This window comes from Nuphar pumila, chromosome 6, assembly GCF_984573655.1.
Source record: "Nuphar pumila chromosome 6, dmNupPumi1.hap1.1, whole genome shotgun sequence".
Taxonomy (NCBI): domain Eukaryota; kingdom Viridiplantae; phylum Streptophyta; class Magnoliopsida; order Nymphaeales; family Nymphaeaceae; genus Nuphar; species Nuphar pumila.
The window spans coordinates 92,651,754-92,779,879 of NC_143254.1; the positions used below are offsets into that span (position 1 = coordinate 92,651,754).

At 38.3% G+C, this 128,126-nt stretch overlaps 2 protein-coding genes, 1 long non-coding RNA gene and 1 pseudogene across 5 annotated transcripts; 2 read left to right on the plus strand and 2 right to left on the minus strand.

The window, feature by feature from the left end:
• Nucleotides 1-3,581: 3,581 nt before the first annotated feature.
• On the minus strand, nucleotides 3,582-39,101 carry LOC149835168 (uncharacterized). 3 transcript variants are annotated; one of them, XM_090010435.1, is made up of 4 exons: nucleotides 38,938-39,101; nucleotides 38,491-38,814; nucleotides 36,291-36,378; nucleotides 3,582-3,727 (listed from the first exon to the last, which is right to left on the minus strand). In XM_090010435.1, exons 1-3 carry the CDS (start codon nucleotides 39,035-39,037, stop codon nucleotides 36,305-36,307), a joined length of 498 nt encoding a protein of 165 aa, XP_089866561.1. In that variant the 5' UTR covers nucleotides 39,038-39,101; the 3' UTR covers nucleotides 3,582-3,727; nucleotides 36,291-36,304. The 3 variants fall into 3 exon arrangements, with proteins under 3 accessions (XP_089866561.1, XP_089866560.1, XP_089866559.1); XM_090010434.1 differs by lacking the exon at nucleotides 3,582-3,727 and adding an exon at nucleotides 23,343-23,539; XM_090010433.1 differs by lacking the exon at nucleotides 3,582-3,727 and having other exon boundaries at nucleotides 36,047-36,378.
• Nucleotides 39,102-72,626: 33,525 nt separating this feature from the next.
• LOC149835169 (BTB/POZ domain-containing protein At3g50780 pseudogene) lies at nucleotides 72,627-79,796 on the plus strand (annotated as a pseudogene).
• A 6,593-nt stretch (nucleotides 79,797-86,389) lies between these two features.
• LOC149835170 (uncharacterized) lies at nucleotides 86,390-93,134 on the minus strand. Its single transcript, XM_090011742.1, has 5 exons — nucleotides 92,820-93,134; nucleotides 91,225-92,672; nucleotides 89,907-90,292; nucleotides 89,281-89,341; nucleotides 86,390-87,194 (listed from the first exon to the last, which is right to left on the minus strand). Exons 2-5 carry the CDS (start codon nucleotides 92,500-92,502, stop codon nucleotides 86,661-86,663), a joined length of 2,259 nt encoding a protein of 752 aa, XP_089867868.1. The 5' UTR covers nucleotides 92,503-92,672; nucleotides 92,820-93,134; the 3' UTR covers nucleotides 86,390-86,660.
• Nucleotides 93,135-118,239: 25,105 nt separating this feature from the next.
• Nucleotides 118,240-126,091, plus strand: LOC149835171 (uncharacterized). Its single transcript, XR_016432603.1, has 2 exons — nucleotides 118,240-118,279; nucleotides 125,857-126,091. It is a non-coding gene; the product is annotated as an uncharacterized LOC149835171 (long non-coding RNA).
• Nucleotides 126,092-128,126: the final 2,035 nt, after the last annotated feature.

Genomic DNA, 128,126 nt, shown 5'->3' on the forward strand with positions numbered 1-128,126 from the left:
AAAAAATGAGCATTGAGACAAAAATTATCATGGCTAACGCTCGTTTGATCATTAGTAGCGACAATTTTGTCACGCTAATGCTAGGGGTGGCAATCGGGTCGGGTTGGCGTGTCAGCATACCTCAACCCGAACCCGACCCGTTTATTAAACGGGTCGGCTGTGGCAAACACGAACCCGACCCGTTTAATAAACGGGTAACCCGACACCACCCGCCAACCCATTTAATAAATGGGTTGGGTCGGGTAAACGGGTTTTCAGGTTGGGGGGTCGGGTTGGCAGGTTGACGGATCGAGTTGGCAGGTCGGGTTGACGGGTTGACCCACCCGCCTAACCCGTTTATTAAACGGGTCAGCCGGGTTGGCGGGTTGGCATACCCCCAACCCGAACCCGACCTGTTTAATAAATGGGTTACGCGAGTCGACCCGTTTATTAAACGGGTTGGCTTAAGCACAACCCGAACCCGCCTAAGAGGCGGGTCGTGTCAGAAATTGCCACCCCTAGCTAATGCCCCTTTGAAGAAAAAACTCATCATTTTGACATTTTTTTTTTGCCTGTGATGGATGGCCAGCGTGATTGACCAGTGATTTAGTACCCAAGCATTCCACACCTACCAATGTACCTATATATACTCTCCATTACGAAAATATGCATCAGATCTGGCTTTGAATATAACTTTTTTGGTTCTTATTTTATATCTTAATTAATCCAACTCAAAAATCATAATAGATATTTAATTTCAAGTGAAATGAGTTTTTCTAGACCTAATTTTGATACCAACTTTAATATTTATTTGATTCTAACGCAGATCAATATAGATCCAGATTAGCGCAAATATATTGGATAACTATCTAACCTACATAAGGTAGATCCAGTTGTGGGTTTAGTTTTTATATATTGGCTCAAGTTTAGGCTTATGTCCTACTCAAGTCTCAAAATGAAGTTTTTAATTTTGTTAGAAAATCAGACCCTATAATATGGGATTCACTAAGAAAAAATTATACATATTGATTTTCATGTGAAAAATTGGTCATGTTACCATACATATAAATATAGTGATACTGAATCTAACCCACATTTGACCAATTTTTATGCAAAATTGAAATATGGGTAAAAACCCATTTTGAATCTAGGTCTGATATGTTTCAATCACTAGTAAGTGCATAAAATGCAAGGGTACGTAGAGGTAAGTTTAGAACATTTAAGAAGGTTGATATACTGTCTTTTAATAAGGGTAATCACATCTTTTCAATAAATAAGGGTAAAATAAGAATTTAAAAATGGTGTAAAGTGTTTCTAAATGTTGTGTGCTTCAGAGATTAACCAAAGTCTTAGTTTGTGTCAGAAAAAGGTAGGTCCATGTCAAGAATTTTAAAAAAATGGAGGTACCTAACATGAAATTTCAAACAAAACATAAAACATGTCAAGAAATAATCCGTTTAAAGGCAAGTGTGATCAACAAAAGCACTCAGCCTTGGGGCTAGGGGTGTCAACCGATCGGGTTTGGTTCTGACCCAAGTGGAACCAGACTTGGATCAGATTTTATGGTATGGTATCAGAAGCTGGGTCTAATCAGGTCCATTATAAGAAAAACCATACCTGAATTCTATAAGAACTACATGAACCAAACCTGGACCATACCCAATAAAACCATATTTTTTTACCATTTTTACGTAAACAAAACTCATGTCGGATCCCGGTCTGGTATAAATTTTCACAAACTATACCCGGGTCTATGTATTAATCGAACCTTCGGGTCCAAACCCAGGTCTTCATATGTTTCACATCCCATAATTTTAATGGTATGATATCAGGTCCAGACCGGGGTTTAATTGAGTCCACTATAAGAAAAACCATACTCGGATTCAATAAGAATTACATGAACAAAATTGGACCATACCCGATAAAATCATATTTTTATATCATTTTTACATTAAAAATTTGTGAGTCTTAATAGAAACTCGGGTCGGGTTTAGGTTTGGTATAAAATTTTACAAATTATACCCGGTTTCATGTATTAATCAGACCTTCTAGTGCAGACTTAGGTCTTAATCAAGTCTTCTTATTTATCACCATACCCAGACCTTATAGGCCCTTACTCGAGGGGCACATAAGGCTGGGTAGTTGTACTGATAGTTTTGGAGGCAGGTCAATAAATGACCCGGTTTTCGGGGAAAGTTATTTTATTATAAAAGAAATTAAAAAAAAATAAAACAAAAGCACCGTACAAATTTTATTTAAATAAGGTTAAATGTAAGAAAAACCTCATTCCTTCTCTTCCTCTTAGCATATTGTTTACCACACTCTCTCATTTCCTTCTCTCGTTAGCAACCGACCCACCTTCAACTTCTTGTTTAGCTCTTGTGTATTGTAGAAAATCTTGCTGAAAAGAAGAAGAATTTGGGCCTGAAGAATGAGTATCCGTTCGCATTGAAACGTCTCTGTATGAACTTCTTAATGATCTTGGGGTGAGATGTTTTGAGTATATGCGGTGAGGGCTTCCCAAGGCAGAAAGGGAGAAGACGGAGTCAGAGAGGAGAGGAGGCGAGCAGAGGTAGTCAGGGGCATACCTGGTTCGGCAGAGCGGTTCGGTTTGAGGAGGAGACGAAAGGAGGATTAGGCCAAAAAAAAATTGCCCTAATCCTCCTCTTCACAACCCTTTTCATCAAGAATTTTTTTTAGTTTAAAAACTAAACGAAAATGACCCGCAATGCATTGACCGCACTCAAGATTGGGTTGACCACACCAGGTGCCACACTCACACACACACCCGACACCTGGTTGGCCGAATCCCTGTAACATAGGTCCCTATTTTCGAGAACTCGTCCCTTCCCAAATCCACCGAGTACAGTTTCCCCAACAAAGCCTTATAAAATTGACTGATGAAGGAAAGATCTGTAGCGCCCTTTTAAGCGGTGTCTGGGTGCACCCACTTACACATAAACGGGACAAGCTGAGAAATCACATTGTTATCTATAATAGAAGACCCTACCTTTTTTCAGTTCATTTGAACAAGTGGTTGCAACCAAAGACAACTCCGCTTGTTTGCTATGAACTGCTAGTGCACGTCACCATGTGTTGGGATATGGGACGTTGCAAGTTCAAAACCCAAATGGTATGTCGTGTAACTGGTGGGGTCTGCCTAACCTTCCTTTTCAAAAAAAAAAAAAAAGACAACTGTAGTATTGCTATATATATATATATATATATATATATATATATATATATATATATATATATATATATATATATATATATATATATAATCTCGAACAGACCTGGCTGTGTTGGGTTTACTTTGGGTGAAAAAGTTAAGTTACAACAACCATCATGTCATACCAATCTACCAGGAAATTTGGATAAAGAAAGTAATTTGGTTTGGGGCTGTGAGGAGATTTCAGAAAAAATATATGAGATGGTTAATTCACTAGAAGCCTTGATGTGCCAAAATGGGTGCAAACACATCATAGAAGTATATGAAAAAACCATTTAAAAATTAACCATTTCTTCCTCAAGTTTAAGAAAAAATTTTATGGAAAAGAAAATGGGCATATGTTATACATGTCACTATCACAATGAATGAATCATATACCTCCATATCCCTTTTCCTTCAAACCGCTGCCGCATCTTTTCCAGTCACAGCAGAGAGATCTATACAAGTAATGTTTGTGACCCCATCCCTGTACAAATATTCACATAATTGAGAACTTCCAGAACCTAACTCCAACACCTGCAGTTTCATTGTTCAAGACAGCTTACAGGTCAGCATTATGATTAAATACATAGGAATCAGAAGAAAATTAAATGATTTTAAGCAACATGAATTATTCATATTCACGATATAATATATTAATATCATTCACACAAACTCATGCCAGAAATTTAAAGCACCAGTACATGTTACTGTTATCTAACTTGTAAAAGCCCAGGCCAAGAAAACAGAAATAACCCAGCACATATTTTTAATAGATATGGTTTGGAGGTAAAATGAAATATCTGTCTCAAACTCTTCAGCTACAAATCACACCGGAACCTCAATTGGCTTCTTTGTGCACCCGTGGATGTGTATGCATATGAGAAGGTTAATTCACTAAAAGCCTTAATGTGCCAAAATGGGTGCAAACACATCATAGAAGTGTGTTGGCACATATTTGATGAGAAGCAGATTGTGGAAATTGCGGTTTTTACCGAGTTCTACTTCAACAGGGACACTAGTAGTTGAGAGGGTGCAGGGAGTAGAGTCCCTACGGTTTGGTACAGGAGAGTTTTATTTTTTTGCTCTTGTTTCATAAAACTCAGTATTCATATGGTTAGTATATATATATATATGTTGTAACCTGAAATCAGAGGATAGTTGAAATACAGCCGCTCGTTCTTGTGGACATAGGTACATCGAACCACGTAAAATCCCTGTGATATTTTTTTGTTGATTATTTTTCACAGATTCATCACAATAGCTGCACTCTTGTTCAACAACTGGCATCAGAGCTCAGATAACGATCTCTAAGGTTTTATCTGCGAGATTCGATCTGGATAAGTTTGATGAAACTGGTAACTTCGGATTATAACAGAGAAGAGTTAAGGATTAATTGCTGCAGCAGGGCATGGTGAAAGCGTTATGCGAAAAGAAACCAGAATGCATGGAGAAGTCAGATTGGAAGGATCTGAAAGCGAAGGCTGTGGCGACTATCAGGCTTTGTGATGCAGAGCATCCTGAAGATTCGAGCTTTGAAGACGAATTGAATCAAAATTTAATTCCCAAGATTCAATCCAGGACCGATCCAATCGTGCAGGACTATCAGGGTCCAATTGGATCTTTACCAACCCAGACCCATTTTGATTATTGTGCTACAATATCTGAGATATTTTGCATTTTTCTCAGAGATTGTATTTTTATTATTCGATTTCATTTTGGCATATGAGGAATCACGTTAAATATGTTTTTATTTGTAATCTTTTTTTGTTTTTTTAGGAGCCGCATTCTACGAATCTGGATAGTTCTGGTGCCATGTAGGATCCTTTTGTGGCACTAGAGGGTGTATGGGAAACGCGAGTAGTTTTTATTTTTTTGCATTTGCATTTTTCTAATGTGTTTTGTGCAGGATCCAATTCACTCCCTATTTTGGATCTAGATCAAGATCTGTTTCCAAAGAGGGTCTTAGTTGATGTCATTTTGGAGTAGACCATCTTGGACCTCATTCAAATCTCAGTCTTGACTATTTCAAGTACAAAATAGTTGTTGGACCTTTTGATGCTCATGACCAAAATTAGCATAAGTCAAACTCGATTTTGGAGCATGGCTTGGGAAGACCATTGCATTTTAATGTGTGGAGGTCGACCAAGGGAGGGGGCTTTTTTATTTTTGAAAATTTTAAAAAAAATTTCTTGGTGGAGAAAAAGTGTTTTGAAGGGTGAATGCAATCTTAGTATTTTGATCATATCTCCCTAGATACCAGTTTAAATTGCAAGATCTTTAGCTTGTTGGAAAGATAAGATCATGTCCTACAAGTTTGCTGCTTATCATTTTGTGTGATTTGACTTGGTTAAGCCTCTAAAATCCCTAGCAAGTTTCCTGCTGACGGCATCAAGCCCTTTGGTTGGTGGAAAAGCTCGAGTTTATGATCTTTGAGAAGATCGACCTTGACGTGGCTGTGTAAGCATTCTTGGTTCATGTTGGCTGCTGATTCGAGTTGCGGCTTAAGAGACTTCTTCCCAATATCGGCTGCTTCCCAACGACATCCATTGGCATCTTCATCCGGATATTATTCACTGGTTCATGTATTTTATTTGTGCTATTTTATCTTTTGTGTTTCATCTCCTTCGTTGAAAATTGCTTGAAAGTTGTAAGTAAACCATTTGTTGTTTGATTGGAATGAATGTTTGAAGTATTTCATTAAGAAGTGATTCTATTATTCATAAAATATCCAATTTTATTGGTTATTATATAACTCAAATTTTCTGTCAAAACTTGGATTCTTGAATCCCGGGTTGTCTGGAAAGACTCTGGAAAATTGCCTATATCAGCCTAGATACTAGTCGGATTCTTGCATTCTTTAACTTTACGAAAAGCTAAAACATTTTCCTACAACTTTGTAGTTGAGGCCATTTCGTGAATCAGTCGTTTGAATCCCTGAAAAGTGTTGTCAAAGTCTTGGACTGACAGGACTCCACTGTCACCAGTTTGGTTCAGAACACTCCTAGTGGTGTTTGGTATTTAATCGTTATCTGAAGATTCCCCGCATGAAAATTTGTTTTATTTGATTTTGTTGAAAGATAGAACCTAGATCTACAATTTTCATGTTTTGAGTTTTAATTGAATCTTCGATTAAATAGCTCAAAAATATCAATCTTTGCTATTGTCGAATAATGGAAAATTTAGTTATTTTATCAACAACTCATACCATTTTCCAGAATTCAAAAATCATAAAGCATTGAAAAAAACTCAAAAAAATCCAAATTTTAGTTCGTTGGAAAGGTCTGAATCCGACCTTTGATTTATCAGTTGGAAGCTTTTGCAAACTCTACTGTTTGCAGGGTCGAAAACCTTGTCAAAAAGGATGTTCACAAAATCCAAAAGTCTGTCATAACCTTGTTTGTCAGTCCCAATTTCGGGTCCGTAGAACGGACACCATTTTTCTGAATCCAGTGATTTTGGATTCGTTGGAAATCTGTGTGAGTCGCGCACAACTGTTTTTTGGGCTGCATCTGTTGAAGCAAAGTGCACGGGTCCCAAAATTCTATTTTTCCAAAGTTCCATTCAAACTCATTGTCGTATAAGCTTCTACGCGTGTCAAGATCTATTTGGATCTTGGATCAGTGCGTATCGAGTAAACGTCGTGTTATTGCATCATTTTGGTATCACAGCGAGAATTTTTAGATTTTTCAATCCGACATGATTTCCGGTGTTGTGGGGAGTCCAATTTTTTTTTTAGGATCTATGCGCCATGTCTGAGCAAACATGCTATAGGAGTCATACCGAGTTTAACACTGAAAATGAAATATGTGACCTTAAGTATGGAACTCAAACTCTGTGGCATAAAATCAAATATCTAAGTCGTAAGATGGAAGATTTTACCAAGGAGCAGGAGAGAGCATCCGAGCGAAGTCAGCATAGTTCTCGAGGAACGCATAAGATATATTATTATAACTCTGATGAAGAATTTGAGTTAGAACGGGATAAGAAGGCTCAAAATTTGCAAAGTCAACTTCGTGCTGAGCAAATGCAAATTGCAGGGATAAAATCAAAGCTTTGTGAACTAGAATTAGAGGAAGAGCTTCGTCACAGATCAGATCTACTTCGATCCTTGAGGGTGTATGGGTGGTCAAACTTCGTTCGTGGGTCTGACCCACATCAGTACCCGTATGCGGGTAGAAAGATAGATCCGCCTAGAAGATCCAGTCGGAAGTCAGGTGCTTCAAATTTAAAGGTCCATTATGTAATTTTTTTACAAAGAGAATTGAGGCAGAGTCCTCATTCGCTCGTCTTATCCTTTAGGCCCCGACCCAACCCCACCTTATTTAAATCTGATAATTTTAGGGTTAGGTTTGAGAAAATCTCACGTGTAAGTTACGAGAATGAATAAAGTTCTGATTCTTCTGACTTAGAATCTCAATAATTCAAAGAAGTCATAATAGAAAATGAGGATTGGGATAGCAAAGAAGAGTCTCGGTGCAAAGAAATTAATCACACTCTTATTATTTTCACACAGGATCCTCTCGAGGAGCCTTTTCATGAAATGGTTGGTGGATCGATATTAGATGAGGAAATCGAGAAGGAAACCTCACATGAACTTGAGGATGTTCCTATGAGTGTGTTCATTTCTGATCCAGTCTTTGAAGAGATGAATGCCAAACCCACCCTTGTTAGAGAGACCGATGAGTTGTCTGATCTTTCTTCACTTTCTGACATAGAAGATCGTGAAGAACGATCTCACGTCATTTTGGCAACCCTTTATTCATGGAGAACCCCAAAGGTTGTCTAAGCTTGGTCGAGGACAACTTTATCTTTGAAAATCTGCTCTTTAGAGAAGTTGGTGAAAGCATCAAAGATGAAGAGACACTTGCATGTGAAAATGTTATTGATGACTTCACGCATGTCAATTATACCCCAATTTTTGAGGTTGATATCGAAATTGAAAAAAGCTCAATCCAAGACTTAGTGAGTCTGTGGACATCCTTGTCAATGAACCCAACAATTTTAAAAACTCTCGTAGTGAACCCATGGATGTTACGGTTTACCCCCGCGTTGCGTCTGACATGATTGTCGCCATTATTCTGACAAGTCTCATTAGTATATCCATTGTTGAGTCAACTGTCAAAAAAGTTAATTTTATTAATGAGAATCAACAAGGCATGTGTGTCAATAAGCGTTTAGATATTGAAACTCCTTCTACGGAGTTGAACTTAGAGTCTCATTTTAGTCGTGACACAATAGGTCTAGTTGGCATTAAAGCCCCAAATCGTGTTTATGACCATCAGGGTTTAGTATATAATGTTGATTTTGTCTCTTTGACAAATCCCGATAGTAAATTTGGTCTATTGTTACATTGTACTGCTTGTGACTTATCTTGTGATTATCAAAATCTTAGTGCAAAATTTGATATTTTGAATTGCATGATAAATAGTCAATTGTTATCCATTGTTGACCAAAATTTTGTTATTATCTGTAGCGTGTTGATGCAAGGTATGATTATTAAATATAATGTCTTAGATGCTTTTGAGATTCAATTTCATTGTTGTGCTTTGAATTTATCTGAATTGCATTTTATAAAGCATATTGCATTATATTGCATCAAATATTCTTGTCATTCTTATATAGAATTTCATGCCTTGTTTAGTTCTCTTTTATTTGCCTTGAATAGATTCTGCGTTGATTACATTTTGAATGCGTGTAGGGATTATGGAGTGGCATTGGAGCAGAAACAGGCTTCGAGGACGAAGCCTTTCGACCTAGGAGGGAATGATGCAGAGCATCCTGAAGATCCGAGCTTTGAAGATGATTTGAATCCAAATCCAATTTCCAAGATCCAATCCAAGATGTAATCTAGGGTAGATCCAATCGTGCAGGACTATCAGGGTCCAATTGGATCTTTGCTAACCCAGACCCATTTTGATTATCGTACTACAATATCTGAGATATTTTGCATCTTTCTTAGAGATTGTATTTTTATTATTTGATTCCATTTTGGCATGTGAGGAATCGCGTTAAATATGTTTTTATTTGTAATATTTTTTTATTTTTTTTAGGAGCCAGATTCTACGGATCCAGATAGTTTTGGTGCCCTGTAGGATCCTTTTGTAACACTAGAGGGTGTATGGGGAATGCGGGTAGTTTTTATTTTTTTGCATTTGCATTTTTCTAATGCGTTTTGTGCAAGATCTAGTTCACTGCCTGTTTTGGATCTGGATCAAGATCTGTTTCTAAAGGTGGTCCTAGTTGGCGCCATTTTGGAGTAGACCATCTTGGACCTCATTCAAATCTCAGTCTTGACTGTTCCAAGTACAAAATAGTTGTTGGACCTTTTAATGCTCATGACCAAAATTAGCACAAGTCAAACTCGATTTTGGAGCATGGCTTGGGAAGGCCATTTGGCTCTTTAATGTGGCCCTTTTTCAAGCCCCAAGCCTTTTAATGTGTGGAGGTCGACCAAAGGGAGGGGGCCATTTTTATTTTTGGAAATTTTAAAAAAAAATTCTTGGTGGAGAACAAGTGTTTTGAAGGGTGAATGCAATCTCAGTATTTTGATCGTATCTCCCTAGATACCAGTCTAAATTGCATGATTTTTAGCTTGTTGAAAAGATAAGATCATGTCCTACAAGTTTGTTGTTTATCATTTTGTGTGATTTGGCTTGGTTAAGCCTCTAAAATCCCTAGCAAGTTTCATGTTGATGGCATCAAGCCCTTTGGTTGGTGGAAAAGCTCGAGTTTATGATCTTTGAGAAGATCGACCTTGACGTGGTTGTGTAAGCATTCTTGGTTCGTGTTGGCTGCTGATTCAAGCTGCGGTTTGAGAGACTTCTTTCCAATATCGGCTGCTTTCCAGCAACATCCATTGGCATCTTCATCCGAATATTATTCACCGGTTTATGTGTTTCATTTGTGTTATTTTATCTTATGTGTTTCATCTCCTTCGTTGCAAATTACTTGAAAGTTTTAAGTAAACCATTTGTTGTTTGATTGAAATGAATGTTTGAAGTATTTTGATTAAGAAGTGATTCTATTATTCATAAAATATCCAGTTTTATTGGTTATTATATAACTCAAATTTTCTGTTAAAACTCAGATTCTTGAATCTCGGGTTGTCTGGAAAGACTCTGAAAAATCACCTATATCAGCCTTGATACTAGTCGGATTCTTGCATTTTTTAGCTTTACGGAAAGCTAAAACATTTTTCTACAACTTTGTAGTTGAAACCGTTTTGTGAATCAGCCGTTTGAGTCCCTGAAAAGTGTTGTCAAAGTCTTACACTGACAGAACTCCACTGTCACCAGTTTGGTTCAGAACACTCCTAGTGGTGTTCGGTATTTATTCGTTATCTGGAGATTCCCTGCTTGAAAATTCATTTTGTTTGATTCTGTGGAAAGATAGAACCAGTTTCGGGTCCGTAGAACGAACACCGCTGATCTGAATCCAGTGATTTCTGATTCTATGGAATGTTGTGCAAGTCACACACAACTTTTATTTGGGCAGCATCAATCGAAGCAGAGTGCACGAGTCCATAAATTCTGTTTACCCAGAGTCCTGTTCGGATTCATTATTGTATAAGCTTCACGTGTGTCAAGATCCGTTTGGAACTTGGATCGTGGATCGGTGCGTACCGAGTCTACATCGTGTTATTGCATCATTTTGTCTAGAAGATGATGTGATGTATCACGTCATGGATGAAGAATCACTGATGGCAGTTTGGTTAAGATTGGAAAGTTGGTATATGTCTAAGTTATTGACGAACAAACTCTATCTTAAATAGAAGTTGTTTGGTCTTAAGATGTCAGAGGGCTCGGATCTGAGCCAACACATCAATGTGTTCAATCAGATCATCAACGATCTTAAATGAGTTGATGTGAAGTTCAAAAATGACGACAAGGCGTTGATGTTGCTGAATTATCTACCGACGTCTCTCGCATATGAGAATCTGGTTACGACCCCAATGTGGGGAAAAGAAAGTCTCGAGCTGAAAGATGTCACAAGTGCTCTATTAGGCTTTCATCAATGGAAGAAAGCCAGTGATGAGACATCACAAGGTGAAGGACTTATGGTGAGGGGTAACCAGGAACGCGGAAGGAGCAAGTCTCGTAATGATTTGGGTAACAATAAATCCTGGCCCAAATCAAAGAAAAAAAGGATTTCACATGTTACAAGTGCGAAAAAAGGGGTACATTAAACGAGACTGTCCAAAAAAAAGAAAGGCAATGCAGAGAACAACGAGAGTCCATCAAAGTTGACAAACGTAGTGGAAGAAGAAGACTTAGAGAGTGGTGATAGTGATATGCTTTCTGTTTCATCCGTTTCAGAACATCTGACAGATTTGTGCATCATGGATTCAACATGCTCCTACCACATGACTCTAAATAAAGATTAGTTTGACACCTATAGGTTAATCAATTCTGGTTCTATTCTGATGTGCAACAATGCATCCTGCAAAGTGGCTGGAATAGAAAATATCAGAATTAAAATGTTTGATGGTGTGGTTAGAACGTTGTGTGATATTAGACATATACCAGATTTAAGGAAGAATCTGATTTTATTGGGCACTTTAGATTATAACATTTGTAGTTACAAATCTGAAAGTAGAGTAATGAAAGTAAGTAAAAGTGTGTCAACAGTAATGAAGGGACAGAAACTAGCAAAAAATATCTATAGGCTGCTAGGTACTATTGTTGTAGGTAGAGTTGTTGTTGTAGAGTCCGAGTCAGACAATATTGTCCTGTGGCACATGCGGCTAGGACATATGGGTGAGTGTGGGATGATGGAACTTCATAAAAAAAATCTTTTGAAGGGTGTCAAGACATGCAAGCTCGATTTATGTAAGTATTGTGTTCTTGGAAAACAGAACAGGGTAAAGTTTAGGATAGCCACATACAAGACTAAGGGGATTCTTGATTATGTTCATACAAATCTTTGGGGACCGGTCAACGTAGCATCACAAGGAGGACATATGTATTTCATGAGTTTCATTGATGATTATTCGTGAAAAGTTTGGGTGCACTTCATGCAACACAAATCAGAAACATTTACCAAGTTTTGTTACGACAATGAAGTCGTACATGATACTTCAAGTACAAGGTTTTGATGATGAACAAGTAAAGTCAACTGCATTTCAGCTAAGGCAATGAAGAAAGATGACAAGCATTGAAGAATTCGATGAAAATCTTTGAAGACTTGTGTGTAAATATAAAATTTATTTAAAAGTCTTAGATTCTTGTAAGAGCCTTAGAGTGTATATTTCGGTTGCATTTCACCTAAAAAGTCTTTAGAAAAACTTTTCTAAAAGAACCTGTCATGAAAATCTTTTTAGAAAACTCTTTATTTAATTTTTTGTGTTTATTAGTCGACCAATAGACTCACCAGTCGACTAATCCTTTCGCGCTAAATTTTCTAAACAAAATGTCATTTTTATCAAATTAGTCGACCGGAGGTTTTATCAGTCGACTAGAAAGAATGTCTATTTTCTGGAAATTTAGCAGCAGTCGACTAATGATTTTATTAGTCGACCGGACAGAACATGTATTTTTAGAAAAATTTAGCAGCAGTCAACTGAAAGGTTTTTCAGTCTACTGATGATATTATCAGTCGACTAACTTTTTTTCTACTCGACTAAGTTTCAAATCTTCAGATTTTCAAATGGCTTGATAAACAGATTAGTCGACCGACGATAACTGTCAGTCTACTAATAGCTAACTATCAGTTAACTAACTATTGTTCCAGTCGACTAATTTTGTCATTTTTTCTTAAACTTTTAAAAGGCATGTCTTTGCATTTTTCAAGCGTTTTGATCGTTCAAAATGGACTGTTTTGACACCCTTTCATACCCTCAACATATGGAATCTTTCAACTATAAATATGAGTGCATTTTACACTCAAAAGCACTGCAATTCAATCAATTTGAATCAATTACCATTTGTTTTTTACTCATATTCATTTTCTCACTCACGCGATATTTTTCACTTCAGTTTTTTACTCAAATTCCTTTGAGAGACAGTGAATTCGTGAGTAGAGTATTTCAACAATCTCAAAAGCCAATTGCATCTCATTTTCATTCATTAGAAGGGCTCATAGGTTGTTTTGTAAGTTGTTACTTATTTCAATTTTCTGTAAAAAGAAGGACTCCTTGGTTTAAAGGAGTTGTTTGCTTTCAGTAGGTGTGTTACTGAAAGTGGGACCGGATTTGGTCTGTATGATCTTGTAGTTACACAAGGTTGATAGTGGAAATCTCAAGCGGGTTTTGCTTGGGGACTGGATGTAGGTCGGGAAAGACCGAATCAGGATAAATTATTGTGTTCTTTGTGTGTTTGCTTTGCAAATTGCAAAATCCATCAAAATTCCGCAGATGATATTTAAAAGCATTATTCACCCCCCTCTAGTGCTCGTTGCCTCGATCCTACTGCACTTTCATTTGGTATCAGAACATGTTTGCTATTATTTTGATTTGACCATCATCTAGCATGACAACAACATTATCTCAGCACAAAGAAGGATGCTCCTCTGTTCGTCCTCCTCTCTTTGACAGAACAAACTATGGATACTGTAAAGTGAGAATGACAATATTCTTACAATCCATGGATCTCGAAATTTGAAGAGTTGTTTCAGAAAAGTACCAAATGTCATCAACTGATTTTAGTCGATGGACCGATGAAGAAAAGAAGACTGCTTCACTTAATGCCAAGGCTATGAATGCATTGTATTATGTCGTTGACAAGGTAGAGTTCAATCGCATCTCTCAATGCTCTACAGCAAATGAAATCTGGCATACTCATCTCGTGACTCACGAAGGTACGTCAAAGGTAAAGGAATCTAAAATCTCTTCTTTAGTTCATAAATTTGAATTGTTTAAAATGAAGCAAAATGAATCTATATCGAACATGATAATAAGAATGACCAATATCACTAACACTCTGAAATTCCTTGGAAAAGAATATTCACAAGTGAATTTAGTCAGAAAAATTCTAAGGTGTTTAACTCTTGAATGGGAGAGAAAAACCACAGCTGTTGAAGAAGCAAATGATTTAAACACTCTCACTCTTGAAGATTTGGTTGGTAACTTAATGGCATATGAAGTCCAACTTCAAGACAGACAAGAAGAAGAACCCAAGAAGAAATCTCTTGCTTTTAAGGCTACTTCTGACTCTGAAAATTTAGAAGAATATGAAGATGAAGATATTGCCCTTATTACTAGGCAATTCAGAAGATTCATCAAAAAGGGAAGATTTCAAAGAAAGGTAAAGAAAGCGGATTCTTCCAATCCAAATGAAGTCAAGTGCTTTAATTGCAAAAAGGCAGGACATATCAAGAAAGATTGTCCTCTTCTCAAAATCAAGCCCAAGGACCAATTCAAGAAGAAAAAGGCATTTCAAGCATGTTGGGATGATAGTGACTCCTCTTTCGATGAAGAATCAAATGAAGAAGTCGCCAACATGTGTTTTGTAGCACAAGAAGACTCGGTAAGTCAATTTGAGTATGATGATTTATTAGAGGCATTTAATGATTTATATGCTAAATTTAAAAGTTTAAGTTCTAAAAACAAAGAGTTAAAATCTGAAAATGCAACTCTTGACTCTCAAAACAAAGTGTTACTTCAAGAGACAGAAGATCTCAAGAAAGAATACTCTCATCAAGCATTTGAGATAAAAGAAATTGGAATTAGAACCAATCTCTTACAAGAAGAAATAACTAGTCTAAAAGAATAATCAAATGATCTTCTTTCTATAGTGACCAAATTCATAAATGGTCAAGAGAATCTAGAAAGACTTCTTGGTTCTCAAAGATGCTCGGTTAATAAAACTGGATTGGGATATAGTTTCTTTGATACTCAAAATAGACCAAACTATGTGGTAAAAAATCAAAGACAGTATTCTCAACCATTTGTTCAAAGAACTAAATTTTCTAGTTATAATAGAAATGCATCTAATCATGGAACTTATAATGCTTCTAAGCCTAGACATGATTACTCTAGAAATAATAAATCTTTTTATAGAAAGAATATTTATTATCAAAGGAAACCAAAATCCAAATGGATATGGGTTTCTAAGACTAACTCTCATGGACCCAAAAATAGAAAGGGGTCAAATGCTTTGTCTTCTAATTTTGTTGTAGGTACACAAAATAAAGAGCAAATGGATATTGGACAGCGGTTGTTCCAAATATAAGACTGGAAGGCCGGAGTTATTTTCCACCCTCCAAAGTAAGGATGGAGGTACCGTCACCTTTGGTGACAATAACAAGGTAAAAGTAATCAGTATCGGTAATATTGGTAATCCAAAATTTTCCTTGATAGAAAATGTTCTTTTAGTAGATGGTTTAATGCATAATTTATTATCTATTAGTCAATTATGTGATAAAGGTTGTCTTGTTTCTTTTGAACATGATTTATGCTTAATTTCTGATTTTCAATCTAAAAAGATCATTTTTAAAGGTAAAAGAAGGAACAATGTGTATGAACTTTATCTAGATGAGTTACCCACTTTTAATGAAAAATGTCTTATTGTTTCAAATGAAATTCAATGGTTATGGCACAATAGACTTGGACATGTTAACTTTAAAATTATTTCCAAGTTATCCAAGAATGATCTTGTTAGAGGCCTACCTAGAATACCATATAAAAAGGATCACTTATGTGATGCTTGCCAAATGGGTAAACAAATCAAGAGTTCTTTTAAGGCAAAAGATATAGTTTCAATAAAACGTCCTCTTGAACTTTTACATTTAGATCTATTTGGACTATCTAGAATTCAAAGTTTGAATGGTAGCAAGTATGCTTTTGTTATAGTAGATGACTATTCTCGATTTACATGGGTGATTTTTTCTAAAAAGCAAAAATGATGCTTTTTCTGAATTTTCCAAACTTTGTAGAAGAATTACAAATGAAAAATCTACATCTATTATTAAAATCCGTAGTGATCATGATGGTGAATTTGAAAATGAATCTTTTCTAAAGTTTTGTGATCTACATGGTATATCTCACAACTTTGCTTTTCCTAGAGCGGCTCCACAAAATGGAGTTGTTGAAAGAAAGAATAGAACTTTGCAAGAATGTGCTAGAACCATGCTTCAAGATAAAAAATTACCAAAATACTTTTGGGCTGAAGCAATAAATACAACATGTTATGTTTTAAACCGTGTTTTTATTCGACCAATTTTACATAAAACATGTTTTGAATTGTATTATGATCGTATACTAAAGATCTCATATTTCAAAATTTTTGGTAGTAAATGCTTCTTGTTAAATACCAAAGAAAATCTTGATAAGTTTGATTCAAAATCAGATGAATCAATATTTCTTGGATATTCTTCTAGAAGTAAAGCTTATCGTGTTTTTAATAAAAGAACATCTTGCATTGAAGAATCTTTACATGTTGCATTTGATGAGAATTGTGAGCAGGTTATACCTCTAAGCGAAGGAGAAGAAGTAATACTTCAAGAAGAACCTTTTATAGAGAGTACTTCTCAAGAAAATGTTTCTCTTCAACTGGTTTGGAAAGAAGTTCTCATTCATCCACATGAACAAGTTATTGGAGAAATAAAGAGTGGTGTCCAAACTAGAAGGCAATTGCAACATATTGCAAATATTGCTTTCATATCTAAAATAGAACCAAAGAATATCAATGAGGCTTGTGATGATGAATTTTGGCTTTTGGCCATGTCTGAAGAACTTAACCAATTTACTAGGAATGATGTATGGGATCTAGTTGATAGACCAAATGATCATCCAGTAATTGGAACAAGATGGGTCTTCCGAAATAAGCTGAACGAAAATGGCGAAGTCATTCGAAACAAAGCAAGGCTAGTAGCACAAGGCTATAATCAAGAAGAAGGCATAGATTTTGATTAAACCTATGCACCAGTGAATCGATTGGAGTCAATTCGAATGATGTTTGCTTTTGCTAGTTACATGAATTTTAAGTTATATCAAATTGATGTTAAGCGTGCATTCTTAAATGAACACATCAATGAAGAAGTTTATGTAGAGCAACCTCCAGGCTTTGAAAATGAGAAATATCCAGAAAAAGTCTACAAATTAAAAGAGCTTTGTACGGACTTAAACAAGCACCAAGAGCATGGTATGAAAGACTACGAAATTTCCTAGAACAATCTGGTTTTTCCATTAGTCAGGTAGACTCCACTTTATTTATTAAAAATCTTAATTCAGATATTCTTATTGTGCAAATTTATATTGATGACATAATATTTTGTTCTACTAATGATTCTCTTTGTAAAGAATTTGCTAAAGCTATGCAGGAAGAGTTTGAAATGAGCTTGATGGGCAAATTAAACTACTTCCTTGGACTTCAAATAAAGCAAACTGAAGAAGGAATCTTCATCAACCAGGCTAAGTATACAAAAGAACTTCTCAAAAGATTTGAGATGAACTCATCGAAATCAAGAAGAAATCCTATGAGCACAACTACTTCTCTTGATAAAGATGAAAATGGTAAAAATGTATATACTAAGCTCTACAGAGCTATGATCGAATCTCTGTTATACTTAACTGCTAGTCGACCTGATATTATGTTTAGTGTTTGTATGTGTGCTAGATTTCAAGTTAATCCAAAAGAATCTCATTTAACTATAGTAAAACAAATTCTTCGTTACTTGAAAGATACTTCAGATTTTGGTTTGTTTTACCCAAAATCATCTTCCTTTGATTTAGTTTCATATAGTGATGCAGATTTTGCAAGAAGTAAATCTGATCGCAAGAGTACTAGCGGAACTTGTCATTTCTTAGGAAATTCCTTAGTCTCTTGGTTTAGTAAAAAGCAAAATTCAATGTCACTCTCAACAACTAAAGCAGAATATATAGCGGCTAGTTTAGCGTGTTCACAAGTACTATGGATGAAACAGACCTTAAAAGATTTTGGTTTGAATTACTCCACAACAACTATTTATTGTGATAACACTAGTGCTATAAATCTTTCAAAAAATCCTGTTTAGCACTAAAAACTAAGCATATTGAAGTTAGACATCATTTCATAAGAGATCATGTGTTAAAAGGAGATATTTTGTTAAATTTTATTTCCACTAATGAACAACATGCCGATATCTTCACTAAACCACTTAAAAATGAATATTTTATGAGAATTAGGAAAGAACTAAGCATTTGCTCTTTTTTGGATTTATAAAATGCTGATTTTTGAATAAAATCTCAAAATCGCACCATATTAGTCGACCGATAAATTTCTAGTTGACTGATGCTTTAAAAATTTTACAGAAGGAATCACACCTTATTAGTCGACCAATAAAAATCTAGTCGACTGATATTTTTAAATTTTTTTTAAAAAAGACCTGATACCCCTTGGTTTTTAATGCATCGTTTCATTTTTATGCACCTTTTCATTTTTCTTAAATGAAACCTTTGAAAAATGAAACCCTCTCTCTCTCTCCTCTCTCTTCTGAAAAACCCTCGGAGTGTCGTTCGAACCTCTCCTTGCCGGAATCTTCTAGCCGTGACAGGGAGTCTCTTGACTTTTCGCCGGAATCCTCTTGCCGTGACCGGTGCCTCTTCAGTCCTCGCCGGAATCCCTTTGTGGCAGCCTCCTCTCACCTGCCGTCATCCACCACGAACTCATCCTCGTCTCTTCCCTCTTGCCTAAAATCTGTGGAGAATCGACATCCCTTTTCAGTGGGTTGTTACTTTTGATTATTTTGGCCACTACCAACGATCTTGATCGTAGAAGGCACCTCTTTTTCGCTTTGCACAAAGTTGCGTTAGTTCTCCGCCACAACGCCGGACAACATCTTCCTTCTGCCGGACATCATTTTTAAAGCATTTGGAAGCTGACATCAACACCATCTTCAATTATTCTTCTCAACGACTGTGTTAATCAATCATTCTCTGCAACTGCAATTTTTTTTAGGTGAATCTGTTTCAACCATGCCTCGTCAGAAGACTGCATCCGCAAAAGGTTCTCCTCCGCCTACACCTCCAGCAAGACATGGATTTTCTCTCAGATTACTCCGAAATTCTCTTTTATATGATACTTTTGGATCAATTTCTGCACTTCCTATTTTACCAGGCCGAAATATCTTCTTTCACCTGTTTTCTCGTTACAAAATCAGAGAATTATTTCCAGGTATTTCACATCTTTTTGATGCCTGTGCAGACCCCCTTTATTATCATTTTCTGATCCACTTGTTTTACACAAATTTACAAATTGATCATGAAACTGGAATCCTTTCCTCTCTTGTTTGCGATGTTGAAATTGAGTTTGATTCTAAAATGCTTGGACAAATCCTAGAAATTTCACCTTCAGACACTCTTTTCAATACTATTGAACTTAATGATGAAAGAATTTTTGAACAAATTCTTCTTCTTGGTGCACCTCATTGTCCTCCTTTCAAAAATATCAATCTTCAAACTCACGCACGCATTGCTGGACCAATTCTTGCTCATAATGTTCTACCTAAAACTGGATCTTTTGATTACTATTCCACAGATTTATCTACGGCTCTTTATGTCTTATTTAGAAATATTTCTGTAAATTGGGCCAATGTGTATTTTACTAATTTGTGGAAACAAAAACCTTTTCTTCCGTATGTATGTCTTCTTACTCATATTTTCAGATATTTCAAAGTGCCCTTAACCAATGAAAAATACATTAAACAAAAGGAGTTCTTTGATTAAACTATTTTTAAACGTATGAAAATCAAATATCTGCCTCCTTTAAACTTTGATCAAACTGAACCATCTGAACCATCACCCTCTGAACCCTCACCATCTTCTGTGACACCTTTATCTCAAGCAAAATGAAAGAAATTTTCTACTAGTCAAGACAATGATGAAGTTTTGCAGCGACTGGAAGCTTTGGAGCTGCATCAACACACTTTTCGTGAAGATGTGACTCAACAACTTTCTTCGATTCAGAAAGATATTACTGCAATCAAGGAGTTGCTCAACTCACTTTTCTGATCTTTGTTTTTTGTCCTTACTGAACTTTGATACTTTATGGGTTGTAATATTTTGAACTTGAATTTACATTTTGCTTATGTTATTTCTACCTTTACTCTTTTTTATTATGACAAAGGGGGAGAAAAAGATAGAACTTGCATTAGATCTTGTATGAGTAATTCAGAGAAAAAGATAGAACTTGCATGAGAAATTAAGAGAAAAAGATAGAAATTGCATAAATGCAATTTTCAATGCTTTTATGAAAAAGTTTTAGAAATGCATGAAGTGATGGAAATGCAAAACAATCAATATGTAATATATGTGCTTTGAATGTACTAACTTCTAATGTTTTGCAGCATATTGATAGGGGGAGTAAAATCTCCATCTATGCATCTAAATGCTCCATCTTTGATTAGTTTGTCATCATAAAAAAGGGAGAGATTGTTACGACAATGAAGCCGTACATGAAACTTCAAGTACAAGGTTTTAATGATGAACAAGTAAAGTCAACTGCATTTCAGCTAAGGCAATGAAGAAAGATGACAAGCATTGAAGAATTCGATGAAGAATCTTTGAAGACTTGTGTGCAAATATAAAATTTATTTAAAAGTCTTAGATTCTTATAAGAGCCTTACTTAGAGTGCATATTTCAGTTGCATTTCACCTAAAAAGTCTTTAAAAAACTTTTCTAAAAGAACCCTTCATGAAAATCTTTTTAGAAAACTCTTTATTTGATTTTTTGTGTTTATTAGTCGACCAATAGACTCACCAGTCGACTAATCCTTTCGCATCAAATTTTCTAAACAAAATGTCATTTTTGTCAAATTAGTCGACCGAAGGTTTTATCAGTTGACTGGACAGAATGTCTGTTTTCTGGAAATTTAGCAGCAGTCGACTAATGATTTTATCAGTCGACCGGACAGAACATGTATTTTCAGAAAAATTTAGCAGCAGTCGACTGAAAGGTTTTTCAGTCTACTGATGATATTATCAGTCGACTAACTTTTTCTCTAGTGGACTAAGTTTCAAATCTTCAGATTTTCAAATGGCTTGATAAACAGATTAGTCGACCGATGATAACTGTCAGTCTACTAATAACTAACTATCAGTTAACTAACTACTGTTCCAGTCGACTAATTTTGTCATTTTTTCTGAAACTTTTAAAAGGTGTGTCTTTGCATTTTCAAGCATTTTGATCATTCAAAATAGACTGTTTTGACACCCTTTTATACCCTCAACGTATGGAATCTTTCAACTATAAATATTAGTGCATTTTACACTCAAAAGCACTGCAATTCAATCAATTTGAATCAATTACTCTTTGCTTTTCACTCATATTCATTTTCTCACTCACGCGATATTTTTCACTTCAATTTTTCACTCAAATTCCTTTGAGAGACAGTGAATTCGTGAGTAGAGTATTTCAACAACCTCAAAAGCCAATTGCATCTCATTTGCATTCATAAGAAGGGCTCATAGGTTGTTTTGTAAGTTGTTACTTATTTCAATTTTCTGTAAAAGGAAGGACTCCTTGGTTTAAAGGAGTTTTTTGCTTTCAGTAGGTGTGTTACTGAAAGTGGGACCGGATTTGGTCTGTATGATCTTGTAGTTACACAAGGTTGATAGTGGAAATCTCAAGCGGGTTTTGCTTGGGGACTGGATGTAGGTCGGGAAAGACCGAACCAGGATAAATTATTGTGTTCTTTGTGTGTTTGTTTTGCAAATTGCAAAATCCATCAAAATTCCGCAGACGATATTTAAAAGCACTATTCACCCCCCTCTAGTGCTCGTTGCCTCGATCCTACTACACTTTCAAGTTCAAGTTGTGAAAAGCTGAAATAGAGACTCAAACAGGAAGGAATATTAAATGCCTTAGGTCAGACAATGGTACTGAGTACACAGACTCGAAGTTCCAAGAGTTGTGTGAGCAGCATGGGATTAAGAGACACTTCTCAGTTCACAAGACACCACAACAAAATGGTGTAGTGGAAAGGATGTACAAATCGATAGCTGAGAGAGCTCGGTGCCTCAGGTTGAATACAGAGCTTGCAAAAAGTTTCTGAGTAGAGGCTGTGAATATGGTGTGTTTCTTGATTAATAGGTCACCGAGGGCAGTACTAGATGGAAAAGTAGCAGAGGAGGTATGGATGGGCAGTGCGGTAGACTACTCCGAGTTGAGAGTATTCATATGTTCAGCCTACATGCATGTTTCTAGTAAGGACAGATCGAAGCTTGATGCAAAGTCTATACAATGTATTTTTTGAGTTATCATAAATGAGTGAAAGGCTTCAAGCTATAGGATTTGAAGGCAAACAAGGTGGTGATCAGTAGAGATGTGGTTTTTGATAAAAAAAATCATGTTACAACGTACTTAGGAGAAAGAGAAACAGATGCCAGAAAATGACGGTAGCAATGAAGATGGGGTGCAGGTGGAGTTAGAAACACGTGATTCAGAAGGCTTTAGTTTAGAGAGTCAGGAGCATCACACTACAGCCACAGACAGGCCTAGACACACCATCAGGCCTTCCACCAGGTATGGTTTTGAGGATTTGGTTTTTTATGGACTTATTACTAGTAGTGAAGATCCTACTACCTTTCAAAAGGAAATACTTAGCCAAGATAAAGGTAGATGGATGGGTGCTATGGTGAAAGAGATGGAGTCTCTATATAAGAACCAGACATGGGACTCATTACAAGAAATATGCGTATTAGCGACGAACGCTATCCGTCGCTACGCCATTGCTAATCCATCACTAAATATGTTAGCGGCGGCCTTTGCGATGGATTAGCATCTGTCGCATAACCCTAGTCGCAAAACTGCGACAGAATTTATCTGTCGCCAATCCATCGCTAGGTAGCGTAAGATTGGTGGCGGATCATGCCCATCGTTAATCCATCGCTAAATAAAGACTGAATTTGGTTATGCGATGAAATTTAATCCGTCGCTAATCAGTCGCTACTATTTAACGAGAGATACGTATCCGTCGCTAATGGCCGTCGCCAAATTGATGACAGCCATTAGCGACGACTTAAATTCCATCGCAAACCGACGACTGCCTCAAATTGGTGATAGAGTAGCGATGGATAATATCCATGGCCAATCTGTCGCTAATTTTTAAAAAATTATATTTTTTTTAAAATTTTTCTGAAACTCGAGAAATTTTTTTCGTTATACAATTCATATAACCTGCTTATAAAAAAGAAAACACACATAAAAAATACATATACAGGTGGAACAAATTTAACACAAGTTCTAAATTAGGCAAACTTTAACAATCAAATACAATCCTTGCCAAATTATACTTAGTTATAAGTATGTCAAAGAAATTAAACAAATGAATCTAATCCTCGTCAAGATTCTGGGCATAATTCTTTTCATTTTGTCGATCTACGCCTCCCTCCATGCCTCCATCAGTTCCACTACGTTGATCATCTCCAGCATCCTACAAGAGAAAAAAAATGTTAGTATTTATAAAGAAAATTTAATGAAATAAATTATATATAATGCACATAATCTAATGCAACAAAGTAAATGGCTGAATGACACAAAGAATAACAATAAACTGAAGGACATTAACAGAATTCAAATATGTGTTCTAAGACTGATAAAAAAATATATAGTGACTCAATCATGCAGATATGTGTTTTAAGTTTGTCAAAGAATTTCACAGTGATTCACGCATGCATATATAGTATATAAGGCTGTCAAATAAATGTGTTATATATCACAATCATGCATATATGTGTTGCAAGACAGTAAAAAAACTTCCATAGTGATGAAATCATGCTTATATGTGTTCTAAGGTAGTAAAAAAACTTTATATGTGATTCAATCATGCCTATCATGTTCTAAAGCAGTCAAATTTTTTTATAGTTATTCAATCATGCATATATGTGTTACAAGGCATTAAAAAACTTTCATATATGCTAATATCAAGCTCATATGTGTTATAAGGCATTAAAAAACTTTCATATATGCTAATATCAGGCTCATATGTGTTATAAGGCATTAAAAAACTTTCATATATGCTAATATCAGGCTCATATGTGTTCTAAGGTTGTCATAGTGATGAAAGCATGCTTGTATGCGTTCTAAGGTTTTTAAAAAACTTTTATAGTGATCAAATCATGCATATATGTGTTATAAGGTTGTAAAAAAACTTTCATAGTGATTCAATCATGTGTATATGTGTTATAAGGGTGTCAAAAAAATTTTATAGTGAATCAATCATGCATATATGTGTTATAAGATGTCAAAAAAATTCATAGTGAGGCAATCATGCATATATGTATTCAATCATGCATTATACTAGCTTGAAATCTAACGACATGAAACAAATGACATGAATCTTTATACCTGACGGGCACCGAAGCTCATGTTAAATGCAGACGAAGTTCTCCTATCCTTAAAAAAGTTGCACAACTCATTACGGACAATGTTGGGAATGGTTTCATTTAAAAAGTTCTGTATCTTTTTCTCAAGACGCTGACACACACCATCCCAAGACATAGCAGGGTCATTCGGACGTTGGGAGTTGATGCTGGCGGGAGAACTCTGAGAGTCGTGGCTGCAGGAGGCAACGACTAGTGTGGTGTTCATGTTACTCCCAAACCCAAACACACGACCCTTTTTGGGTTCAACAGTTGCAGTCACCCATGCTGCAGGATCAAAAAGCGGATGCTGAGTGGAGTTATCGCCATATCATTGTACTATTTGCTGCTCGTATGACTCCTACAAAGTAATGAATAATTTAGAATTACAATGTTTATGATAACGTAATTCAAAGTAACTTATATATTATAATGTTTATTAATACAATAAATACATACCGATATCGCTCTCGCCTTCCCTGATACAAAATCTTTCGTGCTTTTACGTTTATGTGTTTCAACAAACACATCCCTGTAAAGCACAATGTCTCTTTTTTCTGCTTCCTGCAATGTTAAATGATAAAAAAAATCGATTAATAAGTATGCTGAAATATTTACAAACTTGACAATATATATATTCATGAGTTATCATTCTCTTGTGGTGGCTCCCAAAAGTCCTAGATCCACCTGTGTGTAGATGGGCATCGGGCATCTTCACTCGATTTTGTGCAACCTTTATTGAGCGGTTTTAAAATTTATTGCTCGCCCACTTGTCGCACATGCCCTCCCAATAATCTCTCCTGATAGTAGAAGACCCATGGCTCTTCCACTGCAGTGGATCATCTATCCCACCAATTGCTTTTTTTGCTGCAGTCTTCATATTGTGCAGCATGTCGGCAAATCGATTGACAGCCACCTTCTGCCATACTACCCTCGCATCTTTCTCCTCGTTTACAGTCGCAAAACGATGGGAAGCCTACAAATACTTTCAGAAAGTTAGCACACATAAATATAAAACACTTCTTGTCATGATAAACTATTGCATACCACGAATAAGGATATTAAACTGTCTAACACCTCTCTCGGGTACTCTTTTCATTGCGCTACCGGTCTTGAAAGATGATGCAGTAATGACTTCATAATTTTTCATATTACTTCATGCTGCTCAAACCTCGCACTGAACATGAATTGATACACATTAACAATCGACTGTCGATATACACTTTTTATAAGTTAAGTATTGGATAAGTGACAATGAAATACTTATGGTCGATTATCGATATACACTATTTGAATTACTCATCGTGGGTCACACTGAGAAGACCCTGCATCCGGCGTAGGTGGGTCATGTGTAGGCGAAACAACACCTACAAAATAATGAGTTAGAAATCCACACAATGCACATTTAAACTAATCAAGTATATAATTATTTAAATGATATACCTGTCAAAGCAACTCGTGAAGATAAAGGCTCAGACTGGCTACCACTTGGTGCTCGACGACTGTGACTTCCATGAACCATATTCTAACAAATAAAAAATGTCATGCAATACATTCAAACATTGCAATATATTTTGATATATTGGATCAGTTACACAACTTTATATCTTCATGAATACATAATCAAATAAAAAAAAAACTTCATGTAAGACATTCAAATATTTGCTATTTCATTTAAATCATTCTAACACGTTACAATACATTCAATTCATAACTCTATACCTATTGAAGTGTTATAATACATTCAAAACATTGCAATACCTTCAAAATATTCAAATCATTATAATACATTCAAATCAATCTAATCATTAAGATCAAATACAAGTATGTATTACAAGATGTATTTCACTAGCTCGAGAATGATTCCTTATCACTTGTTCGACTTTCATACTCTTCTTCTTTCACCTCCCTGTCTTCGTCATCATCTTCTTTTTCTTCATTTAGCGCTCATCCACTTGGTATATCATTTGGATCACATTCTTCCATGTATGTGCCATCGGACAATGGTGATATGGCATGCATACGATATGCGACATCGTGACCATAAGAGAAATCATACATATCATCTGATTGATAGTAATCACTCTCTTCAGCAATCTTGTCTTCCTGTAACTGATCATACTCGGGGTATAACTTAGACTTCACCTTACAAACTGTCCACCATTCATTTTTATCTGACTTCCTTGTAGTCGGATATGAAGTATAGTAAACTTGTTGAGCTTGTGAGGCTAATATGAAAGGTTCATATGTTCCAAACTATGATTTATGATTCACCTCCACAATACCTGAGGCTTTGTCGACTCTTGTTGTTGTGGGATTAAACCAATGACACTTGAATAAAGTTAAGCTATTATTTGTGTCTAAGTAAGTCAACTTCATTATTTCTTTTATAATACCGTAGTAGTCATGTTCATTTTCACTGTAACTGCTACCCTTGACGCACACACCACTATTCATCGTTGACTTATTGACACCGTAGTCTTTTGTATAGAATCGATAACCATTTACGATATACCTGTTGTAATATTATATAACTTTGGACAAACCATTTTGTAAATCACATATTTCTTGATCTTTAACATCACCATGGCAGACCTATAAGCATAAACAATAACTGTGATCACGACCAATTAAATATCTTATTATTGTTTACAGGGAAAGAATGCATACAATCATCCTTTCCAACTCTTTCAACCATGTCATAAACTTATTTTCATGTTCTTTCTGTACTTCTGCATCAGTGAGATGTGAAACTTTTCTTCGCAACTCCAGATCAAATCATGTGTACTTAACAAAAACTTATTTTACTTAACCATGTACGCACATATAGAACTTAGTGTTACATACTAAGTATACTTACTCGGTGTATGGGTTGATTGCTTAGCAATTAAAAAGGATATAGATTTGTGTTGCATTTTGCTCTCGATCTTCAAGAGTCTTGACCGGCAACTGCCAAATGCATGCTCAAATGTTTGAAATATAGACAATTTGTCCGTTACAGTTAATTGTTCTCCATCATCATTACAAGGTGGGCATGTGTAGCATGTTGTAATGTGAGCTTTAAAGTACATATATGAGAAATTTGAAATATCTTCTAAAGTGTACGCTTTACAAATAGAGCCCTCTACTCTTGCATTATTCTGAACCCTTTTTTTGATGTCAAACATGCAGGTGTCAACAATATACATCTTGGATTACAATAAATTTCTCAATAGCATTGAAAATAATTTTTTTTAAAAATATAAACATTTCAAATGGGTACATCCACCGATATTGTATAGGTCCACCAACTCTAAGTTCATATGGCAAATGTATGATCACATGTTCTATAACATCAAAAAATGCTGGTGGAAAAATCTTCTCTAGCTGACAAATAGTAGTTACGACAGATTCTTCAAGATTCTTTACCTCAGATACTACAACTTCTGATGCGCATAATATTCTAAAAAATCTACTCAACTCTGATAATACCCCCCATATAGGTTTGTCTAACATATCATAGAATGCTAGGGGTATCAACCATTGCATAATGACATGACAATCATGACTCTTCAACCCATATAATAGTCCCTCGTCTATCTTCATAGCCTGAGCAATGTTAGAGACATATCCATTTGAAAATCCCAATTGTCTCAACCATTGACATACCTGTTTTACTTGATCTGGCCCAAGCACGTACCTTGCCTTTGGTTTCAGTACTTTGCCATTATACTCTTTCAGTTCTAATTTTGCTCTTATACATATTACTTTTAAATCCATATGAGCCTTTAGATTATCCTTCATTTCTCCTTTCACATTCATTACCGTATTGAACATAATATCAAAGACATTTTTCTCCACATGCATGACATCCAAATTATGTCGTATCAATAAGGTCGGCCAATATGGTAGTTCCCAAAATATAGATTTCTTTGTCCAATTGTGATCCTTTCCAAATCCAATAAAAGGCCTCGCATTACGGGCATCTATCAGTCCACATGGAAAGTATCGCAATCTTCTTAAAATCTCTATGCCAGACAACCTTGTGGGTGGACCTTCCATTTCAGTTGTGCCTGCTCAAAACATGTTCTTTTATCGTCAGAATGAATGATCGCTGGGTAGAATTCGACAGTGATAATCAAACCAGAACAACTTTCTTCCATGCATGAATCTAATTTTGTATCCTCCATGCAGTACGGACATGCCAACCTCCCATGTGTGCTCCAACCAGATAACAGATCATATGCAGGGAAGTCACTGATTGTCCATAGAACAACAACCTTCATATTGAAGTTTTATTTTTTTTGGGCATCGCACGTGAGAACACCGTCATCCCACAGTATTTTCAGTTCATCAATCAATGGACTTAAATATACATCAAGATTTTGGCCCAGACACTTTGGACTAGGGATCAATAGAGACAAGAAAAGATTTTGACGCTTCATACATAAGCTTGGAGGAAGGTTGTATGGGGTGACAAATACCGGCCAACAAAAGTATGTGGTTGATCTACCCCCAAATGGATTAAATCCATCTGTACATAAACCTAGCCTAACATTTCTCACTTTCAAAGCGAAGTTCTGATGAGTACGGTCAAAGTGCCTCCAAGCTTCTGCGTTTACAGGATGTGTGATCTTGTCGTTATCATGTCAAACTTTATTTGCATGCCATATCATTTGTTTAGCTGTCCTCGAAGACATATAAAGTCGTTGTAATCTAGGGGTGAGAGGACAGTAACAGAGTGACTTATATGACACTTCTTTTGACCTTGTACTATCATTTTCCTTTGTCTTTGGCTTGAACCGAGGATGTCCACATGATGAACATGATATGCTATTTTCTTGATCTTTGAAATACAACATGCAATGATTGAGACAAGCATCTATCTTTTGATACCCCATACCTAGAGCATTGACCATAACCTTCGCACGGTAAAGATTTTGTGATAATTTCTCATCTTTAGGCAACATACTCTTCATAATAGAACACAAACGATCAAAACATGATTGACTCAAATTATACTATGACTTTAAATTCATTAGTTGAATAACTGCAGATAAGATAGTGTGACTCTCGCAACCATTCCACAGTGGCTCATCAGCATCTCTAAGTAAGTCATAAAATCTATTAGCTGCATTATTTGTTGCTTCTTCCTCTACCCCAGTTGGTGCATCACTATGTCCCATAGCAGAACCCATTTTTGGTCCTGCGGTATCAAATATCAAATCCACATATGGATTATCGTGCACCACATCCACCCGTGCATCAAAATTATTCCAAAATTCTTCCCCATAAAGCATCCAATTCTGATAACTACTAACAAAACCCTTCCTGTATAGGTGATGTCTAGCGTCATAAGGTTCTACAAATCGATTGTTCTTACATATCATGCAGGGGCATCTGATCCTATCGGTGGGATCCACTGTACTGATATTTGCCGCTGCGAATTCAATAAAACTGTCAACACCATCCATATATTCATGTGATACCTCATTATCAACTATCATACGGTACATTCATTCACGGTTCACAGCCATTTTGTCTTATAATGTTAGGGATATTATCATCACTAGTTAAAAGAGAATCATAATAATGCTATGATGAAACAAATATCTAATTTATCTATTAATTCTTTGTGAGCAATTTTTTGCTTAAAGTAATACATATATTTTTGTGTGTAACACCATCACATCATATTTATACACATCACGAGGATATTTAGAAATTTGAAATCACATTACATAAAATGATACATTCATTTGAACAAATATCTAATTTATCTATTAATTCTTTGTGAGCAATTTTTTGTTTAAAGTAATACATATATTTTTGTGTGTAACACCATCACATCATATTTATACACATCACGAGGATATTTAGAAATTTGAAATCACATTACATAAAATGATACATTCATTTGAACAAAAAATTCATGATACAATTTCACATGAAATGCATAATCAAATAGAAAATAAGTTCATGCAAGCATGAATACAGACACATCAAACATTGTAATACATTCATATTAAAACAATATCAAACATGTACCTGCAGCAAACACACTCCAATATCCTGCTAGCTACTACCATGCCTAGCATGAAATCCATACTCCAAAAATAAGAACACTTCTATTCTCATACATTAAAATCATGCTCAGCATGATCTCCAAACTGCATCAAAGTATTCTTAAATATTCACAACTAAGTGAGTGTGTGAACAGAAAAGTGTTGCATCTAATAAATTAAATAACATATGATGCGCTTGCATCACTTACTCACCACGGGTATTTACCCGATTTGAATTGCTTTTGCCTTTGCATTTTTTTCTTATTTCTTTTTGCATTGCATTTTTAGTCACATGCGATGCTTAGCACTAAGCATCGCCCAATTAGCTCAGCAACATACCTGCAAAACATATATATACAAAACAAAACAAAACAGGGAGGGGGCTCGACCCCTCCCTGGCAAAAAAAAAGGGAGGGGGCTCGGCCCCTCCCTGGAGAAAAAAAAAGGCAAAAAAAAAGGGGGGAGGTGGCCGAGCCCCTCCCAGGCATCCCGTAAGACAGGGAGAGGGCTCGGTCCCTCCCTGACGGGAAAAAAAAGGGGGAGGGGGCCGAGCCCCTCTCAGGCATCCTGTAAGACAGAGAGGGGGTTCGGCCCCTCCTGGCAAAAAAAGGCAAAAAAACTGGATGGGCCGAGCCCCTCCCACGACTCCCGTAAGACAGGGAGGGGGGCTCGGCCCCTCCTTGACAAAAAAAATGGGAGGGGGCTCGGCCCCTCCCTGACAAAAAAAAATAGGAGGGGGGCGAGCCCCTCCCGCGACTCTCGTAACACAGGGAGGGGGCTCAACCCCTCCCTGACGAAAAAAACATAGGGAGGGGGTTGAGCCCCTCCCGCGACTCCCGTAACACAGGGAGGGGGCTCGGCCCCTCCCCGACAAAAAATGTAATGGCCGGCCTGAGCATCAGGCGTCGGCGAAGGGGGAGGTCGGTGAAAAGTGACAGGGGAGTTGGGGGTTACCTGAGCGTCAGGAGTTAGCGAAGGGGGAGGTCAGCATTAAGCGGGGGGGGAGGTCAGCGAAGGGGGAGCATCGGGCGACGACCGAGGGGCGGTGGACCAGGGGGCCACAGGAGACAGACCGGGGGGTGACGAGAGGCGAGCCGAGGGTAGACGGGAGGTAGGTCGGGGAAACACGGTGGAGATGAAACAAAAAAGAGAAAGAAAGGGGAAAAAATTAGGGATTTATGAAAAAATTAGCGACGGATTCACGACGGCCAAATTCTGTCGCTAAGTCGTCGCTATTTGGTAACGACTAAGCGATGCAATAGTTCTGTCGCTGATCCATCGCTAAGTTACAACATATATGGCGACAAAATAAAATCCATCGCTAATCTATCACAACGTAGCGACGGATTATCGATAAAATATTTTTTGTCGTTAAAATCGTAAATAAATGATATTTTAACGACGAATATCTTTCTCTCGCTACTCCTTCGCCAATTTATGATGGATTTTGTTTGTCACAAATTAGTATTTTTCTTGTAGTGACTTGGTGGAGCTTCCAAAAGGGAAGAGAGTGATATGATGCAAACAGGTGTGTAAGAAGAAAGATGCAGTATGAGAAAAAGTGGGAGAAAAGTTCAAGGCTCGCCTAGTAGCAAAAGGTTACTCACAGAAGGAAAGAGTTGACTATGATGAGATTTTTTCTCGTGTGGTCATACACACTTCCATCAGGGCAGTGTTGGTTTTGGTAGCACATTCAGTCATGAAGTTGGAGCCGATGGATATAAAGACAACTTTTCTTCATGGTGATTTAAAGGAGCAAATTTGCATGGTACAGCCAGAGGGATTCAACCATCCTAAGCAGGAGCACTTAGTTTATAAATTAAAGAAGTCATTTTATAGACTGAAGCAGTCTCCAAGACAGTGGTACAAACGATTTGACTCCTACATGATCTGGATTGGCTACAAGCGTATTAGTATGATTGTTGCATTTACGTGAAAAACCTTGATGATGGTTCTTTTGTTTTTCTGTTACTCTATGTGGATGATATGTTGATTGTTGTGAAGAGTATTTGCGAGGTCAACAAGTTAAAGACCTTGTTGAGTAGAGAGTTTGAAATGAATGACTTGGGTGTGGTAAAAAAGATTCTTGAGATGGAGATTCGCAGAGACAGAGCTTTCAGAAGACTATGGTTATCTCAGTGTTGTTATATTGAGAAGGTGTTTGACAAGTTTAGCATGGGCAATGGAAAACCTGTGAGTACACCATTTGTGCATCATTTTAGACTGTCTACCGCACAATACCCATAGTTAGATGATGAGGTTCAAGACATGTCAAAGGTTTCATATGCAAGCACAGTGGGATGTTTAATGTGTGCCATGGTTTATATAATACCAGATTTGAGACACGTTGTTAGTGTGGTGAGCAAGTTTCTATCAAATCCGTGTCGACAACATTGGGATGCAATCAAGTGGATTTTCAAATACTTAAAGGGTACCGCAGACTATGGCATCATGTTCAGGAGTCAACAGAATGAACTTTCAGTCGTGGTATATGTGGATGCAGACTATGCAAGTGACTTGGATGACACGAGGTCTACAACGGGATATGTATTCACGCTTGTGGGAGGGCCTATTTCTTGGAGATCCTTGGTGCAGCCTCCAGTTGCACTATCCACTACTGAGTCAGAGTACATGACAATTGCCGAGGCTGCCAAAGAAGCTCTATGGCTTACAGGGTTGGTCAAAGAGTTGGGTGTTCAGCAAGGTGGAGTTTAACTACACTGTGATAGTCAAAGCGCCATCTACTTGGCAAAGAACCAGGTGTATCATGCGAGGATCAAGCACATAGATGTGAGGTTTCACAAGATCAGAGAGTTGGTTTTTTCTGGTGAAGTACTGCTTAAGAAAGTCCACACTTCTAATAACACAGTAGACATGTTGACAAAGCTTGTTACTAAAGATAAGTTCAAGCTCTCCTTGAACTTGATTAATGTCTCCCATTGCTAGATGAGAGATGCCTCAACTTTGTGTCCCAAGTGGAGTTTTTTTTTTGTTATGTTTTCATGTCTCCTAAGGGGTGGATATTCGCCAAGGTGGAGATTATTGGAGTATCGGGCTCATATTTGATGAGAGGTAGATGGTGGAAAGAGCGATAACTTCTACCGAGTTCTACTTCAGCAAGGACACTAGTAGTTGAGGGGGTGCAGGGGAGTAGTGTCCCCACGGTTTGGTAAAGGAGAGCTTTATTTTTTGGTTTTGTTTCGTAAAACTTGGTATATATATATATATATATATATATATATATATATATATATATATATATATATATATATATATATATATATATGCTGTAACCTAAAATCAAAAGATAGTTGAAATACAGTCGTTGGTTTTCGTGGACGTAGGCATATTGCTAGGCACATTGCTGAACCACGTAAAATTCTTGTGTTATGTTCTTGTTGATTATTTTTCGCAGATTCATCGCAATAGCTGCACTCTTGTTCAACAAAGTGTATGAAAAAACATTTAAAAATTAACCATTTCTTCCTCAGGTTTAATAAAAAATTCATGGAAAAGAAAATGGGCATCCGATACATGTCACTGTCAGAATGAATGAATCATATACCTCCATATACCTTTTCCTTCAACCGCTGCTACATATTTTCCACAGCCACAGCAGAGAGATATATACAAGTAACGTTTGTGACCCCATCCCTGTACAGATATTCACATAATTGACAACTTCCATAACCTAACTCCAACACCTACAGTTTCGTTGTTCAAGACTAGGAATCAGCAGGAAATCTAAATGATTGTAAGCAACATAAATTATTCATATTCACAATATAATATTTTAATATCATTCACACAAACTCATGCCAGAAATTCAAAGTCTCCTGAGTTTGGCAAAAACGAACCCGTTTTAATAAACGGGTTGACCCACCTAACCTGTTTATTAAACAGGTCGGGTTCCTGTTAGGGGTATGCCAACCCGCCAACCCGGCTGACCCGTTTAATAAACGGGTTAGGCAGGCGGGTCAACCCGTCAACCCGACCCGCCAACCTGACCCACTAACCTGCCAACCCGTTTACCCGACCCAACCAGTTTATTAAGCGGGTTGGTGGTCGTGTCGGGTTACCCATTTAATAAACGGGTCGGGTTCGTGTTTGCCACAGCCGACCCGTTTAATAAACGGGTCAGGTTCGGGTTGAGGTATGCTGACCCACCAACCCGATTGCCACCCCTACTCTTGCCTAATGAACACCCATTGCACCGATGTTCTCGTCCTATGTTTTTTTTTTAATTTATACTCTGAATAAACCACACCCCGCACAAAAACCGGGTCCAGCTGGCTCAGCCTGCCACACTTACGGTGGTCGTACCAGCAGCATAAAACTCCAGAGCTAGAACCCGTGCCCTCAGGGCCTATGCAACGAATTGGCTTGCACAGAGGGGCGATGCCCATGAGAATCGAACCATGACTGCCCTTATAGCAGCCAAGGCCCCACCCCACTAAGCCACCCCCCCTTGTGGCTTTCTCGTCCTATGGTTGAAGAAAGCTTCTTTGAAGTTGCATCTTTAAAATCGTTATCTTTGATGGAAGCAGGATCAGGACAATCAGTAACAAAATTGAATTTCTTGCAATTTCGTTTTGAGAAATATGGTATGTAAGATTCTTGTCAAATTGTGAAACACACCATTTGAACATGATTTTTGTTATTTATGTACTAATTTTTGCTATATGTTCTGTTTTTTTATTTTCAGCAATCCTTGTTCCTTTTAACGTGCAAAAATTACCAAAATAATATCGATCGTTTTCCCCTGAAAGACCTTTTCTAATAGACTCCATGAGTTTTTCGGGAGAATAATAGATTTCATGAGTTGTTTAACTCACCAAGAAAATTCAAAGAACGAAGACTTGCTATAACGTATGAAATCAAGATCCTTGGACTCCATGTACAACGTACCATGTATATGTACATGGAAATGATAGATGATCTCATGGATTAAAAAAAATTGCATTTTGGCATGCAGGTATACATTCGGACACACACACACACACACACACACACACACATATATATATATATATATATATATATATATATATATATATATATATATATATATATAGAGAGAGAGAGAGAGAGAGAGAGAGAGAGAGAGCATTTTTCAGCCAATACTCGAGGGGACACAAAGAACAGAGCCAACAAATTAAGCAACCATAAAAAATATAGAGTACATAACCAAAGAATGCACATTGTCCCATATTATCTCTCCTAGCTTCTCTAGCCAGCAAGTCACTAAGATGCTTTTTGATGAACGTGTGATATGAAAACTGCAGAAACTGAGAGATGTAAACGCATACTTGCACTACATTGTGACGCTTTCGGAGAATTGGTTATTTTCCCCATGTTGATCACAATGAGAAGCAAATCGCATTCAGGCTATTTTGACACACATTAAAAGTAGTAACGAATTTATCACGAAACATATGAATAGAGAATTGGAATGACATTGATATTTATAACTGATATTTTATTTTATTTATTTATTTGAGGAATGGAATATTAGTTAATATGCTGAAATCGTTCTACATAATGTTAGTACATTAGTCAGAGAATTTTATAAAAAACATATGCTTCAATTTAAAAAGAGATGAAACTCCAGCAAAGCTTAAACACTATATATTCCAACTCCATCATCATATCTACACACTTTTGTTTTTTCAACAACCAATCACAACACATACTGCATGTAAAAAAAATTTGTGGCACAATTTCTGTATGCAACCTCACTACCAAGTGCAAATTTTCTTTTCAAGCTTTCTGTACAGACCTTTCCTCCTTGAATTATTTTTTAATTTCTTTAACCAACACAAAGGTCACCACAAGCCCAAAGCTCATAGCCACCAGCATCACCATTCCTAAAACAAATTCACAAACACAACAAAGAAAGCAATAGTCAAAATTTATGAACGCCAAACCTTGCAAATAAGAATGACACCAGAAAGTGCAATGACATCTCTAGTTACTAGAATGTTTCCAGAAACATGTAACACACACACACACACACACACACACACACAAAAGCATGCAGGCAATATATGTCATACGCAGTTTGATTACCACCCAGTAGCAGATTGACGACAAAAATGTAGGGTGCCACCATCTGATACTAGATTTGATGCACCATCGCATCAGTTTAGATCTAATAGAGTTACTGGGCTCGCATCAGTCAACAGAAGGTTATTGTTTGCTCAGAGTCTAAAATCCATCCAGCCATTGATGCCAAGAATATTCATGTTTATAGATATGCCCGCCAGTTTTGGTTTACAGGATATTTTTAGAGAATGCGCTACCTGTAAAGGTAATGCCAATCCCACTTGGTTCTAGCATTACTGTGGCCAGAAACAGTTAGACTGCAATTTCAGTTTAGAAGATTTGTATCAATGATTTTGCAGCCAGATGTTTTATTGAACCACTAAGGTATCCAATTTGGCTTAAAAGGGTCCAATTATTGGGTTAACCAAATTCGAATAATGAAATACATGAGAAATGACTAATGTCATGACCAGTTTATTGTTTTTGATCCATATCAAAGGCAAAAACCATCTGTTTCATAGTTGAACCCAATTCACAAATGAACTGCAGTAAGGTCAGTCAGACCTCTCTCTCTCTCTCTCTCTCTCTCTCTCTCTCTCTCTCTCTCTCTCTCTCTCTCTCTCTCTCTCTCTCAGTAATGTTAGGTGCTCTTGGTGCACCTAGATCCTTATCATAGCCATTGCGCCATTGAACCTGTTTGCACCTAATGCATGTTGAGGAGAAAGGTTTCAATAATCTTGTCAAACAGTGTCAGTATAGGAACTGGCATAGAACATGAGACATTTTAGAATCAACCTAAGGTTTAAGCAATCTTAAAAGTTCTTTTTTTCTTTTAGCTAGCAGAGAATTCAGGGAAGCTGTAGATACATAATAAAACTAGGTTAGATCAAGGTTTGACCAGTGTATTTAAGACAAGTTCGGTTAGAGTTCATATTGGCCTCATCAGCTGATCCATCTCTCTGTCTATATTGGATAAATGTGGGTATAGGTCATCTCAAAATGGGTTAAGTTGGGTCCAATTAAAACTCCACATGAGTTGATCTAGCATGAAACAGGTCACTTACACATCCCTTGTGATTTTTCTTTTAATGACATTTGTAGTTAAATAAGGAGTAGGTGAACCGCCCCACACTTCATGCAGAAAGCCCAATATAATTGAACATTATCTTAGTTGTTTGTCTTGCATACCAAACTCCATGTCTATGGCCCAGTACTATTAAACAAGCTTTTGATGCTGTAACTTGAACATATTACAGTTTTTCTGACAAGTTGGCAACAACTGGTGGACCAAATTGCACCACCATGTCATAGTTAAAAACTTAAAAGTACAGATCTTCAATCAATACAAAGTAATTTCAACTACAAAATCAACCATGCCAATTCTAACTACATGGTATGCTTTGTTTAATGATAAATAGACCTATGGCTTTTTATCATAGTTGACACTAAATTGGTCAATGGGAGCATATGCGCTGCTATGCAATGCAATAGAAGGTAATGATAATACCTAATAAATCTTTTCTAAACATATAGATGTGGAAGCGTGGCGACTCCCTGGGGTCAAGGAGTAAGCAGGCAAAGCCAGCGGCTAGGCCGTCAGCAAAATATGTTTCATGCATACACAGATATAAACAGGTTGGGCTTAAACTATTTTGTTTGGATATGGGTGCAGTGCATCCACAACCAGGTCCATATCCATCTCAATTTTCTGTCCTAGCCCTAGAAATATCTGGTGCTGATGAGGAAAAAAACATCCAAATCACCCTCATCATCACCAAAATCTCAAAGGGGGAAAATGGGGCAAATTTCGACAGCAGTTTTGTGCTCTCTGTTCAAGCAAAAATCCATCTCTCCTGACGTTTTGAATTCTACCAAATGAAGAAAAAACTCAACAGAGCAACAAAGAAGAGGTGAAAGTGGGATGTAATGCTCACCGTACTCAATAGTCCTCCAGATTTTCTCTCTCCTCACCCTAACAGGATTCTCTGCAACATCTGCTGCCTTGTACTGGAAGAACATGGAGATCACCACCAACCCACTTCCTAGTTTCTCCCTCACCAGCTTCTTCTTCATGTCTAGAGACCATATCTCCTCAAACCCACCATGCCCATATGCCTCATAGACCACCTTAAGGAACAACAGGATGGCGCCAAAGGAGGTGAACCCAGCAACCCATTTATTCCTTCCGAAGATTCTAATACTCTGGTGGAGGTTCACGGCACAGGCAAGGGCATAGATAGGGATCCACAGATACCAATCTGAATCCAATAAACAATAAAGATGAGTTAGGTGTTCTAAGACCTTGAAGAACAAACAGGAGGGAACACCCATGTTTCCTTTTCCTATAGAATGACAAAGGGTATGTTGTTGCAGTGCTATACCTGGATCATCCAACTGCACAGAGGCAGAGTATGCGAAGAGGGCAGCCATCAGGAGGCTGGAAGAACAGAAGAGGAGGGATGGTCTGTGAGAGATGGACATCTTCCTGTGAGAGGTAACTAGTCTCAGTGATGGTGCCCGCGGATAAAAGTGGGGAGGGACTCCTTTTTCCTTGACAACCAAGTAATCGTGGTTTTTATTTTGGGGAATTTAGAGGCCGAACTTTTGCCTATAATTCCAAAAACTGACCTCATTTATTTAAATTTTCGGCATAAGCCGCAGGTTTTTCCAAACACCGAATAAACATCCCAATCGTCTTGAGTGACAAACATTTTTTTCTATATTATTCTTTTTGGAATTTTTTTAAATACCCTCAAACTTTCCGTTTAATTCATTGTCACACCAAACATTTTGAGAGTTTGCAAATGCCCAATTTTATTAAAATGACTATGCGCCGCACGTGCCTTCTCGTACAATGGGAGTTAGGGATGGCAGTGGGGGCGGGACGGGGGACAAGGTCTCCACCCCCTCACAGCCTCAAGATTTTATCCTCCACCCCCGCCTTCATCCCCGTTTCATGACCTCCATCCCTGGTTCAAACGGGGATGGGGCGGGGTGGGGATATTGCCGGGAAAAGTGGTTGGGGGTGGGGTTGGGGTGGGGTTGGGGCGGGGCAGGAAAAGTGCACGTCCATCCCCGCCTCCATCCCCGGACGGAGATGGATTTTAACCTTCGTCTCCGCCTCCATCCCCGTTTCATACCCTTCATCCCCGGTCCAAACGGGGAGAGGCGGGGCGGGGACCCGCTTTCCCCGGTCCACTGCCATCCTTAATGGGAGTCGTGCCTTCTCTACATATATACTAAATATTCTCAAATAATGAAGGTACTAAACTAGTGAGTAGAAATCATTTTTTTCGATGTGATCTAGGCACAACAAATGCTTCGGACAAGCAACTACAAATTCGCAGCCAAACAAATGTGAATCTCACTGCCAACCGTAGGCCTCCCCTCTCTCTCTCCAAAACACAATGTATCCACATCTAACCCCCCTATGTAATTCACCAATAAAACTTACATTTTTCCTTATGTTTTCATTTTTTTTAACTATCATAACTGCACACGTGTTAGCTTCTGTAAACCCCACATCCCAATTCCTATTTTTCCTCTCCCCTCAACAAACGGCTTTGTAACTTCCTCTCCACTCTTCCCTTCTTCCTCTCCTGGATTTTCTCCCATGGATATCTGAAATCCGTAACTATTGAATAGGTTATAGTGTGTTACTGTAACGCCGCCGCCCTCCTAGTACGGTTACGGGAAGAGAGGGAACCGTCGTCCCCTCCATCTCCCACATAAATGGAAAGTGGGAGAGGGAGAGGGGAGAAACGGCCCCCATTAAGGATGGCCGGGGTGAGGGGGGTAAGTGACGTCCCCACCCATGGCTATAAAAGCTGTGGGGGGCTCCTTCCTTCCCCATTCGATCAACCAAAGAAAGAAAGAGAAATAGAAACAGAAAGAACGAGAGAAGGAGAAAAGAAAGTGTTGCAATCGTCGACCACCACGTAAGTTCCTCTCTCACACATTTTTTGTTCAGAGCAGAGGTTGTCGGCAACCTCTCGATTGCCGGCAACCTCTCGATTGCCGACGAGTTGTAGAGATGTGGGGACAAGAAGAACCATGTCCATGTCTGACTCAATAAGAGGGGGGTAACAGAACGTTTTTTCCTCTTTTATTGCCACCGACCTTTGATGGAAAACGAGGAGGGACGGACCACCTGCTGCGAGGAGGCAGGAGGTTCGGCCATTTCCCTCACCATTGGCTGACATCGATTGAAAAAAAAAATAATAGAAGAAAGAAGAAAAAAAGATGGGGGTCAGCAGTCGCCGACGACCGAAAGTCGCCAGCGGCACTGCTCAATCTGCAGAAACTGCAACAGTTCAACAATAATGGTGTTGCTGAAACTGTTGTAGAAATGGTACAAGGCAGACTCGGTCTGCATTTTCTGCAGACGGAGTCGGCCACGCTGCTCGATTTGGGCATGGCCAGACCATGCCAGGTTTAGATAATCGAGCCAGGCCTGTGCATTTTGGATAGAGTGACTCGGTCTGGTTAGACCGAGTTAGGTCATAGTTCGGACAGACCAGTTAGGACGATCGAGCCAGGTCTATGTTGTGTGGACAAACTAGTTCGGTCTAGACAGATCAAGTCGGGTCTATGCGGTTTGATAGAATCGAGTTGGGATCTAGCGGACAGATTGAGTTAATCTTACCAGATCGAGTCGAGTCAAGTTTTGTTAAGGATGAATCAGTTGGAGTACAATAAGTCGGATCCCTTCTTATGAATGAGCTCGATCAAACCAACTCGATCAGGATTGAAACAAACTATTGCGAGCGGGTTTGCATCTGAAATACCGTATCCAAGATCCAAATCAAAATTTAGTTACAAACCTAAATGATTCATTTTGAAATCAGTGTGGATTTGGATCTAGAATTTAATATGAAGTTAAAGAGGCGGTGTAGAGGTGACATAAAGATCACTATGAAAGGTCGAAAGAGCAAAAAGATTATTTTGCCCTTGGTGTGCTTACATAGTAAACAATGCATAACTTGGTTCCTCGAAGTCAAATTTATGTGATTCTTGAATCCTTGAATTTTACTACTTGAGTAGAATCTATTAGTAAAGGATGTGAGGATAAACTCTGAAAGAATAAAGTCAGAGTTTGACATTTATGTTCAAGGGTATTTTGATAATTTTGATGATGATATGAGGTATTTATTGATTTCAGATCAAAGATTGCGTGAGACTAAGAATTAGAATTTAAGTGTTCCAAGTAAGCATACATTTGCAAATTCCTCCTTAGTTGATTAAAATACATGCTAGCTAGTTTAGACATCTTTCTATGTGATTCCAAGTGCTTTAAGTATGCTAGTCTTATTTATTGTGAATAGACACTCTTTTGCATGCTTCGGAATGTATAAAGTTAAGTGTGATGCTTAAACCTGATCATGCATATTTCTTGATTTAATATATAAATGTTGCATGACATGATTGCATGTAAGAGATTGACGTGTTATGTGAGAATTGATGGTAGAGTTCTAAAGTCTCAGTGTATGTATTACCCTAAGAAATGTCAGGCTTATGCCTTGGGAGGGGCGTTGTAAGTGTCGTGAATTAATTTGTGGTGAATTGACATTCTTAACAGTTCAAATACGTGAACATGTGTTAAAAAGTAGTTAGTGGATATACATTGATGATTGTATAACGCACTAACTTCAAGATGTAAATATTGAGAGAAAGTTGGGTATAGGATGACCACAGAGAATATGATAGAGAACTCTACTAAGAGGCATGGTCTGGGGTAATGTTGAGGTGTGTACCTCTTGAGTAACTTGAAAATATCTCAGATATTCCTAAGTGACCCTTAGGGGTTAAAATGTTGCCCACTAGATACATGTAGGATGTAGCATAAACCACAAAACCTTTGGGGTAGGTATAGCGCCTTGAGACACCTTGGGGGCAGGTATAGCCACCCTGACTCATCAGCTAGCTACTGATTGAGCTCTTGAGCTCCCAACTTGCAACCGGTGAGCAGCTGCAACACATGTGTCCATAGTCTGGGCCGGTTTGGACTACGTTATTGTGAGTGATTCATATGTCTGGCCAACATCATAGACTCTGAGTTGTCTACATGAGTTGTTACGCTCGAAGAGTCTATGTCCAGAATAATCGATTAGAGTAAAAGATGTGTTTAAGAATAATAATAGAGATACAATGAAAAAGATGTAAAACTCATAAATAACATGGGTGCATAAGTAGCAAACTAAAACAAGACTAGGAGCTTAGAGCTCACTACAGTTGTAACAGTCATGTCTATTTGTAAATGAAATCTTATTGGGTTGTAGACTCACCCTCTCTTTTAGTTGCAACTGTAGATTCAAGAACTACTGTCACTCACATGACTTAGTATCGGACTGCAACTTTGCCATATCAGAAGTATGGTTCACCTTTACTTTTTATTTTGCTTCTTTATTTGGATGGTTATGATATTGTAAATGGATGTATGAACCTTCAATTATTAAATGAAAAAAAGTGTATATTTTTGAGTTGTTTTTAAGATTATTGAGTAATTTTTCTTTAAAAACTAACGTCCACGAACCTGAGCTCAAGAGACCCCGGATCGGGTCGTTACAATTACCTTGTTGTAAAAACTAGGGCTCAACATGAAATCAGCCCAAATGATTTGGCTGATTTGTTGGACATCGTGAGAATGGCTTGTTGGATTCCATCATGTTGTGCCACAATCTTTGGCTTAGGAAACAGAGTGATCATAGTTTTGAGTGTGGAATGTACAAAAAATAATTTCCCTTCTATCTACTGTTTTTTTTTTTCATCATGGAATGTTAAAGTTTTCCCCTCCTACAAGCAATCTGTTTGAAGTTAATTTTCATCATCCTAGGGACTCGGTTCTATTTGATAGTGTCCTTATGTATAATGTTTGGTGATTGTGACAGGCTACCACAGCCGACAGAGTAACCAATCTTTTCTTTCTTATCTTCTTTGCAATCTTGTATTAATGGGTTATCATTTAACTGAACAAATCTTTTTTTCTTTGCAGTGCCCCAAAGAAGAAATCAATGGAAAAACTTTCAGATGATAGATTTTGAACCTCACCATTTGAAATCTAGAAATTTTCTGCTGCATAACCTTGAACACTTTGAAGAGGTGTATTTCATTTTGTTATTAGTTGTTGAATGACCATTTTTATGGTTTGAATGAGCAATGCTTTTCATTCTTTTTAAGCTTTTAATTACCCTTTGCTATCGATCCTGGTTTGGCTTTGGAGTGACTCACCAGCACTCTGATGATAGGTTCTACTGTTATAGAAGGGAAGAAGCCATTTAAAAGTCTTGTGCTGTTGTCACAAGCGGTGAGATTTTATTCTCCCATCCTTTTTCTTTTTTTCTCTTTCATGAAGAATGTCTGCGCGAGTCTCTATAACTTCACCTGTCATGAGAGATTATGACATCTACAGTCCACATGAAAGATGAATCAAGAGGGCGACCAAGCTAAAAGGCCAAGGTATGCAACATGATTCCTTATGTAATAATAATAAAAAAAAAATATGTTTGGATCCGGGCCGGACCCGGATCCGACCCGGGTAAACAAGTCGGCTGCGTGCTTTTAAAAGCACGCAGCGACGAAGGGGGGGAGGTTCTGGAAACCTCCTTCCCCCTCTTGTCTCTCGGTCTCTCTCGTCTCCTTCCTCTGCGTTGCCAACCCGCCGCCACCTGCGACCTCCCTCCGACGCCGACGATGCCGCCGCCGGTGACCACCAGGTACGCACCTCCCCCTCTTTCGTTCGCCACTCTCTCTCTCCTCTCCCGTCTCTATGCTCCCTCTGTCACGGCAGGGGAGGGGCCGAGCCCCTCCTCCCTGCCTCCTGTTACGGTAGAGGAGGGGCTCGCCCCCTCCTCTCTGTTCCTTTTGATCGGCAGGGAGGGGCTGAGCCCCCTCCTTGCCCTTTTGATCGGTAGAGGAGGGGCTCACCCCCTCCTCTCTGTCCCTTTTGATCGGCAGGGAGGGGCTGAGCCCCCTCCTTGCCCTTTTGATCGGCAGGGGAGGGGCTGAGCCCCCTCCCTGCCCTTTTGATCGGCAGGGGAGGGGCCGAGCCCCCTCCCTGCTTCGTGTTACTTTAGGGGAGGGGCTGAGCCCCCTCCCTGCTCTTTGTGTTGACAAGGGAGGGGGTCGAGCCCCTCCTCCCTGTGTCTCCTTTTGACAGCAGGGGAGGGTCGACCCCTCCCTGCTCCCTTTGACAGCAGGGGAGGGTCGAACCCTCCCTGCTTCCTCTTTTGGTCAGGGGAGGGGTCAATCCCCCTCCCTGTGCCCTCGTCGTTCAGGGGAGGGGTCAAGCCCCCTCCCTGTGCCTTTTCTCTCTTTAGGCAGGGGCATCACCCCTGCCTCTGTTGTTCTTCGGCAGGCAGGGGCAAGGCCCCCTGCCTCCCTCTTTGTATGTCGTCTGGCAGGTGCGAAGCCCCCTACCTCCCCTTCGTTGCTGACAGGCAGGGACTCTGCCCTTGCCTCTCTTCTACTTTGTCAGGCAGGGGCGCAACCCTGTTTGCCCTCGCTTTATGAGGGTAGGGGTGCAACCCCCTGCCTCCTCGGAGTCCGCTGACAGCAAGTCAGCAGGGGCTCGCGGCCCCTGCTTCTGCTTCTTGCGCTTATAGCAGGTGTGCATGATGCCCCTGCCTCTGTTTCCCTTACGTCAGGGCGGCGATAGTGCCTCTGACTTTCTATTTTGGTATTAGCTTGCTAAGATCGTTACTTTTGCAGCTCGTACGACGGATCCCGCTCGCGCTCTGCGATCCAAGCCCCCAATCGCATACATCCGCGGACGACAGCAAGCTTGCAATTCTCAAAGGTAGGGGAAGATTGCACAGAAGACTTGGACAATTGAATTGAGTTCAATTAACTAAAAAGGATAATTAAATAAATATATATGCATATATATATATCATATATATTTATACGAGTACACATTTAATTCAAGGACGCAATTTCGCGATCCTTGTCCTTTACTTTGCCGTTGCGCATCGTGCAAAGGTTCTGCGTTGCACTCCTGCTTACAGTCTTTACTTGCCATCGCGCGTTGTGCGAGGGTTTGCGTTGTACTTCTGCTTACCGCCTTTACTTTGCCGTTGCGCATCGTGCAAAGGTTCTGCATTGCACTCCTGCTTACAGTCTTTACTTGCCATCGCGCGTTGTGCGAGGGTTTGCGTTGCACTTCTGCTTACCGCCTTTACTTTGTCGTTGCGCCTAGGCTCTTGCTTTTGCATATGTGTTGGTATTGCCATGCTTTTGCAGATGACGTGCAGGTTCGTGCTCTTTGCGTATGCCTTAAAGGCATCCTCGTGGAGGATGCAAGAGACATCTATCACTCACTCTTGCGACAAGAGTTCAGTTGGGAGCTGGCGATACATCCTCGTCTAAGGAGAGGGGTACCTCGCAAGGATCCTGGCTCTTCGTGCGTGCAGTACTGCAAAGTCGACTTGAGGTTTCAGGGAGCTGCGCAAAAGCATCAAAGACTGCTCCAAATCGAAGCATTTGGAAGGATGTGACTGGCTGGTTTTGCTTGCCTTTTTGGCATATCTCAGGTGATCCTGAATTGGAGGTTCAAGGGAACTTCTTAGCGGGTGTTCTGTTGAGAGACCCATATCTCGTCTATCGAGGCCGGTATCGAGTCATGCGAAACATGTAGATACCTCGATAGCAGATGTGATTCGAGATAATCACATGCATCATGTTGGCACAAGGTACTGCTGTTTCAAAAGATAGAGTAAAGTTGATAAACTTTACATCTTTGTGAAACACTCCTGTTGAGGCTTCTATTGAGGAGCTATACTCCCTTCATCCTAGAGTACTTGTAGTCGTGCACGACACGTCTTGTACTGCGATGATCGGATGAGACGGTCGTGCGACCTCGAACAACGCTAAATGCAAAATGCTGTAATCACATAAATGGCCTCACATTCGCCTTCACAGGCAAGATGCTCGAGTGGTTTAAAGACCACAGCATAGAATGGGTCGTTAGTTAACCAACCCCTAACGCACCCGTTCGCTTCTGGTTGTCTGTCAAGGGAGAGGACAGATCGGTACAAAAACTCCAATGGACAGGTTGTTAACAACCACCCCACGGGCAAAGATCCGGCCTCCCCAGTCATTGGAGTTAGAGGATAAGGGTTACACAAGTTAGCTCAACACTTCTGCAGAAGTTGGATGCATCCGTGACACTGCTTTTCAGCCTCTGGGGAATCCTCTCTCGGCTAATGCCGTCCCCTTTGGAGCGGACTCAACTAGCTATTCGGGTTATCAAAAATACATAGAATAACAGACGCCCGAACTAGTCTCAGTTGTTTCTATGTTTTGCCTGCGCATACCCGCAGGCCAGTAATTATCAAAACATAAGGTTTGTTCACATTGGTCACGGGTCGTGAGTTTCACTTGCACTACTGATTCACTTGCACTACTGATTCACTTGCACTACTGCTTCGCTTGCACTACTGCTTCGCCTGCACTACTAATTTGTTTGCTTGCTCGATAGTTCAGTTTGCTACTCGTTGAACTGTGCACGCCTGTCAAGGCGTTACTCTAGTTGGTTAAACTGCTTACGCAGTTCTTTGCGGAGTAATAAGGAGTTTCTCATACTAGTTAAATGCTTATAATAGTAGCATTATGTCAGTTGCTACATATTAGCATGTGACTTGCTTTATTCTTTGGTCGAACTGTTTGGTGCTTATTGTAGCGTAGCACTTGTTGGCTTGCATCTCTTATGATTGATGTGATTGCATACAGCTCATAATCTACGAACTGGTGGCAACTAGGATTGATGTGGCCGCTTGTCTTATAAGCTGCTTACATATTGTGATATAAATGTTGCCGTATGATTGCTTATGAATGGTTTGTGATGTAACGGTTTATGCCTTACGATTAATTTAATTACTTGTTGATGGACTGAGCCATTCTATGGTAATTATATGTTTTACGAGCATTGTCATGAGTGCTTGTCTTATTCAGTTGTTTTGTTTGGCTGACGGGTAGAGTTAGTTACCCTTCGCCCATAGAATCAACTGAATTGCCATATCTGCGCGTTCTCATGTGTCGTTTACACATGCTTTGAGGGCCTATTTGAGGATTGTAATATTCCTCGTGGCAATCATACGATGCGTAGGATTATATGCTTCTGCGCGGAGTGATACAATGCATATTGCTGATATACATGCTTGTGCCCATATTGTGGCTACTGACCTCGAGAGCAGTCAACTGTTCGGAGCAGTCGATTGTATAGATGCGTGTATCACCGAGTAGGGTGTCTGACGAGCACCTGATCTCCAAAGGATTATCTGCGAGGGCGTGTATGATCAAGACCAGGTACTCGGCTAGAGTGGTAGATTCTTTGTGAGGATGTACACTGTCCACGAATGGGTAGCCGCAAGGACGGTGAACTCCTGTGAGGAAGTGTATGGTCCAAGATCAGGTATACCATCTAGAGCGGAATTCCTTGTGAGGTTATACATTTCCCAGACCAGGTGATCCGGCGTTGATCTTGTTGTTGGTATTAGTAGCTATCGACCCCAAGAGCGGTCTTTTGTGTTGATGTGTGTATCGCAATGATTTTCATTGGATATGGCATATGTTGGGGATCGTTTTCCCAAAGGTTTCGCTGTGAGGTTATACATTTCCCAGATCGGGTGACCCGGCTAGAGTGGGAGATTTCTGTGAGAATGTACACTGTCCACGAATGGGTAGCTGCAAAGACGGTGAACTCCTGTGAGGAAGTGTAGGGTCCAAGATCAGGTATACCCTCTAGGGAGGTAATTCCTTGTTCGGTCGTATAACTCCCGGACCGAACGATCCGACGTGGATCTTGTGTTTTCGCTTACCATAAAAAGTTATGGTGAGCTGTGACGATCTTCTGAGATTGTTTGTGATAGCCAACTATGAATTCATAGTTTCAGCTTTCTGTTTTATCATGATTACATGCATGACTCCGATGTGAGAATCAGATCGTTAGTGATTTGAGTTAGTGATCATGTTTTGGACCTTCTACGGAAGGGTGAGCTTCTCTGAGAAGGTATGACGCCTTAGTGCGTCATAACCGGTAACAGTTAGCCGCGTAAGACTTTGAGAGATGAGAATAGATTAAGGTTGTTCAGGACAAAGCGTTTGTTAGAAGTAGTGAGCGACAAACGATGTCCTGATGGTGATTAGATGCAGAGACCTCGTTCTAGGAACGAGGACAAGCTTGTTGCGTAGTAGTTCACAGCTTACGATCAAATTGATCGTATGCTGTGTTGGTCAGTTGCACTGCTTACTTGCTTTGAACTGCTTACTTGCTTTGAACTGCTTACTTGCGTTGAAGTGCTTACTGTTTGCACTACTTACGCATTTGCACTGCTTACTCGCTTGCACTACTTACTCGCTCGCACGCCTTATTCGCTTGTACTGCTTACGTGTTTGCACTATTCACCTACTTGCATTGCTTACCTGTTTAACTGCATATCTGCTTTAAACTGCGTAGCCTACTGAATTAAATGTACTTAATTCAGTTCCTTGTAGTCTTTCTTGTGCACCTACTAGTTTTTCGCGAAACTAACTCATTCTATGGGTACAGGTGATGATTAGGTACACTACGGGCGATGGCGCGATTGCAAGATGGCTTCAAGACTTCTTCTTCCTGCTCTTAGCTCGCGTCCTGGACGCTTGGGTTTGTATCGGATTTCCCTTAGGATATCCGAATCTTGTGAGTTTTGGTTCTTTTAGCTAACGTGCCCAAAGTTGTCAGCTTGCCTTATGATTTACCAAAGAAAAGTCTTTCGCTGATTACATAAACAAACTCTGAAGGAAAGAGATATTTCTAGTCTCTTGCCTGTTTTTCTGAAAAGGGTTCGCAAGTTTGAAATTTAGGGTGTTACACCTTAGTTTTACTTGCCGAACAAGGTTTTGAGTCAGAAAAGATTCCATCCTGGTTTTGCCTACATGAACTGGCTGATCTCGAACTCTAGAGAGTAGTGTGGATGCTCTATGGGAGCTGCTTTATCGAGTTGCCCACATAAGAAGGAATTCAAGCATGACCAAGTAAAAAAGTTCTAATAGTTACTAAACAAATAAGAACAGTGATAAGGTGTCCAAGAAAGAACCAAAAACTCGAACTATGTTTAGGACAGTGTTACTGCATGTGTCTGAGCCAGAAGGCTCAAGTCTCCATTATGTCATGCTGAAACTTTGTATTTAATTCGGGGTGTAAACTACCCTGTATGCTTTCTTTTTCTTTTCACTTATTTTTTAAAAATGCTTGCCAAAATCTCTCTCTCTCTCTCTCTCTCTCTCTCTCTCTCAATCCAATATTCTTTCATTACATTTAAGACCAGTGTTGAAGAGATTTTCAGGGAGTTTGAAGAAATACAAAAACTGAACTTCAAAGAAAATGAATTTTAAAGGAGTTGTGTATTCCGTCGATTGTTTGGAAGCATAAGAAACCTTTTCAAGAATTGAGACTTTCAAGTCTTGATTCCTCACCATGTGTAGTTGTAAGTAAAGGTGGACAATGAGTCAGACAGCCTGGTCCAGACCGTCATAGGCCGAGCTTAGGCCTATAAATTAGGTCCAAGTTTGACCTGAACCAAGCTGAAATGGATTGGGCCTCAGCCTGACTTGACTCGTATATATATAACATAATATATAATATAATAAGCCCTGCTTGATCCAATTAGGCCCATCGGCATAATGGGCAGGCTGTGAGAGGTTTTCTCGACTGGTCGGTCCGAACCGGCTTGTTGGCTTAACTTATTAATTTATGAGCCGGGCTTTGATAGGGCCGGTTGGGTCAATGGACTGGGCTTTGATTGAGTCGGTTGACCCGGTCTATTAGCAGGTCGACCTGGCTCATTGCTCATCACTAGTTGTTAGCCTCTTAACTACGCCATTATTAAAGTTAATAATGAAGTAAAATGGGTGAATATAGGATTTACTGAGGTAAATAGGGTAAAAAATTTGCACCATCATAAATTTAAGAACCTACCAAAATCCTTATGATCTAAGAAGTTGTAAATACCTCATCTTTACCAGAGGAGCTGAAATTTGAAATTTTTGGTATTTGAAGTTGGCTGACTCCCAATTAACAGTTACGCTTCCCTTCATTTCCCTCTCCCAAACACACTCCAAATCCGTTTAGACCCTGTCACATCATGTAACCATCTCCAACACCCTCTTAACTCCTCAGAGATCCAAAAGCATGTTGGTGTTAAGTGACTTTTGGAAAGTGATTTGATTACATCCTTAATCCCCATATATCTCTGATCACAACTTGAAAAGAAATTATCCAAGCTATTATTTGCAAATTTGACCTGCCCCCATGATCGAAGAGTACGATTGATTACCCCTGAAACCAGGTGATTCATATATGAAAAAGAAGGCATACTTGTTCCCAATTCATTGAAGGCAATCTGCATAAAATAAAGAGGTGGTTGTCTGTCTCTTGCTTCCAATTACATAAGATACAACGGTTTGCAAGAGAATAGCCAAGTCGTTGTGATCTATGTTGAGTACTCAGTTTAACAGAAATGGCCAGCCTTAGGGCCTGTTTGGAATCTGTAGCTGTGATGGGCGTTTATGCATTTGAAGAAGTGGCAGCTGTCAAATACATGATTTTAGTGTAAATACAAAGAAGAAAGAGCCTCACTTTCCATCCCAAATGCATTAAACGCCAATCCCAGCGCCGAGATTCCAAACATGACCATTTGGTAGTTTGCCCAAGATTTTTACCTCGGGACCACCAAATGCATAAACGCCCATCTCACCGCCAAGATTCCAAACAGGCCCTTAAGGTAATTTCATAATCTGTCACAAGCATTAGCCAGTCTCAAGATGAAATGAACCAACCATGTAGAAAAACTTGCATGTATTTCATAATCTCACTATCTAAAAACTCATGTTGGAACAAATCATATAAAACCACATTCAAAATGTTAGACCCACAAAAATATCATGGAAATATGAGAAAAAAAATGGTGTTTACGACCAGATAGAATGTACAATCGATTGCAGTCATTATACAAAATATTTACCCACAAAACAGAATCACACCCATGATCAGGCCGTCCAAACTCATGCAGCAAACCAAGTTGAACAGTTATTTTTCAAGCTAATGTCACATTGTTTTTGGAAAAATCTCGATTAGAAAAGTCTCCCGATGAAGTAAAACCTTTTGTTTTCCACAACACAAAAATATATTACTTATGAACTATATAAAGTAAAACTTAAAATATAATCACTAAACAAAATACAAAATTTTAAAGAATAATATCAGCCTTTTTTCCCAGTCCAAACCGATTATCTCAAGACTTAGGCTCTGTTTGGAAACTAGCAGTCGGAAGTAGCTGGAGAAGGGACTATGAAATCCACAAGATTTGTAGATTTCTTTTTATATTTATACGAAGAAACTGCCCCCAGGATCAGAGATCTAGTCACACTGGTTTTGCATGCCTTACTTGTGGTCACTGTCCTGGCAGTGTAAAACTCCGTGGGCTTAACCCTTGCCCCCCACAAATTTGGTGGATTTAGTATTTACCACCTGCTTGTTTGGAAGCACCATCAAAATTCTTGCTTGCCATTTTCAAGCTGTTTGGGATAAATGCGGATTTCATAGTAGACTTTCCAGCTACCTGTTTCCAAATAGATATAGAAATGTTGTAAATGTGGTATTTTTATTAATTTGCCATGTGAGAGGTCAGTACCAATGAAGTAGGATAATGTATCTTTGTAATTTTACGACACTTTTTCATAAATTGAAATCATATATTCCTGTCAATATGTGCAGTTAAGATATCATTTTCAAGAATGAAAGTCGAATGTTTGGTGTATTAACATTTTTGGAAAATAGTAATCAACAAGAAAGCAAGAACACAAATTGTTGAACCTGGTTTACATTTTACAGGCATTTCTTCAAACACTTGGAAAGCAAATATGATGATAAAGCAGCCATATGTGAGTTGAATTCAGTTTTCATTAGTAGGCATTTCTTGAAACATTTGTTGGACATTTCGGATTGGGTCCAACCATGAGTGACCTGGTTTGACACAAGACACTCTTAATGAAGGCATTAGTGGGGAGGGGGTTACGTGAACGTAAAAGGTTCACATATATGAATGACATGCATGTAACCCCCCACTCTCCTCTCACAATAAATTGTGGCATGCTTGCTTGATGAGTGCAACCAAAGTATTCTCGTTCTCTCAATTGGGTTTAGGGTTTTGTTCATCATCGACTTGATGGTCTTAGCTCATCGTGGGCATAGATAGGCTGAGGAGAATGCCAAGCACCCCCGCCAATGCTCCTTTTATTCATTACCACTATGGCAGCTACCGATATGTGTTTTTGTTTTTAATATTTATTAAAATTAGTTGTATACGAATACCATGTCAATTGTCAAGGGTATTTTGTCAAGGTTTTTTTTAGTCTTTTTATAAACTTGTACTTAGCACAGTCCATTGGAGACTGAAATGTATTTTTATTTTTTTACTTTTTGACTTTTTAGTTTTGTCATATTATGACTATTGGGAAACACAATCCAACTAGTCGTTGGACTGCCTCCCAATCCTCAAGTGAGGCTCTATAAATAGAGCCTCACTCTTCTCTTGTATGTCAATGCTCTTAGTAGCATTTGTGTGGAATATATAAAGATCACTTTATTTTTATAGGTTTTTGTGTTTTTTTGTTATTTTTATAGTCATTTTGCTTATCTCCTTTGTGAGATTATATTCGGTCTATTAAAGACATTGTCCTTGTGATTGTATAAGCTTCTTATTGGCACTATATTTGTGCATTTTTGGTTTATTTTATGGTATCAGAGCTCGGATCTTGAAGAAGGTGAATCACATGACTATTCTACATTAACGAGTGTTCTTCAATCATTGGTCCTCTTCTAACTCTTATACTAAAAAATCCTTGTAATTATTATTTGAGAAAGAGAATATGTCATCATCATTGCCTACAAGCTCAATGAAAATAATTACTTGATGTGGGCGACGACAATGAAGAATCACATCAAGGGTAAGAAATTGTGGGGCTTTGTTAGTGGTTCCACTAATGAACTACAACTCAAATTAACTAGAAGAGAAGGAGATCAAGTCAAGGCCTTGTCTGAAGAGGAAAAGGAAAAAGCTTTGCAATATTACAAAAACAAGATGGAAGATTGAAGCAATGCACAAATACTCTCATGATTTATGAATACTATAGAGTTTAAAATCACCATCAACATCATCAAGTTCAAGAAGGCATGTGATGCATGGAGCTTTCTAAAGAGTACATTTATTCAAAAAGACATGGCTAGACTATATTATCTTCAAGATAAGGCATGTAATTTAAAACAAGATAAAAGTATAAGAGACTTTTATGATATTTTATCTGTTATTTGAGATGAATTAGTCATGTTAAAACCAAAATAAGAAGCACTACAAGAAAAATGCGTATTAGTGACGGATGCTATCTGTCGCTACGCCATTGCTAATCTATTGCTACATATGTTAGCGACGACTTTTGCGATGGATTAGTGACGGATAGTGTCTGTCGCATAACCCTAGTCGCTACACTGCGACAGAATTTATCTGTCGCCAATCTGTCGCTACTTAGCGACGGATTAGCGATGGATTATGTCTGTTGTTAATCTGCCGCTAATTAAATAGAGACTGATTTGGTTATGCGGTGGAATTTAATCTGTCACTACTATTTAGCGAGAGATACGCATCTGTCGCTAATGTCCATCGCTAATTTGGCGACGGACATTAGTGACAGATTTAATTTTGTCTCAAACTGACGACTGCTTTAAATTGGAGACGGAGTAGCGACAGATATTATCTGTCGCTAAGTTTTTAAAATATATATATATATATATATTTTAATTTTTTGAAACTCGATAAAAAGATTTCGTTATACAATCATATAACCTGCTTATAAAAAACAAAATACACATAAAAAATACATATGCAGGTAGAACAAATGTAACACAAGTTCTAAGTTAGGCAAACTTTAACAACCAAATATAGTCATTGCCAAGTTATAATTAGTTACAAGTATGTCAAAGAAATTAAACAAATGAATCTAATTCTTGTTAAGATTTTGGGCATCATCCTCTTCATTTTGTCGATCTGTGCCACCCTCCATGCCTACATCAGCTCCTCTACGCTGATCATCTCCAGCATCCTACAAGAGAAAAAAAATGTTAGTATTTATAAACAAAATATAATAAAATAAATTATATGCAATGCACCTAATCTAATGCAACAAAGTAAATTGTTGAATGACACAGAGAATAACAATAAACTGAAGGACATTAACAAAATTCAAATATGTGTTATAAGACTGAAAAAAAATATACAGTGACTCAATCATGCAGATATGTGTTTTAAGTTTGTCAAAAAATTTCACAGTGATTCACGCATGCATATATAGTTTATAAGGTTGTCAAATAAATGTGTTATGTATCACAATCATGCATATATGTGTTACAAGACAGTAAAAAAACTTCCATAGTAATGAAATCATGCTTATATGTGTTCTAAGGCAGTCAAAAAACTTTATATGTGATTCAATTATGCCTATCATGTTCTAAAGCAGTCAAAAAATTTTATAGTTATTCAATCATGCATATATGTATTATAAGGCATTAAAAAACTTTCATATATGCTAATATCAAACTCATATGTGTTATAAGGCATTAAAAAACTTTCATATATGCTAATATCAGGCTCATATGTGTTATAAGGCATTAAAAAACTTTCATATATGATAATATCAGGCTCATATGTGTTCTAAGGTTATCATAATGATGAAAGTATGTCTGTATGTGTTCTAAGGTTGTCAAAAAACTTTTATAGTGATTAAATCATGCAAATATGTGTTATAAGGCACTAAAAAATTTTTATAGTGATGAATTCATGCATATATCTGTTGTAAGGTTGTAAAAAAACTTTCATAGTGATTCAATCATGCGTATATGTGTTATAAGGGTGTCAAAAAAATTATATAGTGAATCAATCATGCATATATGTGTTATAAGATGTCAAAAAAATTTATAGTGAGGCAATCATGCATATATGTATTCAATCATGCATATACTAGCTTGAAATCTAACGACATGAAACAAATGACATGAATTTTTATACCTGACGAGCATCAGAGCTCATGTTGAATGCAGACGAATTTCCCCTGTCCTGAAAAAAGTTGTATAACTCATTACAGACAATGTTGGGAATGAATTCATTTAAAAAGTATTGCATTTTGTTCTTAAGACGCTGACAGACATCATTCCAAGACATAGCAGGGTAAATCGGACGTTGGGAGTTGATGCTGGCGGGAGAACTCTGAGAGTCGTGGTTGCAAGAGGCAACGACTGGTGTGGTGTTTATGTTACTTCCAAACCCGAACACACGACCCTTTTGGGGTTCACCAGTTACAGTCACCCATACTGCTGGATCAAAAGGCGGATGCTGAGTGGAGTCATCGTCATATCGTTGTACCATTTGTTTCTCATATGACTCTTACAAAGTAATGATTAAAATATGAATTAATAATTTAGAATTATAATGTTTATGATAACGTAATTCAAAGTAACTTGTATATTACAATGTTTATTAATACAATAAATACATACCGTTGTCACTCTCGCCTTCTCTGATACAAAATATTCCGTGCTCTTACGTTTATGTGTTTCAACAAACACATTCTTGTAAATGAGCATCAGACATGTTAAATGATAAAAAAACTATTAATAAGTATGCTGGAATACTTACAAATTTGACTATATATATATATTGATGAGTTACCATTCTCTTCTGATGGCTCTCAAAAGTCCTAGATCCACCTGTGTGTAGATGAGCATCGGATATCTTCGCTCGATTTTGTGCAGCCATTACTGAGCGGTTTCGAAATTCATTGCTCGCTTATTTATCGCACATGCCCTCCTAATAATCTCTCATGATAGTAGAAGGCCCATGGCCCTTCCACTGCAGTAGATCATCTATCTCACCAGCTACTTTTTTTGTTGCAGTCTTCATATTATGCAGCATGTCGAAAAATCGATTGGCAGCCACCTTCTGCCACACTACCCTCACATTTTTCTCTTTGTTTGTAGTCGCGAAGCGATGAGAAGTCTACAAATACTTTCAAAAAGTTAGCACACATAAATATGAAATACTTCTTGTTATGATAAACGATTGCATACCATGAATGAGGATATTAATCTGTCCAACACCTCTCTCGGGTACTCTTTCCATTGCACTACCGGTCCTGAAAGATGATGCAATAATGACTTTGTAATTTCTCGTATTGCTTCTTGCTGCTCAAACCTCGCACTGCACATGAATTGATATACATTAACAATCGACTGTCGATATACACTTTTTATAAGTTAAGTATTAGACAAGTGACAATGAAATACTTACGATCGACTATCGATATATATTATTTGAATTACTCATCGTGTGTCACACTGAAAAGACCCTACATCCGACGTAGGTAGGTCATGTATAGGCGAAACAACATCTACAAGACAATGAGTTAAAAATTTACACAATGCACATTTAAACTAATCAAGTATACAAATATTTAAATGATATACCTATCAAAGCAACCTGTGAAGATGAAGGCTGAGACTGACTACCACTGAGTGCTCGACGACTGTGACCTCCACGAACCATATTCTAACAAATAAAAAACATCATGCAATACATTCAAACATTGCAATACATTTCAATACATTCAAATCATTCACATCAAATATTGCAATACATTAAAACATAAGATATCTTTATGAACCTACATTAAAACATAAGGTATCAAATATTGCAATACTTATCCTTAACTTGCAATACAATTGAATCAGTTACACAACTTTATATCTTCATGGATACATAATCAAATAAAAAAAAACTTCATGCAAGATATTCAAATATTGCAATACATTCAAATAATTCTAACATGTTATAATACCATCAATTCAGTAGTTAAAACCTATCGAAGATACATAATCAAATAAAAAATAACTTCATGCAATATATTCAAACATTGCAATATATTTTAATACATTCAAATCATTCTAGTCATTCAGATCAAATACAAATATGTATTATAAGATGTATTTTACTAGCTCGAGAATGATTCATCATCACTTGTTTAACTTTCATACTCTTCTTCTTCCTCCTCCTTCTCTTCATCATCATCTTCCTCATTTAGCACCCATCCACTTGGTATATCATTTGGATCACATTCTTCCATGCATGTGCCATCGGACAATGGAGATATGACATGCATACCGTGTGCGACATCATGACCATAAGAGAAGTCATACATATCATCTGATTGATAGTAATCACCCTCTTTAGCAATCTTGTCTTCCTGTAACTGATCATACTCGGGGTATGGTTTAGACTTCACCTTACAAACTTCCCACCATTTATTTTTATCTGACTTCCTTGTACTCGGATATGAAGTATAGTAAACTTATTGAGCTTGCGAGGCGAATATGAATGGTTCATATGTTTCAAATGAGTTTGCGAGGCTAATATGAATGGTTCATATGTTCTAAACCTTTATTTATCATTCATCTCCATAATGCCTGAGGCTTTGTTGACTCTTGTTGTTGTGGGATCAAACCAATGACACTTGAATAAAGTTAAACTATTATTTGTGCCTAAGTAAGTCAACTTTATTATTTCTTCTATAACACCGTAGTAGTCATGTTCATTTTTACTGTAGCTGCTACCCTTGACGCACACGTCACTATTCATCGTTGACTTGATGACACCGTAGTCTTTTGTATGAAATCGATAACCATTTACGATGTACTCGTTGTAACATTGCACAACTTTGGACGGACTATTTTGTAAATCACATATTCCTTGATCTTTAACATCACCATGGCGGACCTAAAAGCATAAACAATGACTGTGATCACGACCAATTAAGTATTTTATTGTTGTTTACAGGGAAAGAATGTATACAATCGTCCTTTCCAACTCTTTCAACCATGTCACAAATTTATTTTCACGTTCTTTTTGTACTTCTGCATCAGTGAGATGTGAAAGTTTTCTTTACAACTCCAGATCAAATCGTCTGCACTTAACAAAAACTTATTTTACCGAATCATGTACGCATGTATAGAACTTAGTGTTACATATTAAGTATACTTACTCGATGTATGGGTCGATTGTTGAGCAATTAAAAAGGATATAGATTTGTGTTGTGTCTTGCTCTCGATCTTCCAAGAGTCTTGATCGGCAACTGCCAAATGCATGCCAAAGTGGTTGAAATATAGACAATTTGTCAGTTACAGTTAATTGTCCTCCATCATCATTACGAGGTGGGCATGTGTAACGTGTTGAAATGTGAGGTTCAAAGTACATAGATGAGAAATTGGAAATCTCTTCTAAAGTGTACGCCTAACAAATAGAGCCATCTACTCTTGCTTTATTCCAAACCTTTTTTTTGAGGTCAAACATACATCTGTCAACAGTATACATCTTGGATTACGATAAATTTCTCAATAGCATTGAAAAGAAAATTTTAAAAAAACATATACCTTTTAAATGGGTACATCCACCGATATTGCACAGGTCCATCAACCCTAAGTTCATATGACAAATGTATGATCACATGTTTCATAACATCAAAAAATGCTAGTGAAAAAATCTTCTCTAGCTTACAAATAGTAGTTACAATAGATTCTTCGAGATTCTTTACCTTAGATACTACAACTTTTGATGTGCATAATGTTCTAAAAAATTTACTCAACTCTGACAATACCCCCCATATAGGTTTGTCTAACATATCATGGATTGCTAGGAGTATCAATCGTTTCATAATGACATGATAATCATGGCTCTTCAACCCATATAATTGTCTCTTGTCTATCTTCACAGCCCGAGCAATGTTAGAAATGTATCTATCTGAAATCTCAACTGTCTCAACCATTGACATACCAACTTTACTTGATCTGGTTCAAGCACGTACCTTGCCTTTGGTTTCAATACTTTGCCATTATACTCTTTGAGTTCCAATTCTGGTCTTTTATATATTACTTTTAAATCCATGTGGGCCTTCGGATTATCCTTCATTTTTCCTTTCACATTCATTACCATATTAAACATATTATCAAACACATTTTTCTCTACATGCATGACATCCAAATTATGTCTTATCAATAAGGTCAACCAATATAGTAGTTCCCTAAATATAGATTTTTTTATCTAATTGTGATCCTTCCCAAATTCAATAAAGGGCGTTGGCCTACGGGCATCTGTCAGTCCACATGGAAAGTATCTCAATCTTCTTAAAATCTCTATGCCAGACAACCATGTGGGTAGATTTTCTGTTTCAGTTGTGCTTGCTCGAAACAGTCTTTTGTCGTCGAAACGGATGATCACTATGTAGAAATCGACGGTGACAATCAAACCAGCACGACTTTCTTTCATGCGTCAATCTAAATGATTTTGTATCCTCCATGCAGTACGTACATGCCAACCTCCCATGTATGCTCCAACCAGATAACATCCCATATGAAGGAAAGTCACTGATTGTCCATAAAACAACAACTTTCATATTGAAGTTTTATTTTTTGTGGGCATCGTACGTGAAAACATCGTTATCCCATAGTATTTTCAATTCATCAATCAATGACCTTAAATATACATCAACATTTTGGCCCGGAGACGTTGGACCAGGAATCAATAGAGACAAGAAAAGATTTTGACGCTTCATACACAAGCTTGGAGGAAGGTTGTATAGAGTGACAAATACCGACCAATACATTTGTACATAAACCTAACCTAACATTTCTCACTTCCAAAGCGAAGTTCTGATGCGTACGATCAAAGTGCCTCCAAGCTTCTGCGTCAACAGGATGTGTGATCTTGTCTTCATCATGTCGAAATTTATTTGCATGTCATATCATTTGTTTAGTTGTTCTCGAAGACATATAAAGTCGTTGCAATCTAGGGGTGAGAGGGAAGTAGCAGAGTGACTTATATGACACATCTTTTGACCTTGTGCTACCATTTTTCTTTGTCTTTGGCTTGAACCGAGGATGTCTATATGATGGACATGATCTGCTATTTTCTTTATCTTTGAAATACAACATGCAGTGATTGGGACAATCATCTATCTTTTGATACCCCATACCTAGAGCATTGACCATAACCTTCGCACGATAGAGATTTTGTGGCAATTTTTCATCTTTGAGCAACATACTCTTCACAATAGAGCACAGACGGTCAAAACATGATTGACTCAAATTATACTCTGACTTCAAATTCAGTAGCTAAAGAACTGTAGACAAGATATTGTGACTCTCGCAACCATTCCACAGTGGCTTATCAGCATCTCTAAGTAAGTCATAAAATGTACTAGCTACATCGTTTGTTGCTTCTTCCTCTACTCCAGTTGGTGCATCACTATGTCCCATAGTAGAACCCATTTTTGGTCCTACGGCATCAAATATCAAATCCACATATGGATTATTGTGCACCACATTTACCCGTGTGTCAAAATTATTCCAAAATTCTTCACCATGAAGTATCCAATTCTGATAAAACTGTCAATATCATACATATATTCATGCGACACCTCATTATCAATTATCCTACGGTACATCCATTCATGGTTTGCAGCCATTTTGTCCTATAATATTATAGATATTATCATCACCGGTTAAAAGAGAATCTTAATAATCCTATGATGAAAAAAATATCTAATTTATCTATTAATTCTTGTTTTGTGATTTTTGTGAGCAATTTTTTGAATGCATAAATTTTCGTGTGTAACACCATCACATCATATTTATACACATCACGAGGATATTTAGAAATATGAAATCACATTTCATAAAATGATACATTTATTTGAAGCATATTTCTTGGATACAATTTTACATGGAAGGTATAATCAAATGGAAAATAACTTCGTGCAAGCATAGATACAGACACATCAAACATTGCAATACATTCAAATCATTTATATCAAAACATATATCAAACATGTACCTATAGCAAACACACTCCAATATCCCGCTAACTACTACCATGCTGAGCATGAAATCCGTACTCCTTCAAAGTGGTCCTAGATATCCATAACTAAGTGAGTGTGTGAACAGAAAAGTGTTGCATCCAATAATTTAAATAACATGTGATGCGCTTGCATCACTTACTCACCACAGATATTTATCCAATTTAAATTGCTTATGCCTTTGTATTTCTGCTTGCATTGCATTTTTAGCCACATGTGATGCTTAGATGCTTAGCACTAAGCATCGTGCAATTAGCTCAGCAACGTACCTATGAAGCACAAATATACAGTACAATACACGGAGGTGGGCTGAAGGATTACCTGTGAGGTCGTCGGAGATGGGGGTAAGGCATCGGGAATGTCTGAAACATGAGCGGAAAAGAGGGGGAAAGGGGATGTCCGGACGGGGGTGTCAGCCTAGGTCGGGTGCGCGGCGGAAGGGGGTTGGCAAGGCTGCCGGAGAGGGAGGGGTCGGGGTAACAGTGAGTTAGGTAGGAGGGTCGGCGGTGATGTTGCCGGGCCGGGGGGGGACAGGAGGTGGGCTGAGGGGCGACAGGAGGCGGGTCAGGGCACAATGGGAGGCGGGACGTGGGGCGATGGGAGGCGGGCTGTGGGACGACGGGCAGCGGACCAGGGGGCAACGAGAGACGGGTCGTGGGCCGACAGGAGGCGGGCCGGGGGGCGACAGGAAGCGGGCTGGGGGGCGACAGGAGGCGGGCCATGGGGCGATGGGAGGCGGGCTCGGGGGCGACGGGAGGCGGGCCGGGGGGCGATGGGAGGTAGGCTGGGGGGCGATAGGAGCCAGGCTGGGGGTTGGCAGGAGGCAGGCCGGGGGTCGACGGGAGGTGGGCCAGGGGGCAATAGGAGGCAGGTCAGGGGGTGATGGGAGGCGGGCCGAGGAAACGCGGCAGAGACGAAACAGAAAAGAGAAAGAAAGGGGGAAAATTAGGGATTTATAGGAAAATTAGTGACGGATTCGTGACGGCCAAATTTTGTCGCTAAGTCATTGCTATTTGGCGATGAATTAGTGACGGATTAGTTTTGCCGTTGATCCATCGCTAAGTTATGATGGATATGGAGATAGAATAAAATCCATCGTTAATCCATCGCAAAGTAGTAACAGATTAATGATAGAATATTTTCTGTCACTAAAATCGTAAATAAATGATATTTTAGCGACGAATATCTTTCTCTCGCTAATCCATCATAAATTTGTGATGAATTTTGTCCACTGCAAATGTCTGTCACTAATTAGTGTTTTTCTTGTAGTGAAGGTTCAGCCATTGAAATGAGAATATCTCAAATTGAAAGAAAAAGTCTTTTATCTTTTCTCTATGGCCTCCGGCCAAAATTTGAGCAGGTTAGGTCTTCCTTACTTCATAGGATCATAACTCCCTCTATAAGTAAGACCCTTGCTCAAATTTGTCAAGAAAACAAGACTTAGAATGCACAAGTCTAATGATGAGGTTCTTGCTATGGCAAGACCCAAAATTTTTGTAAAAACATATAAACCACTTCACTTTGAGAAAAAATTCAATGAAGAAAGACATAATGGAGGAGGTTATAAAGCTAAACTTATTTGTCATCATTGTAAGGAACCGGTGCATATAAGACCAGAATGTACTAAATTTTAAAAAGTGATCGCTTTAAGTGAAGAACCTCAAGAATCAAGAAAATGGAGAAACTTCAATGAATTGAACATTGCCCAAATAGCAGAGGTCGTCTCACAGATTTTTAAAGTCACTCCTTCTATATCCGACGCTGCCATCTCCTCTTCTTCTCTTCTAAGTAAATCTTTTTTAATTTTAGATTTGGGTGCCTCTTTTCACATGACTTATAACGAGTCTCTCTTGTCTGATTGCACTAAATCATATTTTTCATATATGTCAATTGTCGATGGTACCTCTTTAAAAGTCAAAAGCATAGAAAATCTCGACAATAGCTCAAATAAATTTTTTGTTCCAAAAGTGAGAGTTATTCTCAAATTAGATTTGAACCCTTTTTCAGTTTCTCAAATTTTTGACTATGGATGTAAAGTATTCTTCTCATCTAAGGCTTGTTGGGTGCAAGATCTTCAGTTAGGGAAGCTGATTGGGTAAGGCCATAAAAGATGCGACCTTTACTACATGGATTTCTTATGTTTACAAAATAACTCATTTTGTAATCATGTCAAAGACATTAACTTAGATCTTTGGCATAAAAGATACAGACACCCTAGTATATCCAAATTATCTCATTTTTCAATTTTATAAAGATAAACATTTTGTATGTGAAGATTGTATACTTGAAAAAATACAAATGACACCTTTTGGATCTTGAACCTGTGTCACATGAACATTTTAAATTAATGTATTCGTATGTATGAGGTTATGCTCCCGTTATGTGAAAAGGTGGTTATTCGTACTATGTTACATTTATAGATGATTTTAGTAGATATACTTGGATTTACTTTTTAAAACTCAAATCCGAAGTTTTTACATGTTTTAAAATTTTCCACAATCTTGTTAAAAATCAATTTAAAAAAATATTAAAGTCTTTCACTCTGACTCTGGGGGAGAGTTTCTTTCAAATGAATATTAATTATATCTAAAAAATTATAGAATTATTCATAAAAAATTGTGTTCTAGGACTCCTCAACAAAATAGCATTTCTGAGAGAAAATATCGTCATATTATTTGAGACTACTAGAACTTTACTTATTTCAAAAGAAATTCTAAAACAATTTTGAGCCAAAGCCACTCTAACTGCAGTATATCTAATAAATAGAATATCTTCTCAAATATTAAAAAATAAATCTCCTATTGAAAAACTCTTTAAAATTTCTCTTGATTTAAAAAGGCTAAGGGTATTTGGTTGTTAATGCATTGTGCTTCTTGAAAAATATAACAAACTCTCTCCTAAAGCTATAAAATGTGTCTTTCTTGGATATGCCAAAAATAAAAAAGGTTATAGATGTTATGATCAAACAAATGATAAGCTTTATGTTGCTAGAAATGTTATCTTTTTGGAAAATGATAATGGATTTGATTTTAAAAAACCTAATGAAGAATTCAAGTATGACTTCTTATTTGATTTACTACCCAAATTAAATAATGAAATTGTTGGTGTTGATGTTAAAAAATTTGAAACTACTAATGATTCAAGTGAAGAAGGAGAACCATCTCATAATCTATTTCAATACTCTAGACGAAATAATGGGGAGCATCCATGTGCTCTTGAAATATATAATCAACTAATAAATGTTGAAGAAACTAGTGTTAGAAGATCGAAACAAATATATAGGCCTCCGAATAGGTTTGTTTCATACGAATCATTTTCTCCAAACTATAGGGCTTGTCTTCTAGCCATTCGTTCATATTATGAACCATCTAACTACAACAAAACTAAAAACATAAAAGAATGGGTTGAAGCCATGAAAATAGAATTAGATGTGTTACACAAGGCTCATACTTGGACAATTCAACCCATTCCCATAGAAAAGAAGACAATAGGGCATAGATGGGTTTTTAAAGTCAAAACAAAAGGTGATGGGTCCCTGAAACGATATAAAGTAAGGCTAGTTGCAAAAGAATATTCTCATAAATATAAAGTAGATTACAAGAAAACCTTTACCCCAGTAGCTCATATGACTATAATTAGGACTCTAGTTGTAGTAGCATCTATTAGAAAATGGCCTATATATCAGTTAGATGTTAAGAATGCATTCTAAAATAGAAACTTAAATGAAGAAGTATACATGGATCCTTCTTCGGGGTTGACCATTGAAAATTACATGGTTCCCCATCTTCAAAAGACATTATATGGGCTTAAACATGCTCCTAAAGCATGATATGACAGATTTAGTAGAACTGTGTTAAAACTTAAATTTAAATCTTGTTACACTAATACTGCTCTTTTTGTTAGATCTACAAGTACCTCATTTATTATTCTCTTTTTATACATTAATGATATATTCATCACTGAGAATTATCAAAAGGAAATTGAAGATATTAAAATTTCGCTTAAAAATTCTTTTGATATGACTGACCTTGGTTTTTTGAGATATTTTTTAGGAATTGAAGTAGCTTATTTGCCAAGAGGGTGCATATTATCTCAAATCAAGTTTGCAGCTGATATTGTTGAACATTCAACATTCACTGACACAAAATATGCTGATACTCCTGAAATAATAAATGCAAAAATGAGAGTTGAAGACGAAGTGTTATTAGATGATAGAACTCCTTAAAGACAAATTATTGGATCATTGATGTACTTATCCATTATAAGGTCAGATATTGCTTATGTCGTACACACCGCAAGTCAATTTCAATACATGCCCACGATGGTTCACATGAGTTTAATATTAAAAATAATTTGATACATCAAGAAAACCATATCTAAAGGGTTATTCTTATCTTTTTCATCATCTTTAAATCTTATTGCTTATACTGATTCTGACTGAGAAGGAGATCCCAATAATTGTCACTCAACTACAAGCTTTTGTATGTTTTTAGGTGATTCCCTCATTTCTTGGCAATGCAAAAAATAACAGAAAGTGTCTTTATCTTCTATAGAAATTGAGTATAGGGCTATGTCTACAACAACTACCGAGGTTATGTGGATGAGAGTGTTGCTTTTCGATATGGGTGTTAATGTCTCTGAACCTTCAAAACTGTGTTGTGATAACAAAAATGTCATATATATAGTCAGCAATCATACATTCCATGAGCGAACAAAACATATTGAGATAGATTGTTACTATGTTCGCAAAGAATATTTGAAGGAAACTATTACTTTGTCATATGTTCAATCCGAGTTTGAACTTGCGGACTTCTTCACTAAAGCTCTTCCCCTACCCAAATTTTTGTATCTTCTTAGCAAACTTTCAGTGATTTTAACACAAGTTTGAGAGGGAATATTAAAATTAGTTGTATACAAATACCCTGTCAAGGGTATTCTATCAAAGGTTTTTTTAGTGTTTTTGTAAACTTGTAATTAGCACCGTTCACTAGGGTTTGAAATGTATTTTTAGATTTTTACTTTTTGACTTTTTTGTTTTGTCATATTATGACTGTTGGGAGATAGTCCAACTAGTTGTTGGAGTACCTCCCAATTGTCATAAATATGACCATTGGAAGGCAGTCCAACGGTTGTTGGACTGCCTCCCAATCCTCAAGTGAGGCTATATAAATAGAGCCTCACTCATCCCTTGTATGTCAATGCTCTTAGTAGCATTTGTGTGGAATATATAAAGATTCCTTTATTCTTATAGGCTTTTGTGCCTTTTTGTTTTTTTTATAGTCATTTTGCTTATCTCTTTTGTGAGATTGTATTCAGTCCATTAGAGACCATTGTTCTTGTGATTGTATAAGCTTCTTATTGGCACTATATTTGTGCATTTTTTGTTCATTTCAACATTCCGGTTCACGAGAACAACATTTAACACAACACAAGGGTATACAAAAAAAAAAACCTTTATTTCTTCGGTGCTTTCTTATTTTCGTTTGTTAAGCTAGCTTGGGAATAAGGTATGTTCAAATCTGAATGAAGATTCGTAGCATGACTCTAATAATCTGAAAATAAAAGAAGGTAAAGAAGAAGAAACATGATATGCGTGGTTCGGTGTTTATGAACACCTACATCCACGGTGCAACGACTCTACTCAACGTGATGGTTGAGCAGAGTCTATTTTTCATATATTAACATGAACCTTATCACTTTTCATTAAGTTCTGATTATCTGGATTATTCGGACTCTTCATAGAGCTCAAACTCATTTGACGTGGGTGATTCTCCATTAAGTTCAAACTCTTCATGTCAACCAAACTCCTCATAGCATTATCATTATCATATGGACTCTTTATTAAGTTTGAACTCTTTATTGATGCCGAGTTGGGGTGAATTCACAACCCATGTTTGCTTCGAAGCAAATCAAAGATAGTTCATGGAAGGGCTTTAGTTAAGATATCTGCAACTTGTTGAGACGACGATACAAACTTAGTGATGAGACTCCCACGAGCTACTTTTTCTCAAATAAAGTAAAAGTCGATATCAACATATTTCATGCGAGAATGAAAGATTGATTTAATGGTAACTTGAAGAGCTGAAAGGTTATCACAAAAGATGATGGGTGGTTCAGCTAGATATATCCCGATATCCCAAAGAATAAATGATAACCATGTAAGTTCAGCTACTGTCAAAGCCATAACCTTGTACTCAGCCTCAGTGCTGGAATGGGCAACAATATGTTGTTTCTTGGTACTCTACGATATGCAGTTGGCATCAAGAAATGTGCAAAAACCAGTGGTGGACCTTCTAGTAAGAGGACATCCTACCCAGTTTGCATCAGAGAAAGCATATAACTGAATTGGAGTGTTGAACAATAGTCGGGTACCATACTCAATAGTGCCATGAATATATCGCAGGATTCTTTTCAGCATCTGAAAGGTGGAACTCAAATTTTGACCCAATGTGATCCAGAGGTCATAGATCCGGATCAACTGTAACTTGGGCCGAATTCAAGGTGGATTCTACCTGTGCATACCCGCTCCTTTTTCTAGAGAGAAAGATGAATCTCATATTCATAGATGATCCCTATCCCGAGTAACCTTTCTCACTGTGGTTTCAAATTACGAGAACCTAGGGCTGTCAATGGGTCGGGTTTGTTTAGGGTGTACCTGACGGAGCAATATGCAGGTCAGGTTTGGGTTATGTTTTTTGCTATTTATCCGGACTCTATTTTATGTGTATTTTTAATAAAAAAAAAATTGAAATTATGCAGGTCCGGGTCTGAGATTTCAATTTTGTGACCTGATAAAACCCAAACCTGAACCAGACGATTTGTTATTTGGGTATGTTGCTCCCTCTGAGAAGGATGGAAGGCAGTATAAAAATGGATTTGATACTAAAAATTAATGTTAATTAAGACATAATAGACAGCCTCTTTTGTGTATGACAATTTAGAAGGAACCTTCACGGAGAACCGGGTCACTTAATGGGCCGGTCGCCCATAAGGTAAAACCCGAGTGGAGTCACTGACACCCAAGCTCTTATGGAGCCCACCAGTTAAAGTCACCTGCACACCCAGCGTCCAATCGAACCTTGGACGAAGGGGTTAGCACCTTCTCCCTAAACACGCTGCCAACTGGGCGAGTAAGGCATCAGCCAATTCCAGCACATCTCTGTTCCTGTATTCTCTTCCATTAGTTAGCTTGTATGCCAGCAAAAACTCAGTCTTCTCAAGATGCTGAAGCAGTGTTAGGTTCAATGTTATCAGTATCAGTGAGTATCGGCCCCGACACGCATCATATCGGCAGAATTTTGATACGATTCAGGGCCGATTCAGCTATTTTTAATAAATGTAAAAAATAATAAAATTATTTTAAATATTATTTTAATACTTTTAACTTGTGTCACGTTATTTTAATAGTTTAAACACGTGTCACGTTATTATTTAGGCCATACAGAATGATTCAGTTGTATCGGCCTGTACAGCTGAATGAATCGGCAGTCCAACGATTCAGGGCCGAAACCGATACTGACAACATTGGTTAGGTTGATTTGCATTTGTTTTAGCGTACTAATCTTAAGAGCAATTTTTATCCTTTTTGGTCTAATTTATATATTCTTTCAAGGCTCTCTAAGCAGGTAGGGAGATCGAGGCTCGTGAGATTCCAACACGACACTTTTTTTTTTTTTTGTGAAGGCAAGCTGAGGTTAAGCAGACTCTTACCAGTTACACACTATACCATTGGGTTTTGAACCTCCAACGTCCCAACACAAGTTGACGTTCACAAGTTGCTCCTACCAGACAAGAAGAGGCCCCGTTGGTGAAAATGATGAACCATTTCAAAAAGGAAAAAGAAAAAATGCAAAACCAAGTTGATGAGTGGACGTCAAAACTTACGTCAAGTTGGCTTGGCTCTCAAGTAAAATAAAAAAAACTGTATCATACCAGCCTGCCCAGGCAGAGAATCAATTATACAGAGCGTCAAATTCGAGAAATATTTGGGGGGAAAATATTGGGTACCCTCGACTGTACGGTGCCCTCTTTATTATGAATCAAGCTCTATAGATATGATCTATACGGACTGTTAGACAAAAAACATGTTTTGAATCATCTGATTGCATTACATAAGCAGATTTTTTGTTAAGGCTTCAAAATTTATCGGTCATGATCAAGAAAATCATGTTTGTACGTCCAAACCAGTTGCTCATAGATGCATTTTGTAGGGAAAGAACCAGGTTGAACGCAACACGCGGGATCAAATTGATGAAATAAAACTCGTGTATATGAGTTTTAGCTAGTGAGCACGGTACTCTAGGGTGTAGCCAAATACTCTTCAGCATTTGTGTATGTGAGTTTTAGCTAGTGAGCACGGTACCCTAGGGTGGGTGTAGCCAATATTTTTTAATATTTCCTGAAATAAGATAAAGGGGAGCAAAAGTATTTGACATCGCTTGGGGTGAATAGCACTATTATCGAAAAAGAGATAGGCTCACAAATACTAGTAGCTACTAGAAGACAGAGTTACACTGCATTTTTTGCAGAAGGGTCCATGTAAAGCACTTTCACTTCTTGGGGATTGGTCTAAAAATCCTGCATATTGGCGTCTCTCTCTCTCTCTCTCTCTCTCTCTATATATATATATATATATATATATATATATATCTCAAAAATACTACTAAAGAAGAGTCTTGGAAGCTGTATGTGAATCAATTTTTTTGGAAATACATGCAAGTTGCTTTTTTAAAGCTAAAAGCTCCTGAGAGCACACTTCAACTAATCATGACCACATTCAAGTTAGAAAACAAAACGTGATAAACCTACAGTGATCCATATAGCTGTGTGGAATCACAAATAGCACTTCGGATCCATATATGGTACAGGTGATCCAACTCCAAATCAGAACCTGACCTTGTACAATGGTTGGTTTCTTACATGGATCCATTACATCAGATGGTTATGGACGTTACATGGATGAGTGTTACAGAAAAGAAAGTGACATCTAAAGTGCAGATCTTCACAGACCCTCCATTGCTCAGTGTCCTTTTATAACCAAGAAAGAAACAAAGAGTGAAGTTCAAAAGCAAAATCAAGGCATTAGATTTGTCATATCAATCACTTGGTTTTCTGCTCTTTAGCTTAGGGTGCCATATATTGTCCAAGCAACCTAATGTGATAACACTGCTCCTTGTCCCTCAGGTTTAGTTGGTACACAAAAGATATTACATGAAGTTCCAAGGGGTGATGTAACGTGAATCTGCATAATCCATATAAGATGCATTGACGGATCCAGCCCACATGGACCAAAGTTCTGGTCAGATTCGAGTCTAGACGGTGTCCAGACCCAGCTAGATCCAGGCCAGACTTGAGCTCTGGCATCGATCGGGATCCGGTTTAGATCCAACTGGGTCCAAATCCGGTTAGATCCTTGCCAGACTTGAGCTCTGACGTGAATCTAGTGGATCTGGATCAAGATTGGATTGGGTTTAGATTCAAATTGGGTCCAACCCAACTAGATCCACGCATAACTTGAGTTCTGGTGTGCCATTGGATTTTGATCTGGTCAAATCAGGTCTGTATCCAAACTGGTCCAAAACCAATTAGATCCATGCTAGTGCTTGACATTGACGTGCATCCAATGGATTTGGATCCTGGATTGGGTCAATTGGATCCAAAACAGATCCAACCCCAGCTAGATTCTGTGGATCACTCCTTTGGTTTTTGTAAACAAAAGTAACAAAAAAAGGTTTTTCACAAAAAATATTGTACTTTATAAAATAGATCCAAATACTCGGATCCGAACTTGAGATGTAGGGGTTATTGACTAAACACTGACAGTATGAATCAATGATGTCAGAATCGGTGTCCGCCCTTAATCGACTTTCAAAACAAATCGATTCAGGGCATATGACAATTCTGATTTTGAACTGAATCTGCCAATTTTCAACCAGCAGATGACATGACATGCGTCACAAAATATTAACAAATATTTTAAACCATTTAAACAAAATATTTAAAAATAAGCAGAATCAGCTTGTTTTCATATTGATTTCTGGCCGATACAATATGAATCAGCCCATTCGCAACTATAGTAACAACATTGGTATGGACTTATCACTTAGGTCCATGAAACCGAGCTGACTTGACTGGGGGTAAGTTTTCTTTTTTTTTTTAAATCAAGCTAGAGTTAGGCAGACCCCTACCAGTTATACAATTATCCCATTGGGTTTTGAACCTGCAACGTCCCAATACAAGGTGACGTGCAAACAGAGACTTTATGTCTAAAATACATTATTTTGTTCAATTTAGCAAAATGAGGGGTAGTACACTTGGATTTTGGGCTGATGAGAGAAACGTGAGATCTCGTGAAATGCCAATTCACATGATTGCATAGGAAAAGTAAAAAGTTAAAAGGGTCAAAACTTAAAAATTTATAGTTACCACCTTGCTAGAATGTCATAGTGAAAAAAGAAGTTTAATTTTTATCATTGATTTTAATTATTAAATAATCGGTTCAAATAGTATTATCGTGAATCAAATTCGGGTCCCCAACAAAAGAATCGTGGGGCTCAGTGAGACTTATCAGCTCTTGACTGATAACATGTCAAGGACCTAAGAATGAAGACAATAATAGTATGAAAAGATTAGGATCGATTCATACTAAAGGGGTGCAATTGAATGCGGCAAATCCGAACCCACCCGATTTTAGAGACCCATGGGTCTGGTTGGGTCCACACCTTTAGGCAGCATTTGAATCCGATCCCGAACTAGGGAGATCAGATTTGAGAAACAGTGATTTCATAATTGAGGGTCTCTGGCCTAATCCGTGCATTTTCCTTCAAAGCATGGTGTCAATGGGTTGGGTTTGGTTGGGACCTAGGTGGAACCAGACTTGGACCAGATTGGCAGGTATGGTATTGGGTCTGGACCCGAGTTTAATCAGGTTCACTATAAGAAAAACCATATCCGGACCCGATAAGAACTACACCTGGTAAAACCATATTTTGTTATTATTTTAAAATTAAGGGTCTTAATCAGAACTCGGGTCTGGTATAAAATTTCACAAACCATACCAGTTCCATGTATTAATCGGACTGGAAAAATGGCGGATTTGAGAGTGAAGAGGGTCGATCACGCACACACCAAAATCAGGAACGTTCCCATTGCGGTGACCCCAGAGGGGTTCTGGTGCTGCCCTTCTCACGTTGCCTTCCAAAAGAGCGATCTCTCCAGAAGAAAAGACAGTCACCCATCTCTCAGAACCGCTTCTTTGAAGAGAACGGAGGCAAAACCACCTTCCATTAGGCCCAGAGTGGTCGTTTCGGATGCTCAGAACTCGGAGACCGCAGACAATCGTGGGGTGCAGAAGACGGTTGTTTGTGTTGAGTATGGTGAGGCTGAGACCAGGGACTGTGAGATCTTATTGTCCGGGAAACAAGGGTTCACTGTTAAATTGGCCGTCCATGCGGACGTTCTCGCCGGAAAGAGCGCTTTCTTCGGCGATAGTATCGCCCGGAGTTCGGTCACTCCCCGTAAAATTGAGATTCTAGACTGTGAGGACGTGGAGATTTGTGTGGAGGTTGTTGGCTTGATGTACTGCAAGGATGTTAAGCAGAGGCTCATTAAGCAGAGCATCTCGCGGGTTCTTCAGATTCTTAAGGTATCATATGTTAATTTGTTGGTCCTGTGAATCGGTTTTAGGTTCTATTAGTCTTGGATTTTTTTTTAAACTAATATTGAACTTGATTAATTTATTATAGATTGGATTTCTCTACTTTCTTCTTTTTTCGGGTGTAAGCGTTTATGTTGAATGATTTTGTTAAGATCATCTCTCTTCATTCATATGGCAATGCTTTTGATATTAATGTAGACAAATTCACATATGTTTGCTATTTGCAGATTGGTACATGTTAATTTCCTTTTGTTTTATTATATTTTTTTTTTGGGAAGAGAGTAAATAAATTGAATTCTTAGACCATGTTATCAGATAATCTCTCTCTCTCTAACATTTTACTTTTAATTGAAAGTAAACTGCGTTTTACAGGAGTTTCTTCTGTGTCGTGATCTGTCTTTTGTCTCTTTTGCATAAGTTGGCTTATGTTTTATATAAAAATTTAGTATGAATTTTGTTGCCACCCTGTGCTGTTTGACTACATGTGAGACTTCTGACTATTTGGCTTAGCTAGTGATCTTTTATCTTTTAGTGTCAGCTATTGGTTCCATATTGATAGATAGAGTTGACTGGATCTCTGGGCTGGATAGCTATAGGGTATATTCGGCCTTGTCGTGCCTTGATCATGGCCGCATCACGGGGACACGCTTGCAGTCAAAAGAAAGATGGTCCGCAGTCGGCCAAAGCAAAGGTTTAGCACACTCTGGCTCCTAACCAGAGCTTGTGCCCATTGTTGCTCCCATTCATGAATGTTGTCAATGTGCCTTACCTGCATTTTCAAATATCTTGCAGCTAAAGCTGCTGGTCGCAGCTGTAAATGTATACAGGGACAACAAGAGTTTTTGCACACTCCTATGTCACCTGGGTACGGTAACCCCCGCAAGGGGCGGGCCCCCCTGGACCCCGGCCTGCTGACCGCTCAGCGGGACCCACACCGGGGAACCCCCCCTCCTGTAAGGAAAAAAACCCTGAATCAGGCTTCACAACTCATCACTTGTCCCTTAATGGTCTCAACTTTGACAGAGTATATATATATATATAGCAGAGTCCTTCAAAATTTTTGAAATTGCGCCGCACCCGTGTCGCACCCGCACCCATGTGACATAGCTCAAAACTCATTTCCCACTAAAAAATTTGTAGATTCATAAGATTTAACTTAAAAAAAAAATCTAAAACCTATGAATTTCAGCTCAATAGTTCCATATAATTTGATTCCTTCTATGGCACCAAATATTGACCCTATATATATATATATATATATATATATAGAGAGAGAGAGAGAGAGAGAGAATTGGTAGCTTCTAACTGGTTTAACCTTCTATCAGTCTTGAACAGTTCTGAAAATCATAGTGGCAGCTGTCTTTTGCGAAATCTGAACCCATAGATGTGTTTTTTTTTTTTGCTTTTTTAGTGTAAACCGTGTATAGAATAATTTTCTTTAGATTGATTTTTGGAGTGATCTAAAAACCAATCGCCCATATTGCAACAGAACTTTAAATAAAAAAATCAAATGTTTTGGTTATTAATTTGGTACTATATATGTCATGGACATTTCCGTATCTGAATAAGAAACTCTCTTAAAATAACGGCACCTACGTATAAGTAGTTTGATGACCATTTATGGTGGACTGTGGAATGAAGCTCCAACTAGTGTACCATAATGTGTAAAAGTTCAACAGCAGTTTTCCAAAGTGCCTCCACACAGACTCGTGAAAATTTAATTATAATGATTGATATGATTTTGAAGCTCTCAAAATCAATCAGTAAGATCTTCATGATGAAGGGTATTCTTGATCAGGTGTACTTGGTCACAATTGACTTGAAATTAGCTGTAGGCAGCTACAGTGTCTTCACCTTGAGATGAGCTACTGGGGACTACTCTGCCTACCAAATCACGCATATTATTTAGTTCTTTTTCACTAATTTGATGTCATTAGATTCAAGAAAGGATGATGTGGTTATTTCCACTTAAGGCTGCTAATAAATCAAATTTCATGAGGAAAAATGTGTAACTTTTACTGTGGGCCAGATCCGGTGATATTTTAAATAATAGTTGCTGGACTGCAATCCAGATTAGACATTGGTCTCAAGGTTGTAAGTATAGTCTCGTTACCCCCTATCGGTCAGGCCCAAAATAAGATATGTATCATATTGTGTCATAAAAATTCATGTTTTTTTAATAATTTTTTTCAAAAATTCTAACAAAATTATAAAACATCAGAAAAAACTAGTAAAAAATCTCAAAAAATCATAACACATGAAACAATAATGAATTGCATAAAATACAACCATAAAGTCACATATGAAGCATTTATGTCTCTATGAGTTGTATAAGACATCATTAAACATCAACTATCTCACAAAAAAATATTTATGTTTTCACTCATTACTTGAGCGCTCCAGTGCCAAGCCGAATCATCTAATGCCATCTTTCTTAAAAAAACTCAATAAGAAGCAAATAATAAGAATGTTTTTATCTTAACCCAATTTCTTGATTGAAAATGCACTCTTACTTGAGCAAAACGCAGAATCCCTCTCCTTTGCTTACGGATCAACCCCCAAATTGTTCTCACGACTCCTAAAGTGTGTGGATACCAGAGTTACCAGAAGCTTCTTAGATAGGTGAGAAGCCCTCCTTGCTTTTGAAACTTGATGAAAACTTTGATTCCCCCATGCTTCTCCTATGCTTTTCACACGTTGCATCTATTCTTCTTATATGTTCTTTTACTCAAATTTTCATGTTTTTTATGTGTTTTCTCTCTCTTCTCACTCACTTTCACATGCTTTCTCTAAATTTGTAGTCATTATTTTTAGATTTTGTTAAAAAATTAATTCTTATACTAAAAAATCATGAAATTTAATATTAGTAACTTTTATTTTAGTTTTTATTTGTGTTTTATTTTGACTCGCATTCAATTCATATATATATATATATATATTATTCCTTGTTTCCTATATATTTTAAAATGTATCTCTTCTCGCTTTTGCTTTCCGTGTCGTTTTCTGCTTCCGCTTCCTAGTGTAACAACCTTGGTGGATACCCCTCTAATGGACTCTACACAAATGATGAAGACGACTCTCAAGATGTTTGTTGAAACAGTGTGGATTAGAGTTGCCAGTTGGGAAAGCGGGAGCAGAAAGCGAGGCACCTCCAAAATTTTAGGAAGCGAAAAGCGCAGAATGACTTAGAAGTGAACCAGGAATCATCTCAGAAGCGAAAAGAGAAGCGAAAGGGACATATGAAGAGAGGGAAAAGCCACAAAAGAAAGAAAAATAAAAATAAAAAAAGAAGGGAAGGCGAGGGGAAGCACGATGCTCGCTTCCCAATTTTTTTTGGCGCTTCCTAGCACATTTCGAAAGCACCATGTTTCGTGCTTCCGAAACATGTTTCAAGAAAGTGTGGTTACCCATGTCCTATGATGCTTTTAGTAACCTTGGTATGGAGCCTGATTTTTACCTTGATATAAATCCTTAATTTTTGCAGTATATTTTTAAAGGGTAATTTTGTAAATTTGCCTAAAATCGGTTGCCCTAGACACTTTGTATTTAAAGAGGGAATTTTGTCTTTTGTAATTATGGGTTTCTCATCTCAATAGTGAGACTTAGTGCAATCGTGGATGTAGGCAACTCTTGTCAAACCACGTAAAATCTTTGTTCTTTGTGTGGTTTATTTCTTCATCTTCTTTCCATTTTTTGTTTTTTTGATCTATCGATAATGCGTAGTCATTTTCTAACATGGTCTTTAAAACCCAAAAAATAAAAAACAAATTTCAGTCATTTTTAAAGTGTGTTGAAGGTGTATCGCACGATACATCCTGTATCATGCGATACAACAATACATACGATACAGATACAATACACACTCATATCATGATACGAGAGTGTATCATATCACTTTTTCCTATAGTAATGATATGTATTATACTGTATTGTACAATACATTACAATACTTACAACATTGATTGGTCTAATTTGATCGGCTTTTGTTCTAGATAGATCTAAATCTAGAACTTCAAATCAGATTTGATGTGCACCAAACATCTGACAATTACAACCCTACTTTCCTTTTTAGGGATCTTGCTTGTAAAATATTAGGCTTTATTTTGTTATTTTTCCTATTTCTATGGTTTATAACAGTTTGATCTGCGAAAGCAAGCCATTGATGATGGCAAACTTTGTTTCAAAAGGTTTGTTACCTTTTTTATTTTCATGTATTTCTATGAATGAATTGGAGCTTATAACCTAAAAATATTAAATATTGAAGTTAGTTGCAAACACTGTCACAGATATTACCGATATTTTGAATATATCACGATATTATCGACAATTTCAAGCTTGCCGATATTATCGGGAATATATCGTGATATTTTCAAAATATCAGCAAATAAAAATTATCGTGATATTTTTGAGTTTTTTTTTAGTTTGCATTTCCTATTTTTTGTCTCTTTTATATTTTAAAACCTTTAAAACATGTTTCTTTATATTTTTTAAAGAAAAATAATACAAAACATATTATTTTCTTAGGTTTTTTGGTGTTATTTATATTTTTTCCAATTTTTTAAACTCCCCAGATTTTTCCGAGATATTCTCGAGATTTATCAACTTTTGAAAATCTCTCCAAGAAATTACCTTTACCGATACAGGTGACTATGGTTGCAAATATGATAATGAAGCAGGTCTGAGGTTTCAAAAAGATTTCCTATCATTCTCAAGGCGAAATGAAAATCCTCCACTTGAATGCAAAAATAATGGAACTGACTTGGATCCTTTGCTTGTCTTGCTGAAAGTGTAGACCTCAGAGATTATTATTATTGATTATTACTGCAATGCTATCACAAATAAGATAAAATGTTGTGTCCAATTTCTGTGATCATTGTGATTGAAAAACCTCCGAACTACTCTTTACAAAAGAGTACTGCAGGTATGCGGTGGTTTTCTAAGAAGATATTCTCAAGGACCCTATATGCATTAAAAATTGGCTGTTTCTTTCATGTGTGAATGAAGAGCCATGTTGGGTTAGTATGGGCGTTGGAAGCAGAAGCAGGATTTATATCTCCTTAGCTACATCTGAGCAAAACATGAGTAGGTCTTTTTTGCATTAACCATGATTATGATCCAGTGATATAAATGTGTACATAGGCATTGTGGTTAAGCATTATTAGCGCATTCTAAAGGTTTCCCCCCTGGAGCTGGTCCTGTTGGACTCAATATTGCCTCCATTGTAATCCATAGTTATTGCTTTCTCTGGATATCCTAATCCTATATCTTTTGGTTCATTGACTATTGCCTGCTAATAAACTGCAAAGAAAACATGCTGAACCATTGTGGGATAACAGAAGTGCAAGTACTTTTGTTTAGCTCTGATCTTGCATGAGTATCCTTTGATCCTGTTCTTTCTGGTTCTGGGGCTTGTTTATTTTGCTTATGATGCAATTTAAAAACCCACAATGTTCAATGTTCTAAATTAATATTGATATGCTTTTCCTTTTCGAAAATTTAAAACAGGCTTTATCATGTCCTTTCTGTTCACAAAATCTAAGCAGCCTGGACACGGTGTTTGTCAATTTATGACATAGGCTGATTGATGTTGTTTTGTTTCAATGATAAATTTTCTTGCTTGTGCATCTTTGTTGTTCAGTATGAGTAGTGGGTGCTGTGCAGGTCTCGGAAATGCTTGGCTTCCGTGCAGGTGTTCAGTCCTGCCTAGCATTCTTGGAAGCAGTGCCATGGGTTGGAGAAGAAGAGGAAAAGGTGGTGACATCTCTTCAAGGCCTTCAGACTGATGCTGTAGGAGTAACCCCTTTGCTTAAACGGGTCTCTCCAGAAACCAGAACTTCTCCTCGTGATATTCTTGCCGATATACTCCAACTTGTTGTTAAAGGAAATGAAGAGAAGGGTCGGCGTAAGATGAAATCCTTAATACTGAAATTACTAAGAGGAAACAAATTTCCCAACAATGGATCAGTGGATATCTGGAATGAAAATCTGTATAGTTCTTGTAGAAGCTGCTTAGATTCGCTGTTGCTTCTGGTTACTCAAGCAGCAGAGCCTGGGATCACTGACATGTATGTGAACAGTAAGGAATCCATATCAAAGCAAATAGCTCTGCAGGCTGACAATCTACTCTGGTTGGTTGAAATATTAATAGATAGGCGAGCAGCTGATGAGTTTGTGCTGATGTGGTCATGCCAAAACGATTTGGTGATGCTTCATCCAAGGGTCCTGATTGCATTGCGTCACCCGGTCAGCTGCATTACATCGAGGCTATTTGTGGCAATAGGCAGAGGCGAGGTGTTGGCTTCCAAGGAAACAAGATGCCTCTTGTCAGATAAATGGTTGCAGCCTCTGATTAATGACTACAGCTGGTTGCTGCATGCATGCAGATCATTCGATGGGAAATTGGTGGAGGAAGGAATTGGCCGCACCATTTTGACACTTCCACTTGAAAACCAACAACGCGTTCTGCTTGCTTGGTTGGGTAGTTTCTTGAAGATCGGCAACAACTGCCCTAATCTGCAACAGGCATTTGAAGTTTGGTGGACAAAGGCCTTTGTGAGGCCTTATTTGGAAGAGCAGCGTTTGCTGCAAAATAGTAGCTAGTTTTTTAGAGGAAGGTTTGTTTCCCACAGTGTGGTTTTTCTGTATGCGTTTCATGCCTTCATACCAGGTTAGATGGATAGCCTGCAAATCATGAATAGGTGTCCAACTGATGAGTAGACTGTCTGAACTGCTATGCCCAGAACATGGTAAGATGGGGCTTCTGCGTGACTTATGTTTAAGTGGGTACAAATGATAGTTTTTTTGTATTTAGGATTTTCACAAGGAAGAATGCTCTACTAATTCAACATGTTGGTTTTCGGTAAGCTAAAACTACATAGTGTGGTGTTCTCAAGTGATAGAAGGCTTGAATTTTTCAGTGACAACTGTGCCATCAGTTCACTACTATGTGAGACAATCTGAGCTATTTTCTGTTTGAAAATGTTGCACTCCAGCAGAAAAAAATATTAGGGGTTCGAAAGCTGACTGGTATACGTTTTAAGTGTGAAGCAAAAGGTGAAAGTAATAAATAGAGCGCAAACATGATACAGAAATGCTCACTGTGAAAATTGGAAAACTTTCCCGTTGCTAAACTATTGCTGGAAGGAGCAAAAGAACTGCAAATCATTGGTGTGTTTTGCGTAGCTGCACAAAGAAAAGTCTCATACATTGTGTTCAGAATGTTAGACATAATGGATCTGGGTCCAACCCATTTGGGTGACCCAGTTTGACACCATTAGTGAGCCACATTAGTGAACCACATAATGGGAAGATAGTGGGTGGCAGTTACGTACGTAACTGCCTCTTTTTTCATTATATAAGGGGGTTGACTGCTACAAAAATGATGAGAGTTTCGCTGCAAGTCTACTTAAATTTCACATAAAAATGATGTGGTATAGGGTCCTGCTCACCGTCGACCTAAGGTTTGGGCTCATCATGGGCCCATAACCCAATGTTGGCATTTTTGGCATCAACCTACATAGAAAACGTACCTGAAAGTCTATCTAAGTCTATCTGCTGATGCCACAGAGTGTGCGTGTGGGTGTTCGGCATTTTCCTCATCCGGTTGACGCTCACAATGAGCTCAGGCCTTAGGTCGACGATGAGCAAGACCTTATACCACATCATTTTTATGTGAAATTTGAGTAGACTTGCAATGATACTTGCTAATGGGTCAAGTGGGAGAATGTTGGACATAACGGATCTGGGTCTAACCCATTTGAGTGACCCAATTTGACACCATTAGTGGGCCACATAATGGGGAGATAGTGGGTGACAGTTACGTACGTAGCTATCTTTTTTTCCATTATATAAGGGGGTTTCCTGCTACGAAGATGATGAGAGTTTCGCTGCAAGTCTACCCAAATTCCACATAAAGATGACGTGGTATAGGGTCCTGCTCACCATCGACCTAAGGCCTGGGCTCATCGTGGGCCCATAACCCAATGTTGGCATTTTCGTCATCAACATACATAGAAAGCGTACCTGGAAGTGTATCTGCTGATGCCAAAGTGTGTGTGTGGGTGTTCGACGTTCTCCTCATCCGGTCGGCGCCCACGATGAGCTCAAGCCTTAGGTCGACGGTGAGCAGAACCTTAAACCACGTCATCTTTATGTGAAATTTAAGTAGACTTGCAACGAAACTTGGTATCAGTATTCGAATAATCTTAGCCTGCTGTTTTTGTAATCTTGAGTGACTTGAAATATTTGAGATGTTATCTCTCACTGCTGAACAGTGAAGAAATTTCTGAAATCCATTGGGACAAAAATTATTGATTTTATATGAGGTTTTATTTCAGGTCATTTTGATAAGAAACTTTATTATAGGTCTTGGTATTGTGGACTCTATTGAGAGACCACTTAAGATCTTTTGTGATAATGAAGTAGCCGTGTCATTTTTAAATAACAAGAGCTCAATCTCGTGTCGACACATAGATTATTCGAATACTGATACCAAGTTTCGCTGCAAATCTACCCAAATTTCACATAAAGATGACGTGGTATAGGGTCTTGCTTACCGTCGACCTAAGGACTGAGCTCATCGTGGGCGTCGGCCGGATGAGGAGAACGCTGAACACCCGCACGCACACTCTGTGGCATCAGCAGATACACTTCTAGGTACGCTTTCTATGTATGTTGATGCCATAAACGCCAACACAGAAAGCATAACGTGTTGGTTTTTCTAAGAACAAAGTTCGGACTAATGTTGTCAGTATCGTCGTATCACCAAGAAATCAATATGAAATAATGAAGCCAAGCTGATGAATCAGAATTGGCCGATGCTCGATTCAGTTCAGAATCGGAATTGGCTGAATCTCTGGGGTGTTTTGAAAATCGATCCAGGGCTGGTACCGATTCTGCCAAGCTTGTAGATCACATATATGAGGTTTGATTTACCAAGAAAAACAAAAAAATTGAAAACAAGGGTTTTGTTAACTCCATTGTAGGTACAATCGATCGTAGCAACTACTTACCCGATTATCTCATACTGGCTTAATTCTGACATTAATTCACGACTAATAAATGGGTGAAAGACTAAATCCTGTGCCAGCTAAAAAAGAGAGGAATCGAATGTATCAAGGAGTTGAAGCCCTTCTTCAATGTTACTCGGATCAATTCGAGTCCCATCATGATCATGCACTGAAATGGGTCAGATGAATCCACCAAGCCTTGGCTTTTAATTGGAAAACTTGGCCAACGCTTTGGGTTCAGTTTTTGTGCTGAAATTAGGATCAAAAGAAGCAAATCGACCAAGGGTCTGACTAGGTTTTCAAAATCAAGCATGTGCTCCCTACTATTTGACTCTTTTCAATTGCAAACTCCATTAGCTCCCGAGTTGATCCTTACCAAACATATTTCTTACCCAAGCCCTTTTTATGCTTGTCCAAACCCAAACCATTTTGGACCGGGATCGACACCCAACTGGCTCAAACCCGAGCTGAAAGGAACTAAATAGATACAAAGTATTTATATCCGACCCAATTTTAACCAAATCCCGATTTGCCACCTTTCTTTTTATATAAATATCATTATGTCAATCCAATCAGTTTGTACCCTACCCGACCTATTAACCCATATGGTCTATAATTTCAATCATACCTAGACCCGATCTACAACCCCGAATCAAACTGGGTAGGATCAGGGCACAAATTTTAGACCTTATTAAGAAAAAGGTCTAGTTATTACTTGAACCATTAATACTCAAACTCAATAACCTACACAAACCTACAATTACAGGCACATTCAGACCCTAACCCAAAGATGAATCAAATTGGGTCGGGTTCGGATCCAATTTTTAGGCCCGTTTCCAATGCTTTATCTGATTCTGATGTCTTTCTTAAAGTGGGGGACATGAACTTGAATCTTGTGGTGAAAGCAAGCTGGGGATTTGCTTCTCGTGGGCTCAAATCATTGTTTTATCGCAGCACATATTCATTAGGTCCTACTTTGTACGCTATCTAGCTAACACCCAAAGTATCCCATGCAAGAATTATTGGAAAAAGGAGGTTAGCACAATATATTCTACGATTCATAAGCATTGGGTTCTATATTCTGAGTCTCTGACGTACAATCCCTATCTTTTTTAACAGGGGGACGCCCCCACTTGATTATCATTTTTTTTCTTATGTTGCTCTCTCTCTCTCTCTCTCTCTCTCTCTATATATATATATATATATTCATTGCTGATGAGTTTAATGATTTGTTTCCTAGTCAGTATTTAAATGATGGTACCCTAATAAGTGCACCCACTAGCTGGAATTTCCTTCTTGAGTTATAACAAACATTGCCCACAAAGGCTCCGCACACCTGGCTATATGGGTCAGCTTAAGACATTCAAGTGGGAGAATGCCCTGAGTTCAATAGCTGGGGTGTGCATCTCTTTTTCTTTTTTTTTATAGGCAAGCTGGGGTTAGGCAGACCCCCACCAGTTATATACTACCTACCATTGAGTTTTGAACTCACAACGTCCCAATACAAGGTGACGTGCACTAACAACTCCTACCAAACAAGCGGAGCCTCGGGTTTTGTGTGATTGGGTCCGGTGACCATAGCTCGGTAAAACTTTCTAGTGCCCAACTTTGATTTCTCCATGCAATAGACGGGAAAAGAATAGTTTAGGGCAAAAATTATGTATCAAGCATCCCACTAAAAAGATCCGATTTCATTGCAAGTAAGTACTTCTCGTCCTAAAAGAAAAAGCTTCATGTCATGATTTTCAAATTTCAAGCCCTAATTTTCTTTTGACTTGCTTGTCCAAAAAAGAGAAAATGCTTTTGACTCCCTGTCCCAAAAAACGATAAAATGACTGTGAATAATTAATGGTTTTGCTTTTACTCTTTGTTCTTTTCTCTTTGATTGGAGAGGTTATCGCGGTTGTTTTTTTTTTTTTATGATGAGGAACCCAGGTCACTTAGTGGGTGTGCCCCCTTGCGAGGTAAACCCCGTGTGGGGGTGGTGGGGTCACCAACACCCAAGCCTTTACGGGCGAGAGTCGAACCTGGGAAAAAGGGGTTGGCATCTTCTCTCCAGGCCCACTGCCACTCAGGTGGGTGTGGTTATCACGGTTAAAGAGATTGGTTCAATTTAGATGCCTGTGGAAAGAGTGAAAAGATAAGGTGTAATATGATTGCACAAAATATTTGTGCATTAGCACCTGATCACCCTCCATCTTGAAGACCGGGACATGTCAGTTGTGAGGCCAGAGGCGCAATCAAGTGCTTAATGCACAAGTTTTGTGCCATGTGATTGCACTCGTGGAAAAAAAGCATGGACGTTGACATTCTTACATCTTCTGCTCTTGAGAATTATTCAGATGAGACGTTCCAAAGGACCAAAGCTTTAAAACCCAATTACTTTGTCAGATATCTTAGGGTATCGACTGGGACCTCGGATCAGGACAGGGGTCCGTTGGATGCCGTCCATCCAAGCGATGAACGGCATCCAACAATTTCAGATGCTACTGGATCGTCCCAACATTGAACGGAAGGCTTTCGTGGGGCCCATCTAACACACAAAGCAATCCTTTCATGGTGTTTGGACGCCGTTCATCACTTGGATGGATGGTGTGCAAGCAACTGCTGACGGTATTACCATCGGCGGTACCTTGACTGACCCGCACGTAATTGTGATATCTATGTCACGTTCAATATCACGAAAAATTAGTGATATTGGACATCAATGCTCTCCTAATTGTGGTCCCCATCTGACTTAAAGAAGACACGTTTACTCTTAAACATATAGATTGAATTGTAAATTTCTCTCTCTCAAAAAAAAAAAACAAAAAAAACAAAAAACAAAAACAAAAAGGAGGTAAAAAAGGGAAATCAGATAGAGAATGATGGATTTGCAATCTAGCTAGAACGTGTTCAAGCTCCTTAAATAAGTTAGTCGAAGACAAAGAAATATTATAAAGTTTTGATATCATTCATGAAGCCAGCCTTTTTCTATGCTTCATGTATACCATTGTGCAATAACTGGAGAGGGTCCTGACTCCTGACAACTTCCAGCATTATTGCTTTCCAAAGCAAAGACAAAAGGACCAGATTGCCTCAGGTTCAATCTCTTTCCTGCAGGTTAGTAGTTGTGCATCTTCCCATAAATTGTCATACTAGTACTGAATTTGAATAGCCAAAAGAAACATCTAAAACCTCTAACAAATCTATTACTTTGTTCCACCATCTATAGATTGTCTGACATATCCAATATAAAAATTCTCTACCTGCACAGTAATATCTTGGATATTGACCAAGGGCACCATCGACGGCAAAATGCTGAGCAGAGACTGCACTGCAGGATGCACAACATTTCCCTCAATACTTCACTACAAATATAAATTCAAACGTTCAAATATATCAATCGGCTACAGAAACAAAAGCCTCACCCTGATTCCATAATCGAACTCACTTTGCTTGTTGGCATACAAGTTTCTCTAAAAACTTTCAAGCTTAAAACATTCAACCTTTACTAGTGCTTGTTTACCTTTACCAAGAGACATGCCACGATGACTAGTTCATTCCGCAGGAAAAATTGTTCATCCACTCTTCTTATTTGCATATGTTTTGTGCGTTCCAAGCAGGTGGCTAGTATAAGCAGGATTGGTCGTAATTAACAAAGAGTCCCACTCTAGCCCTTTTTTTACAAATTGTATTAAGCTATAAGAAGTGTATATATATATATATATATATATATATATATATATATATATATATATATATATATATATATATATATATATATATATATATACACACACACACACCAAGTTATCAAATTTCAGCCTTTATAATAATCACTAGCATTTCTGCTTATAAATGTGATGAATTGCATCTCCTTGTGATTCCTAGTTTCCATATTGTTAACTCTCAACTAAGGAAGGTAAAGTTACACTACAAGAAAACAAAAGGAGAAGCTCGATCAATTAACCAAACTTCATATCTGCACCTTTCGTATTTCTTATGATGCTACTGACCATGAGAACCTTACTGGATGACATGCATCCAAATATGACATCATTCACCAAAACTCATGACACCATCATCCCAAATATTTTAACAAAAGAACAAAGCACATGCTCATGCATGCTATACTTGTTCCTCAATGATGAACATGGACTACAATCCAACTAAGATTACCAACAAGAGAGAGAGAGAGAGAGAGTTCTAACAATCTATTATTATACATCCCCACATCAGAGATACCCAAAATCCACGTATTCAATCATGTCTTTGACACGATATAAATTAAATTTTAATATTCAATGGAGAATTTTCTTCATACAACACACGTAAACATAACGTATAACCTATTCATATACGTCTATGGAGACCGTACCTGATCGACCCGCCTTCTGCAGGATCTCCTTCCCTTCCATACTCAGGACTCCACTTCCGATTCCGGCCTGCCATCGCAGTACTGCACCACTTTCAGCTAACCGACGAAGCCACGACCCTCCGGACCCACCGGATACCGGCCTTGCTCCTGCAAACCTCCGGCGTGCCGCAGCCCGAGCGTTAGCGAGATGTGATTCAGGTCTCGGACGCGGTACAGCCCATTGGTCCCGTACCCGAGGGGCATGGTCAACCCCGGCTCGGCGTTGACCCGGTTGTGCTCGAACCCAGCGTCCGAAAAGTCGAACGAGTCTGAGTCAAGGGAAGGAGCAGGTGGTGGTGCGGAGTCGTCGAGGAGGAGGTTTCCAGCGTCTTTTTGGTGGTTGGTGGTGGTGCTACTCACGAGGCTTGATGCTGCTGGTGACAGATTGGTGTGTTTATTGATTGCGGGGTCTGCTGCAGGGTTGGACGTCCCATCCTTTTCCGCCGTAATAACATGGCATCTTCTGCCGTCAGACGATGCTGCGCCCTCTGCACCTGCATCAGCAATCCTTTCTTTGGCTTCTTCTTGATACATCTCCTCGACCATGGGTTTCCACAAGCGGACCCTGGCATTTATGAACCAATTCGAGACCTGTATCGATTGACAAGATGCCTCAGTTTCTACATGCACCATCTCCCCCATATTTTAAAGCGCAGGATAAAAAACACACACAAAAAAAAAACAAGTCATGCGAAATTGGTATACATGCATGGAAAATATATGGTGGTTGTGTACCATGATACTATAAGGTGGTACACTAGTTTGCATATGTAGATTTAGCCACCAAATGGTAAACCCAACCATACTGCATGTATTTAGCATGATTTAAAGGTTTTATCATGTTTAAAAACTTATAAGATTTTAGTTTTGAGACGGTAAATATCAATGGGCCATAATTCATGAAAATAAAGCCAGTTTAAAAATGATAAAAAAAAACATATTTGCGCCACTTAAATACCTGGAAATAATAATATAATATGTTAAACATGATTCAATGGTTAGACTTTATCTTTGGAGCTTAGATATATATATATATATATAAATCAAGTGTGTACATGACCATAATATATATATATATATATATATATATATATATACAGTGGTAGCTGTCTACCACTTTTCTAACCTGCCGCAAGCAAATGGTTGTTTTTAAATTGTTTTTGGCAAACCTGATGTGTTCGGCATGATTAAGTTGCTAGGAAACAACAGTTGGATAATATTATTTCGATACAAAACATGATTTTTAAAGCCTTCAATATTTATAAAAACTCACCCGCATGTTAGAATTGGACGATCCAATATTCATATAAAATCAAGTATATATATATATAATGAGTTGATTTTGGTTATGTAAAACAAACAATGAATTATGCAAAGTCGGTAAATATATAGTATATGAGGGTTTAATTTGGTTTTAACGTACATACAACAATGTCAAAAAAACGAACATATGTACGAGATGATGTTTGGCTCAAAACCAAGTTAGGGTGTAGAATTACGATAATAAATTCAAGACTGAATGTGATTCAAACCCGAGTTCACGTATCCATATTTATGTTATCTGAAAATTATTTTATTAATATGGATTTTTATGTTGTAAACTGTTTTCTCAAATCACTATTTTTTTTTCAGATTTTTTTTTTTAACTGGAGTTTCAATGTTGTTTTGATTTTCAAAGTTTTATTGAGGAAAACCAGTATTAAACCGAGTTTTGCACACCCCAAGGTGGATTGGCATAGTGGGGATGTGCCTTGTATATCATAAGGGTGGTTAAGGTTCAATCCCTATGGGCGTCACCTCCCAGCACAAGCTGACACCTTGCATAGGCCCTGTGAGCGAGGGTCCTAGCTACAGAGTTTTTCTCCTTGAATGTTCGGGGTCGATCTATGATCTATCCGTTCCCAGGTCTTGAGTTTCTCCGTGTAACTAAATAAAAAAACAGAGTTTTGCACGCTGTATCCTCACGTACGAATTCGGTATGTTGCTTGTGAGAGAAAAAAAATGCAAAAACGAAAAGGCTGACATTGAAAAGAGCAAGCTTACATGCACATTATATATCCCGCATACCCATTTCAGTGTGGCTTGTTATTGCTTTTGGGACAATACGCACAAAAAATTAAAGGTCTTGTAATAGTTGGATTGATGAAGATCTACTTAATACATTAATTTATTGGGGCTAGTGTCATCTATTCCTGGCATTGTAAAAGTTAACCCTATTAACACTAAAAAAGCACCAACTAAAGAGCTAACAGTTTTGTTGTTATTATAGGTGTAGGTAAGATGAAACTTGAACAGACCTAGTTGAACCCCTACATGAATAAAAATGATCTCAAACTATCCCTTGTTTTTAGCACCTTTTAAAAAGAAAAAAGACACTTGGTAGTATAGAAAAGATAATCTCTTGGTCTGGTGTTAGTGTGATACTGACCATGATTTATAAACCACAGTTGGAGCAAGAGAAAAAAAGTAAATATTTTAGTGCAAGAGGCCCAAGTAAATCACACGTTGTTCTGTTCTTAGAGCAGTACAGAAAGATACAAACAAAACACCAAATGTTGTAGAAAATTCTTTTGCCATCTTTGCACAATTCTGTTTTTAACCCCTCTTTCATGTTAGGTGTCAAGTAAAACTTTTCTTTATTTCTTTTTTTTCCTTGAGAGAAAGAGAGATGACCAACCTGGCCTCTTGATAGACCGGTCTGTCGAGACAGCAGATGTTTATCAGCGTCACTTGGATACCTGGAAATAAGAGAAAGACGGGCATTAGGTTCAGCGAGAAAAACATTACATAAAGTTCTGAGCTTTGAGAATGACTGATCATCCTACTTGGCGTAAAGACATTGATGAAATTCTGCAACAATCATAAATCTTTCCTTTTTCTCTCTTCTTTCTAAACTTAAAAAGACGGTAAAAAAAAAGCTTTTATCATTATGACTACTACTGCGGTTCCTCATAATTACTACTACTACTACTACTGCTGTCGCTACCACTGCTACATACGACTTCTACTGCAACTGCTGCGTTACAATATCGCTATTATTATCACTGTTATCATCTTAAAAAGCCAACAATCATGTCAAGAGCTTGCATATTTCTTGGATGGCATTTAATGTCTAAATTTCAGCATCTAGAAATATGTCAATTTTGGTTTGGCATTCGTGTGTTTTCCATATGTGAATGAAACATGAACATCATCCTGCCTGCAAAGTGAAAAAGAACTGAGAAGTCTGTTACCTGCAAAGAGACATTTTCATGCTACTCTCTCTCTAAAACGAATTGTGAAGAGGGAAGTTGGAGAACATACGGATTAAGGAAATGCTCGAAAAGCCAGGCCCTAAGAATGTTAACAGAACGCTCTGGTAGGCCCCTCTGAGGGCGCCATGGCTCCTGCTCCATCAAACCAATCTGATGGAAGGCTCTCTGTTGCCTCAGGCTTTGCTCTAGAAACCTAAGCCTTGGTGTCTCTCCCTTTGTGATTCCCGTCAGCAAACCCACGTCCTTCTCTCCGAGCAGCTCACTTGTTATCTTGAGTTGGCTACTTATTGCGTCCCTCATGCATCTGAAGTGCCTAGACATGGCTTTCTGCGCTAGGCACGTATACGGCATCGCCGCGCCCATCCCCAACACTGAATCGAATGAGTTCACTACATGCTGCATTTGCTCACAGTAGTGGCCGTATCTCCGGTCCACCTTAAAGCCAACATCACAAACCACTAGTCCATAATTAAGAATGAAGATGTGCCAAAGCAACAATAACGCAAGTAACTTTATGGTAAAATGAAAAAGAAGTTAATGGCCATTCCATATCTATCTCTTCACCTACACAAGGTGAAAATTAAATCCTCATAATATCCCTAGTTTAAAACGGCCATAACATGAAGTTTGAACCCCAACAATCAAATAAAAGGAAAAAGGAGAGAGTACATATGACTTTCTTTCAAAAAAAGAATAAAGACATTGCACGTTAAGTGGCTCAAGCAAAGAAGAAGAAGTGAGATTTTAAGATAATAGTTATTTAATGAATATATACCTACAAATCAAAGTCTTAAGAAACAAAACAAAAGGAAACAACCACAAGTGGCACTATTTACATGAACCTAACAACCAACCTGCATTTTTTTAGTTACGGAGTAGTATGGAAGGGGAGAGGCGTGGCATAGGGTAAAAGGGTATTGAAGCGGCAAATAATACCAAATGTAGAAGCAAGCAAAGAACGAGCCTGGAGATTCCTGTAGAATTAATGATTGAGTGGGAGGAGGAATAAACCCGGCTACAAGGTCAACACTGCGATGTGAAATCAAATCGTTTCGTTCTGCAGGCCAATAAAATTTCTCGAAACAGCAGCCTTCATATTTTTGGTTCCTCCTGACGGTATCTTCCCAATCAAATCAAGTTGCGGTCGTTTCTTATTGGATCTACCTTAATTAAACCTTACACCTCAAATTCCAAGTACAACTAATCTCCCAAAATAGTGAAAAAAAAAACATTACCCACCAACCCCATCGCCCCTAATTAATCTCACTGCCTGATCAACTCTATGTTACAACTCACACCACACACACACACACACACACACACACACACACACACACAATCACACACACAGAGGGAGGGAGAGTAACCTCATCTAGCATGGCAAGAAGTTTGGTCTTCTTTCTTTGGTGTTCAAATCTATCAGAAGAAGATAGTGGGGGGTGAGGAGAGGAATTGTTGGTGTCCCCCACGTTGTTGGTGGATGCCCATTTGGAATTTTCTTGTTTTCCAAGCCTCCTACTCTTCACCTGGTGCCTCCCCACGTTGCAGAACTCTTCCAATAGCTCCTGTGCTGCTGGCAGATACCTTGAGTTTCTGAGGATCATAGCCGAATGGACCGAGACCGAGGCCATTGGGTTTGAGTCCAGGTGGACCTGGAGAGCCGGCATACCCGGCAAGGTAGCACCAGCAGATGCACCAACAACGCTATTGGTTCCAATACCACTCTTTAGTGAATACATACCACTCTGATGAGCATGAGAAGGAAGGTAAACAGCTCCATCCATTCTCAATTCCTCGCCCTTCCGGCCTGCCACTGCTAAGGCGGCCGTCTCGCCTCCATGCATCGCCGCATCAAGGTGCTGCAACGATGATAGAGATAAAGAAAGACCCTGATTCTCTGCTATCTTCCCTCCTTCCCAATTCCTCAGCTTTCCCCCACCGCCATTGCCGCCCACCCAATTCAACTGCTGGAGCTGCACTGCAGCCGCAATCGCGTTGTTGCCGGTTGCTGGAAAGATCATCGTCTGCGGGAAATTGGGATGGAGTTGGTGACCATCCGGCGATGGGCTGGGGAGCAGCATGTGTAGAGGTGCTGAAGGCTGCTCCGGCTCCCGGTTCATAAGGAACAGCTGCATGGCTGCTGCATCTGCATGTATGCTGGAAATCTGATGCTGCCCTATGTTACTGCTGCTATTATTTTCTTGCCTATTCCTATTATGTTTGTGGTTGCTGGTATCACTACTTTTATTATGGATATGATCATGATCTTCATCATGGGTAGGTTGGTTACTATAATTGATTCCTCCTTCCCTTGACACCACTAAAGGTGCCAAGTGAGGTTGAGGGTTGAAGACTTCTTGCCTGCTAGAACTGTACCAATCATTGGTGATGCTATTGCTGCTGCTGCTGTTATTGTTGTGAATCCTCCAATTCACAAGATCTCCATGCTTTCCATGGAGGTTGGATGGTGCCCCAACAAGATCTGCTTCTTGTTGGTAGTTAAACATTTCTGAGAGCATCATGGTTGTGTTATCATTTCCGTGGATGTGGGCTGTTTGGATTTGGGACTGTTGCTGGCTCTGGACCCCTGACCTCCCAAAGACATCTGTGAATCTGAAGCATCCTTCCTGCAGGCTCTCAGACATAGAATTAAGCACTTTCACACCCTATTCTCCACTGCTCTTGCTGCTTGATTCTTCTGCTTTTTCTTCTCCCCTCCTTTCTCGCCTGCTTTTGTGTCGATGGTTCGGCGGAGACACTGGTGGTGGTGGTGGTGGTAGAGTTAGTGCCACCATGTCATCTAGGAAGTATCTGCCTGGAAAACAATCAAGGGAACACAGATCTGTTGGTGTTAGCAGGGATGATAAAATAGATTCCATACTTGATGCTCATCAAGGGTGTGAGGAAACAGATGCAAGATGGGGTTCTCATCATTTCTTCAATGGTTAGCTAGGGATGTTACCTTATGAAAGTTGCAGGGTTGTCCAGGAGCCTTAAAGCAGCAGCATCCATCGTTGTCTCTCTGACGGGTAGCTTTGGTTTTTCGCTTTTCTTTTTTCTTATTTGTCTTTCCTCTCTTCTCTGGATCAAGCCCACCCTCTTTCTCTCTCTCTGTAACCTGTCTACCTCTTGCAGAGGAAATCGACTATCGCCTTCTGAAAATGATGAAGGGGAGGAAGGAAAGAAAAATGAAGAGAGTTGGGACTGATCACAGACACAGCAGAAAAAAGGTCGTTGTTCTCTTTTTCTTCCTTCACAAAGACATAAACAACCACACATCATAATAAAACCAAAATGATAATTCAAGGATGATAGCATAAATGACATAAATCCCCTTACATCTTGCCTGCAATGACGTCTCCCTTGATGATGATAAAAATAAAAGAAATTGTTTTCAGAAAGATTTTCCATCAATGACAGAGTCACAGAACCCACTTTTCTTACCCATAGGGCTTTGTCTTTATAAGGGTTTGAAAATTACTGTGGGCACCCTTGAAGCTGTTGAGATATGCAGCCAGTGTTTTATAAGGTTTTTAATGTACCATCATCATCATCATCATCATTACCCTTTTGTTTCATCTAAGTACTTTTACTGTTTTACTCAATGTCAAAGCAATGAGCAACCATAAAGAGGACAGTGTTTGTCTTGGTGTTATTTGACTAGCTGGCCAATTATTTTTGGACGTTGGGGCTGGACTCAATCCTCATGTTTGAGTGCCACGTTTTGCAAGGAACAATAAGTACATCATTGAGGTGAAAGTTTACTACAACAGATGAGCTGAACTTTTACCATTTTACCTTAAGTAGGACATGGAGAAAATATATAACAGAAAAAGATTTTCTTCTGCGCCTATGCTCTTTCTTTTCCACTAAAGGGCGCTCTAGTGATGTCTTAAAGGGATAATTTACATATAAGCTGCTAAAGTATAACAAATTTACGTTTAAATGCCTTAGGTTTTGATATTTAAAATAAACTGTACCTTTTTCTTTTTCTTTTTTATTAGCAAGCTGGGCTTAAGCAGACCCTACCAGATTTCTTAACCAGAGTTACATTCAAATCAAAGAGAAGAAGCTGAAAGAAACCAGTCTGATGTTTTGTCCTTCCAAACGCCATAATAACCAAAGGATTCCAAGACTAGCTAATTTTCTAGGGATGATGTTGCTCACCTTAGGAATCCAATTGCGACGAATCACTTTAAGAAAAGTGATTTGGCATATATCCTCACCGTCCACAAATTGCGTAAAGACCGTGGGGTCCTGGTGAGATGACACAATCGATGTTGAAGATGTTGAATCACTTTCTTAAAGTGACTTGTTGGATCACCTGATCTGCTCTCATTTTAATCAGGGGCAGCCTCGCAAACGCATCAAGAGTTAAGCTGTCCACCTGTCCCCCAAGGTCTCGACCTTCAATGGCTCTGGAGAAGATTGATACAACATCCATCCTTGATGCAAGCCCTCGATCGATAGAGAAGATTGATAAAAACACCTTTTACAAGAATTAGTATTATTCAGATGACCGCTTGCATTTTGCTCTCTAAAAATTATTTATTCGACCTTAACTGTAGCTACAAAAATGAAGAGCTAGTAAAATAGAATTCAATATTTGAAAAGAGAGAGTTAAAAGTGACACTTTAAAGAGTTAATAAGAGTTATGTGGTAAAAAAAGTAACTCAAAAAGGTAGGCGTTTAAATTTGTCATAAAGTAGGCACCTAATATGTAAATTATCCGATGTTAAAAAAGTAAATGAAGCATGAGATGGCAAATCCATGGGCATTAATGAAGAATGGGTGGTAGTTAGATTTTCTTTGAAAATTTTCAAGTAAAGAGTAGTAGCAGTGACTAACTATAAAGAAAAATCAGTAAAAAAAAAAACCCTGATTGGTGACCAATTCGTCATTTACAAAGTCAAAGCACATGACCGTCATTTTTTTAAAGTTTCCGGGTCAACGATTGGCCTGCTTTGTGTTGTCTCACCCCCATAAAATTTTATGCATTTATTTTATTTTTATGGTTGTGACTCGTTAGGGTTGGCTATGGTAAGTTTATGGCACGTGGGAGGTCGACAAGAAACCGCCCCTAGGGTTTTCATTTCCATGTATGGATATGGATTGGAAGGAGGGAGGGTGGCATCCATCAATCATCATACGTTTAGGTACCACGTCATTATTTATTTATTAACTATAATTATTTTTAAAATTTTACTGTTTATAATATATTTTCTTCCAACTGTAGTTGACAACCCAATTCTCTCTCTCTCTAGATTTAGTGGTCTTGAGCGTCTGCCTTATGTTTTCATTTTTCTTTTCTTTACACTATTTTTTTTTTAAATTTTATTTTTTATAAATATTTTCTTCCAACTTCAAACCAAATTGTAGTTGACACAACCCATCTCTCTCTCTCTCTTCCTTTTGGCTGATGTCACGTGAAGCTCACTTTCACACGCTCGACTATCCTGCGCACACACCACATAATATCATGAAAACGAAAACACACGTATACGTATGATATGGTGAATTATTATTATTATTATTTATGATAAATAACCCTCGCTTATCCCACCCCCTTCGAGTTAAACACCGACACCCAAGCCGTTAAAAGCACCTGCATATTCGGTGAGATGGAGGCAGCACCAATGTTGTCAGTATATCCGCCTGTATCAGTATCGGCCGATACATATCATATCGGCAGAAAATCGATATGGTACTAACCTGAATCGGATATTTTTAATAAACATAAAAAATGTTTAAAATTATTTTTGATATCATTTTAATGCTTTTAACACGTGTTGCCTGATTGAGATGAATTATTATTATTTTTAATTATTTTTTAGCTGATTCAGAACGATTAACTTGAGAATCAGTATTGGACGATTCCGCCTGAATCATTGGCCAAACACAATTCGGGACCGATACCGATACTGACAATTGTGTGCTTGGCTGAATACTTTACCAGAGATGACTTTTTTTCTTTCAATAATTGGAGAAAACCACGTCATCAGGTTGGTGTTAAAAACCCTGCCCCAATGGCACCCTTTAAAGTGCTCTCAGATTTGGCCGGACGGCAAGCAATGTATGCTCGTAGGTTTTGAACTCATAACATCTCTTGAGCGTGGTGACATTCACAAGTTAACCCTACCTAACGAGTGAAGCCCTTGTCGCTTTACGAGTTATGACTTTTTTTTGTTTTTAAAGGTAAGCTGGGGTTAGGCAGACCCCTACCAGTTATACAATTATACCTTTCGGTTTTGAACCCGCAATGTCGCAACACAAGGTGACATGCACTAGCTGCTCTTACCAGACAAGTGGAGCCCCTGTTGGTATTAGGAGTTGGAAATTGCGTGTGGGCTTGTTTTGAACCCCAAGGCGGCATGAACCAACTCTACGAAAGGTCCTAGCCAAAGATCTATGGGACTAGTAGACCAATATTAGTTTGGTGAACCGAGTTTAATCGGAACATGCTTAAGTCTTTATGAATCAAGAATGTGGCTTAACAATGAAGGATCAGCTCGACTCGGTCTGGTTCAGTTGAAATTGACTGTGGAGAGACAAAACAGAGGGGATCGATGAGCCGAGTCCACGAGATGTACATCTTTTGACCACACGATCCATTTGGCTCCTAACCTGGTTCTTGAACCTGTTCAATTGAGTTTGAAAATTTACTAGGTTCAGCATTTTGACTCTTTATTTAAAATAGATTTAATCAGCCAATATATATATATATATATATAGCTTAATTATAGGGCAAAGAACATGAGAGGCCACTAAAGTGGATGACAAGGTTACTTGAAGTCAGCCTAGTACATGACCTATCTTTGACTTGACTAGACCTCGGTCACACTTTGAGCTTGATAAACCCATCAATATGGGTCTTGGGCTTGATGTTGGTTAATTTAGTCATTTTCAAGCATGGGAAAATAAAGATCTTGGATGCTATTTGGCGTTTATTGCAATGGTAGCAGCAGCAGAAGCAGCAGCAGCAGCAGCAGCATCAGGGATGGATAAAATCAGGATCTCCCAACAAAAAAGCAGCCATCTGCTTTTGTTAGTTTGTGGGTCACGGACCCCAAAAGGTACGGACGAACCTAAATCAGGCTTTTCGTATTCAACAATAAAACTGCAACTTCACCTTTTATTGAAAGAAAATACCAACCAATCAGAAAAGAAAAAAAGAAGTGCCTTTCACTATGATTTTTCTTCCTTTTCTTTTTTCCCCTTATTTTATTTTATTTTATTTTAAAAACCTTTACTATGTGATTCTCAAAAATTCAACGCCCCCACTTCATCGTTTTTAATGCCACTGGTTGTGTGTATATATATATATATATATATATATATATATATATATATATATATATATATATATAGAGAGAGAGAGAGAGAGAGAGAGAATTGGCTATTTGATTAATGAGCATGGCTTTTCTATTTACCAAATATACAAAATATCGATAATATATGCAGGCTGAGGCATTCGATTCATTACACCCATAGGATCATGAAAGAGGTCTAGGGTGCGGCAGTATCAGGTGCAATAATCACATTGCACGCTTTAGGTGTTCAATGACATGCAAATGAAACTATCAATGCTAAAATGCCTTGCTTAATTAAGTATATAAAAAAATAGCATTTTTTTTTATTTTAATACATAAATTGGATTTTACAAAAGATGGAAAAATCAACCGTTCTGAAACTTGTGAAAATGTTATAAAATCCTTCTTCCATATTGTGGTAATTAATGAAAGTCCATCTCTTATGGTGGTTATATCATTAGTTGTATAGATCCAATCTTTAAAAACAAAATCTAACTTTTTATTAAAGTAAATCAGGCTTTTACATTGTTTTATCATATTTATCTAGAAGCAACCATGCATGTTTTACATCTACAAATTTGGATGCGGATGGGAATTTTTTTTATAATTAGATATTTGATGAAATTTGAACAATATATTGTTGTACTTGTCTAAAATATATTTCTAAGTTTATCACATGAGTGCACCACAGCCCGAGGACAATGTATACATGTATAACATGAATTATAGGTGTCTTATTTGGCTTATCTCGGATCATATAAGCTCAAATTCTGCCTGGTTTGCCACAAGAATGAGCCACGACTCGTTCCATCTCTCTCTCTCTCTCTGGGTAAAAAGGAAAGCACCCAGACTTTTGTGGGAGCCCACCTGGTACCATCGATGCCCTTTGCCCGGAGGATTCGGAAAAGCAGAGTGGTTTACACTGCCCCCATGCCTTTCTTTTACAAGTCGTCAGGAAGGATCAGGTGCAATGTGATTGCACACTTTTACTGTGCTACTACACTTTATCACCCAGCATCCGCTGTTAGGTCCTACAACTAGCAGGTTATACCTTCAAGATTGTTGGCTATCAGGTGCAGTGGCAAACTAAAAGTGTGCAATCACATTGCACCTGATCCTCCTTCACCAATCGTTGGGGGGTCCCATGCACTAACACTCATTCTTCGCTCTCTCACACATAAGGGCAGAAAAAAATACTCCATAAGATAAACCATACCCAGGTAGAACCAGACCCAGATCCTATTTGAGGGGTGTCAATGTGTCAGGTTTGGTTTAGACCCTGCAGATCCATTTTGAGGGATATATGTCAAGGTGTCAGTTTTGGTTCAGACCCAGGTATAGAACCAGATCCAGATCTGATTTGAGATGATGGTATTGGGTCAGACCTGGGTCTAATTAATCAAACCCACTATACGAGAAACCATACCCGGATCCTATAAGGATTACATGAATCAGACCCAGACCATACCCGGTAAAATAATAATTTTTATCATTTTACATTGAAAATTTGAGGATCTTAATGAGAACTCGGGTCGGACCAAGGTCTGGTATGAAATTTCACAAACCATATCCTTCTCCAAATATTAATTGGAGACTTTGGGTCTGACTCGGATTCTAATGGGACCTTCTTATTTATCACCAAACCCTGACCCTATAGGGTTTGGTACAGGTCGGTTTCGGGTCAAACCCGACCATTGACACCCCTAATTTTAATTGTGCAATGTGATTGCACATGATCCCAACACCCGTCCCTCCCTGTCTGCGTGTGGTGTCTTCGAGTCTTAAACCGTCCCGGCCCCTCTTTTGTGTCGAATTGGAATTACCAAAGCTGATGCACCAAGACTTTAGACTCCGAGCTAATTGGGTTCGGGACTGTATCGGGGACAACCAAGTCGTTTGGAGTCGCGATCAATGTGGATAGTGGGTCGGCGTCCTCAATCGTTAGCCAATCACGTACAAAAGAGGATGGCCCAGGCGTCGCTTTCTTTGGTACAGATCCCATGGCCCTTTCTTTGCAGGCGTTGTACCACCACACACCTTGTCCTGCACGTCCACAGATACATTCATGCTTCTTTCATTATTGTTCCTTTTATTTTATTTTACTTTACTGAGCAACCATGTTACATGTTTATTGTGAATCATAATAAATACACAGTGGTACCACAAAAAGCACTGTTGGACCCTACGGATGAAAAATCTCTATTTCTTTCTTTCCTTTTGGACCATTGGAAATTCAAAATATAAGCACAGTAAGAGAGAGTAGTACCATGACTGACTCATGGTTGCTCCTAATTTAGCAGTTCAATGAAACTGTAAATCCCCAACCATATCTTAATTCATGTCATTTTTTTTCCCTTTTTTTATCATTCATTAGATTTTATCCTTTTGCACTTGTGGTGCTCACAAAATGCCACTCATTTTTTTTGTTGAAAAGTCAAGCTGGGATTAGGCAGACCCATAGTTATACAACTATACCATTGGGTTTTGAACCGGCAACGTCCCAACACAAGGTTCTCCTACCATACAAGAGGGAGCCCCCCGTTGGTAACAAAATGCCACTCATGGTTATGAAGTGGGGAGGGGGCTTATGTTCTATGTTGAGGCTTGTATGCTGAGCTCACTGACCATTTTTTCCCAGCTAAGATCTGGTCCAGGACGATGCGTGTAACATGATTTTGCAGCTTGAGTCGAGTTACCGTCGTTGGGCAGAACAATTCCTCCCTTATAAGGCAAACCCACCCTTATCCCATTTTTCAAAATCAACCCTTTTGTTTTTTTTTTTGGATAGTCAAGGAAAAACTGCCCCCATCACCTACCGTACATTGGCAAGCCTCTAGTTGGCAAAACCCTTAGGGAGGGGGGCCCTCCCTGCCCACAGGAGAGGGGGAGGTACACCCAGATTCCACCTTGCAGCAAAGGATGCCACCATCCATGAGTTTCGAACTTATGACGCCCCCATCAACTTGGTGACATTCAAAAGTCGTCCCTACCACATGAGCTGAGCCCTTGTGGGCAAATCAACCCTTCTTTTTTGCCAACCCCAACGATGGCAAAACCATCCTTTAAGGTAAGTAGACATCACACAACTGAAGAGTCTTTTCTCAACATTTTGAAATGTAAGGACAATTATGGAAAAACTTGCAGAAAAAACAACCAAGTAGACTTGGTAAAGTCAAGTTGTGTAGCCGTAGGACAGGCCTGTTCAGGATTGGACGTAATATTCAAGACCCAGTAGGCCCCTTACTGAACTCAAAAAAATGAAAAAACTGTGCCCAATTTCTAACCACTCAACATATTTTGGAGTGCTACACACATGCAGTGTCAAACATGAGGTTAGATGGTCAATTTGTGAGGTCTACAAATGGAGTTCCAGCATGTACTTTACGATTATGACTTGGTTATGTTAGATACAGACACTGGACATAGGATCTGAGTATTAGATCCATCCAATTCCTCAGATCTTAGCTTCAGGGAATGACATGTTTAGATGGACATCTTAGAGAAGATTCTGAATCACAACAAAGTCATTATCGAATCTTCTAGGAAGGAATTGAGAGAGTTCAATGTGTTTGTGTGAACAAGGATCAGAATTTTTGTGCATGCAACCTCTCTAGATTAAATGTCATGGATAGAGATAATTAAGGTGTGGAAAGACAAGCCTCCGGACTGGTTTCCCTCCATATCTGAACTGTAATTGTGCAACTTCTTGTATCTCTGGTAAGGCTCTGCCTAACCCCAACTTGCCAATCAAAAAGGAAGTAAGAAAACTTGGAAAAAAAAATTATATTGACAAGGATGTGAAAGAAAAAGACTGTACTTGTATGAAGCCAGAGAGTGTGGCCTCAATCACAGGTTAAATGATGATCCTAAGAAAATGCTTCTCATTTATTCTCATTCCTATTCAAACAACTTATTCAGCCAATTAAATATATTGCATTAGTCATATTTGTTTCGATATTTTTTCCTTCAGTGTTGTCAGTATCGATACTGTATCGTTTATCCAAAGATTCAGGTGAATCGGCCCATACCGATACTCAAGTTAATCGTTCTGAATCTGCTAAAAAACAATTAAAAAATATTATGTATCAATCAGAACGTAACACATGTTAAAGCCATTAAAATAATATTAAAAAAACATTTAAGTATTTTTTACATTTATTAAAAAATAACCGATTCAGGGGTGAAGCCTAACGCTTTTCTGCTGATACCATACTTATTGGCCGATACACACCGATACTGAACATTGGTTTCCTTACTACATAGCCATAAAAAACACTTCTTCCATTGCCCATATTACTCTAGAAAATACTTGGATGGCACTTTCCAAATGTTGAATACTATATCAACATATGTTCATCAATTTTTGTGGTTATCTAATTACGAAAAAAAGGAAACAAAAACAACAATTTAATCTGCTCTTCAAAATTATTAGAACTTTGTCCTTATTTCTTTTCCTTTTAATGTGGACACCTAACATTGTTTCTTTAATTTTCTGTTGGTTGGTTTGTCTTTCCAAATCATTGTTTCTGATTGGAACACTAAGCTGGTGGGTTTGCAGGAAAAGGTACAGGATGAATTGGTCTAATTAATTTGCATGTTTTATCGTAGTAGCTAGGGCTGTTGTTTTAGATAGTTGCCTATTAATGGGGATCGCATTCGGATCTTTGGCTGCTGGGTAGCTTTTGTGCAGTAAAAGCATAAGAATCCTAGGGAGAGGGGGTGCTCTTAATTATTAGTCCATCCTGTACACCATTAATCATGCATAGGACCACCTCCCTCTCTCTCTCTGTATATATATATATATATATATATATATATATATATATATATATATATATATATATATATCTGTGTGTGTGTGTGTGTGTGTGTGTGTGTGTGTCTGTAAAGTGTTGAACATAAGCTTGAGTGGGTCAATTATGAAAAGAGGAGGCATCTCTATCGTGCCTAACTAATTGTCTATTCCTTGGTTTGGACGATTCCACGCCCTAACAAGTCTTATCTCCTTCCATTTGTTATCTTGTTGTTGCCTTTTCCTCAGATCCGTTTGTTGCAAGCATATCTCTCTCTCTCTCTCTCTCTCTCTCTCTCTCTCTCTCTATATATATATATATATATATATATATATATATATATATATATATATATATATATGAGTAGAATATGAGAACTAAGGTGAGAACTGGACATTTCTAACACTATGTGTTCGGCATGGTGATTTGCTAGGAATCAGCTGTTGGATTATGTATTTTTATTAAAAAATACAATTTTTGGATGCTTGAATATTTATCAAGATTATGTGCCGTTGATTTTAAAATATTAAAAAATCTTGTTTAATCATCATAATCGGATGGTTGAAAAGCTGGTTCTTATAACACCAAGCATGTAGATTACATCTGTATGGTTAGATTTAAGAGAAAAGAACAAAAAAATTAAGAAAATCACAGTTTACATATGATGGTTATCATATTCTAGTGATTATATATATACATGGTTTGATTGGACATATAACGGAGCTTCCCTGATGTTACTTATGGGAGATAAAGACAAGACCCACAATGCACTTTCAAAATCCAATATTTAAATCTCAATGGATTTTATCTTTCAATGATTGAAAATGCAACAGCGTAGGATTCGAGCAACACAACTTCCCTTGGTCGACGTCTCAGAGTGTCATACTTGTCTCTAGTGATTGGTCTGGTAGTGAAAAGTTGAACATATTAATTCGTTGGTGTGAACATATTAATTCCCATAGTATCCATTAATTGCTGTATTCAATAATGATGATGTTGCGGGCAAGCGTGATAATAGACCTCATGTTTTTGCCCTCTCCAATGAATACATCTACTAGATTAGCTGACATAGATAATGATATTATGTTGTTCTTATTTTAAGTTTTACGAGTTAACATCTTATCAAACAGCATAGTATAAATGATATGAATCAATGATCGTTTTTTCCTAACAAGGGGTGTAGGTCAATATTGCTTGTTGGTTTTGGTTGAAAGCCATGCATGTGCGGCACCTGTTGGGTAAAGTTAAAAAGGGGAATTTTGGTTCTCTCTGTCAAAAAAAAAAGGGTCGGGGGGGGGGGGAGGATTGTGGCATTTCGCTTGCAGCTCATAAAAAAATGAGCATGACCCCAAGAATATTAACCTTGAATATTCATGAATAGATGTGGCACTGTCGCCCACAAGGGCTCTACTCTGGTAGGGTGGCTTGTGATTGTCAACAAGTTGATGGGACGTCACAACTTCTGCGGGTGGCATCTCTTGTCGCAAGGTTGAAGCTGAGTATACTCAGCGGTTGGCAGGAGAATACTTCAAGGGTTTTACCAACCAGAGGCCAGCCAATGTGCAGTTGGTGATGGGGTTTTTTTCTTTGGATTATCAAAAAAAGAAGAAAAGGCACTGGTAGTGTCAATATTGCCATCTCAACAGTTAACCTAGAAGATTTAGAGTGTGCAACTAAATGAAACGAATTTTCAGATTTCAAAGGATACTATACTTAGTTAATAAAGATTGCAATAAAATAGTTAGGAGCTTAGTTAGACTTGGCATTATTGGCGAAGATTGACACTGGAAAGATAAACCACTGGATTATATTGTTTCAAAGATTCCACTGTACAGTAACCTGTGACTGTATTTTTATTGTGGTAAGTCTGCCTAACTTCTGCTTCCCAACTAAGATAAACCTCCGGGTTCGCTTGATGACTATCTCATGCAATTCTCTTCTTTTTTGTATCTTGTAGGGGTCTGCCTAACCCCAGATTGCTTACAAAAAAAAAAAAACCTCTTTCCAATTGGGAAAAAAATACACTTTCTAGGAATTCTTTTGTCATCATCTTTAAGGAACCACAAATTGACAAGAACAAGCCAAATGGTTCAACTGATAATACATTTTCTTGATTGCATATAGTTTGAAAAAAAAAATCATTACCTAAGGAAAAAAAAAGAATTTGATTTGCATATCTGGATTGGGGGATTATAATGATCTTGTGAGAAAAAACTGTCATAGAGGGGGGCCCATATTCCTAGTACTTTTGACTGCATATCCTGATTTGAGAAATACAATAATCTTGTGACACAAAACTCTGGCATAGAGGTGGCTGTTCTTTTTTTTTAGATAAGCAAGTTGGGGTTAGGCACACCCCACCAGTTATGTAATGAACCATTGGGTTTTGAACTTGCAAAGTCCCAACACAAGGTGACGTGCAATGACAGCTCCTACCAAATAAGTCGAGCCCTTGCTTGTGGTGTGGGGGCCCCATATTCTTAGTACTTTATGTTTAACCGATTCAATGAATCACCCAAAAAATTGCAGGAGAGAGAGAGAGAGTCTTCTCTGGTTTGAAATTTAAGCACTTTATTGCTAGAAATAGTTGCACATCGTAATTTTTTTGCATGCAGGTATTCTCATTCTGGTTAATTAAGTATCTGGTAGGCTTCAATCCTTTTGTAAATTTTCTAATTATGTATTTTTTTTTTATGACGAGGAACCCTTGCCAAAATCCAGACCACACAATGGACCTACCTCTCAACGAAGCAAACCCCGGGTGGGGCCCACAGACATCTTACCTTACGTGACTAAGTATTTATTATTAACAATAAATAAAATCAACTCACACTTATGCAACGCAGTTTTCAGAAGCCCACTCATTGAAAAACTTAGAATTTTCAAAAGTTGTGAGTGCATAGATCTAGTTTTACGATGTCAGGACAACGAACACAAGTAGGGCAGGCAGCGCCAGCGCCAGCGCCAGCGCCAGCGCCAGCGCCAGCGCCAGCGCCAGCGCGGCTAGGTCTCATCCTGTGTGGATGATTTCTTCGTGTAAACATAACAAAAAAAGGTAGTAGCTAGGGACCACCTTTCCCTATTTACAACCACATTATGAGTGCAATTTATGCCACTTTGACCATAGGTTGGTTTCTTAAATATTATGGATTTTGTTTTTCTAGGCAATAACCTTCACCCCTGCTTGCCATGTAAAATAAGCTTAAATCGTTTAATGTGCTCAACTAATAGGCATTCTCTAATGCCAAAATGCTTAATCTCCATAATATATATGTATGTTCATCATGGAAATAATTTTGAGGTGCAAATACTTGCATGAGCGGAGATGAACTAGATAAAAGGGTGAAAAGATCAGGACATCAGGTGCAATATGATTGTACAAAAAATTGTGCATTAAGCACATGACCACCCTCCATCTTGGGGATAAAGCCTGTCAGGTGTGGGGCCCAAGACCTGATGGAGGGCGATCAGGTGTTTAATGCACAATTTTTGTGCAATCATATTGCACCCGATCTGGACTCGATAAAAGGTGCTTTGCATGGTTCAAATGTGCAGGAGCGTACGCTCACACGATGCACAAAGTACCCTATGGTTGGGTGCGGTTAAAATGACCATTGTGACAAAACATTAACTATTTTAAAAATTGAGATTGTGCTCTATCAGAATTTGACAATTGCTAGTCTTGCATAGATATGTATCCATAAGTTGTTGCTTATGCACTTAATTATCTCGGGATGTAAAGGGTTCGGATTCGGGCCGGATCTAGGCATTTTCAAGTCTGACTTAATCTGGTTCAGAGTCTGAATCGAATTTAGAAGAAAAACAGATAAAACCAAACCCAGATCTGACTAGCTTAAAAGTTGGTATTTACACTTAATTGGGTCGGGTTTTTATAAGTCGGATTCAGTTTCGGTTTTGAATGAACTTAATACCTGGACTCGGATTCGAGTTGGGTATCGGATTGCACCCAAACCGTTTACATCCCTACACTTATCCGATCAATGCATCGGCTCCAAAGCAGCCTTGAGAACCATAAAGAGAGCCAAATAAACTTGTAATTGGAACCAACGATGCCAAACTAGTAATCATGGCATAAATATGAGGATATTGCAACTGCAGATCTAGGGAAAATACAGTGTGTTCCGCACATTTGTTGAGATATTATGGCCTGCATTGCCATATACAATTGCAAACGCATGGCTTATTACAAATTTGCAAAATAGTAATATTAATGATCAAGATTTATTTTTACATTTCTTTATACTTGCTTCCTCCAAGCCACCAATGCCAGTTACCTCAACAGCAACTATCAAAATTACTTTATTTAAGTATAGGTGCATATTGAGCAAAACATGAATGTGAGCCATTAATTATTCTAGACAGTGTTTTTTCAGTTCCGATGATGCTGAAAGTTCCAAGTGCCACAATCAACATTAAAACAGATTATGGTTTTCCATAATATGCATATAAATATATAAAATTATAGGGCAAGTTGAGTTGAAATATGGCAGCCGTTGATGATAATAGAGAATATGAATGTTTAAATTCTGTAGTGGAATATATAAATATAAAAAAAAAATTTAAGATTTCTGGACTACCGCCTGCAAACGGTTGTTTTTCATAAATCTGACCCTCCAGATGTGTTCATCATGTTGATTTGCTAGGAAACGATACTTGGATCATGTTTTTTCGAAAAAATATGTTTTTTCAAGCTTTGAATATTTTTTGAAAATTTCAGACCATCAATTTTTAAACCCTATAAAAACCTACCTGCATGTCGGAATGGGATGATCCAAAAGTCTGTTCCTATAAAATCAAATATGTAGAACACATTTATATGGTCAAATTTAAGAAAGACAGAGAAAAAACTCTTCAAAAACCTAGTATGTTGGTGGTAGGCCAAAAAAATGTAGTAAGCAGCTATCACTTACTGTATATAGTTGTTCATAGCAGATAATTTACCATTATTGATCAGGTCCAAAGAATATATACATATATGTACATGAAAAATGTTTGGATGTGTACTACAATGGTAGTATCTCTAAAATTTTGGCAGTGTTCTGAACTTGGATTGGCCTAAAACAGGCAGGGTTGCACTGGTAATGATGACTGGCGCCATCCTACCATTTTAAGGCCAATCCAACATTGGAAATTGGAATGGTGCACGTCAAAATACATGATGTTTATTGGTCAAAGAAAGGTTAAAGTTGATGAATTTTTCAAACACAAAGAGATCTGCTCAAATAGCATGCGGCTGTTGTGATTCTCTGGTGAAAGCAACATCAACTATTGGAAGATGAGACGATGCTTTTCAAATTGGTGTCGACATTACCAAATTTTGACCACCATAGCTAGAAACAGGTAGACTGTATGGTCACAGCTATTCGAGTGTACCAAATCAGGCGTATATATAAAGGCAATCACTTTATGGCAGAAAAAGTGTTGGTATTATTGGGAAAACCACCAACCTAGCTGCAGATTCATTGCACTTTCTCCTGCTATTAACTTGAAAAGGTTATTTCCTGTTCAGCTGTATTTTTCTCATGTCCTGATATAAACTTGATAAGATATATTTATGTGATACCTTCAAGCAAGTGAAATGTTTTTTCACTTTTAACTGTTCTCATCACAAGGTGACATTCTTCACAACAAGCTCTCCCCCTTTTGTCCTAGTTTTTTTCTTTTCACTCGTCTGTAATTGTATTTGAACGGCCTTTTCCTACTTGGGGTAGCGATGTACAACCAAGATAACACATCCCAATGATGCTATTTTCTTCCATGCGATGCATAAATTTTCAACCAACATTCTCCTGGTCTGGTGATCCTCTTGATTTTGTCAGTTGCTGGTCCCTTCTTAATTATTTCCCTTCTCTCAAACTTTAATGGATAAGAAGGACACATAGGTCTGGCCCAATGTTGTCAGTAATAGGCCTGAATATCGTATCAGAAAGAAATCGATACAATGCTAACCTGAATTGGTTAATTTTTAATAAATGTAAATAATGTATCCAACTATTTTTTTAATATTATTTTAATAGTTTTAACACATGTCACATTCTGATTGATACAAAATATTTTCTAATTCTCTCAATTCCTCGATTAGTTCTCTCATAGGCAAAAAAAAATTAGTCAATCTCGCCATTTTGAATTCCTCGACAAATCATGATTTTTCAGCTAAATTTTTTTGACTAATTATGATTAAAAGACTATATGATAAATAGTGGTTAATTAATCAAATTATTATTATTTGTATCAAAATTTTGTAATTCAATTTTTTATTGAGAACAAGGTTAATATCTACCTTTAAGGGCTCCATTGCAGCTTCAAACCCCAGTGGTACGTTTGAATAATAACCGGTGAGGTCTGCCTAACCCAGCTTGCCTTTAAAAACAAAAAAACTAATATCTACCTTAATAAACTCATGATGCAAAATTCACATGAACGAAAAGATAAAAATTGATAAAAACAACAATTCTGTTATAATTTATTATTTTAAAAATATTATTTATTTAATTTTGGTATGTTATAAAAAATCTCATTATACATTGGTTGGATGAGCCGATGAAGATAGGGGGAAAGTGAAGAGAAAAAGTGAGATGGTCCCATTCTTTTTCTCTCACACGTGGGGGGAAAGATATGTTTATTTGGAGTCCAGTGGTTGACAGCCCATGGCAGGCTTGCCGGCCACGTGGGTGCTGTGGTCCAATGAGGGGGCAGCTTACCACGTGTTGCCATGACAGCAAAGATGGTGATTGATCAAGAGAGAGTTAAAAGCCCAAAGCCGTGGTGAAAAGATCAGGTGCAATATGATTGCACGAATATTTGTGAATTAAGCACCTGATCACCCTCCATCTCGATGAGGGACGCTGTCACTTGTGAGGACCAATGATGCACAAATTTGGTGCCATGTGATTGCACCCGATCCGGACCCAAAAGTTATGGCCATGCATGCATTCATCTTGCATCTTTCAGTCCTTCACACGTAACAGTGTCATATGCTCGTGATTTCAAGCCATCTATGTCACAAAGGTACTGAGTACAAAAACTCGATGTATGAGGCGATTTTTTGGGAATTTTTTTTAATAAAACACGAGGACTCTGTTTTTTAATTTAATCAATAAAAAATTAAGAAATAATAACTGTTAAACATATTGAAATAGTGACCGTATAGGTAGTGTCGTGTCCGTGTATGCGAGAGTATCTGACTCGTGTCCACCCTGAATATATAAATTAAACCGTTCTCAGTGAAGTTTGGTCCCCTCGATGGGGAGTGTATAGATACCCTTATTAATCATGATAATATCTCTCTTTGTTTTTTGAAAGAATATTAATCATGATAATCTGGCCCTTTAATGGCACCCAAAGAAGTTGTGAACAAATCGTCTTCTATCATCCCATGCTTTAGCATGCAGCTTCATCCATCTCAACATTTCTCGAGATCGACACTGCCATCATATGAAGAAATGCCGAGATGGATCGTTGTCAAGTAGGTCGCCCATGCCTATCATGCAACAATACCACATATATATATATATATATATATATATATATATATATATATATATATATAATGGTTGAAGGAATCCCTAGAATATGAGAACAGAAAATATTGGCATTTTCAACACGTTTTTTTTGCAAATTCAACAATGTCGATGTGCTTGACATGATGAATTTGCTAGGAATCAACCATTGGCTCGTGTTTTTAAGAAAAAAAATATGATTTTTGAATGCTTTGAATATTTATGAAGAATATGAGCCATTGATTTTTAAAGTTTGATGATTCAATAGGTTTGGTCCTACCTAGTTCCTAACCGAACCCGACCTGTTGACACCCCTAACCGTGATAGTATTGACAAATAGGATCAAGTGATATGCCAAAACACACTTAAGTGTTTGGCATCGCTACCGGCGATCAACAACTGTTCATGACATTAATATGCATGGGCCCCACTATATATTTGTGCAATGAATGGTGGAGATGAATGTCACGGACGATGGAGATGTAAAGACACAAAGAAAATGCATTTTGTGTATCACCTGATCTGTGCTCCGACTAGAACAACTTGGTTCTTTTGGGTTTGACTGGGACAGACCCAACCGGTAGCTGACTATATATATAAGAATGATAGCTGAACCAAAACTATCAAGTTTAGGAAATGGGAGTCCTAAGGCTTTGTTTTGAAGATGGTAGCTCGGTTCAGAGTTAAAAATTTTGGTTTAAATTTGGTCAAACTATCACGGTGGTTGCTGTTTGGGAGAATGATGTTGAGAAGGTAGTTTATGAAATTTTAAAAGGAAGTGGGATGGTCTCTCCTTTCTATTTGCACTTAAAACTGAGTTTTATCCACTATCCCCATTTAATCCATCTCCATTTAATCAGATTTGGTAATGCCAAAACCATATGCGATTATAATCGGATGCAGACGTGGTTTTTATTTTTCGCCCGGATTTGATGGATATTTGAATCCGATTATACATTAAAAAACTGATTTTTTTTTTAATTTATAACCCAAACAAACAACACCCGACACAGACCTTGTCGCGCTGGCTCAGCCTGCCATACCTACGGTCGTCATGCCGACAGCATAAAACCTGAGGCTAGGACCCCAGCCCCCAGGACCTATGCTACGCATTGGCTTGCACAGAGGGGCGACACTCATGAGAATCGAACCTTGACTGCCCGTCTAGCAGCCAAGGCCAGCCCACCCCCACTACACCAACTACCCTTGCTGCAAAAAAAAAAATGATTTAATATGAGCTTTTCACCATCTGAGTCCAGATCTCTTTTTAACCAATATCCGATTAAGCGGCGATCTGATATTGGCTACATCCAACTCAAAGCTGAATCTTTTACTTTGCAAATAGAGATTTTAAACGCCAATTTCTTCACCAATATTGGGGGGGATTCTATCTGGTTGGAACGTAGGAGCAGTTGTGCAAGTAGCCATGCGATGGGACGTTGCAAGTTCGAACCCTTTTGGTATGGGTGGTTGAATAACTGTCTGGCTGTATAGCCATCAGTGGGGCTTGTCCACTGGAAAGGAGGGGGGCCTTAATCGCCCAGCTTGATCATTTCAAAATGGAAAGAAAAAACTCCAATTTCTTAAACTTGGTAATTTGGTTCAATTCTCAATTTTCTTCTAGAAAGGTCTACAGGTTTTGGTTTGGACCCACTCAAATCTCATTTTAGATGGTGATGGGTAAGGTTGGTAAATGAGCTGAACAAGCCGAGCCTAGACTGTTCAAGCTCGGCTTGTTTACCATTTAAGTCAGTTCGAGCTTGGTTCGTGTATGTAGCTGGACGAGCCAAGCTTGATCTTGAGCTGAGCTGAGCCGAGCCACTAGCTTGCTCGTGTAAAAAACTTATATCAAAGTTAGAATTGCCAACAATAGGATTTGAACCTCTCTTTTACATACCATGTACTCTAACCAACAATCGGATTCTTAGGCTAAATATTGCAGTTAATTTCTTTCTTTTTTTAATTTGGAGAAAATGCTCTAGACACAGAGACCTAACCACGCTGGCTCAGCCTGCCCTACTATGGTCTCTGTCCATGTCAGTGTAAAACTCCAAGGGCTTACCCCTCGACCCCAGGGAGTTGACAAGCTTCGGCTTACCCATGGGGGGGTGACTCCCATGGGATTTGAACCTAGATTGTCCGTCAAACCGTCTAGGTCCCATCTCACTACGCCAAACCCCTTTGGTCTATATGATATATTCTTACAAGTTTATACGAGCCGAACCGAGCTGAGCACCTGTTGTTTGTGCTCAGCTCTTTTTTGGTTAACGAGCTGCTCTAGACTCGGTTCATTTGCTACATGAACCAAACACAAATGAGTTTATGGCGAGCCGAACCAAGCCAGACCACAAGCTGCTTGGCTCGTTTATCAGCCTTAGAGAAGTGTCCACTAAGCTTACTGGACATATTGCCTCCAACCCGTGAACCCAACACAATCCATCCTTTGGTTCAAAGGATTGCCAAGTAATCAACTCTTGAAAACTTCACAAACTACCTTAGCTTTCTTTGTGTTTTTCCCCTAGATCAGCTGGTTAGTCGGAGAGATGAAAGTTGCATGAACTACTAGGCTACAAATGGATTGGATTCGACCAGACCTCTCTGATCCGAATCTAACACTACATTTGCTGATATAGATTCTTAAAATTAAGATCCGAAGCACCATTCAGAATCAGATTTACACATTCGGATAATTTTTGGATTCGGATTGGATTCTGATAAACATTTCAAATCTGGTTTTTGTTTGGATTTGGATCTGATCCGCTGGTTTGCATCTTTTACGTGTAAAAACTTTGTATTTGGTCCTCTTTAACTGGATCCAGTATAGCCCAACATATTTCAGATCTGGTTTATAACTCTACATCATAGGATCATTCATTCTGAATTAGGATTTACTATATAAAGTACCTGAATCCAGGAAGAAATTAAACACAGACGGCCATTGTTCAGGAGCCTCCTCACACTACTGAAAGCAGTATTGGATCATGAGTGTGATACGAAGACGATCGAGGAGATATCGTCTGTGCTCGATGCTTTGAGATGGAACAGGTTCATCTTTGTGGATTAATTTACTTAGTTAGGAAACTATGATAAGAAGGAACCATAAGAAGAATATAGGCGGACGGTGCAACCAAAGAAAGGTGTAACATCTATAATCAATGATGAAGGGGCGGCATTCTTTCTCTAACGATCGAGTTTTTTTTATCGATCAGACTCTATATATTGCATTTATATCACTTATTTAGTAAGCAATATATTTTATATTATGAATTTTTGATATTTAAATTATTTTTTAAAAGCAAGTTAAAAACGGCCTATAATACTTTATATTGTAAAATTGTATACCATTCATTTTTCATGTTTGGAAAAACATGTTGAGATGTAAAATCTTCTTGTAAAGCATATTTTTGTTAAATATATTATAAAAAATAAATATATAAGGTCCAATTGATGAAACACTTGAACATCGAAGAAGGAGAGTTGTTCGACCATCATTGGTTATATATAGATGTTGCACCTTCGTTTGGTGTATGTGTGTATTGTCAGGGGCCGAACGTAGCTAGGATTCATGTGAGGGTGTGTGTGTGTGGGGCAGGGGGGGGGGTGTAGCAAAAGGAAAATTTTTGTGTGATAGACTGGGGTTCGGGGGCAGCGGCCCCGAATTTTTTTTTTGAGATAAAATAAAAAATGGCAACAATTATTAATAAAAATCTATTTCAATTGGACAAATCAAACTATTTGCTGCAGTCAGGGCTGGGCTAGGATTGAGCTTTAAAAAAAAAAATAACTGGGCCGGGAGGCAGGACTAAGCTACCTTGTTTATAGAAAAAATTCATTGTTTTAGAGCTGGAAGAGATAAGATTACACAAAAATACATGTAATATATATAAAATATATTTGTTACTGCCTAACGAGTTTATACGAGTCAAGTAGAGCCAAGCCAATTTGAGTACCTATTGTTTATATCCAACTTGTTGAGCCTATTTTATGAGTTTGAACTAGCTCTTTACAAGCCAAACATGAGCGAGCCACGAGCGGCTCGACTTGTTTCCCAACCCTACACCTAATAGTACTTCAACTTTGGCCTTGCAGCAAAGGGTGCACATAAGTAGGTTATCAAATTCACAACATTTCTCAGCTTGGATGATTTTAAGCCGACCCACAATCTAGTATATAGAGCTAGGGCAATCGATTTGTTGGATCAAAGTTCAAATACCTGTCCAACCTTGATCTAAATTTTTTGGTTACAAATAAAAAAAAGTTATATTCCAAACTGCCAAGTTTTTCACTTTTCGCATACGATGTAAATATCTTTTTTGCTTTTTTAAGTTCTTGTAATGACCTTTAACTTAAGAACCCCCCGGATACAAGGTAAATTTGTGGTCCCTCTGTACTCGTTAACTTTGCTAATAGTTATTGCATTCTTGTCTTCTTCTATTTTCTTGCCTCTCAGCTCTCTTTATGTGGTTGTGAGCGTGCAAGCTTATACGACTGAGCTTGCATGACGAGCAATGATTAACTTGATTTTTATTGTGCGCTTGAAAAGTTATTACAGTGTTGGTGTACACTGGGGCCTTCACTTTTAGCCTGTGACAAGTTGCTACTCGAACTTTGTCGATGTTGGGATTGACAATGCCTCCAACAAAGTAGAAGGAAATTGCTTAAGGTAGTAAAGTTCCTCTCGACGAAGAGTTCATGGTTGATGATTGTGTGACAGCTCTATGCGTGATGTCATCGAGCTGACAAATTTTATGACTAATGTGGAGCTGTTGGTTAATGACGCAAACATTATTTTTTTGACTCTTGATCACAAGATCAAGACTGCAATGGAGGGAATGAAAGACTCTATAGATAGTCTTGCCACCAATTCGATGATCTGCTAGAAAGGTCAAACCTCATGGTAGTAAAAAATGGATGATGTAAGACAAAAGAATAACCAATTGAAGTGATAATTGAGGACTGTCCCAACTTAAGGAAATATGACACATGGGGATAGGCCATGTATCAAGTTGTTTGAGCCTTTAAAGTATAAGGGCACTCGTAACTCGAGAAATCTTGAGAATTTTATTTATTTGATGGACCAGTACCGCGAGGCTGGAGGTATCGTGGAGGATACAGATACCTTGCATACCATAATGATATACTCTGCGGATGACGTTATGCTTTGGTGAAGACAATACCTAGGTGATGGTAGGCATGGGCATATCTTGGTAGATTTATAGGGTATTAAGAGAGAACTACACAACTAATGAAGATAACCACGAGCTCAGAGCTACGAACGTCGTCCAAGCTAAAGATGGATGTACCACTGCAGAAGCGCTAATTGTTGGAGCAATACAAATAATGAATACTTGTCATCACACCACCCATAAGCAAGGAGTTGATGTACTTGAAAGTCTTTCTGAATGGAAAACTCACCAAGATATTGATAGATATGAGTGCCATGCATAACTTTGTTTCTTATGAAGAGCCGAAGCAGTTGGGGCTATGTTGAGAAAAGAAACAGAGCCAGATGAAGGCAATCAACTTTGAAGCTAAATCTATCTATGGGGTTGTTCTCGATGTGCTGGTGAGAATCTTGAGTTGGTCTGGAATGACCACATTTTTTTATAGTTCCAATGGATGAATTTAGGGTCATCCTTGTGAGAAAAAAAAATTATGAAGCAACAAGGCAGTGCCAAAGCCTCATCTGAATGTTGTCAGTTTTGAGGATGAGAAGCAATTTTGCATGATTGCCACACCACCTACGAAAAAGCCTTGTAGGCATTTGATGTCCTCACTTCAATTGAAGAAGGGTCTCAAGAGAGAAACGTTGTTGACATCTCAGTAACCTTAGCGCCAGTGTTGAAGGAGTTCAATGATGTTATATTTACTGAATTGTTGCAGAAGCTACCTCCACGAAAAGAAGTAGATCGTGAGATTGAGTTAGTGTTGGGTGTATGACTACGCATAATGACATCATACAATATGGTGACTACTGAGTTAGTAGAACTACAACAACAACTGGATGGCATGTTAGTAGCTCAGATTATTCGACCCTCCAAAGCATCCTTTAGAGCACCTGTGCGATATCAGGCAAGATATGATGAGTGGACTCTCGAGGATGCAAGAAAGTACCTTATGTATACCAGCTTCTCAGAAACTAGAATGATTAGGCAAAGATGGCGAATGTGTATCTGAATAAGACGATGAAGTGCATGAAAAAATGGGCAGACGAGAAGCATTGACCTTCAGAGTTTCACGTTAGAAATAAGGTGTTGGTGAAGCTCTTTCTCGAAAACACAACTATTTTTCTGAGATACCATCGAGGCCTCGTACAAATATGATGACCCCTTCACCATCACAAAACACATTGGAAACTTGGTGTACAAGTTAGACTTGCCAATATATTTTTAAGTGCATCCATGTCTTTCACGTCTTAACCTGAAGCGATTACATGAAGTTGAAGAAAATCCACAATTGAGCATATCTCAACATACTGCTATCCCATAATGCATGCCTTCAACAACTAGCATTTCAGGCAGAGAACCTGAAGTCAACCTCAACCACTCAAATAACTACTTTGATAAAGTGAAAAAGTACTTAGTGTAATGAAAAGGTTTACCTGAGAGTGAAGCTACTTGGGAGAAAGCAACCATCACGTGGAAGTACCATCAACTTGTGGAGGAGTACCACTCAAGATTGTCATTGAGGATGGTGCCAACTTAGGTGGAAGAGTGTGTTTCAGTTCGCCAACTTTTTTACTTTTTGCATTTGATGTCAATGCCTCTTTTGCTTTCTTTAAGTGCTTGTAATGGCCTTTGGCATAAGAACCCCTGAGTATAAGGTGAATTCGAGGTCCCTCTGTAATTATTAACTTTGCTTATAGAAGTTTTTGCATTTTTGCCTTCTTTTATTCTCTTGCCTCTCTGCTCTCTTTATGCTATTATGTATGCACATGCTTGTGCCCCCAGGCTTGATAAGTGACGATTAACTCGATTTGCGTTGTTCGTTTGAAAGGCCATTTCGATGTTGCAGTACACTAGGGCACATCAAAGATGACCTTCACTTTTATCCCATGATAAGTTGTGTAAAAATATGAGCTTAATTAGCACAATCACAATATTGGCCGTTTTTTGAAAAATCTCCCTGTTTTATCATAAGATCTTTAAAAACCAATATAATCCCAACAAAATGCATGTGTTTTCTCACGATATTATCATATTATTAATGTGATATTTATGCTTTTTAAATAGTTTACTTTTTTAGCTACACCAATATTTTCTCAAGTAAAACAAAATGTTTTAATTTATCCTTAGATTTGCCACTACAAAAAAATAGTTGATTAGCGACGGAATTTAGTGACGGAGTTATATCGTCACTACTTAGCGACGGATTAACGAGAGAAATGAATCCGTCGCTATATTTGGAGAATTTTACGAAACTAGCGACAGATTATATTCCCTCGCAAAATCCGTCGCTACGTAGCGACGGATTGTGCGAGAGAATATTTTGTCGCAATAAATACGGCAGTTAGCGACGGAATTGTGACGGCTAAAATTCTGTCGCAACATAGCGACGGCCTAGGCGACGGAATATTTTCTGTCGCCATTTTCGTTTTTTGAATTACGATGGCTTAGCGACGGAATTAATCCGTCGCTAAATGTCGCATTACCCCTAATCCCAGCCCTCTTTTTCCTTTCTCCTTTCGCTGCTCCCGCCCGCCGCCCTCTCCCTCCTGCCGCTCTCTTCCTTCGGCCGCCCTATCCATCCCGTCGACCTCTCTGCCGGCCCCCACCGTTCGCCGGAAGTCGATCTCCATCAACCTTCCGCTGTCGCCGCCACCGCCCGGAGCAACCGCAGGTATTTCACTGTTAAATGGATTGGGGGTCGACCCCCTGCGTTTTCCGGCAGGGGGTCGACTCCGCCAAGCGGTCGACCCCGGTAGGGGGTCGACCCCCTGCCGTGTCCGGCCGGGGGGGGTCGACCCCCCGCCATGTCCGGCCGGGGGTCAACCCCGGTAGGGGGTCAACCCCTTTTGATGTCCGGCAGGGGGTTGACCCCGGTAGGGGGTCGACCGCCTGCCGTGTCCGGCCGGGGGTCGACCCCCTGTCGTGTCCGGCCGGGGGTCAACCCCCTGCCGTGTCCGGCCGGGGGTCGACCCCCTGCCGTGTCCGGCCAGGGGTCAACCCCCTGCCTTGTCCGGCAGGGGGTCAACCCCTTTTGATGTCCGGCAGGGGGTCGACCCCCTGCCGTGTCTGGCCGGGGGTCAACCCCCTGCCTTGTCCGGCAGGGGGTCAACCCCTTGTCATGTCTGGCAGGGGGTCGACCCCGGTAGACGGTCGACCCCGGTAGACAGTCGACCCCGGCAAGCGCTCGACCCCGTGAGGGGATCGACCCCGGCAAGGAAAAGCCCTTCCCCATTGCACCATCTCCTTCGTTGCGCTCGAGTTCAACCCTCACACATCTCCATCCACAGCCTCCTGAGCCTCTCCCATGTCTGTCGGAGCCTCATCGGAGTCACCTACATGTGCCTCCAATCGCCAGAGCCACCTCAACTAATTTTCCACAAGAGCTGAGCCCCGTTGAATGCTCAGCGGGGCCCCTCCACACCTCATTTTTCAAACGGTGCTGCCCATTAGCAAATTTAGTCACAATTCCTACAAATATGATATTCGTGGATCCATATCTGCCCAAGGATGAGTTGGCAGAATCCTATTGTCCTAAGTTTGAAAGGGTTTTTTTTCATGGTGACTTCATTTTAAAACATCATTTTTTTGTGCAGATTTCTCAACGGAACTCGCTTGTGCCCCGCCACCCGTGGTAAGTAAGTGACAAAAACAATGCAAATCGGGTAAATACCCGTGGTGAGTAAGTGATGCAAGCGCATCACATGTTATTTAATTTATTGAATGTAACACTTTATTGTTCACACACTCACTTAGTTGTTGATATCTAGGACTGCTTTGTTGGAGTTCGGAGATCATGCTGAGCATGATTTTAATGTATGAATATGGAAGTGTTCTTATTTTTGGAGTACGGAGTCCATGCTAGGCATGGTAGTAGTTAGTGGGATATTGAAGTGTGTTTGCTGCAGGTACATGTTTGCGATTTGTTTGATATAAATTATTTTGATATATTGCAATGTTTGATGTGATTGTATCCATGCTTACATGTAGTTACTTTCAATTTGATTATGTCTACCATGTGAAATTGTATACTGAAAGCATGCTTCAAATGAATGTATCGTGTCATGAATAGTTTGCACATGAAAATATTAAGTTATCAATGCATGCATCATAATTCTTGTGATTGTATGACATCATATATTGCATGATAAATTTGATATTTTCTTCATCATAGCATTCTGATGGTTCTTTTTTAACTGGTTAGGATACTATTCCCAACATCATACGACAAAATGACTGCAAACCGTAAATGGATGTACCGTAGGATAGTGGACAATGAGTTATCGCATGAATATATGGATGGTGTTGACAGTTTTATTGAATTTGCAACGGCAAGTGTCAGTACAGTAGATCCCACAGGTCGGATTAGGTGTCCCTGCAAGATTTGTAAGAATAATCGATGTTTAGAACCTCATGGCGTTAGACATCACCTATACAGAAAGGGTTTTGTGAGTGATTATCAGAACTGGACGTTTCATGGAGAAGAATTTAGAAACGATTTTGATGCACGGGTGAATGTGGTGCACGATAATCCATATACGAATTTGATATTTGATGCCGCAGGAACAGAACTGGGTTCTGCTATGAGTTCTAGTGATGTAAGAACTGTCATAGATGAAGAATCACCAAACGATGCAGCTAGTAGATTTTATGATTTACTTAGAGATGCTGATGAGCCACTTTGGAACGGTTGTGAGAGTCACACTATCTTGTCTGCAGTTCTTCAACTAATGAATTTGAAGTCCGAGTATAATTTGAGTCAATCATGTTTTGACCGTTTGTGCATGATTGTGAAGAGTATGTTGCCCAAAGATGAGAAATTGCCACAAAATTTCTATCGTGCGAAAGTTATGGTCAACGCTCTAGGTATGGGTTACAAAAAGATTGATGTTTGTCCAAATCACTGCATGTTGTATTTCAAGGAGCAGGAAAATGACATATCATGCCCGTCCTGTGGGCATCCTCGGTTCAAGCCAAAGACAAGAGGCAATGGTAGCACGAGATCAAAGGAAGTTTCATACAAGTTGCTCCGCTACTTTCCTATCACTCCTAGATTGCAGCGATTGTATATGTCTTCAAGGACAGCTAAACACATGAGATGGCATGCAAATAAAGTTCGACACGATGAAAACAAGATCACGCATCCTGTTGACGCTGAAGCTTGGAAGCACTTTGATCGTACTCATCAGAACTTCGCAATGGAAGTGCGAAATGTTAGACTCGGTCTATGTACAGATGGATTTAATCCATTTGGGGGTAGATCAACTTCATACTCATGCTGGCCAGTATTTGTAACTCCATACAACCTTCCACCAAGCTTGTGTATGAAACATCCAAATCTTTTCTTGTCTCTGTTGATCCCTGGTTCGACCTCACCTGGCCAAAATCTTGATGTATATCTAAGGCCATTGATTGATGAATTAAAAGTACTGTGGGATGACGGTGTTACCACGTATGATGCCCAAAAAAAACAAAATTTCAACATGAAGGCTGTTGTTCTATGGACAATCAGTGACTTCCCTGCATATGGTATGTTATCTGGTTGGAGCACACATGGGAGGTTAGCTTGTCCGTACTGCATGGAGGATTCCAAAGCTTTTATATTGAGGCATGGAAGGAAGCCTTGCTGGTTTGAGTGCCATCGTCGATTTCTACCCAGCGATCATCCGTTCCGACGTCAAAAGAATGCATTTAAAGCAGGCACAACTGAAACAGAAGGTCCATCATCAAGATTGTCCGGCATAGAGATTCTAAGAAGATTGCGATACTTTCCAGATGTATTAACAGATGCCCACAGTCCTACACCCTTCCATGGATTTGGGAAGGATCACAATTGGACGAAAAAATCTATTTTTTGGGAACTACCGTATTGGCCGACCCTATTGATACGACATAATTTGGATGTGATGCATGTAGAGAAAAATGTGTTTGATAATGTGTTCAATACAGTAATGAATATTAAAGGGAAAACGAAGGATAATCCGAAGGCCCGTATGGATTTAAAATTAATATGTAAAAGACCAGAATTGGAACTCAAAGAGTATAATGGCAAAGTACTGAAACCAAAGGCGAAGTACGTGCTCGGACCTGATCAAATAAAACATGTATGTCAATGGTTGAGACAACTGAGATTTCTAGATGGATATGTCTCTAACATTGCTCGGGCTGTGAAGATTGACGATGGACAGTTATATGGGTTGAAGAGCCATGATTGTCATATCTTTATGCAACGATTGATACCCCTAGCATTCCATGATATGTTAGACAAACCTATATGGGGGGTATTGTCTGAGTTGAGCGGATTTTTCAGAACATTATGCGCATCGGAGGTCGTTGTATCAGATGTAAAGAATCTCGAGGACTCTGTCATCACCACTGTTTGTCTGTTAGAAAAGATATTTCCGCCAGCATTTTTCGATGTTATGGAACATTTGATCATACATCTGCCATATGAACTAAGGGTTGGTGGCCCTGTGCAATATCGATGGATGTACCCATTTGAAAGGTATATGTTTTTTTATATTTGTCTCTTTAATGACAGATATTTAAAATTTGAAATGTATATTCTTGTCAGATGCATGTTCGACCTAAAAAAAAAGGTTCATAATAAAGCAAGAGTAGAAGGCTCTATTTGTGAGGCGTACACTTTAGAAGAGATTTCAAATTTCTCATCTATGTACTTCGAACCTCATATTCCAACATGTTACACATGCCCGCCCCGTAACGATGATGGAGAACAAGTAACTGTAGCTGACAAGCTGTCGATATTTCAACCACTTGGGCATGCATTTGGTAGTTGCCGATCAAGGCTATTGACAGATCGAGAGCAAGATGCAACACACATCTATATTCTTTTTAATTGCTCAGCGATCGAGCCATACATCGAGTAAGTATATGTATATGCAACTCAATTATAAATCTTTTTATGTTCTATATGTGGATACATGGCTCGGTAATATAAGTATTTGTGGTTTGCAGACGATTTGATCTGGAGTTGCAAAACGAAGTTTCACATCTCACTGATGCAGAAGTACAAAAAGAACGTGAAACTAAGTTTGTGGAGTGGTTGAAACAGTTGGTAAAGAAGCTAACATAAATTTTGTACTTATAAACAACACTAAGTTACTTAATTGATCATGATCACAATCATTGTTTATGTCTGTGCGTAGGTTCGCAATGGTGATGTTAAAGATCAATGAATATGTGATTTAGAAAATGGTCCGACCAAAGTTGTACAATGCTACAACGGGTATATCGTAAATGGTTATCGATTCCATACAAAAGACTACGGTATAAACAAATCAACGATAAATAGTGACGTGTGTGTCAAGGGTAGCAGCTACGGTGAAAATGAACATGATTACTACAGTGTTATAGAGGAAATAATGGAGTTGACTTACTTAGGCATGAATAACAGGGTTACGATATTCAAGTGTCATTGGTTTGATCCAACTGCAACAAGACTCGACAAAGCTTCAGGCATTGTGGAGGTGAATCATAAATCCAGGTTTAGAACATATGAATCATTCATATTAGCCTCGTAAGCTCAACAAGTTTATTATACTTCATATCCGAGTATAAAAAAGTCAGATAGAAATGAATGGTGGGCAGTTTGCAAGGTGAAATCCAAACTATACCCCGAGTATAATCAGTTACAGGAAGATGAGTTAGCTGAAGACAGTGATTACTATCAATCAGATGATGTCTATGACTTCGTTTATGGTCACGATGTTGCGCATGATATGCATGTCATATCTCCATTGGCCGATGAAACATTCATAGAGGAATGTGATCCAAATGATGTACCAAGTGGATGGGCAAACAATGAAGAAGAAGAAGAAGAAAGTCAAACTAGTGACGAGGAAGAATTCTCAAGCTAGTGAGCAAAATCTTATACTACAAACCTCTATTTAAATGCATTGTAATACTTGATGTGAGTTGTATTGCAATACTTGGTGTGAATGATTAAAAATTTTATTTGAATGTATTGTAATACTTGATACGAATGATTCGAATGCATTGTAATACTTGATGTGAATGATTTCAATTATCTGAATGTATTATAATTTATGCAACGAATGATTTGAATTAGTGCAATACTTGATGTGAATGATTTGAATTATTTGAATGCATTGCAATGCTTGATGTGAATGACTTGAATGCATTGTAATACTTGATGTGAATTATTTGAATGTATTGTATGACATATGTTATTTGTTAGAATATGGTTCGTGGAGGTTATAGTGGTCGCTCATCCAGTAGTAGCCAGGCTCAGCCTCCATCTTCACGGGCTCCTGTGATAGGTATATCATATAACTAATTGGATGCTTGATTAGTTCAAATGAGCATTCTGAGAAGTTCTAATGTATTTTTTTACAGATGATGTTGCGCCTGTACACGACCCACCTACACCAGTTGATCACACAAGTCAACAGCCAACACAGGAAACAAGGTCTTCTCAGGCTGGCACAGGAAGACTCATTCGAATAGTGTATATCGATAATCGACCGTAAGTATTTTGTTTTCAATTATTACATATCTTTTAAATATTTTATATTGATATTTACTGTGTAACAATTCATGTGCAGCATGAGGTTTGAGCCACAAGAAGTAGTACAGGAGATTAAGAATTCACTTCTTCAACATCTACCAGGACCAGTTGCTCAATGGAAAGAGTACCCAAAGGAGGTGTTAGACAGATTGTAATCCTCATTCATGGTATACAGTTGTTCCTCATAGTTAATGTGTTTCATATTTAATTTATTTAAGCAATGTCTATTAACTTTCTGAAAATATTTGTAGGCTTTGAATCGCTTCGCAACTACGGTGAAAGAAAATGATGCAAGGAAGGTGTGGCAGAAGGTGACTACCAATCGATTTGCAGACATGCTGCACACTATGAAGACTGCAGCAAAAAAAGCATCTGGCGTAATAGATGATCCATTACTGTGGAAGGGCCATGGTCCTATTACTATCAGGAGAGATTACTGGGATGAAATGTGCGATAAGTGGGCGGGAGATGCATTTAGAAATCGCTCTGCAAAGGCTGCACAAAATCGATCGAAGATGCCCGAAGCCCATCTATACACAGGTGGATCTAAGACATTTGGGAGCCACCTAAAGAAAATGGTAACTCATCAATATATAATATTAATTTTATAAGTATTGTTGCAAACTTGTGTACTAAATCTTTTGTCATTTAACTTCGCAGGAAGCAGAAAAAGGAGACAATGTACCATATAAGGATGTGTTTGTAGAAACACATAAACGGAAGACCACGGGAGTCTTCGTATCAGAGAAGGCGAGAACGACAACGGTATGTATTAATTCTATTAATAATCATTGCAATATATATGCAAGTTATCATAATGTTATCATTAATTATTAATGAATACTTTAAACATTATTTTGTAGGAGGCATATGAGCAACATATGGTAGAGCGATATGGCGATGATGCTACTCAGCATCCATCATTTGATCCTACAACATGGGTGACTGCAGCAGGTGAACCCAAAAAAGGTCGCGTGTTCGGGTTTGGGAGTAATATGAACACTTCACCAGTTATTGGTTCTTCCAGTTACGGCTCACCGACTTCTTGCGCCGACATAAGCTCCAAGCAGCCGACTATTCTTTCCGGTGATGATGTACGCTATATCATTAATGAATCACTGAATAACTACTTCCAATACACCGTCGCCCCCTTTCTCCGAAATGAGATCAAGACCGCTGTTCAGGATAGGGGATCTTCGATTCCAGGTCCCTCTCAGGTATAATCACATATTTAGTTTTTTGTCTGCCTTAGAACACATATGAGCATAATCGAATCACATATATAACTTTTTGCCTGCCTAAGAACACATATGAGCATGTTATAATCACATATTCAGTTTTTTGACTGCCTTAGAGCACATATGAGCATGCGATAATAACATATAGAGTTTTTTTATTGCATTAGAGCACATATGAGCATGCTATAATCACATATAAAGTTTTTTTGCCTGCCTAAGAACACATATGAGCATGATAGAATCACATATAAAGTTTTTTTGATTGCATTAGAATACATATGAGCATGCTATAATCACATATTCAGTTTTTTGACTACCTAAGAACACATATGAGCATGTTATAATCACATATTCAGTTTTTTGACTGCCTTAGAGCACATATGAGCATGCTATAATAACATATAGAGTTTTTTTATTGCATTAGAGCACATATGAGCATGCTATAATCACATATAAAGTTTTTTTGTCTGCCTTAGATCAAATATGAGCATGATAGAATCACATATAAAGTTTTTTTGACTGCATTAGAACACATATGAGCATGCTATAATCACATATTCAGTTTTTTGACTGCCTAAGAACACATATGAGCATGTTATAATCACATATTCAGTTTTTTGACTGCCTTAAAGCACATATGAGCATGCTATAATAACATATAGAGTTTTTTTATTGCATTAGAGCACATATGAGCATGCTATAATCACATATAAAGTTTTTTTGCTTGCCTAAGAACACATATGAGCATGATAGAATCACATATAAAGTTTTTTTGACTGCATTAGAACACATATGAGCATGCTATAATCACATATTCAGTTTTTTTACTGCCTAAGAACACATATGAGCATATTATAATCACATATTCAGTTTTTTGACTGCCTTAGCACACATATGAGCATGCTATAATAACATATAGAGTTTTTTTACTGCCTTAGAACACATATGAACATGCTATATATCATTTATGATAGAATCACATATAAATTCTTTTGCTTTGCCTGCCTTAGAGCACATATGAGCATGCTATATTCACATATTCAATTTTTTGACTGCCTTAGCACACATACGAGCATGATCGAATCACATATATAATTTTTTGCCTGCCTTAAAGCACATCTGAGCATGGTAGAATCACATATAGAGTTTTTCTAGATGCCTTAGAACACATATGAACATGCTATAATCACATATTCAATTTTTTGACTGCCTTAGCACACATATGAGCATGATAGAATCACATATATATATATATATATAACTTTTTGTCTGCCTTAGAGCACATATGAGCATGATAGAATCACATATAGAGTTTTTTTATTGCCTTAGATCACACATGAGCACATGATAGAATCACATATAGTGTGTAATTTATTTCATTATATTTTGTTTATCAATACTGACTGTTCTTTTCTTGTGTAGGCTGCTAGCGATAATCAGCGTAGTGGAGCTGAAGGGACAGATAAAGACAATGAACAAGAAGACGCACAAAATCTTGGCGATGATTAGAGGACTGTGTTGAAGAAGTTCTATTTTTTTTATGTTTCCTAATTGTAATTGTTGAATTGTAAATAATTAAACTTCTTAATTTTAAGGTGGAACGATTAATTGTTGTAGATTCTTGTTATATGAAATTTTTTGTGTGGTTTGTTTTTTATTTACAGGAAATATAAATTGTACAGGAAATAGAAATTGCTCGGTATTTAATTTTCAAATAAAATTTTTTTAATTTTTTTTCGTGTTTGCGACGGATTAGCGACGGAACCATCCGTCGCTATTCATATTAATCTAACGACGGCATAGCGACGGAAGTAAATCCGTCGCCAAGACGTGGTCACCGTTTAGTACCGGCGGATTGGCGACGGAATATAGCGCTCGTTATTCCGTCGCAATTAGCGACGGACCTGACGACAAAATAATTCTGTCGCCAGTTAGCGTCGAAATATTCGCGACGTAAGCATACTGTCGCCTCATTTTCGCTAATCCGTCGCTAACCATGTTAGCGATGAATTAGCGACGGAATGTGGTCGTCGCTAATCTACTGCTTTGTTGTAGTGTGCCTTCGTCTAGAAAATTCTTACCACAATTTTGGATATATAAGTTTTAAGGATGGCCTTGTGATGTTGTCAACTTATCATAATCTTATCAACATTTTTCGTTCATCAAAGGATAATCACTTTCCATGTCGAGTCAAATCCATGTAGTCGCAATGTGGGCCAAATGGGTCTTGATCATAGACAAAACCTTGTGTTGGTTTCCTTTCTTTCAAGAACCAATAAAATACTACTGCCAACAAGGCTCCACACACTTGACTAGGTGAGTCGATTTAAGGCTTTCAAGTTGGAAGTATGACAAAAGTTTGATACCCTAGGAGTACATCCTTTGCCACAAGGCCTAAGCCAAATGAAAAACTATCTCCAGTAGGCATGAGGAGAGTACTCTAAAGTTTTACACTACTATAAACACTGACTTTGTCCCACGTTACAATGTGACACCTCTCGGCCTCTATGGGCTTGTTTGATGCCTTGTCTAAGATTGGATAGAATGAACGAACATAACATATGTACTAAGGCCAATGTTTGTTTTGACTGTACAAGAAGTTGTGCTTCTTGTGTCCAACGTTTGTTTTACGATGTGTGGGACAACATGAACACACACAGATAATAGGGTTGGATAACTTCATTTTGGATCATATGACTCGATATGCCCAACCATATAAGTGTTTTAACATGTTTAATATGGATTTTAGACCGAGATATGGATCTCAGATTGGTTTTAAAAACTAAAAAAAAAAAATTTGAATAATTTGAAAAAAATAAGAATTGATATTTTTTATATATAAATGTTTTAATCAATGTCATATTACATCTAATTATGAAAGTTTATCATAAAATATCAAACCCTATTAAATCATAAAACCTTAAAATTCAAGAAAATAAATCATAAATAAACCAAAAAATCCTAAACTATAAAACAAATAAACCATAAAATTAAATAAAAAACCCTAATTCAAACCCTAATCAAAGAAAAAAAGTAGTCCTAATCAAATAAAAGAAAAGCCCTAATCATAGAAAAAAAAACTCTAAACAAATCAAAGAAAACCTTAATCAAATTAATTATAAAAAACTCTAATTTAAAATTTTTGATTAAGCCCTAATCATAAAAAAGTTAAATAAAAAACCCTAATCAAATTAACTATCAAAATAAAGAAGAAAATAGGGACTGAAGGCTGCCAGCCTCACCCCCTCGCTTCCTAGCTGCAAGAGAGAGAGAGAGAGAGAGAGAGAGAGAGAGAGAGAGTCAGGGGACCCCTCTCTCCCATTTTTTTTTAAATAACGCCCCCCACATTCTCTTTCTAACCGTAACAAGGTGGGTGAAGCAAAAATTACAGTAAAATAAGAATGTGGCGGATGCGTTTCACGCATCCAAGGTTTGTTATATATATCTCTACGTTCTCTGTGATTTTTGCCCGAAAGCATGCGGGGCTAGAGGATCAAACAACTCCTATATATAGGACGTCCAAACCATAACCGTGGTTTCTCCCTATTAAGTAAAGAAAAAGGACCAAGAAATTGGAACATCACAGCAGATGCAGATCAGAAACACCTAGCTATAGCCGAAAGTGAGGAGAAATCAACCGGAAGTGCTGAAAAGTGCTATTTGATTCCAAAACATCGATAAGAATCACCTCG

What these genes read in the sequence shown, in the direction of transcription:
- LOC149835170 (XM_090011742.1), bottom strand. Translation starts at nt 92,502, where the DNA reads ATGTCTGAGAGCCTGCAGGAAGGATGCTTCAGATTCACAGATGTCTTT. An exon ending in TTCTTGCCATGCTAGATGAG is followed by an intron (nt 90,293 to 91,224) that starts GTTACTCTCCCT and finishes GTTGGCTTTAAG; the next exon opens with GTGGACCGGAGATACGGCCA. An exon ending in TTCGAGCATTTCCTTAATCC is followed by an intron (nt 89,342 to 89,906) that starts GTATGTTCTCCA and finishes TCTTATTTCCAG; the next exon opens with GTATCCAAGTGACGCTGATA.
- LOC149835168 (XM_090010435.1), bottom strand. Translation starts at nt 39,037, where the DNA reads ATGTCCATCTCTCACAGACCATCCCTCCTCTTCTGTTCTTCCAGCCTC. An exon ending in TGTGCAGTTGGATGATCCAG is followed by an intron (nt 38,815 to 38,937) that starts GTATAGCACTGC and finishes TATTGGATTCAG; the next exon opens with ATTGGTATCTGTGGATCCCT. An exon ending in CTGGAGGACTATTGAGTACG is followed by an intron (nt 36,379 to 38,490) that starts GTGAGCATTACA and finishes AATTTGTTTTAG; the next exon opens with GAATGGTGATGCTGGTGGCT.